At 49.4% G+C, this 141,906-nt stretch overlaps 1 protein-coding gene across 1 annotated transcript; it reads left to right on the top strand.

The window, feature by feature from the left end:
- Positions 1 to 38,568: 38,568 nt before the first annotated feature.
- Positions 38,569 to 103,311, top strand: LOC132079924 (gamma-aminobutyric acid receptor subunit alpha-3-like). The gene is made up of 9 exons (XM_059482811.1): positions 38,569 to 38,657; positions 42,828 to 42,949; positions 70,960 to 71,027; positions 74,901 to 75,121; positions 86,588 to 86,670; positions 90,586 to 90,729; positions 92,711 to 92,863; positions 95,854 to 96,065; positions 102,621 to 103,311. Exons 1-9 carry the CDS (start codon positions 38,569 to 38,571, stop codon positions 102,948 to 102,950), a joined length of 1,422 nt encoding a protein of 473 aa, XP_059338794.1. The 3' UTR covers positions 102,951 to 103,311.
- Positions 103,312 to 141,906: the final 38,595 nt, after the last annotated feature.

Here is a 141,906-nt window from a genome sequence, read left to right as displayed (position 1 = left end):
CCTCTGCTCCAGCCCCTTAAGGCACCATAAGAACCCAGGTCTCATCTCCTGGGCTGCTTTCCTGCAGGAAGGAGCACAACTGCTCTGCAGGACTGGCTGGTGTCCATCTGTGGGGACAGACAGACCCTGCCATGGCTCAGGGGGGCTCAAGCACAGCAGCTGATGTGTTGGCTCTGAGAGGAACGGCAGATTTGTCTTTACAAACAAGCTGTGGGTCTGCTGGTAGGTAAAACCAGCACTGGGAGGTAAAAGAAACAATGGGAAGGTAAGGTTTCCACTGATTGATGAATGGGAAAAGATATTTGCATTTACAAATCAACTTTAGGTTTGCTGATAAATGAAATTAGGCATTGAAAGGTGAAAGAAACAACAGGGAAGAAAAACCCCTAAATTCCATAAGAATTAAAAATGAAAAGGGATGGTTATACATTAGAGGGAAATCTTTGGTATCAGGCGTATTGGGAAGTCTGAACCTCTCAGGTACCTCAGAAATGGGGAAAGAGAGAAGGGAAATGCAGCCAGGAAATTGGGATAAAAAGGAGGCTGTGTCCTCCAAAAATTTGAGAGATCCCAGGGGAATCCCCATGGCCTCTCCCTTTATTTGAATAAAGCCAAATATTACTCCTCTGTCTCCTTTTTGGACATAAACCTCTGGTGTTTGTGGAATAATTTTCCTAGCAGCTCTCATTAGGAGCTGAATTTTTGAATGCCTTCCTCAGTGCTCTGCTGGTACAGCCCCTTCCCCCTGAGCCCTGCAGAGAGGCACAAACCCCCCTGGATTTCCGTGTGCTTCTGTGTGAGTGCTGAGCCCTGGCAGAGGCAGGAATCCCCCATCTCTGGAGGGGAGCAGAGGGGGATGGGGCTGCTGTTTTCTGCTCGATGTGCAGGGCAGAGGAATCCTCTCCAGCAGCTCCGTCACTGTGCCAGCACCAATCGCAGGCAGCACAGGGAATCCCTTTGCAGGGAGCAGCTCTGCTGAGCCCAGCCAGCTCTGACAGGGATCCCCCACACACACAGAGCCCCCCTGAGCAGCATCCCACCTCCTCCCCCCCAGAGGAATCCTCAGAGCTTCCTCTGTCCTTTGTTCTTTTGTGTCCCCCCAGCAAAACCACCTCTCTCTCTCCTGAATTTCTTCTGCCTCGCTCCACACTGCTCTGCAGCTCTCTGTGCTCAAAATAATTTCTGCTCAGGGAATTCCTCTCCCTCCCTGCCTGCTCTCCTGCAGTATTTCTCACTGGCCTTTGCCCTAGGAGATGTAGTTGAGCATTAGCCCAAACATCATCTCCCACTGGTGATCTGTAGCTGACTGGATGACTTTAAAACCCTCCTGCAAAAACATCTTGTTTCAAAACCAGAGCATGAGAGAGGAAGGCTTTGCTCTCCAGGTGGGGTGCTTGCTGAGGAATTATTCTAAGCTCTGAATATCTTGGTGAAGGGCTGTGTTCACCTTGAGCCTGAGAAGGAACAAAATCTGGGCCTGGGAGCACCAACCCTGGCACTGCTGCCAGCATCCACCTCCTCTGCAGCCTCCTGTGATACTGGGGAGAACCTCTGTACCCACCCCACAGACTGCAGTAAAATCACCTGCAATTAATCACCTGCACATCCCAATCAGCATATTTACTGATTGATAGGTGCTGTGCTTCTGTGGGAGGTTCTCCTAGGTTGGGCTGGGTTAATCCTGGCAGCAGAACTGTGGGGCAGAGGTCTCTGGGCTGTGGTGAGGGACTGAGTGTCAGCAGATACCCTCAGAGATGGGTCTAAGGCATTGCAGAGCCTGGGTTTTTTTCATTCTTTACTGTAATTATGGATTGTTTTTTGCTTCTGCCTCTTGTTTTAGTCTCCCTCCTCCTCCAGTGAGCTGCTGAGTTTTGTGATTCCCCTGCAAAGGGCTGAGGGAACATGAGCAATTACTGCCCCATAGAAATGGGCTGGGTTTTGCTTTTTGAGCTGGACCTACCACTCGATGAGCCTTGAGAGCAGCCTGGTTGCCAGGGTGCTGAGCATGCTGTAATATGTGTGTGTGCATGTGCTGCAGCTGCTGCTCAGAGATTCGGGGGGGGGAAGAGGAGGAGGCTCTATGTTATAACCTCCCTTTAAAATACTACAGCAGCCCAAATGCCAGCTTGTGACGAGGGAAGAGCAGCTATTTTTAGCAAAACGCTTCAGGTGAGTTGAAATTTCCCCCTTTGCTGCCTGCATCTTCAAAGCTCTCATGGAGAAACAAGGCTGATCAGCCCCTGTGGCTCCCAGTTCTCCCAGCAGCGAGGCTGCAGGCTCTGGGGTGCTGCTGCCAGGGGGTGCAGCCTGCCCTGCTCCCTGCCTCAGTGCTGGGCCATAAATGAAGGGATAGAAAAACACCATGGGCATAAAAAGCTGCCCTGTGAGGCTGTGCCTCCTCAGTGGGCTGGGTTGGTTGGAAGCTGCTCCTTGGGGTTTCTCCAGACCATGACCTGGATTGGCTGGAGGCAGATGATGCTGGAGCTGTAGTGCAATGAAGTGTGGGCTGTGGCACTCACAGAGATTCTGAAGAACCCAGAGAGAACAAATATCCCCATGGGACCAAGAGACACATGAAGGGTGTGTGAGGAATGGGTGCACAGACTGCAAGGGCAGGGGTTGCTTTGTTGGAATCCCTCCCTGCCTTGAGCTGTTGTGTTGCTTTGCCACAATTAAAATAAAAGAACCAGATGTCTGAGACTCTGCCTTGGGAAATCTGAAATGGGGCTAGTAAGAAAATATTGTCTGGCAGTGAGAGTGCGGGGTGTAGGGAGCCAAACAGGGAACCTGTGAAGGGACCTTGGTCCCAGCAGTGACAGTGGTGGTGCAGATGTGCCCCCAGGATTGGCATCTGAATAGGTGAGGAGACACTTGTGTCCTTTTCTCATGAGGGTGAAAAGGCAGAAGGGGTTAGTAAGTGGGAACTGATGCCTCAGATTTCAGCTTTTCTATTTCTCAGATTCTGTGCTGCTTTAGTGTGTGGGTCTGGGCTTCATATGAGGGGATGGTGAGCTCTCTGCACAGAGCAGGGAGGCAAAACAATTCCTGCTCTAGCTGAGATCAAGGACAAATTTTCCAAATCTCAGGCCCAAGAGCCACAAACAGCATGAAGGGTCAGATGGGAAAGCTTGCCCTGTGTTGTGGAATGTCCTCACCCAGCTGTGCCAATGGACACAGGGGGCTGAGGATGCCACCCACCCACCCAGTGCTCCCTGCTGAGGGGGAGAACCATCCTAAATTCACTGGGTAGTGCTGAGGCTTGTTTGGCTTGTCTCTCACAGATCCTTCTCCCCAGGTGACTGGCAGAGGCAGCCCCCCAGGGAGAGCAGGTCTGTCTAACCCACTTTCACACCGAGCACTTAATGCAATGAATCTCCTCACTTTTCTCCAAGATCATCTCTTACAACAAGATCCCCTGGCACACTCTTTAAAAAAAGAAGCCTTGCTGACATGCCTTTATTGGGCTGCTCTTAAAGCTGGCACAATTAACCAGCACAGATAAGAGCTGTTCTGCAGCCTGCACTCACTCAGTAAATATTAATGCTGCCTTTTTTAAGGTGAGTGGTGTGCTCCTGTGCTGCTGGCAGCTAGCTTGGCTGCTACAAGGAATGGCTTCACTTTTGATGGCTTCACTTTGAGGGTTCAAAGAAGGTTTGAGCTCTTGGAGTTTGAGGCCAGAAAGGATAATTTGAATAAGTTTTTTTTTTTCTATCTAGGGTATCCTGAAGTTTCAGCTGGTTGACACTTCTCAGCTGATGAGCCTTCAGCTGGATGAAGGCAGAGGAGGTGTTTGGCAGGGCCAGCTCATTAGAAGGGTTGTATTTTGATTTACAGATCTCTTGTAAACAGAAGATCCTATGCAAACAGGCATGGAATGCAGTAGCAGGCAATGCAGTGCTGCCATTAAAAGTGTGTGCTTTGTGACTTTTTCCCCTGGCTAACTTCAAGCTCTGGAGGTCACTTGTGGCAGAGAAGTATTTCTGCATCCTCCAAGCATCCTTGTTTCTCACCTTCTTCCCCTCTCCTCCCCCTGGGTCAGACTAACCCAGCTTTATGCTGAATTTGGAGGGCTTTGCATCTGCAGCTTCATTCTTGGTGGTGCGAGCACCTGCAGCATTCTACTGTAGAAAAGCAGCTCTGTGGCTCCTGGGAGTGCTCATTTGGCATTTAACCCTCACTGGAGCTGCTGGGGATGTCCAGAGCTGTCCCTCCAGCCCAGGGGATTACAAATGATCCCATGGAAGGCCTGGGGTGAGTGCCAAGCAGTCCATGCTGTCAGGGGGATGGTGCATTAAAAATGCAGCTTATTGTAACTCCAAGACTCTGTCTGAGGCCTGAGAGGCCACAAAAGGGAGAGGAAATCTGCCTAAAATCTTACTGGAAGGCAGACGCTAATTCTCAAGGCTGCCACAGGCCCTAACCAGTAACAATCTTGTGGTTTATTTGCTTTGTGCTGCCCTGAGGCTGCCAGGGAGGTGGTGAAGGTTTCTTGACCACTCATTGCACCTCCTTCATTCAATTCTGCACCTGCAGAAACCAAGGTGACTTTTGCTTCATCAAAAACCTAATTGGACAAAAAACAACAGCAAGGCTTGGCTGGTGAGAGGCTGGGTTGGGACACTTTGCAAGAAAAAAAAAAATAAAAAAATATATATATAATGTGAAAAATGCCAATCACTTGTTTTTAAAATTTATAAAAGTTTAATGATAATAAAATGGTTATAAAATAGCAATATAATTAGAGTAATAATGATTTGGACAATTTGGATTAGGACAATATAAGATAACAGAAACAAAGAGTTATGGACAGTTCAGGTACCTCTTTCTGGACAAAATAAACCCAAAAAAGGACCCACATTAACAGAGGATTAACCCTTAAAAGCAACAGCCTGTTGCATATTCATACACCTCATACATGATGCATAAATTCCATTCAAACACAGGATTCTGTCTGGTCAGTGTCAACTTCTTCCTGTGAATCCTGATGAGGTCTTCAGGGCTGAGCAAGGTAGGAGGAAGTTCGTTTCTTCTGACAATGGAGCAATAAATTATTTTTCCCTGAAAGATTTAGATGTCCTGTGGCTGCTATCTTGGTGTGAGTACCTCATACCTTTCCTAAAAAAATATCCCACATACATAGTTTCTATTTTAACATTATGTTATAACCTAAAACTATATTTAACACACTACTTAAGAAAATTAATACAGCACAACTTTCTAACATAACACATATAATATTCATTTTAATATTTGCAAAAAGCCAATCATAAAATACACATTTTTCACATATATATATATATATATATAAAGAAAGCAATTTATGCACCTCTCTGATACCTGGTAATGTAAATGCACATTTAGCACAGGGGGAATTGCCGGCTCCGTGGGGATTGAGGGCTGTTTGGCAAAGCAAGCACTCTGCCATCAAATGAAGAGATCAGCCACGCTTCCTGGAGCCAGCAGCCTGGGTTATATTTAACCCAGCAGTTTTCACACTGGGAGAGTAAGTACATACTTTATATCTCATTTCTGTCCTGGGTGCCATGGTGCATCACAATTGTGGCAGGGGTGATCCATTCCCCATTAACACCTTCACAGGCTGCTTAGCACATCTGAGGCTCCTGGAGGCTGGGGGAGACAGGAGAGGGAGGCAAAGGCACCTGCAGAGCCTGAAACCTCTGGTGCTGGCTCTCCTCCCTTCCCTGGCTGGTTCCTGACATCCTCCCAGACCTGCAGGGAGTGGTCAGGCAGAGCTGAATTCTCTCTGAAATGTCAGGAGTGGATGAAGAGGTGAAACAAATGGAGGAAGAGGTGCAGCCTCCCCACCTGAGGAGTCTGGGACAGGCATACAGTTTGGGGTCACTGGGATGGGGCTGTGGGCACAGTTTGGGGTCACTGGGATGGGGCTGCAGACACAGTTTGGGGTCACTGGGATGGGGCTGCAGGCACAGTTTGGGGTCACTGGGATGGGGCTGCAGGCACAGTTTGGGGTCAGTGGGATGGGCTGGCCCAGCCCCATCCCCAGTGGGCACAGCTGTGAGCAGCAGGTGAGCAGCACTGACAGCAATGAGCCATGGGGTGCCCAGGTGTGCTGAGCAACCACCAAAGGGAGCAGAGGGCACACAGGGGCAGGGCATCAACATGAGGAGGGTAAAGGGCAGGGCTGAAGAACAAGGGCAGATGCTTGAAACCCTCTGAGGTGAGATGATGTTGGGCAGGCACCTGGAGCCTTCTGAGGTGGTTTGGTGTCACTCTGTGTGGTTGAATCTTTCTGGAATTGTGTGGTGACACTCTGTGTATTGTGGCTGTCTCAAATGTGACAGCTCTGAGGCTGACCAAGTGCTGTCCTGCCCCTTGCAGGGCTTGGCTTGGACCAGGGTGGTCACCACTCCCTCTCAGGGCACCTACTTCATGTGAGAAATGCTCCTCACTTTAAAAAAAATCTACAAGATTTATTAAAACCTTATCATAAATACAACAGAAGACTGAATAAAGAAAATATTACAGAGCTGGCAGCAGAGGAATTTTCCACCATGTGTTCATCCACACAGTGGAGGTTTTGCCTTATAACCCTTTAGCTCCCCCAAAGTTGTGTCCATCCACTCCTTCTCCCTGTCCAGGCATGGAGATCACTGCCTGACACCTTGATTGGAGCTCAGGTGCTGCCACAGTGATGAGCCAACCCTCTCAAATGTCCCAAACCCAGGGCACCCCACAATAACAACACAAGGGAGGGTAAAACATAATTATAAATCTATAAAACTTCTCCTAACATATATTTTACATGATTTTTAGCCTTTGATTGTGAAAGTCAATCATCACATTACTCATCTATTGCATTCAGAATGGAAGTCACCATAATCGGCCAAGGCTGAAGCCCAGAGTAAGATGAGCAGAAGGACCAGGATCTGTGATTGCTCTCTTGTCCTTCCTCTGGTAAATGCTGCTCCATGGAGCTGGTGCCCTGAGCCTGGCAGCCTTGGGGTGGCTGTGCTTTCCCAGAGCACACAGACATGAGGGGTGTGATGCCCCAGCCTGGAAAAGGGGATTTCTAGTGCTGGAGCAGGGAAGGAGAGCAGATCATGCCTGGGAATGCTGATTCCCTGCTCACCCCAGAGGTGAGCTGTCCCTTCAGGCAGGGCTGAGGCACAGTGCTGTAACAGCAGAGGCAAAGGGGACCTCAAATGTCACAGTGCTCATTATTTCTGTGTACCCTGGGGGAAGGTGTGGCATCCAAAGCTTTCAATTAACACTAATCAACCCTTTCTCCTGAGGAGAGCCAGGAGTAGAGGCTGAGGGGGAGCAGGAGCAGAGCTGGAGGGTGCAGAGCTGCCCCTGGGACACTGAGCAGTGTGACCTCCTGCCCTGCAGGTCGAGGTTCTCCTGCCCCTCCTGTCTGTCCCATGGAGTATGGCATCAACAGCTCTGTTTACAGCTATACTGGGAGAACTAAAAATGCTTTACAGGAGCAGGCTTATAGACCAGGTAGTCTCTAAAAAATAGTGGGAAATGGGGCATGTTATTGTAGCAACATGCTCAGTGTGGCAGCAATCTGATAGCCAAGAGCACAGACCTTGCAGGACCTTAGGAACCCATCCTGAGCAGTTTTAGGAGACTATGAGGGAGCTGAACCCATTTCCTGCAGGGCAAAGGCAATGTGGGTGCCTGCTGAGGCCTGGGATGGGCTGGAGATGTGGAAAAGAGGGTTTGGAAACAGGGTTTGGAAATGGCTGGCCAGATGTGGAGATGTGGAAAAGAGGTAAGATAACAGGTCTGGAAATGGCTGGCCAGATGTGTGCTGTGAAGGACAGAGCATGTCCTCCAGCAGAGAATTGCTCTCTGAGAAATGGCACTTGGGCCATGGGGTGAGAAGAGGGGCAGTGCTGGCAGCTTCATTTCAGGTTAATGAAAATATGATTAACAGTTGTAATTAACTGATGAGATGGTGACTAGTTCTCTGCCCTCTCCTGATGATTGATGAGCTGAGGAGGCTGCCTGTGTCCATGGTTTCTGCTTATGGCAGCACTCTGCAGCAGCTCAAACTTTCTGCCTGTGTCTGGAGGGCTTTCTGTGGCTCTTGCTGCTGAGATGGGAGTGTGGAGCTGCCCTTCTGCTGAGCCCTGCCTGCCTGGGGGGTCTCATGGCAGGAATGGGGTGAGGATGTTGGTCTGTGGTGGAGCCAAGCTGGGAAATGGAACCTCATGGAGGGCTGAGCTGTAGGATTGATGGGGGTAGCACAGTCAGGATGGACAGAGACAGAGATCTCTGCAGCCAGGTCTGGAACTTGGGGTTTATTGCAAAGGGCCTGGGGGCAGGGCCCTGCTGGGATTTGGGGTTCATTGCAAAGGGCCTGGGTGCAGGGCCCTGCTGGGATTTGGGGTTTATTGCAAAGGGCCTGGGAGCAGGGCCCTGCTGGGATTTGGGGTTTATTGCAAAGGGCCTGGGTGCAGGGCCCTGCTGGGAGCTGCCAAACACAGCTCAGAGCAGCAAAGAGAGAAGAGAGGGGCAGAGAGGGTGAGAGGGTGAAAGAGTAAGAGTAAAAGGGGTAAGAGCGTAAAAGGCAAGAGCTAAGAGACAAGAGGTAAGAGCTAAGGGCATAGAAAAGTAAAGGTAAGTTCTTGTTACAATACAATAAATCATCTTCTGTGTTGAATATTCTCACTAACCAATCTAGTACAACATACAAATCCTATAGCATTTCCATACAGCCTATAAGAATCACTACATTATCACACTGTGTTACATTTTAAACCCTAAAAACTCCTCTTTGGGCCCCTTCTGTCAAACTGTAGGGTCTGCTCTGACCCTTGGGCCTGTCTGCAAGCAGAGGGTGTTGTTCCATCAAAAGGGGATTACCTTCAGCTGGACATGCCATTGTTTTCCCGTTGTTCAGTAACTAAGAGATCTCAAAGCTTGCTTTCATTTCCATCTTGCTTATAGCTTCCATATTCTCCAAATCTTTTGCCAGGCAATCATATTTATAAGGCTTTCCTGTTTCATCTTCCCCAACACTGAGCTGAGCTGCAGGAGGGACATTTCCTGACCCCAGGGACTCCCTGTGTCTGCTGCTGTGTGCCCTGGAGCTGTGACACACACTGAGCCTTGCAGAGGGGTTTGGGATGTGCTCACAGGCTGTCTGGAACTTGAATGTCCCAGGTTCATGCTGGGCTGGGCTGGCTGAGCTGCTGAGCCAGGCACAAAGCGCTGCCCTGCTGCTGCTTCATGCCCTGCTCTGTGAGTGCCCCTCTCCTCTCAGCAGCACGGGCGTGCCAAGGTCACAGCTGCTGAGCGCCAACCACCAGTGATGGTCCCTGCCTCTGTCTGGTCCAGGCAGTGATTATTAAACTGTGTAAAACAGGACTGAAAGTACCCATAGAGTTGAAATTGCCACCTTAAAAAGCTGGATTAAAGGTGTAGAATTATGTGGGAGCAATGCTGGAGGAAGCATTTATGAGTAGGGGAACAACTCTTGTTTATTCCAGTGTGAGGGCAGCATTTGTCCCCACAGTGAGGAGAGATGACACCAGAAGTGCCCAAGGCAGGTCAGAAACTGGTGCCCTGTCCCATCTGAATAGCTGCTGCTTTCTCTGGAGCAATGGTGGATGATGTGCTTTTTGCTGTGGAGGGGAGGAACAGGGCAGGTGAGCTATATTTTGTTTGTCTGATTACATATGCATGATCTAAAAAAAGTGACTCTCCATTTTCTCCAAGGATACCTGATGAGCATTAAAAATACAATTGCAGGAATAATCAGGTCAGACTTCAAACAAATGCAGGGAAACAGCTCTGTTCAAGAAATAGATACCCTGTTATGTCACACTTTGTCTGAACAGTTCTTAAAAAAATGATCTTCCTTTTGGAGATGAAACCAAGGCTTTTCAACCCAAAAGCTGTGAGTAGCCAAGGAGTTCTAGAAGGGAAGGAAAGCAAACCCCACAGTTTTATGGGGCCTCTGCAGAGCTTCCAGAAGGTATGGCTGGTGCAGGGCTGTGGAGCTTAAAATAGGTGCAAACAGAGGGATAGGACCAGGAAAGATGTGGGGATGGCCCTGAAGGCAGGGGACTGACCCCATTCCATGAGCCCTGCTGCTTGTGGGGCAGAGTGGGTGTGAGGAGAGCAAGGAGCCTCTTGCAGGGAGCCCTTGGTGTGTCTGTGCTAGCCCAGGCTTGGTGCAGAGTTGCTGCCTGGGTCTGGCTAAATAAATAAATAAATAAAGCTTCTTTTGGAATAAATAAAACTTTTTTGTGAGGGAGCCTTTCCTTCAGCAGTGTCAGGGTCAGACGTGCTGCCAGCTCCTGTGGGGTGTTAGCACAGGGGCAGGGAAATGGAGCTTTCCATCCCTCCAAAACAAAGCCAGCCACTCCTCAGGTGTCCAGCTGGGACAGCTGTGTGGGCAGAGAACTTGTGCAGACCTGCAGGTGGGCTTTAGCCCCCTGCCTTTGCTCCTCACCTTGCTGGGGAGGTGGGCAGGCTGGAGCAGCAGAGCTTGTAACTCTAAATCTTCTGTAGACTGTAAATCTACTGAGGAGCAACAGCTTGAAGAAGCAACTATCCATAGCTCAGCTTGGAAAAACATCCCAGATACATGAAAATGCCATCTTACAGTCACTTTACCTGCAGAGGGACACTTTCATGCATCACTGGGATGCAAATGCTTGAATAAGCTTCAGTTTAAGTGGGAGTTCATCTGGGAAGGGAAGGCTGAGGTCTCCCGTGGGCATTCCCACTCACCAGGAATGCTCTGGGTGACCTCTCCAGCTGTGGCACGTGTCTGCAGGTGACACTGCTATTGTTTTACAGCTTTTCACATGAGCAAGTGAGCCTGGCAAAGATACCCTGGGAGCCCTGGGCTGCCAGAAGCCCTGTGTGATAGGAGGGGAGCGAGGGAAGCTGTTCTGTGTCCGTCTCATTGGAGAGGTCTGTCTCTACTGGAGTCTGGAGAGTAGCTCTGAGAGCAGTCTCCCTCCTGAGGAACCAGGGAGTTCCATCAATTCTCTGCAGGTGTAAATATGTGTAAATATATATGTGGTTTTGCACACCCAGGTCACTGCTGCTGCCCAGTAAGCTGTTGTCAGTGGGCTGGGGCTGTGAGGGGCCTGTCCTAAAACAAAAACCTCGTGCAGTGCTTGGGGCAGAGTGGTTGGGAAGTGGCCCAGAGGAAAAGGGCCTAGGTTTGCTGGTTGGTAGGGGCTGAACATGAGCCAGCAGTGCCCAGGTAACCCCAGAAACCCTGTGGCACCTGGCTGGCATCACAAATAGAGTGACCAGGGCAGTGTTTGTCCCCCTGTGCTCGGCACTGCTGAGGCCACACCCGGACCCAGCTCTGGCCCCTCAGCTCAGGAGGGATGTGGAGCTGCTGAAGGAATAAAGCTGGGGAAGGGTCTGGGGCACAAATCCCGTGAGGAGAGGCTGAGGGAGGTGTGGGGGCTCAGCCTGGAGGAAAGGAGGCTCAGGGGGATCCTTATGGCTCTGCACAACTCCCTGGCAGGAGGGGGAGCCGGGTGGGGACAGGCTCTGCTCCCGGGGAACAGGGACGGATCTCAGGGACAGGGTCACAGGACAGGATCTCAGGGACAGGGTCACAGGGACAGGATCTCAGGGACAGGGTCACAGGACAGGATCTCAGGGATGGATCACAGGGACAGGATCTCGGGGACAGGGTCACAGGGACAGATCACAGGGACAGGATCAGAGGGACAGGGTCACAGGACAGGATCTCAGGGACAGAATCACAGGGACAGGATCTCAAGCTGTACCAGGGGAGGTTCAGGGTGCACATCAGGAGTAAATTCTTCACAGAAAGGGTGATTAGACCAATTAGGGTGATTGGAATGGGCTGCCCAGAGAGGTGCTGGAGTCACCATCCCTGGAGGTGTTTGAGCAAAGACTGGACATGGCACTCGGTGCCATGGTGCGGTTGACAAGGTTATGATCCCTCGAAGGCCGCACTCGGTGATCCTAGAGGTTTTTCCTGACCCGGTTCATTGATGGATTCTCTGCCATCCGCGCCGGGCCGGGGCCGCTGCCGCTCCCCCCGCGGCGGGCAGGGGGCGCCAGACCCCGCGGAACGGGCGGGGACACCGGGGACAGAGGGGATGGTGAGCCTGGCACTGCCCTGTGCTGGGGCACAAAGGGGAAAGTGAACTTGGCACGGACTGCCCTGTGCTGGGGGACAGAGGGGACACAGGGGACATGTGGGGCACCGGGGGCAGCGAGCCCTGGCACTGCCCTGTCCAGCCCTGTCCTGGGGGCACCAAGGACAGCAGCGCCAGCCAGGACACAGACAGGATTGTCCCCCTCTGCTCCCATCTCGGGTGCTGGGGCAGTTTTGGTGGCACAGTGTAAGAGGGCTCTGAAGCTGTTAGTGCCCAAAGGAGGCTGCAGGGTGCTGAAGGGTCTGGAGCTGCTGAAGGGCCTCAGTCTGGTCAGCCCAGAGAAGGGCAGAGGCCTCAGAGGCCTGGAGCTTCTTCCCAGGGGACAGCACCAACCTCTGACCCATCACAGGTCCGAGGGAATGGCTGAAGTTGTGTCAGGGAAGGTTTAGCTGTGTATTAGGGACAGGTTCTTCCCCCAGAGGGTGCTGGGGCACTGGAACAGCTCCCAGGGCAGCGCTCACAGCAGCTCTGACAGAGCTCACGGAGCCTTTGGGCAGTGCTCTGGGGCACGGGGTGGGACTGTGGGGTGTCCTGGACAGGGCCAGACTTTGATCCTTGTGTGTCCCTTCCAGCTTGGGATGTCCTGTGAGACACTTGGGATGCCAGGGCTGCTCAGAGGCATGTGTGGCAGTGCCTGTCAGGGCCAGCCCAGTCTGGATGTGGCTCCTGCACTCCTGGACCCCTCTGAGACAGCACTTTGCGCCAGGAACAGCACCCCGGGCTCAGGGCTGGGCAATGCACGGGGATTTCCCTCTCTGGAGCGGTTGACTCCAGGCTCGCATTGATTTCCATTTGAGTCAGGCACTGCCTAAAAGGCCCACAGGGAGCTTGCACAGCATCTGTATTGCTGCAGCTTCCAGATCCAGCCTTGCCAAGGCTCTCAGGGTGTGAATTCCCTCTCAGCTGAGGGAATCCCTCTGCAAGCTCCCTCTCAGGGATGCCTTTCCAGTCTCCTGACACAGGGTGTTCTACTGATTATCAGTGCCAGAGCAAAGAGGTCCTGCACAGCCCAACACTTTCCCAGGTATGGTTTCACTACCCTGGACAGTGCAGAAAAATGTGTAGCTGTTCTCATCACAGACCCATGGAATGCCTTGGTTTGGCAGGGACCCTAAAGATCATCCCATTCCAGCCCCCTGCCATGGGCAGGGACACCTCCCACTATCCCAGCTTGCTCCCAGCCTCATGCAACCTTGAACACTTGCAGGGATGGAGCAGCCTCAGCTTCCTTGGGCAACCTGTTCTGGCACCTGCCCACTCTCATAATAAAGAATATTTTCCTAATATCCAATCTAAACCTGCTCTCTGACAGTTTGAATCCATTCCCCATTGTCCTGTCACTCCATCCCTTGCCGATTGTCTCTCTCCATGTTTCCTGTGGCTCCTTCAGGTCCTGGAAGGCCACAGTGAGGTCACCCCAAAGCTTCTCCTCTCCAGGCTGAGCAATCCCAGCTCTCCCAGCAGAGCTGCTCCATCCCTCTGATCCCCCTGGTGCCTGCTCTGGACTGGTTCCAGCAGCTCCAGGTTTTTCCTTTGCTGGGATCCCAAAACTGAGGGCAGCTCTGCAGGTGGGGTCTCACCAAAAGATGTCACAGCAGCAAGGACTGTCACCTCCCAGCACCTGAGCAGCTTCCCAGGGGTGCAATCCCCCTGTGAAACACCTCTCATGGATTTAGGGTGTTCCTCAGACCCCTCCTCACAGCCGGGGCTGGGCTGGGACCTGTTCTGCACCAATTATTGCTCAGCACTGCCTGGCTCTGGGGGCTCTGTGGTTTGCTTTTGCAGTTTTACTTTGCAAACTGGTTCCTACTATCAGCCCAGGTTCAAAAAAGTATCTTTAACAGCAAGTTAAACCCCCTTCCTCTCTTTTTTTTTCTTTTTTAATTTTTTTACATTAATAATGTCTTAGCACAAGAGTTGAACCTGGTTCAAATGGGTGGTTTCTCATCCATTTTCACATGACAAAGCTTTTTTTGTTCTGGTTTATTTTTTTAACCTTCTAATGTGAGGACTTACCAGGCCTTTCCACCTCCCTCAAAGTGATAAAAACCTCTCATTGCTTTTCAGGCCGGTAAAATGGGAGTGAAGAAAGGGACTAAGGCAGTAACTACTTGCTCAAATATTCTGACTTCTTTGTCACTCAGGTGAAAATAGAAGGATAAAAAGGAGAAAAGAGCTGAAAGAGATTGTTCTGTTTCCTCTGAAAAATTCATCTTTTTTATTGCTGGTCTGGCTTGTAGAGAGCCTTAAATGGATACATAAAACCTTACAGAAAAAAAGTGGATTTTTCAAAAGTTTCATTTTACATTTTTAAAGTAAAAATGGTTGGGTTTTTTCTTTTTTTAGAGGAAAGGAAAAAAAATTCAGTGGAACAGGAGACAAACTACTGGAACACGGAGGTGTCTGGGGCAAGGTGCCCTGAAGATGGGGCATAAAAAATCAAACCAAACTATCTGAGGGTGGTTGGGATGGAAAGAAATCTCTGCCTGCAGGAGCCTCAGGTGGGAAGGGCTGAATTTCCTGAGGAAACCAAGAATTACAGGTGGCCCAGGGAGCCTCTGCTGTGTTCCATGGGCAGAGGCCACCCAAATGCTGCTCCCTGACCACACGTGTGGCTGCTCCACACTCCCCATCAAAACCATCACATGGAATGCAGAACATTAAATCCACATGAGCACATGAGGAATCCTCTCCTGGCCAGCAGCAGTTGGCCATCCCCAGCTGTTCCAGATGTGTTTGCTGTGGGCTGGAGGCCAAGGACAGCTGGCTGCTGCTCTGCCAGGCTCCAGCCGCAGCTGCGAATCCCGAGCCAGGCAAAGGCATCAGATGGCTGAAAATCCTCCCCAGAGCCCGTGGTGTGTCCTCGTTGGTGTGGCAGCTGTGGGGGGGCTTAGCAGAGCTTCCTGGGGGTGCTTTTCATGGTTTTGAGGATGTCTGCAGTCTGCTTTCACAGGACTTTATGGATGTCAGCCCTTCTTTCATACCTGTGCCCACTGTTCCTCTCCCCTGACCTCGACACTCTGGATATCTTTTATTTTACAGCCAGGGGTTCAGAGCAAATGAAGTACTGGCTCTTTGATCAGTCTTTTCAAGAAGTTGTGCTTCCTTGTCAGCAGCTGAGCTTTTTTTCAAACCTGGTATTCTCTATTAGTCTTTTTGGCCTAAAATTTTTCTTTTGTGGTGCTGGGGCTCTTCTTTGGTATTTTGCTGCTGTTTTTCTGTGGTGTTTCTGTTGTTTGTGCTTTTTTTATTTGGTTGGGGGTATTTTTTCCTACCTTAATTTTTAACCTTCTGCTCTTTGCCAAGTCTTTTCTCTGCTGTGCATCCTGATGTTACTGAAACGTTTTAGCAGTGAAGCCTGAAGTTCAGGGAGATGAAAATTGAATCTGCCTCTCTTACCTTACCCCACCCCTGGCTGTGCATATGCATCAATACAGCCCAATTATGTGACCCCCACTGCTCCTCTCCCCAGCACCTCTGCCTCCCTGAGCACTCACATTCAATGTGGCTTTTAGGGTTTTTTCTCTTCCCTATTGTACAATCTGCTCCGGGTAGTACTCATCACCATTGTATTAGAGTGCTTCACACATGGTAATGAATTTAATTTCACACCACCACTACTGGAAGACAGGTTATTTTTAGCCTCTCTTTAAATTTGTGAGAACTGACATGCAGAGCTTCAAGCAGGGGAGCACTGGATGCTTTTGGCTGTCAAGCTGGAGATCTCTGGTGTCGGGATTTTGGAATATTTAACCCCAGAGTGCTGAGTTTGTGAGGGTCCCCAGGACGAGGTGAGAGAATCTCACTCCATGTTCTCAGAAGGCTGATTTCTATTCTATTCTATTCTATTCTATTCTATTCTATTCTATTCTATTCTATTCTATTCCTATACTAAAGAAAGAGAAAGGCTTAACAAGAACAAATACATATTATATTATATTATATTATGCTAAAACTATACTAAAGAAAAAGAAAGGTTTAACAAGAATGAATAATATTAATATAATATATTATGATATATTATGATATGATGACATGATATGATTGATATGATATTATGCTATACTAAAACTATACTAAAGAAAGAGAAAGGCTTAATAGGAATGAATAATAAAAACTTGTGACTTCTCAGAGTCCTGACACAACTGATGGTGATTGGCCATTAAGTTAAAACAATTCACGTGTTGGATAAACAATCTCCAACCACATTCCAGAGCAGCAAACACAGGAGAAGCAAATGAGATAATATTGTTTTCCTTTTTCTCTGAGGCTTCTCAGCTTCCCAGGACAAAATCCTGGGCAAAGAGGATTTTTCAGAAAATGTGCCAGTGACAGCAGAGGGTTCTCTGCAGGGCAGTTGCCCCTGAGGAAGAGTAAGGGGAGCCTGGCACAGCTGTAGGTCAGACCCAGGATGTCTCTTACACCTCTGGGAACCAAAGCAAGTGGGTCCCTATGGAAACTTGGGATCAAATCCTTCTGTAAGAGCCAGAGGCAGCACCTGCTGCCACACTGTGCCCTCCCAAAGGAGCATCCCCTGTTTTCCTGCAGCTTCATGGCTGTCTGCTGTCTGTCCCTGCTTATCAGCTACAAATAGCAGCTCCTGTAAACAGCAACTGCTGCTCCTGCATTGTGCTAATTCCATCTGGGACACACATCTGGCTGGCTGCAGGAGCTGGAGGTGCTGGGAGGGGGGTAAGGGGGTTCTGTAATTAAACACTCTGGTAATTTGCTGCTCTTCTGTCTGTGTGTGAAGGCACAGGGGGCTGCTCTGAACGCTGGCACTCCTGATTGCAGTGCTTGACTCCCTGACCTCGTGGATATTGCTTCTGGAGAGGCTTCACAGGCTGCTGGCAGCAGACACTTGTGGCCATCACAGTGTTTATGGGCTCTGGTCCCCTCCCAACATGTCCTGGCTGCTCTTTCTGACCCAAAATCCTGTGTTTTCAGCCCAGCATTTCACCAGTGTGGCCCTTTTCTGAGCTGCTCATACCTCCCCCACCAATCCCAAAATCCCTGTGCTCACAGGTAGAGCTGTCAGCCACTGAACTCCTTCCTGTCCCTTTCAATTATTCCATGTCTTCCCACCACTCCAAATACCTTCCTCAGCTTTCTGTGCCAACTCCAAGGAGACCCTGCTCTCACCACAGCTGGCAAAGCTGAGCTGAGTTACAGCTGCCCCCAAACAGCAGTAGCCTCCTGGCACAAAGGTGCTGGAGTGTAGGGGGACACAGTATGGGTGAATGAAGGTGGTGTAGAATGTAATCTTATCCCCAATGAGTTGCAGCTGGACCAATTACTAAAGATTAGGAGCAGGCCTAGTGTTAACAGGCCACACCTGTAGCCAATAAGAATAAGTGGTATAAAAGAGTGGATTGGCCACACACTGGAATATTAACTAAAATAATCCTCTGCCAACTGGAGATGATAGCTACAGCAAGGACCAAGAGGAGTCAGTGCTTAGAGGAGATGCCTACGAGAAACACTGAGGAGGTATGGAGCTCTGGCAGTATGGAATCCTTGCACTATAATGACAATAGAACTCTTGATATATAAGGCAACACTGGAGGATGAATCCTAAAGGAAGAGGGAGCTCTGCACTCAGGCCCTCCCTGGACACTGAGTGTGTTCAGATTTATTCCCACTGTGGGTGTTCAGTGTGTGCTTTTTGAGGGGTTGCTCCAGGGCTGAGTGCAGCCCAGCTCCCTGCAGCAGCAGGGGAAATGTATGTTCCTTTGTGCCTGGCGTTTCTGCTCCTGTGAATGGTGGTGTTGGCCAACACTCTATCAGGGATAATGACATGGACTCCAGGCAGTGCCATGTGATCCTTCTCCTTGTGGATCAATGCTGGGTTGGCTCGGCAGCACAGCCCCAGAGCCGGGATGTCAGCGAAGGCTGGGAGAGCAGTGCAAGTGGAAAGGAAGGTGGCAATTCCTGCCGGAATTTGTGACTAATTTCTGTGCTTTGAATCCAGGGGATTTGAGAAATGTCTGTACAGAGGCTGATTAATTAGTGGTGATGTCATTCTACTGGCAATCCCAGGGCAGGCCGGCTGAAACATCACCTTTGGATGTAGATTTAATCCTCAACAAAGTGTTCTGCACTGGAGTGCATAATGTGGAACTGCTTTAAGGCAGCCACAGGGAAGCTGGAAATGCTGCCTCTGGCAGGGAAAGGGAGTTTTTACCCTTTTGTTTTGCAGTTTGATTGAGGAGTGTGAGCCTGTGCCTCTCTGAAGGTGATCACTTGGACTTTCTGAGTCCTGGGGAAGTTGTAGTTTCACCAGGCTACCCTTCTGCTCAGTAGAAGCTTTCCTGTAGTGTCACAGACATCTTTTATGAAAAATGTTTTCTTCAGGATTTTTTCCTCCTGAGAAGCTGAAAGGCCTCAGGAACAAAATGTAAACAATGGTTATCTGCTGCTGTGGAATGCAACAGGTGGATCTTTGATTAGCCCATGTTAGTTGTTTTTAATTAATGGCCAATCACAGCCCAACTAGCTCAGAGGGTCCAAGCCACAAACCTTTGTTATCATTCTTTGCTATTCTATTCTTAGCAAGCCTTCTGATGAAATCCTTTCTTCTGTTCTTTTAGTATCATTTTAATGTAATATATATCATTAAATAATAAATCAAACCTTCTGAAACATGGAGTCAGATCCTCATCTCTTCCCTCAACCTGGGACCCCTGTGAACACCGTCACACTGTAGGATGACCCTCCCTGCCTTCTTTGGCATCCTGAGACTGCTTTACTAAACCCCTACACCCTCCAAAAACCAGGAAGGGGTGAAATTTTGTGTTCATATTGTGTTGGGCTGAATGCAGGGCTGCCTTGCTGAACTTTATTGCCATGCCCTGCAGAAAAAAAGCCTGAATTTGGATTAATCTTTGCAGGTTGACAAAATGGCCCTCTGGTAAAGCTTCCTCATATGGGGACAAAGCTTCCACCATATATTCCTAAGAGTGTTGAAGTAAAAAACATGGTTGGGCTTCTCTTCCTGCAATGGTCTGCCAAGGCCTTTTCTGCCTGAGGGTTGCTTTGGTTTTGTGGAAAAAAGCAGAAATAAGTAAAGACTTCTGGGGCTGTTGGGGTAAAGTAGAGCCAAACCTCCTCCTTCCCCCACAGCTTGTCTTCAGTGTCTTTTCTTCTCGTAGGTTCTGCTTTCTTCCCACTTGATTTTTTTTCCCCTCCTCTTTATATAATTTTTTTCAATTTTGTTGTTGGCAGCTCCTCTGTTTCAGATCCTCTTCAAACTTAATTAATGTGCTGCTTATTCCCTCTTCCAGATCGGTAATTATTATATTTAATAAGAGCAGATCTAGCCCTGATCTGTGCATTACCTCCTGCTATCCCAACCCTTTTCAGCATGTTACAGCAATGCAGCAGCACACCAGCCCATGCAAAAAGGTCAGAGGGGCTTCCTTGGCAAATAAAGAGCAAAAATACCTCATGAAAGACCTAGGGAAAGCCAGCTTGTGTTGTTAAAGAGGAAGTGGAAGGAGAAGGGGCTGGGGTGGTTCTTTCCCTGCCCCAGCTCCTGACACATTGGATGGATCCAGATTTGCAGATCCAAGGTCCCTTCTGCTGCTGGCAGAACACGTGAGCCTGCTCCCCCTGTGCAACGGGGCTGTGGGCTCCTGGAATTCAGCAGAGCTCTTTCTTTTCTCTCTGCCTTCCTAATTATCATCTCTGCATCTGCTAATTGTCAGGTTTGCATCAAATCTTGGCGGTTTGTGCGTGGAGAAATTTCCACTTATGGAAGAGGGAGAAAAACCCCTGTCCTACTGACAAGCTCTGTCAGGGGCCCTTTGAGGACCTTGGAGATGTTCCACACCACCTCCATCACCTGGGAAGCTTTCTGGGGGTTGCATAGCTAATGCCTAATGCTTCCCACTGATCCTTTGTGTAAGAAAAGTAACAAAGTAGCCTGATTAACCAGGATTGAAGGAATTAAGGCTGTGTTTGTGGAGATAGTGATCAATGAGGTCCCTTTTAACACACTTGTTACTCTGGGCTTCCTTTGATTGGCATTTCAGGAGCTACACACCATAAATTACCTTGATGGATTCCCCTGTGCACCTGAATTTAAAAGAGATGAGGCAGAGGGTTATTTTAGTTAATATTCCAGTGTGCGGCTTGCCAGGTGCTGTGCAGCTCCTGCCTTGACTCATAACCTCTGTTCTCTCACTCCTCAAGTCCTGTCCCACAGAAATAGCTCTGCAGCTGCCCTTGAACCTGCCTCTGGGCTTTCTGGAGCTCCCAAATCCCCTGACCCACGAGTCCCTTTCCTTAAACAGTTTGTGCCTTGAGGAGGGAGCAAGTGCTGTGAGGCTGAGGCAGATTAATTACTGACACAAACTCTTGGCAGGACCTTGCAGCTACTCCCAGGTGCCCAGCTGGGGCTGCTGGCTTGGAGAATTAGCTACAGAAACGTTCCTGGGTGCATGTGGGTCCATGGGAGAAATTCTGGTGCCCCCCACTGCAGCCCATTAGCTCAGTGAAGTGAGAGGCTGCCTTCCTTGGATTAGAAAGCACTTGAGGATGTCATTTACTCAGGCAGATTTCCCAGCTGACTGAGCATTCTTATTCCACTAATTACAAATCAAGAGGGTGGTGTGTGCATTGGCTCCCAGACAGGAGGAGCTCTCCTCCCTAATGGTGGGGCTGGCTGGACTGGGGGAAGCAGAAAGGATCCTGGCCATTATTATCCTGTCCTCTTCTATCAGCTGGAACAAAGTAAAGCTCAGAACCTCTGAGTGAATCCTGCAAAGTTTGGAGCTCAGATGCTGCAGCTTGGTGCTCTCTACATTGCTGGGCCCAAGTCCAGCAGGTGAATGCAGGTGAATTCTGCATAATCTTTCTTAATGGATGCTCCTCTGTCAGGTTAACAAGATATTTAATACTCTGCTTGTTTGATTTGTTATATATTGGTGATTTGTTAATAATGTACAGATGTAAGCTTGTCGTAGAGAGAGGACCCTGGTTACTCATTCTAGCATTAATTCTCCTATTTAAATATAGGTTAGTCTGTCAATGGGGAGGAAGTCATAAAGTTCTTATATTTTTGTAGTGTGGAGCTTTAACGCACTCTTTGTTGATTGCTGCTTGAATGCAGGTGGGTTCTGTCAGCACTGGGGCTCACTCAGAGCCAGGACCCCACTCACTCTGCCTGCTGCTGTGGAATATTCACCAGAACAGCTCAGCACCCCACAGGAGGGAAACAGCTAAGCTGAGTATTTGGATATGTTGTCCCATCCAAAGTGCTCTCAGCTGCTGTGGGAGGGAGAAGACAGAGGAGAAGTTGCTGTTTTAAGTTTCCCCGTACTGAATGCTGGTGGGTTTTGGGATGTGGAGTGGAAACCACACAGCCCAAGCAGCTTCAGGGCTTCCTGCAGTGTAGGGCTGTTCTGGATCACACAGCTTGGCCTGTTGTGAGTATTGCTGGTTTGGGGGAAGTTACAGCATCTCTTTTCTCATTCTGAGTGTCCCTGGGTCTGTGTTTCCCTGCTTGGCTGAGGCAGGCTACATTTCCAGAGGCTCCATGTCCCAGTGCCAGGCACTGGGAGCAGCAGAACATCTGCCTGTGCCCGTGCCCTGCGGCGCTTCCTCCCGTGCAGAGCTGTTCTGCTCCTCCTTCCTGTCATCAAAAGCACAACTCCCCTGGCTGTTTGTCTGTGACCTGTTTACACCAAGCAGCCCCTCCTGAAGCTGGCAGGCCCTGGCAGAGGCTGAGGATCAGCTGTACACGTGCAGTCACAGCTCCAGCTGGAGCCTCCAAAGCGCTGTGCCAGGGATGAGCTCCCACTGCCCGCCCTGGCACCACAGCCTGGTGCCTGCCTCAGTGCTGGCCCAGTTCTGGCAGCAAACTGCTGCTGGGGTGTGTAATGCACGTGACTGAGTGTGCTCCAGGGACTGGGGGTCTCCATCAGCCGTGGCGAAGTGAGAGAAGGCCAGGAGCTGCACTGATGGCTACATAAGTCTCCCAGCACCAGCTGTGCAGCATGAGGAGCTGTGTGTGTGACAGCAGAGTCCTGGGGCTCTGACCTGCTCCTTTTGTTGTGCCTTTCTGCCAGGAGAAGGCTAACACACTAACCATTTCTGAGAATGATGCCTTAAGCTTTAGCTTTTTTATTTTTCATGTCCTGCACTGCATTAGTGTGAAGCTCTGAACTCCATACAGCGTGTTGGGAAGCTCTCTTCAGTTTGGTCAGACAGAACAATCCTTCCAGGCCTGAGAGCCAAGGATATCATCACAGCCCCAAAAAGTATAAACAGTTCTCTTTTTTTAATTAGGGGGAAGCAAACTGAAGGAATGTGAATGTGAATTACCTGAAGATGTAATTGAGGAATGAACCTCTAATATGCAAATAGACCAAACTTATATCAGCCCAAAGAACTCGTGACCATTGTCCATCTTGGGTGTAGCCTCTGCCAGGCTCCTGCACTGCCCAAGGTGTGCCTGTTAAAGGCCTTTAATAAATACCCACCTTTTTATTTTAACTCTCTCTGCCCTTTGCTCTAGGTAGCCATTCTGGACGCCAAGTTCCTCCTTTCATTAACCACTGAGCTGCTGGGTCAACCTCAGCTTCCATGAGGGTGGCTCCAGCAGCCAGGGCTTGGCATGGCCTGGCCCTTGCAGGCACCTAAACATCATTAAGAGCACTTCTTACCTGGGTCTCTGCTGGTTTTCTTCAGCTAATTAACTGTTAGGCTTTGCCTCAGCCTTCCTGTGATCCCTGTAAACTTCACCAAACATGACAACATCTGAATCCTTCCAGAGACCGTGGCACAGGCAGTGTGGTGACATTTAGAGCGCTTGTTACAGGAGCAGGTTCGGCTGAGGTCTTTGGGCACCTTCTGTTCTGCTGCTGACAGGCTCTGTCCACAACCACACTGATTCTCCTGCTTGATGGAGAGGAGCCTGAGATGGCTGTTTTGAGAGAAATACACTCAGAGTCCAGATGTGGTAGGTCCTGAGTGCACCAGAGTTCACTCTTCCGTGGGGGTTTTGGGGATTCATTCTCCTAAAGGCCTTTGCACCCGAAGCTCAGCAGCATCTTGGTGCCAGGAGGCTGCTGATGTAAACTGAGCTCAGTTTATCAAGCTGTGATGAGACCAGGGTCTCCTCTGAGTTGCTGAGGAGAGTGTTTGGAACAAAGACCTGCTATCACATATTGCATGAAACATGAACAGAGGGCATTTTCCAAACACTTCAGCTGCCGTTGTCAACCCCAGCAATTTTTAGTGTGAACCTCCTGATATCTGGCCTTGTTTCAAGTTCTAGGTTTTGGCTCCCTGCCACTCGATTCCTTCTGAATAAAAATTGAGTTCACAGCTTTGTGGGTGCAGAGAAAAACTCAGAAGGACCCTGGATCAGAAAAACACAAGCACAAACAGGGACTCTCAAAGGCAGCCTTCGTAAGCACTTGATTTAGGTGTTAGGTACCTAAATTGTTTCAGAATATTTGGAGTTGACAAGCATGTGCAACGTTAGAAATAGAAATGCTGAGGCATCGAAAACCTTATGACTCCACAGGGGGATCTTTGAACTGATGCTGCTGTTGTAGCTGCAGAACAGAAAACAGGGAGCATGTGAACAGGTCTTTCTCTCCAGGTTTATTTTTGCTCTTGCCAAGGGACTGCAGGACAAATACAGTCTCTTTCAGGCTCATTAGCTTTTATGAATTTGTTCCACTGCCAGCACATAGCTTTTGAATTTCGAGACAGCTCCCTCTGCTAAAAGAGCTCTGGTACTTCTGCATGGAGTTGGACCTGGCTTCTGGAGATTTGGATGGCACGTTTTGTCATAGAAACAAGACTCCAGCTCTTTGCTTTACCAGGATCTGCCTAGACACAGCCCTTGAGCTCTGCAGTGCCTCGCAGGGAGGGATTTTTAGCTCTGTGAGGTGTTGTCTGGTATGCATGTTGACCATCTGTGTGAAATGAAGATTTACAGCCATCCTGATGGTCATTGCTGGGTTTCCTTGGGCTTGTCTAAGCTATTGGTAAACCCTCAGATACACTGGAAGCCTCAGCTAAGGCAACAAAGATTGTGGTCTTGTGTAGAAACACTGCAGGCATCCCTTGGGATTATATATATCAGTGGATACATTGATCAGTTTCTCTCAGAGAATGTGCAAAGGTGAGGGAAAAAAATATCTTTTCCACTAGCGCATGTTTGGTTGTGGATTGTGAGTGATTTTAGGTGAGCCACTGGCTGGCTGTGCCTTAAGCCCATCACCTTCCCACCAGTACAGCCTGCAGTGCCCCAACTGCTTCTGAAAATGATAATTTTTCTCTTTTACTTTGCCAGGCTGCTTCTTCAGCTACCTGAACTTCTGGTGGCAGGAGCCACCTTCGTATTTGTCTTGTCAGGATTTAGTCCCAGCATTATCAGGTGAGTGGAATTTATGGATGAAGTGACAATCTGCATAACACGTGGGATGCAAAGCAAAAGCTCTCTCCATTTTCTGAGGTTTAGAGGGGGAGTTACAGCAGCAAGAACAGGTTTTGCTGTGTGTTTGAGAGGGTGAAAGGAGCATGTCCTGTACCCCCTTGCCACGAGGAAAAAGTGTGTGGGAAAAGTCTGTTCTTGTGGGGACCAGTGGATTGTGGTCACCTGCTTTGAGCTGTGCTGGGTAAAACAGCTCTTGGGACAGCACAGCATTTTAGGTGGCTTTTGTCCCCTCAGGCTTTGAGGGCTTCACCATGGCCATGGAGGGGCAGCACTGCCTTCCCAAGGGGAAGGACACGGTGCCATGGTGGGGGACTCTGCTCCTGCCCAAAGGAGAGCTCCAGCTCCGTGCTGGTTGGTGCGGGTGGCTCCAAACCACCAGCTTTTGGATGCTGCCTCTTTGGATGGATGTTAGGCTTAGCCTGAGGGGTGAGACCGCGGTGGTGCCACAGATGGCAGAGAGCAGCCCCAGCCGGGGGGCTGGCACAGCCCGTGACCCCGCGGCTGCCCGGGGAGGAGGGAGGGCGGCTGATTTATGGCAGGAGGAGCCGGGGGTCTCTCCGAGTGGAGCCGGAGGCGAGTTGCCATGGAGATGGGCTAATAAAGCACCGCGGCTGCCGGCTCTGACGCTGCTCCGGCTGCAAAGAGCGGGCGGGCGGGGAGAAGGGGCAGCTGCCACGTGGGGATGGAGAGAGAAAAGGTGACACCAGGAGAGTGGGGCAGGAGTTTTGTCTGTAAAGCTGCAGAGCTGTCCCTGGGTGCTTTAAGGGTAGAAGGGAGAAAAGAGCCTTCCTCTCCCTGCTTCCCTTCTCTTTGGGATGCAGGACATCATCATGGTGCTCCTCGGCGGTGAGGGACCAGCAGCTTCCAAGGAAAGGCAGAGTGTCTTTGTTCTGTGCTGGCTGCTGTGCCTGCAGCAGGAGAAGGCTCCAAAGTGGATGGCAGCTTGCAGGGACCCCCTCACACAGGATTGGCACAAAGGACTCTGCTGTGCCCAGCACTGGGTCCTGTTTTCTCCAATGGCCAGGGAGAACAGGACATTTGTAACTGCGCTGCCCTCCCTGTGCCGAGCATCTTTGGTCCTTGGGGGGCTCTGTGCCTCCCAGTGGCCCTGGAGGAGGTGTTACTGGGATTTGTCCTTCCCAGCACGCTGCCCTCCTGCCTTTCATCCTGGACAAGGTCAGCTGTGCCCTGGCTCAGCCCTTCCCTGGATGCTGATTTGGGTGGAGGGTGGGAGGAATGGGGATGGCCTGGACTTGTCCCCAAGAGCTGTGTGCCCTGGAGGTTTGCTGCACATCCCTAATCTCCTGCTCCAGCCTGCACCTGCAGGATGGACCCTCCTGCTTGGCTGCTGAAGGGCTCAAATCTGCAATTCTGTTCTGTTCAAGGGCATTGCAGCACCGACCTAAAAGCAAGCAGACTTTTATTCTGGCTTGTTGAGCAGGTTGATGGGAGGGAAAGTCTTTGTTAATTATTAGCAAGGTATTCCCAGGCTGCTGTACTTCCATTTTGAGAGATTACTCTTCAATAATGTGGTGACAGCCACATTTTAACCTTGATCACCGTAAGAAAGGTTTTGCCTCAAAGCCATGAGCCCCTGGACTGTGCCAGAGTTCAGGGAGGTGTTCCAGCAGGTAAAGGCAGAGACAGGGAGGTTAGATAGTTTAAAAAAGAAATTAAAAGCATTATGATTGAGAGATGCATTAAAAGATAATTGCTTACAGGTTTCACAAGATGTTTTTACATCTCTTAAATTGATGAATGTATCCACAGAGACTGATACTCTTAATGGAGGGTTACCTTTACTTCTGAATAGAGCAGAGATCAAAGCAATTACAACTAGATATTGATAACACTACCCATACCCCCCAGAGAAAAGGTTGTCTAAAATTGGACTTCTTAAGCTACCTAATGCCTGCTTCCCTGGCCAAAGCCTCTTTCTTCCATATTGACAGCATCCCCTGTTGTCCAAACCCCTCCTGTGCTACTGCTGGATAGCCCTTATGTCTTTAATTCCATCATCATGCACTGTCCAGATGGTGGGAGCACTCTCTTCTCTTATGGGTCAGTTGGTTTTCAGCTCTGGCTGGGATAAAGGAAGATTTCCAAGCCTCCCTTGATGTCTCTGTAGGACTAACAGGTGGGGTGAGCAAATCAGGAGGGGCATGAAGATTTTTGGGATCTCTGGCACCACCTCTGTATTCCAGGAAGGCTTTGACTGGTGGATATTTTGATTAATGGCTTGGCAGCTGGAAGCAGACTTTGCTGTGGTGCACAGGTGCCTGCTCTGCCAAGGACTTGCATGAGCTGATTATGGTGTGGATCAGCACATCTGGAGGAGCAGAAAGGGTTACAGAATGTGCGTTCAAGACCTCCTAATTTGGGAGGTGTTCCTTTCTTAGGTGATGCACCTCCTGCTCTGCTCTCAGCAGCTCAGTGTTCATGTGGTGCTCTCTTTTCTGTCTGACTCCAGTTAGTCTCTTCCCCACCTTTGTAAGAACCTGTGCTATGGCTACAAGGGGAGGGATTCAACTGGATTTTTAGGTTCTTGGAAAAGCTCTTCCAGTGAAGGGCCATACACCCAAGACTCACTCAGGCAGCTAGCAGTGTCAGAGACCTCTGAGTGGGGAGGCAGAGTTTGGTGAAGGCATCTCAGGGCAGAGCAAGAGATGTTGCTCCTGGGGAACTGGGTGTGACTGTTGCTTGTGGAAGAAGAGGCCTCAGGAGAAGCATGGTTTTCATTGCTTCTGACTCTTGTTAGCAGTACTTAAATGTGTAAATCTTGGAATGTTCTTCAATACGAGCCATTTAAAATCCTGAGTCACTTCTGTCTCCGGATATGCCTGTCTCACTGATTCTGTTTCATGCCTCTTCTCAAATCCAAGGCAGCTCATGCCAGCAGCTGAATCAGTTTGGAAAAGAGGAAGAACAAGTGTGAGGATGATTTCTGCTCTCAGCCTCAGGGTTATCAATGTCCTTGAGCAGGCCATGTCCCCTGTCTGGGCATGGCCATCCTGGTGTATTTTCCATTGGAGCAACCCCTCTCAGGGGAAAGATGGTGGGCCAGACCCTTGGGGCTCTTCGCTAAGGGAATGGCTGTGCCTTGGGACTCCCTCTGGGCTCTTCCCCATTCCCTTGCCAACACTCTTTTGTTGACAAGCATATAAATGAGGAACAGAAGACGTGGCTTGGAGGAAACGTGGATGCAAGCAGGAATTCCGTGGGAAAAGCTATGGCCAAATTGTGTTGCTCCCAGGGCTCTTCCTTAGCTGGCCATGCCCTGAGTAGGACACTGGATTAGCTGCTGGTGTCCTGAAATCTCTTCCAGTTCAAGTTTTCCTATGATCCTATGATTTGTCCTAGTTTTGGAGACCAGCAAAAAGCTCCTCTGCCAACGTGCACACACAGCTGTCTTCTTAAGTGATGCTTTATGTTATGGCAGGAGGAGTTCAATGCAGAAACAGACTTTTTTTTTTTTTAAATGGCAACAGCCCTGCACCATGTACTGGGTGCTGTCATTCATGTGTGAACAGCCTGAGGACAACTAAAATGTTGGCTGTCCACATGAGATCTCTCAACTTAGGTCTCTGCTGCTCAGGCAAAATATTTTTCAGAAGACAGAAAATAACAACTTGAAGGTCTTGCTGCTACTGCAAAATTGTCCTGTGAGTATTTAATCTCCATTTTCTGGGGTTGGATGTGATGTTGAGGGCTGGAGAAACTTATCTTGATTAGGGTTTGTGGTGGTTCAGAGTTCCTGTAAGTGAGCCAAGCGTTGCAGTAACACTAAAGATGCTCTGGTCTAAAACATGGCAGATTTGATTGTGAGGGCAGTGAACAGTTTTTGTTCTACATGTTGGTCTTCAGATCTTGTGAGCTCCTCAGGTCTTGCCTGTGGACCCTGCCCAGCAGAGGAAAGCAGAACTTTACTGGCATTTAACCTGCTGCCTACAGATACATCTGGATACATGGGTTAGTAAACACCATCCTCAGACCACAGGGAGATGAAATTTGTCTTTGAAAGAGAGACGAGGTTCTGTTCCTACTGTCCAGGAATGTCATGATAAATACTCGTGTCTCACCAAAGTCAGGATGGCTGTGTTCTGCAGGGATGAGGTAGAACCGTGATAGCCCCTTTCTCCTGGAAGCAAGAACTGGGTCATTTTCTAATACCTCAATGCAGAGAACTGACAGTTAAATTGGATTTAATCACCCATGCCTTGAGGGCCCTTGTCCTGAAGTATGTTTCCGTGTTATTTTAAGTGTTCAGAACCAAGAGTATTTTCCAGAGGAGCTCTGGGGTGGTCAGCAGTGCTGCTCCATGGCCACCCCACAGCCCGGTGCTGGAGGGCAGGTTCTGTACCTCGAGTCAGCTGCAGCTGAGCCTTGCGGTGCGTGCAGAGCAGGGAGAGCTCTGCAGGGACAATATATTTTGAGAGTGCCTCACTGTCAGCTTTCGCCTTCCCAGCTGCCGTGTGCCTCTGCAAAACCTCCCGGAGCCCAGCCGGCTGTGGCCAGCCCTTCCTCCGGGCTCCCTGCATTTCCACACCGCTTCTGCCCTTGCCTTCGCTGCCTGCTCCTCGCTGCATTTTACCTCCTCTCCCCTTCCCCGCGTTTTCCCCCTCTGCCTATCGTTTTATTGCGATATAACCTCGGCAATCCCAACTTGTGGGCCAAACTTCCCTGCCCCGGCGGCAGACCCGGCCAGGCCAGGCAGCTTGGGGTGCTGCCCACCTCCCGGCAGGAGCACCAGCGCCTCGAGGAGCTGCCCCCTTCAACAGGTAGGGAGCAGCCAGCCCTGCTCTGCTCATCCTCCCGCGCCGAAAGGATGGCGGTGCTCTGAGGCCGGGGCTGGGCGGAGGAGCCCGGAGCATCCATCGCTCGGCGAGGTGGCCCCGAAGCGGGGCAAGAGCCAGCGACCCATCCCCGCTGCCTGCGCTGCGGGGCGGGGGGCTCGGCACAAAGCGGGTGGGTAAACCCTCCTCCGGGGCGCGGGGAGGAGGAGGAAGGCGGGGGGATGCTGCTCCCCTCCCTCTCTCCCTCCCTCGCTGTCTGCCTGGCTGGCCGCGGCCGGAGCAGCGCGCAGGCGGCACGGGCAGCCCCAGCCGGGCGGCACGGCGGGCTGGGCGCGGAGCCCTGCGCAGCGCTGCGGAGCCGGGCGGGCTCCGGCCGCCCCCCGAGCCCCCCGAGCCCCCCGCCGGGGCAGCCGGCGCCGGTGAGTGCGAGCGGGCGGGCGGCGGGCGCGTCCCCGCTCCCCCGGGGCTCCCCGAGCGTTCCCGGGGCGGCGGGCAGCGCGGGGATGGGATGGGGCTGCCTGTAATTATGTGGGTGAATTAGCGTTGGCTGTGCTGGCCCCCGGTATTGTCTGGGGGTCGCGGACAATAGGCGGAGCGAGGAGGGAAGGGGGGGCTCGGCGGGCGGCTCGGAGCATCCCTGCTCCCGCGGCAGGTCCCGCGCCTGTCGGTCCGGAGCGGAGCCGTGCCCGGTGCTCCCCGCCGGGCATCCAACCTGCACGGCTGGCACTGCCGGCTGGAGAACGGGGAGAGCGGCTGCGAGGAGAAAAGCTGGGAGGAGGACGGTGCTGAGCCCCCCTGGCTGGTGCCGGACGGGGGATGCAGGGGAAGGGAGAAAGGTGTAGTAAAGCAAAGTCAAATTTCCCCGAATCCTGCAGCCAGGCCTAATGGGCACAGATGCTGTGTTGGGCTGGGGAGGGAAAGGAGTTTTGGGGGCTGCAGTTTGTGGGGAGAGGGGAAAAGAGCTCTAGGTCTTTTCTCCTTCTCCCACAGTTACTAGGACTGAGATATGGATCATTAAAAAGGAATAGCCTAATGCAATTAAGTGGCAGGCAGTCCCCACTGCAATACTTAGCCATTGTTCCTCACTCTGCCTTCTGCCAGAATGGTTCTCGCCTGGACAAGAGAAGTACAATTGAACAAATAGTTCATTTCCCTGGCCAATTGCCTCTGTAGTGTCTCCCTCGAATGTGCTGCTGAGTGGCTGCAAATGCAGCAGCGTCCCCAGACAGAAACAGAGAAGCAGGACCCTCTGGTGAGATTCCTGCTGCTGTGGGCTGGCAAGAGCAGCTCCCAGTGGCTGCTCACCCGAGTTGTTCTGATGGCAACAGCAGAGCAGGTTTGCTCCCTCACCTCTCCCTCCCCTTAGTGCCCTTCTGGGGAGCGCAGAGATGAAAACAGCAGGTGCTGAGGCAGGACCAGCCCACAACTAGAAGATGCTACTTGTGGTTCAGGCAAGTTTTGTCCTTTCTGTAGCCTGCCTCTTAACTTTTTCCTTGCCCTGGAGGATGTGGGATTTTGGGGGGTTTTGGGGTGATGCTGTTTCGGTGGAGTTTGGCCAGGCCGCCCTTCAGCCTGTGCCCGTGGTGCCCCGCATTGCACAGAGGCAGGAGTGCTGGAGCCTGACCCTGCTGCTCCTTTCTGAGAGAGCAGCTGGAGGGATTGCAGCTGCACCTGGGCCCTCGGCACACACTGCCCTGGAGGCTGCTGTGTCCTTCCCCTGGAATCTGCTCCTCGTTTTCAGCCTCAGCCAGCCCGGTGTGTGGGGAGGCACAGATGCATTGTCTGCACTGCTGCGAGACACCCTCGGCACAGGGGGACTGCTGCTTCTCCTCGCTTTGGAGCTCCTTATCACAAGTCTGCATCATGGAGCTTTTCCCCTTCTGTTCTTTCTCCTTTCTTCTCCCTTTGTCAGTAGACTGCCACCTGTCCCACTTCACTCTCAGCTTCTCCTTTGCCTTTTCCTGCTTAATGTGTTCTTTCACCTCAGTTGTTTTTTTTGTCTAAGTAGACCGTGTCCTCTTCAGCCTGCTTCTCTCCACACTGGAGACAGAGCCCAGCCCCTCATCTCAGTCCGAGTATTCCTGCCAACTGTTTACAAAAAGTAGCACAATACCCAGGCTGAACACTGACATAATTACATACCCAGCCAGAGAGTGTAGTAAATAATCCAGCTTTTCAGGCTTTTGCCCAGTGGTGAGTCTTTTGCCATCTCCTCTGCCCATGGGCTAAATGTATTGTACTTGGCTTGCATTCACTCCCATTCTGGAAGCACGGAGGCAGCGCAGCCGTGCGTGGCACGGAGTGGATGTACAGGGATGCCTTGCACCATACACACACCCTGTGTGTCTCTGGCTGCTCCTGGCTCTGACAGTCCTGCTGGGCTCCTGCCAGGGCAGGGAGGCTGCTGAGGTGTGGGGACTGTTCCCCCAGCCAGGGGAAGATGGCTCTGGGGTGAAGGTCAAAAGTGCCAGTGAAAAACAGCAGGGCTTGGTGAGCAGTGTTTGCACTGCTGGCCATTTTTCCAGAGGTTGGTGTGTACATGGAATTGCAGATACACAGAGCTGTGAATTCTGTCAGCACGGTTGTATTTCCAGTTGTGATTGTGAGCCCGGGTCTGTCTGCAATTGCTTTGATTGTGAGTCAGTCTGTCTGCAGTTGCAGTAGCTGTGAATCAGTGTCTGCCTGTAATTATGTGGGTGAATCAGTGTTGGCTTGTTACACTATGAGTGCAAACGGTTTCCCATAGCAGTTGTGGGTGTGAATCACTCTACAGTCCCTCTGGATGTGTTTTTGAGTAGAGAGATGCAATACTTGGATTAATTTTGTTTTGATGAGGAAAAACTGTCAAGCGGCTTCTCATTTTGGAAAATTAAAGCTGGGTTGGGAGTTGGGCACAGACCTTATTCCTTCGTTACCAGCAGAACAACTTACAGAAGAAATCCACTTTAAGGCTTGCTCCCAAGGTTTACATGTTGATCTAAACCTTTAATTTCTTTGCCTGATGCCTCTGCTTCCAAGTGTCTTCTGCTGGCATCCCTTGCAGAGCTGCAGACAACACATTTGATAACCATCACATGTGCCTCGTACCTTCTGTGTGTGACAGATTCACAGGAAGGTTGTTTATGGCTCCTCCAGTGCCTGTGTGCTTGCAGGGATGAGCCAGTGTGTGCCTCTTGGGTAGGTGAGCACAAACATTTCCATGCTCAGGAGTTGAGGGCTGTGTGGTTCCTCTGCCACACACCCCTCGCTGCGAGCCAGGGCTGTTCCTCTATGCAGGTGGCAAACAGCAAGTTGGATTCAGGTGGATGGAGGTGCTGCTGCCTGTTTCTTGGTCTCTGATTTCTCTAAAACACTGTAGCAGCTCCTGGCCTTCAGCAGCATCTGCACAGCACCAGACAGCGCTGAACTAGAGACAAGCTGGAGACATCCAGGCGACCTCAGGTGATGGGAGCAGAGCACTGGGCTGGATCCAGGCTCTCAAAGGCAGCCTGGCCCTGTACTGGCTGCTGCAGGTGGAGCTGGCAGGGCTGGGCTGCTGAACGGGGTGTCTGTGCCTGTGCTGTGCAGCACACACGGGCATCCCAGCCAGCTCATTTCAGAACAAAGGGATGCAAACAACCTGGGATGTGAGACAGGGGTCTTGTAAAACACCACAGTGCCTTACTCAGCCATTCCCAGGCTTCCAGATGAACTGTGGCTGCTCATTGCTGCTCCTGCCCTTGAATGAAAAGATGTTTTTGTTCCAAGGGACCCTCCTTTTCAGCTGGACTGATTGAGAACTGAAAGAAGCCCTCCCCACACAGGGCAGTGTGCGCCTCGCCTGTGTTTATTGCTGCTGCACTGAGCACTTGCTGGCTGCTGTCTCTGCAGAGAGCTTGGAGCTTTGCTCAAAGAGGCATTCAAGAGGCACAGCAGTGGCCACCAGAAGCCTGGTGTGCTTACAGAGGGTCAGGGACAGCTGGACAGAGCCCAGCCCGTGCAGGCTGGATGATTCTGCAATCCTTGAGGGGTGTTGAAGAACCTCTCCTGCTGCCCAGGACCTGTTTTGGAGAGTCTCCAGTGCCATGAGGAAGGGCTTTAATGAGCTTCTTGTGCTGTGCAAGTGCTCCTAAATTTGGGGGTAAATATGCAGGTGTTGCGAGGTCACCTAGAGCGCTGTGCTTGGCTGTGCTGCCGTGCAGGTGGGCAGATGGTGCTTGACACCACTGGGGTGTGGATCACCCTCTTCTTCCTGCACAGAAGTGCTTTGATCTGAGCTTTTGGGCTGCCTCTTCTTCCCAGTGTGATTTCCAGCTGGCTCCCAGCATCGGCTCCTCAGTGCACAGCCCTCCCTGAGATACCTGTTTTGACAAAAGATGTGTGGCTGCTGCAGGTCCTGGGGGCTGAGTGGGAGCTGTCAGTGCTCTCACCCCTCCAGCTGATGCCACTGGTGTCCATGCATGGCATGTGGGGGTGCTGATCCAATGACACCACAGGTGGACAGCATCTCTGGGTGCAGTGCTGGGGCAAATTTGTCCTTTGGGCTGGTTTCTGAACGCTGTCTGCCATGGTGAGACTATTGCTGAGTGAATCAGATGGTTCCCTGGCTGTGCATCTTCCCAGGAGGCAGTAATTTGGGTGAGATGCCCATGTGACTCTCACAGACGTGCCCAGGTGGGTTTATGGGCCTCTTCTGCCTGCATTGCTTTTCTGGTGCTTGCAGTATCCTCCTCTCTGGCCATTCTCTCAGGGTTTTTTGCAATTTTATTGTTCAGTCTCCACCTCCAGAGTTCTGTGTCTCTCCCTTGTCAGCAGTAAGCCTGTGCTAATCACTCTTTCCTAGGAAGGCACTTCAGAATATTTAATGGTTTCTAGAATAAGGATTTCTGGGAAGATCAGGCTCAGTGTGCCAAGTCAGGAGATACCCAATGTTGGCACAGCTACTAGGATACCTTTCTGCTTTGGAAGCTTCCAGCACTTTTTTTGGTTCCCAAACCCACTTCAGTGGGAGCAGGGGCTGGAGCATGTTGCTGTCATGAGGGAAGGAAGGAAGGGAGCTTTTCCAACTCCTTGTTCACAGCACATCCAACAGGAAGACTGCATTTCCCTGGAGTGCTGTTGTGCTATGATGCTCTGGAGATTGGACAGATTGTCTTGGAGAGGAGTGGGAATGTTTGTGAAGCCCTTAGGTGTGTGCTCATAAAGACACCTGCCAAATTCCCTGTGTTGTGAACTTCAAGTATTGCTGGATTCCAGCTGCAGGGTGTCAGCAGAGCTCTTAGGAAATCTGCATTGGATTCAGCTGTGGAGGTTACCAGCAACTGCACAATTAGTGCTGAGTGCATTTGCTAACTGTGCCATTAAGGAGTGAGCAGTGGACAGATGGAGGGAGGAAGAAATGCAGAGCTGCTCTGAACGCACACCATCCCTCCAGACTCCATCTTGCACAGACACTGAGGAGAGCCAGGAGCTCTGGGGAAGATGTTCTTTACTCATATGGAAGAGGAGATCAGTCTAAAGAGTTGTACCACTCTTCTCTGACCTTAAAAATGTTGGTATTCTGCACTTTTTTCCTCATGGACACTGCAGTTTTCCCTTCAGCAAGTCCTAGTAAGAGATTCGGGTTTTTTTCCTTCTTTGAGGCTGTAAACAGCCAATTAACATTCCCAAACCCTCGCTGGGTTCCGTGCAGTTAAATGCACGTTGCCTGCATCCTCCCTCCCCTTCCCGAGAATCAGGGATCCCTGCAGGTATTCAAGGCGTTGGCTGATTCAGAGCTTTCCTGAGTGGGAAGTGACAGCTGAATAGCCCAGCATAGCACGGGGACTGCCCCAGCGCGGCTGGAGGAGCTCCAGGGCTGCTTTTCCTGAGGCACTCTCGTGGGCGTTCCCATCCCTTCCCTGGGCACAGAGGGACCCCTGTGCCTGCTCTGCCATCAGCACCCTCTCCTAGAGCTACTCTTGTGTGCTAAAACCTGAGGAGCTCAGTTACTGGGCTGCTGAAACCTCGGGAGCTGTTTTACAAACTGATTTTATTAGGGAGGCTGTGTGGCCAGTAGAAGCTGTTGGGCTCCTAAAGCACTTGCACCAACTGGGTTCTTGTGTGTGCTGTGGCTGGGCTTGCAGGAGCCCCAGAAAAGGGGAGAAGTGATGCTGAGAGCTGCTGTGCCATGGGAACCACACTAGGGCCTGGCTGTGGGGGGTTTTGGGTGATCCCTGAACTGTCTGATTGCTGAAATCTCTTCCTCTGCAAATCCTCTTTGTACTCCCTTAGACTTTCCTGCTTGGCAGCAGGGTGATGAGCAGGGCTAGCTCTGCTTCTCAATCCATCTCCAAGTGTGAAGTAGCCACAGAACGAGGAGAACACTCTGCAGGCTCTTCTGTCCAGCTTCCCAAGGAAAACAGAGCATTGACCAAAGGGAAGTGGTAGGAAACAGTGCCAGGCTGTTCTCCATGCTGGGCTGTCCTCCCTGAGTGCAGCCACAGCAAAGACCCATTTTGGGGACATTCTCAGTGTGAACAAACTGAGATGTGACTGGCAAAATGTCTGCTTGGGCAAGTAGTGAAAACAGATTTTGCTCCAGTGCAGGTGTGTAGAGCTGGTTCTGATGCTTCAAATGACACTTAAGCACAAATTTGACTTAATTCGAGCACCTCTGTTTTCCTTGGCTAGCATCTTCCTCATCAGAACTATCCAGAGTATAAAATTAATCTTCATCTCTGCACAATATTGAAGGAAAACTCTAGGAACAAGATTGGGTGAAAATGCAGTTGTTAAAAACTTCTTGGCACAGACAGGACACATCCACGTGGAAGGTGTTCTGGATTTTGTCACTGTTCCTGACCCTCCAGATTATCTTGTTCCTCCATTTTCTGGTACTTTTTTTTTTTTTTTTTTTTTAGCTTCACTTTTCCACTTTTGGTGCATTATCTGCTCCACCCATGGTTTCACCGAATCTGATAAAGATGGTCCCAAATATTCTAAAAGGAGTCACAACAGTTTCTGCAGAGCCAGGAGGCACCTGCTGCAAATCCAGTGTCCTCATTTGTGTGGGGATCCCTGGTCAGAGTCTGCTGGCTGTGCAAATTCTGCCCAAACAAAGCATTTTTCAAAATCAGCAGTTGAATAGGAAAATGTTGATTTCAGTGAAAATTTTCAGTGGTGTTTTGGAGATGGGAGAGGATAGACAGCAACGGTTCTTTTATTTTTTTATGATTTTTTTTTTGCTTTTGGCTAGTATTTGAAATTCCCTTAGGATTAAAAAAAAATCAATTAAACACTATTGTATAATATGCAAGTTGAAATGAAATGAAAGGGAAAAGTTGAAAGGAAATCTGTTGAGAAGCTGCTTATTGAAGAAGTTCTGAATTTGCCTTGTAAGAAAAATCAACATTTTATCTGTCCTTGTTGTGATTTGGAACGAAGTCTCCCAGAAGCATTGGAATTTCCCACAGAACAGATGTTCAGCCAGTTAATTTGTGCTTCATCATCAAATACTTGAATTTCCAAGACTGTGTGTGTCCCTTCTCAGCTGGAAAGTGGGGAGAGCCAGAGCAGGCCTCCCAAATCAGAGCTTTTCTCACCAGAGCCATGGGTGTGCCCATGCCAGAGGATGAGCTTCCCTAGGGGGCATTCAGGTGGAATCCTGATGAACAAAGCCTGAGCACACTGTGCCTAAATTAATCCATACATTCATTTCTGCAAGGATTTTATGTGGCTGATGGGGAGGAAGGTAAAGGTAACTAGGGCCAAATGCTGGGTTGGTTGGTTGGGTTTTTTTCCCCTTGTGTCAGCTTTGTTCTGGCAAGACACTCACTAACAGCAGAGGTGAGTGGTAAGGACTGGTGGTGTCTGGCTCTTACCTTCTGCCTGCCTGGCAGCTCCTGTGCTCCTGGAGCTAAAAACAAGGATCAGGCACAGCCTCCAGGGAGACTGCAGGGCCCCAGTGCTGTGGGGAGACCAGCTAAATGCAGAAATGTGATCACACACACCAGCCAGCCTGGCTTTGTGCCTCTTCCCCTCTTCTGTGTGTGCTCCAGGTGTTTCCATGCTGCTGGGCTGAGCCCTCTGCACAAGAGGGATTTCTGCTGGGAGCTCTCCTCTCCCACATCCCTGTGCAGAATCCCCTGCTCCTTGGCAGCACCCACAGTGTTCCCCTGTCCCTTCATCCTGGGCCAGAATTGCCATCCAGCTGCTGGGCTTTGGCAGTGCAGCCAGCACCTCCTTCAGTGCTGGAGGGAGCTGACTGAGGCTCTGCAGCGTGGAGTGGAGAAACCCAGAGGTCACATTTGGCTGGCACCAGCACCTTGTCCTGGTTTCTGCCTGCTGAGATTGACTGGAGGCTTCCCTGCTGGCTCTGGGGGCTCAGAGTGGGGCTGGCTGAACCCCCTGGGTGCCAGACAGGAGCATTGTGAGGGGGAGATGTCACGACAAGCTCTATTTATCCAGGCTGTTGCTTGGCAGTGCTGCTCCAAGGTGCATCAACATAATGAGATACATAAAAGGAGAAGGCAGTTAAATGTGCAATAACATCACAATAAAAGTAAAACTGAGCATTAATGAAAACTCTGAGCACACTAAGTGTAGTATCGCCGAGCGCTCCCACCACCTTGGGCCTCGGTGGTCAAACTTAATAATAATTCCTGGCAGTGTCATTACCAGAATTAAATGAGGGTTTAACTGTCTAGAAAAAGATGTTGTGAGGAAAAAATGGGTCTTGAGACTTCCCAAGTGCTTCTGCTGTGTGGATGTCACCAAGGTGGCAGAGGTAGCAGGTGAGCTGGGACTGCTGCAAGGGCAGCTTGTGGCTGAGCCTGCGGGGTGAGGTGGAGGAAGAGCCAGTGTGGTTGCTTTGGTGAGGTGGAGGAAGAGCCAGTGTGGTTATTTTGGAGAGTGGGATTAGCACTTACTGCTGATGAGGGTTTAATGTGTGTCCCTGCTTGGCCCTGCCATGATGCACCTTGCCCAGGGCCAGCAGTGCTCCAGCCCATGATGCTGCCTTTGGTTCCTGAGGGTTTCCTGAGATCTCAAATGCAGGACCCAAGAAATACTGGCAGCTGTCCAGCATGAAAAACCGAACTGTTTGCTTTTCCCTAGTAACTGAAATCTGTTTTCTCTCCTGTCATTGCCCTCTGTCCCTCCCTGGCAGGTTTGGAGGCTCGTTTTGCAGTGGCTGCACGCTGCCACCATGGCACGGAGACTCCTGGGAATGGGGCCCTTCTCCCTCCTCAGCCTTGGAGTCCTGCTCCTGCTCCTGGCTCTCCCTGCTGATGCTGGGTAAGGTGGTGAATGCTGAGCTGTTGGCCAAGGCTGCTGTCCTGTTACTGAACTTAAATGTCCCGGGGTCAGGACGTGTATGAGGCAGTCCAGGGCAAAGCACTAAAGGGTCTCTGCTGTGTTTACCCTCCTCCCCATGTCCCCATCCCCATGCCTTCTCCCCAGAGGCTGTTCAGTCCCTAACATGGCTCACACTGGCATTATTTGAGGTGCTGTCACTGAGATCAGTTGTCAGCAATTTTTTGCAACAAAACCTATTTTGAGATTTGGTCTCTTCACAATTCATTCTGGGCAAGGACTTTGCTTGCCTGAGTTTTAACCTGGAAGAGAGATTCCCCCCACCCCATTTAATATTTTAATACTATTTTCAAGAGCAGAAAATCAATCTGCCTCATCTGTTTGTCTGTTAGTGGTGTAATGACCCATGGGCAGCACACCTGACCTGCTGCAGCACTGGGGTTCTCTGCCACCCTGGCTGCTCTCCTGTGCCTGGGTGTGCTCTGGCTGTCCTGGCAAGGAGAGTGCTGCTGCCAGCCTCACCTTCCCAGCCTCTGGGAGCTGTCTGGAGGGGATGAAAGCCTGTCAGTCCATGACTGCATCCCACCAGAGCCTTTGCTGGGTGAGCTTGGGGAGCGCTTCGATGCAGATGTGGGGAGGGAGGAGCTCTGCACAGAGAGAGAGAAATAATGCAAATAATACATGACTTCTATAAAACATTTAGAAAAGCCTTTAGAGTGCCAGTTATGGACACAAATGTTGTCTGCTGAGTTACAAGTCCAGAAGGGATCAAGGATCTTTGTGCATGAAAAGATGTTGGTGCTGCCCCTCCTGCCCTGCTCTGCTTTATCTGTTTGGATTTGACTTTGCAGCTTGCCCTGCCCTGTGAGTGCTGACCCTGCACGGGCACAGTGAGCCCTGGCCTCTCACCCCATCCCCACAATGGCTCTGGGGGCTCCCCATGCCCTGTGCCTGCAGCTCTGCCCTCCTCCCTGCTGCCTTTTCCTCCCCACCCTGTATTCAGGGTGCTGCTGTTCCCCTGCCACCCAGGGATTGCTCACAGTACTGATCCCCAGGAGGATTTGCTTCCCAAATTGTGTGTGAGGGCACCCCTGTGCTGATGTGGCACAGCTCCCCAGAGAGCCTGTGCACAGGTGGCAAGGTAATGACTTTTCCTCAAGCCTATCCTAATTAAATTTGCTGTAAACCTCCGTCCTTCCTGCCTAGAGGATTTTAATTATTTTAAAACCTTGATCCCGCACATCTCTTTGCAGTCCCTTTATGCCTTGCTAAAGGGCAGCTTTAGCTTTATGTTGAGGTGAGGTGAGGCAGCCCAGAGCTCTCCTGGTAAAAGAATTATTAGCCCAAATCAGGTGCCAAGCACGGGTGCTGCTGCCTCTCCCTTGCCTGCACCTTCCCTTGTCCTGCCTACGCTGCTCTTCCCCCAGCACCTCCCAAGTGGATCCCACACTGCTCACATTGAAGTCAAACCCTCAAATGTCAGGCTAACTAAAACAGCTTTGAAATTTGTAAACTCATTTTTCCCATCACTGCTGAGCCTCCGCCAGGAGTTCCTTCACAAAAATCCATCCTCTAGCTCTTTATATTATGGGTAATTTTTAAAGATAGCTTATAAAACATTAATGAATGAGCTTTTCATGAGCATGCTAGCTATTCATAAGTTATAGATGGTTATATACTCATCAGCAGACACTGGGACAGATTGCTTTTAACCATGACATCTATTGAAAGCTGGTACAATTGAAACCCCACTAATTACTGCAGGCACTTGTTAAATTTCTCAAAACTCTTCTTACCTGCAGGGAGTTCAAGTCCAGATGAAAAGCCAAAACCAGCATTTGGATTCAGCTGGAAATCTTGGAGGCTGTGATGCAGTTTGTAATGCCAGACATGTTTTGATGTTTGGATCTGGCAGGTTGCATTAGGGCTGGGTCAGGTGTTATCCCAACAATGCCTCACCCTATGTAAACTAGAATTTCAGCACTGGGTTACCCTGGGTTACTGGGAGGCTCAACTTCCTGGCTTGACCACTCCTCCAGGTGTTGCTTTGCTAAAAAACAGAGGCCAGGTGGTCCTGGGAGAGGTGGGATGTGCCCTTGGAGAAGCAGACCTCAGGCACTTGACAGGAAATTTCCCAGAGTGTTTGGTCAATGAAACCAATGAAAATTAATGTCAGAATTGCCCAAAAGGGAATATTTCAATTAACTGCAGCATTCTAAATAGTATTGATTCAACCTGACTCTAGAAGTACCCATACCCTGCTCTCAATTTTTCCTCTTTTGCTAGGAAATACTCTCTGTACTTCTTTTATCTTACAGAATCTGGGTTTTCTGTTGGGTGAACACTTTTATAGAGAACTCTGGCACTTGTCACCTTACTGACACTTGACAGTGTATTTACAGGTGCATCAGCAGTGTCAGGGGTAACCAGTCTGACCAGAAGGGATGCAGCAAGATTAAGCTTTGAACTCCTTAAATAATATCCATTTTCTGTAGTTTTTTTGTCAGTTTTATTATTTTTCCCCCAGTTATTTCATGATGCATGCTGAAACCAGTGGTTGCCACACATCAAAGGACATAAGGCTGGGGTAGGAAGGAAAGGGGCAGAAGTGTTAGAAAGTGACAATTTAGGGGCTTTTCTTCCCCCAGCATTACATTTCTGATGGCCACAGGTGCTGTCCTTGGTAATTGGAACCATGATTTGCATGTCCACCAGCTCTGTCTGTGGCATTCAGGGTGTTCCTCTGGCCAGTTCTCCCCAGTTATTCACCTCTCCATTTAGTGCCAATTTACCAGTCAGAGCTTCCCTGCTCCCAGAGGGCTCCTGTAGCTGCTGCTGAGCATCCCTCTGCTTCAGCTGCCTTTTTTCCCCTGCCTGGCTGGGCTCTCTCAGCCGCCTCACTGCCTGTTTGTGCCTCTTAATCTTTCTTTTTGCCTCATTTCTCTCTCTGTTATTTCCTCTTCCATCTTCCTTGAAAACTCTTCATCTCTATAGATTTTTCTTTTTGTTTTCTGTTACTTAATCTTCTGCCTTTCCATTTGTTTTGGTCCTAACAGCTATTTTTGCTGGGGAAAGCTGTGCTTGAAGCCATAGTACTGCTGCTCTGTGCCATCTGAAATCTCTTTTAGAGGCAGGTGGTTCCAGAAGGACTCACAATCTCCTTTTCTGTTGATTGAAAGGGAGACACAAAATGCAAATGTATTACTTGAGCCCCTTGTGTTTGCAAAACGGCATTGAAGATTTTGTTCGGTGAGATGTGCTTTTTTTAGAGGAATTTACTCCTTGTTTTATTCCACCTGGGGCAGAATGTGTTCTGAGGAAATCATCTTGTTTGGGGGCTTCCAGGCTTCTTGTGTTGAGCAGAGATGGGAATGTGGAAGCTCATTTGTTTTTATAAGCAGGGAAAAGTTCAGCAAACTGCAGGGATGGTTCACTAAGTGTTTTAATGATGAGGCTTTAAGCCTGTTTACAGAATTCCTATTTTTCTGTCTCACCTCTTCCCTGGGGTAGAGATCTTTTGAAATGGCTCAATCTGCCAAATAGCTGGTGTCACTTCTTCCTTGCTGCCTGTAAGGAGACAGTGGCACTTCAATAACTCAGCTTCCCACAGCCTCTGCTCAGAAAATGCCCATTTTAGGGGCAGGCAAGGGATGCTGGGGCATTCCTGTTAAAACAGGGCTCCTAAACCACTCCCTGTGGTGCAGTGGTGGGTCCCACATGGTGGATCTGGGCAGGGAAAGGTGGGGAGCTCTGTGAGGACAGAAGGGAGCTGATGTTGTTCAGAAATCCCTGTGGTGTGTGCAAACACAAATTTACCAAAATCTGAATGCCATCCTGCCCTTCAGGCCCTTCCCTCCCTGTAGCTCTGGGAAAGGTGGGATGCGGACAGTGGGGAGCTCTGTGAGGACAGAGAGGAGCTGATCAGAAATCCCTGTGGTGAATCCTGCAAACACACAAATTCACCAAAACCTGAATCCCATCCTGCCCTTCAGGCCCATGCCCTGTGGTGAGTCCTCCAAACACACAAATTTACCAAACCTGAGTCCATCCTGCCCTTCAGGCCCTTCCCTCCCTGTAGCTCTGGGAGCACACACAGTGTAGATTTCCCCTCTAACCCTCTCTCCTGGTTTTTCCCCCCTCTCCCCGTGCCAGGCTCTCTCAGAAGCATGTCTCAGACGTGGTGGATGACAGCAAGGACAACATCACCATTTTCACACGCATCCTGGACCGGCTCCTGGATGGCTACGACAACCGCCTGCGGCCTGGCCTCGGAGGTCAGTGGTGCTCCCTGCAGCCCTCAGCAGGGACAGGCAGCTCTGATGGCTCTGGCACTGCCATGAGGGTGGGCTGTTCACTGCCAGGCTTGCTTTGGGGCTGTTTTGAGGGCGTTTGGTGTCAAATTTGCAGGCAACCCCAACGAGGGATGTGACGGTGTTCACAGGGGTTCTTGGATGAGGGAAGAGATGAGAATGTTGACTCCATGTTTCAGAAGGCTTGATTTATTATTTTATTATATATATTACATTAAAACTATACTAAAAGAATAGAAGAAAAGGTTTCATCAGAAGGCTGGCTAAGAATAGAATCAGAAAGAATGATAAAGCTTCTGTCTTGGACAGAGAGTCCGAGCCTGCTGACTGTGATTGGCCATTAATTAGAAACAACCACATGAGCCAATCACAGATGCACCTGTTGCATTCCACAGCAGCAGATAACCATTGTTTACATTTTGTTCCTGAGGTCTCTCAGCTTCTCAGGAGGAAAAATCCTAAGGAAAGGATTTTTCATGAAAAGATGTCTGTGACAGGGTAGAATTTTGATACTAGTGAAGGCTATAGCAAAATTTTCTTGCCTATCAATGCTGTCTTTTTTGAGCCTTTATTTTCCCATGATGTCTTCTCAAAAGTTATTTCTACCTCTGTTTGGCTTTTGATATTTAATTTTCCAGTGGCACCTGTACTGAACACATTTGTTTCATTTCAGATGGTTACTATCAAAAGGCTAATTAATTATTTTATTATACTATATTATTCTATACTGTATTACACTATATTGCATCTAAACTGAATCTGCCAAGCACTCAACTCTGCACACACTGCCCAGAATCTCGTGACTGTCACCCAACAGTCCCGACACACACACACAAACCTGGCCCTGACAGGCCAAGGAAACAAAACACCATCACTCTGGGTAAACAATCTCCATGTTGCATTCTGCTTTGGCACAACACAGGCACAGCAAATGATAAGAATTGTGTTTTCTTTCTCTGGGTTCAAAGAATGTGAATTCCAAAAATATTCTTGGGAAGAATTGTGCCTTGCTTTTCTCTGTGAGGAGAAATGTGGGGCTACAGTTTGGCTGTTGTGTATCTCATGGGCTGAGAGTCCCAGGGTGCTGTGGTGGCCTGTGACAGTGCAAAGACAGGCCTGCAGATGGAGCAGCTGTGGGTGAACCTATTCCTGCTATTTTAGAGACAGGGAAAAAAAATCCCTTTCAGAAATGCTGATACCTTCATTGAGGGGCAGAGCGTGTCCAGAGAAAAGGTCTGGACACAACTCTGACGAAGAGCAGCTGGGGGAGACCAGCCTGGAGAAAAGGGGAGACATTCTCACTTTCTGCATCTCCCTGAAAGGTTAGAGCCTGGAGAAAAGGGGAGACATTGTCACATTCTACAGCTTCCTGAAAGAAGGTTGGAGCCGGGTGTGGGTCCATCTGTTCTCCAAGGAAACTAATGACAGGACAAGAGGAGATGGCCTCAGGTTGCCCCAAGGGAGGTTTAGATTACATGTAAGGAAAAACTTTTCACAGAAAGGGTTGTAAAGCACTGGAAAGGGCTCTCTGGGAGATGGTAGAGCCAGCATCCCTGAAAGTGTTGGTGTGGCACCTGAGGACATGGGTCAGTGCTGAACATGGTGATGCTGCTGGCTGTACAGTTGGACTTGGTGACCTTTCCCAACCTGAACCATTCTGTGGCTCTGTACCACCAGCTTGCAGAACCTTCAGCTCATGTTGGTGTTGATTTTAGTCAGTTTGCTTTGCTCTATCTCCACATCTTCTCAGTGATTTCCTATGCAGCTGTCACCTGGCAAGCTCTCCCCCCTTGTGCTGCTCTGGGCACCGGGCACTCACCCAGGCCCTGAGCTGCCTTCAGCACTGCTGCCAACATTGCTGCTGCTGCTGCTGCAGCGCCTCTCTGCAAGCTCCTGCACTTGTCTGAGGTGCCTCAGAAGGAAAAACCTTCCCACCTAATGCCTACAGCTAGAGTCAGCATCATCTAAGGGGGCAGAAGAAACAGGGAGATGTGTGGGGAAGAGAGGTGTGAGATTAGGGAGATGTGGGCCTGGGTGGTTTCCTGGTGTGTTGTTGCTGTGGCAGAGGTGGCCCCTCTCAGGTGCTGACAGCTGGGGCTGGGAGGGGATGTCCCTGCACTGCTCTGGGCTCTCCTCACCAAAGCTGTGCTGCTGCTGCTGCTGGTAATTCCCACCCAGAGTTGGAGTCACCATGTGCTGTCCCATTTTCTGCAGTCCTGCTGCCAAAAGCTGCTTTGCTGAGCTCTTGCATGCTGATGGGATCTCCTGGAATGTCCCTTTCCTTCCCCAGAGCAGCCCTGGCTCTCCCAGCCCCATGCCCAGCTCTGTGCCACAGCCCTGTGCCCTGCAGCTGCCCTTTGGGACCATGCCAAGCAGGAAGGGCTTTCCCAGCAAGCATCCTCCCCTCTGCTGTGCTGCAGGACCCGGGCAGGAAAGGGTTACAGTGTCTGCATAAGCAATCAGTCAGTTTTATTGCTTTTGTTGCTTGTTTCTTTCCCCCAGAATTAACTGTGGTCCCACTAATAGCTTTGCTTCCTCGAGTCTCCCCGATGGCTGTATTGATTTAAGTGAAACGAGCTCTGCACGAGGGCTGAGGGGCATTTCTGCTCACTGCAGGCTCAGCTGCAGACAAGGCTGCTCAGTATTAACAAGAGGAGTCCCAAGAGCCCCTTGCTGAGGAAGTTCAAACCTTTCTTGCAACATCTTTGCTCTGTTGCTTTAGATCCTTTAATAACGTGTTTAACATAATAAATTGCCTTTGCCCGAGCCAGCCTTGCCTGTTTAAGGACTGCTCTCACCTCCTTGCTGGGGCTCCCTGCAGAGCCTCCTTTATGCACCTGGAGCTCCCTAGAGCAGGAGAGGGGAGATGTGGCCAGGAGAAGGAGGTGGAACTGCCTGAGCAAGGCTGAGATGTCCTGTGCCCAAAAAGAAGAGATGCTGAAGTGGTGGGATGCAGATGAAGGGACCACAAGAGATTCTTAGTGAATGACAGAGCATTGAGGCACTCTAGCAGACCCAGGTGGGAGGTGGTGATGAGGGCTGCAGGTTTTGGGGGCTCTTGACTGGCAGTGAGTTGTCCTCTGTGTGTGGAGCAGCCTGGTGAGCCAGGCTCTCCCCAGTTTTGGTTGTTTTTCCCAAGGCTGAAGCCTTGAAGGTCTCTCAGGAGGAGAATTGGAGAGAAAGACCTCTCCCACTGCTGCTGGTGGCCAGAGAAGCAGAAATGGTCCTGCTGCAGGCTCCAGAGTTTGGGGTTAATGGAAGAGCATGGTGTGGGCTCTCTTATCTTACAGAATCTGGGTTTTCTGTTGGGTGAACACTTTATTAGAGAGCTCCAAGCCAGCTCTGGTATTTGCCACCTTACTGACACTTGTCAGTGTATTTACAGGTGCACCAGCAGTGTCAGGGGTAACCAGTCTGAGCAGATGGCATGCAGCAGGATTAAGCTTTGAACTCCTTAAATAATATTCCTTTTCCTGTAGTTTTTTGTCCAAGGCTGTGTGAGGGCTGGGAAAGGGATTGCCTTGCTCCCCATGAGCAGCTGTCCTGCAGTGGGACTGGACCATGGACAAGGAACTGGTTTTCCTGTAAGACAGAACTGGGCAGTCCCTGTAGTGTCCCCATTTCCCTTGGGAATGTTTTCCATTGGTTTTCTGAAGATGTCAGGGAAGAACATCCATACCCTGTAATGGAAAGGGCAGATGTGGTGCTCTCGTGTCCACACAGGCTGCTGGAACGATGGAGTTCCCTAAATTTGGTGTAAACCTGTGTGAAGCAGGACATTCAGGCTCTTTGCCTGGCTGCTTTTCCTGCTCTGGCTGAGATGGCCCTGCAGACATTTGGGGCGTGGAGGGCTGAGCAGGGTTTGGGGCTGCAGCACCTCTCGGGGCTCTGCAGTGCTGTGTGTGCTCAGCCCTGTCCCCTCCCTCCGCTCCCTGTGCACCAGGAGCTGAGCAGTGTTTGTTTAGACTTTGGGAGAAGACACTGTGTAAGCAACAGAGTGTTAATGTGGTGACTTCTCCCCTCAAGATAGCCTCTTTGTATTTATTTTCTTATCCCCTCTGCTTTCACCATCTGCTGCCACCCACTCTAATAGCTGCCATGCCAGAGCTCCTCTTGCTGCCAGGATGCTGCAGGCATGAGCTGAAGCAAGTGATGAGGCTGCTCTGGAGTGCCTCTGCTGCTGCAGAGCCAGGCTCCAGGTGAGCATGGCCCTGTCCCCAAACAGGCTCCAGGTGAGCATGGGCCTGTCCCCAACAGGCTCCAGGTGAGCATGGCCCTGTCCCCAACAGGCTCCAGGTGAGCATGGGCCTGTCCCCAGACAGGCTCCAGGTGAGCATGGCTCTGTCCCCAAACAGGCTCCAGGTGAGCATGGGCCTGTCCCCAACAGGCTCCAGGTGAGCATGGCCCTGTCCCCAAACAGGCTCCAGGTGAGCATGGCCCTGTCCCCAACAGGCTCCAGGTGAGCATGGCTCTGTCCCCAACAGGCTCCAGGTGAGCATGGCCCTGTCCCCAACAGGCTCCAGGTGAGCATGGCCATGTTCCCAAACAGGCTCCAGGTGAGCATGGGCCTGTCCCTAAAGGGGCTCCAGGTGAGCATGGGCCTGTCCCCAACAGGCTCCAGGTGAGCATGGCCCTGTCCCTAAAGGGGCTCCAGGTGAGTGTGGCCCTGTCCCCAACAGGCTCCAGGTGAGCATGGCCCTGTCCCCAGACAGGCTCCAGGTGAGCATGGGCCTGTCCCTAAAGGGGCTCCAGGTGAGCATGGCCCAGTCCCCAGACAGGCTCCAGGTGAGCATGGCTCTGTCCCCAACAGGCTCCAGGTGAGCATGGCCCTGTCCCCAGACAGGCTCCAGGTGAGCATGGGCCTGTCCCTAAAGGGGCTCCAGGTGAGCATGGCCCTGCCTGCTGCCCCTGCCCCAAGCAGGGCACAGCCAGGCCAGCCAGGAGTCCCTGCTGTCCTGAGGCAAGGTGCCGATTTGGGAGCACAGTTCTTCAGAGGAAAGTGGCTGTCAGAGCCCTTCTCCTGCAGTGAGCCCCTGCAGCACTGGGGACAGGACCATTTTTGTCACAGTGTCTGGCAGGAGGTTTCTCCCTGGTTCTGCCCACTGGATTCCTCTTAGGAACAGAGCTGAGTCTCTTCTGTGGCCTGATGACCATGGAAAGACAGTCTGTGCTCGGGGAAGGGAGAGCTGCATAACCAGAACATCTCCTAGGGCTCAGAGTGGGGCAGGAGAGGGAGGAGCTGTCAGCACAAAGGCTCTGTTTCCCTGGGAGAGCAGGGGGCAGATTGGTTTTTAACTCAGGAGAGAACAGTGATGGACCCTGAGGGAATGGAGACATCTGCTGTCATGACCAACCTTGCAGGATCACAAAATGTCCTGAGAGAGCTTCCATGGGCAGCACAGGCCTCTGCTCCTGGTGTGGAGCTGTGAAGTCACACAGATGCTCTGCCCAGCCTGCAGGGCTTTACTGAGAAGTGTCTGTCTCCATCTCTCAGGTTCTCCTTGCTGGGGCTCCCTGCAGAGCCTCCTTTATGCACCTGGAGCTTCCCTGGAGCTCTCTAGAGCAGGAGAGGGGAGATGTGGCCAGGAGAAGGAGGTGGAACTGCCTGAGCAAGGCTGAGATGTCCTGTGCCCAAAAAGAAGAGATGCTGAAGTGGTGGGATGCAGATGAAGGGACTACAAGAGATTCTTAGTGAATGACAGATGTCCTAAAACAATCTGTGTGTCCTTGCAGTCCTTACAGGGCCACTGTGTCCAGCACAGTGACCATGAGGGAGAACACAGAGGTTGGGGGTTCCAGGGTCAGTGGTGCTCCCTGGACAGCTGAACCCCCTCCAGTTTATTCCTAATTGATGGTATTTGGCAAATGGAACAGAGCCATGCTAGGAATGCCTGGGCAGGGCCAGGAGGGGACATTTCCAGGGTTTCCCTTCCTTACAGCCTGCTTTAAATATGCTTTGGCAGTGTAGGGCTATTACTGCTGGAGGAGGAGGCATGTGGGACCTTCCCACAGCTGCCTGCAAAGCAAAAGGGAAATTTCCAGCTCAGGCCTGTGGTGCCTTTTCTCCATCCTTAAGCTGTCAGCTCTGTCTTGCCAATGGTTTCTATCTGTTAATATTTATCCTGCTGTTGTATTTCCATGATTACTTTGTCAGCACAGCACACCTTGGTTGGAATTTCTTTTGTTTCCTCTTTCTGTGTTGCAATGTCTCTTCCTGCTCTTTTAAGGATGGTGTGGTTTGGCAGGATGGCTCCTGAGGAACATCTGTATCCCCTGCCTGGCCACTGGCTGCTCCACAGGGCCAGGGCTGTGCCTGAGGTACATTTGGGGTGAGGCTGAGGAACCCAGAGGGCATTTGGACAAAGTCTCTGTGTTGAGTGGTTGGGAAGAATTCCTGAAAACTGCTGGGCTTTCCCAGGGCATGCCAGGAGGGAAGGATTTTTGCCCCAAGGGAGAGGAGAAGAGTGGAGGCTGCTGAGTTTTCTGAAAGATGAGTTGTAAACATCCTAGATAAGCCAGTTTCTCCAATTGCAATTAACAAGCAATTTGTAGCACGTTAAGCAGCCAGGCTGGGATCGATGGGTGTTATCCCTCCTGGATGCAGCATGGCTGACAAGGGAACTCCTGGTGTTTCCCTGAAGCCTCTCTGGAGTCCCTGAGCAGCTCAGCCCTGCTGAGGGGTGGTGGCTGCTCAGCATCCTGCCAGGCCAGCTCTGCACCAGGGGCTTCTGAGGTTTGGGAGCCTCCTGAAATGTCCTTGGGGTTTAGCAGGACCAGCAAACACTGACACCTGGATTAAAGCAGCATAATTCCTTGGGCAGAGCAAGGCCCCTCACCCCTTGGGTTCCTTCTCCTTTGGGGACAGGTGTGGCACCCATTCCTTGTCCCTGGGGTGGTCCCATCCAGGCAGAGGGGGAGGCCCAGTTTTTACCCTCCCAACTGGGTCTATCCAGAGGGTGAAAGCAGCCCAGGCTCCTCTCTCCACTGTGCTGCTCTTTGATGTCAGCACCTCAGGACCTGGGGCAGTCAGGGCCTGCTGCTCACAGCAGGGCTCACATCAGGGGTGCCCACCTGGCCTGTGGTGCCTTTTCTGTGTCCTTACTGTGTCAGCTCTGTCTTGCCAATGGTTTTGATCTGTTAATATTTATCCTGCTGTTGTATTTCCGTGATTATTTTGTCAGCAAAGTGCACCTCAGTTGGGGTTTCTCCTGTTTCCTTTTTCTGCAGTGCAATGTCTCTTCCTGCTCCTTTAATGATGGTGTGGTTTGGCAGGATGGCTCCTGAGGAACATCTGTGTCCCTGTCTGGCCACCTGCATTTCACTAATTCCAGTGCTGATGACCAGCAGGGTTTGGATTTGGGTTCAGAGCAGCTCCCTTTAGGTTGGGACATTCGCAGGAGATGCTTGGTGTGCTGCACCTCAGTGCATCTGTCATTTTGGCCTGACCTCCTGCAGGTGAGGGCTTGTCTGTTACTGTGGGAGCACTAAGGCACAGGGGCTGAAATAGAATAATTAAATTACAGAACTGCCTTCTCTTGAAAGTACAGTACTGTCCAAAATGAAACAGCAAGACCTTATCTGCCTGGCAGGAACCAAGAAGAAATCTGTTTGCAGTGACATTAACCTATAACAGTGGTAAAAAATGTTAAATTGTTCAGATTGAAGTTTATGGAACTTTTATTTCCTAAAATCTGGATGAAATGTTGAAATTGACCTTTTTACTTGAGTATAGGTTTTTCAGGTATGTGTGATAAAGCTGCCTCAGAAACAATATCTAGCTCTAGTGTTTGTGTGATAGAAACATGAGATGACAAACAGAGTTGTCCTCTGTTGTTTATTACAATTTCTAGGGTTTTGAGTCTGTGTTTAATCTGTTTTTCTGTCTTAATGTTCCAGTTCTCCCAACTTCTCATCTCTTCTCTCTGATCTGACTTCATGCTTTGTATTGATTACTCCAGGGAGGAATTTGATCCTTTCTTAGAAAAAAACCAAAATCCATGTCTTATCTCAGATTTTTGTCTCTGTCTGAGCTTCCTTGATGAGTTTTAATTTGAAGCTGAGGCATTGCCTGAACAGCATTTCCTTCTGTTTACCTTTCTGGGCATCAGGGACCCTGCTCTGCTCGTCAAACTTCTGAAGTCAAGATCTGTCTGTGAACAAATTAAAGAAAGGTTGTGTTGCCCTCGAGGGCAGCTCTCCAAAGGCAGCTTTGCTGTGGATTTGCAGAGCCCTGGTGCTCTCCTCTGTGGCCCAGAATCCCTGGTGGTGCTGCTGTTTACACCCCTGGTGCACAGCTGTGTGTGAAAAGCCTTGCACACATCAGAAGGCAGTCGAGGAGCACGGCCCTGACAGCTGTGCCTAAGGGTGGAAGTCTTCTCTTAAATAAGTTATGAATGTGCTGAGGGCAACACAAGCCTCTATCAAAGCTTCAGGGGTGTCACAAGAACCAGGGAGGGCTCAGGAATCCACTGTGAAAGGAGATTGATTGCTTTTGGTGTGAAACACCTGGCTTTGGGTCACACTGGTGCTGTGGGGGCAGCTGGCAGAGCTGTGAGGGGGTCACCACGCCAGGTCTGTGCCTGCCACCCTCATGTGGCCAAAATCCATCACCAGCATTGTGTGCACGCTCCTGGGCTCTCCAGAGCAGCCCAGCCAAGCCCCTGGGCTGTGATTTGTGAGAAGGAGAAATGTTCCTCCTGCTCCTGTGGGTGCGTCTTTTAGCCCAGCCAAGCTCCTGGACTGTGATTTGTTAGAAGTGTTTCTCCTGCTCCTGTGGGTGCCTTTTTTAGCCCAGCCAAGCCCCTGGGCTGTGGGGCTGTGATTTGTGAGGAGAAGCGTTCCTCCTGCTCCTGTGGGTGCCTTTTTTAGCTGGTCCCTCTCCTGGGCTGTGGGGCTGTGATTTGTGAAAATAAGTGTTTTTCCTGCTCCTGTGGGTGCCTTTTTTACCCCAGCCAAGCCCCTGGGCTGTGATTTGTGAGAAGTGTTTCTCCTGCTCCTGTGGGTGCCGTTTTTTAGCTGGTGCCTTCCCTGGCTGTGTGTTTCCAGCTAGGAGCTCTCACCCTGCCCTGCACCCACACATGTAGGCAAGAAGATTTTCCCCAAGGAGCAAGAGATATTTCTAGGAAAGGAAAGGCAGCTGGAGGGGGTTTTTTGCCCCAGTAATATGCACTGGAGTGTCTCAGAGCTGCAGTGCTGGCTCAGCCACCTGCAGTGAAGCAGTGTGAGTGTCGGGCAGCTGCTCCCTGCCCGAGGGGGAGCTGTGCATGTGTCAGAGATGGGATGATGGTGTTTGTTTATAATGGCTCTGGAAGGCGATAGCTGATGTTTCAGCATGTTGAACATGTGTTAGATGGGTTTAAGAACATTAGTAGATGATGTTATAGATGGCTGTAAACTGCTTGTGAGGATGTCTTTATTGATCTGTTGGACTATGGCAGCTTCTCCTTTATTAGAATTTCCATTCGTTCAGGCCCATGTAAAGGATTTATAATGGGGCTTTGATATGGATTGAGAAATAAGATTGTTTTATTGGATGTTATGGAGTTTAAAAACAACTTTAATTGGTTTGTTCTGGGAAGCTGGTGGTGAAACAACTGGTCAAATACTGAGGAAATAGCAGCTATTTTATTTGTTGAGCTGGAGGATAAAATGTTTGCAGCAGTTCATGTGGTAATATAGAGGTATTGTTTATGTCTGATGAAGCAAAGTCATTGATTGTGTTGGTGGTGAATTTCAGCCCTGATCCACCTGGAAGAAGCAATCAAATCACATCTATCTGAGCCCCCTGTGGAGGGGGGATTAATGCTGCTGCTTCAGACCTGTTAGCTTCTTAATGCTGTTCCATTTATTTAAAGGTTATTGTTTGATTAAATAAAAATACTGGAGTGTTGGTGAGAGTGGAGGATGCATGAGGCTATGAGGCTAAACTGTGCAGGGTCCCTTAAGCAAAGACTATTAAAAGTCAGAGGGAAATACCCTGTTGCAGTAAGTGGCAAAACCATCACCTGGTGGGACAGGAATTTCCTGTAATATTTCTTTGTAGCTAACTTGTAGCTGAACTTTAAAAATGTGCCTCTGAAGGATGTGCAGCTAATGTTTATTAAAAAGAAAAAAAGAGTGCTTGTGGAGTACTGACAATTATAGGCACAGAGTATAGCCTAGAGAGGGATTTTAATCTGCAATTTGCATTGTGAGGAAAGGACACCCCGTTCTCTTTACCTTCTGGAAGGATATAATTCCAACCAAAGTGCTGAGAACAACAGGCATAGAAGAAGCATATGATTTTTTTATTTTTTTCCCCCTCTCCCAACCTGCTGGAAAATCCTATTGATGACAAAGTTCAGGCTGAGTCAGTGGATGGAACAACTCGTGACTGGAGCAAAATAAATTGTGTCTGAAAAGCCAGGATGCTGTTTGGACGTTGCAAAAGCCACTTCAGACAGCTCTGGTTTGGAAAGATCAGTTGTGATAGGAGAAACTTTGCTGAGGAAAGGGTCTGAGGAGCATAACAAACCCCCCCAAAGCACAGCCAGAGGCTCTGCACAGGCCTTGGTGCATCCTTCAGAGCTCTTGTTGAGGAAGTTTTGTGTCCATACAGGCCAGATCAGGGTTTTTTTACTCTCCTGCATTCATTCTTACTCATCTGGTTTCTTATCATGTAGATGTCACTTTAGCCAGCTGTGGCCACTGTCCTGCAAAAAATGCAAACTCTGTGGGGTTTTGTCCCCCCCCCAAGTTGTGTTTTATCTTAAGGGTCTTAAGTGCACATGTGGGAATTGAATTCCAGGCTCTTGTGCATGAAAGGTGAGAGCTCTTTCCTTTGGAGAGATGCACCTGGTCTTGCCCGAGTTTGAAAACACCTTTTCCTAGAAAAGAGCCTTTTCTGCTTTCATGAGGAAGGGTTAAAAAACAAAAGCATGAAACCTCCTTTCTCCTTCCCTGATCAATCTGGCCATGGTTATGAGAGAAGCTTTCTGATAGCTCCTCTTTGTCATGTCATGTCAATACCATTAAGGCCACTTTGGCAAGGGAAGCAATGTATAATTAATCTGCAAATCAGTAAGGAGGATGTGATTTTTATACAAAGGAGAAGGTCTTTAACTGCAGAAGGCTTTGTGTGGGCATGGCCATGCTTGGATGGGACCTCCCTGGAGCATCCCTGTCCCAGCAGCTCCCCTGAGTGACACACCTTCAGTGGGGCCCATTTGCTGCTCTCCAGCAAAAGGACTGAGTCTACAAATAATTGGGAACCAGGTGGGGCAAGGCTGAGGTCAGGAGTATGCAAGTGCCCCTGAACACCTGCCCAGTGAGTTGGCTGAGCCAGAAAAATATCTTTAAGACTTTGCCTCCATCCACTGGTTTTGTTGTTTTGGGTTTTTTAAAGCTTCGGCTCAATTGGAATTATTATTATTTTGATGCAGAACGCATTAAAAAGGGAAAAGGAAAAAAATCCAAGCCCTATCTGGACTGATTTGTTCCCAGAAAGATGTTCAATTTTGTATGTATAATTGAAAGGGGCTAAATATAGCTGTATTAATATTTATGGGCCTTATGTTGGAGTCAATACAAGAGTTGCTGTTCAAGGCAATTAAGCTTTACCTTTTCACATGTAGGATTTCGGTGTTTGGAGATGACATTAGTGGTGTGACCTGCATCCAAGAGAGAAAACACTAAAAGCATGTCACCATCTGTGGAGTATGATACCCTGTATTTAGTGCTGTTTGCTGACAGGCAGTTTGTCTCCAGCGAGGCTGATCTCTCCAGGGCAGGGCTGCTGTCTTAATAGCAGGGAAATCAGAGCTCTGGGAGGCTTGCAGGAGAGCTGGCCCTGCTGTGTTTAGGGAGGACCTGAGCCACGAGCCTCTGGTGACATCACAAAGTGAGGATTGCCCACCTCTGCTGCAGGGGATAAAGGGAAAAGCGTGATGGTGGCACTGGATGGATCCCGTTTGTGCTCACACCACCCACACCCCAGAGCTGGAGCACAGGAAATGTGACTCTGGGAGGCCTCTGTGTGCCCTGTGCCAGGGCTCAGGCTCTCTGTGCCTGTCTGCAGGGCCAGTCACAACCTTCATGTCACCAAAGCACCGAGAAAGCAAATCCTGTCCGGGGCTCTGTAGGGAGCGTGTGCACGGGGAATTAGGTCGGGGCTGGGAGGATGAAAACAAGTCAGTTTGCATGAATAACAAAGGCAAAGTGATGGTGTGCTGGATTTCTGAAGCACTGCCTTTCAAGAGAAGGGTATCACTGGGATAACACGACAAGAATCCTGGCAGGGGCTGAATTGCCCTGCATTGCTGCTTTTTGGGAGCTGCAGCTCCTCGCTGCTCCAGTTAACAAAGAGCTGCTGGATGCTGTAAAATCTCTCACTGATAGGGAGTGTCTGAGTCCTGCCTGTCTCCTAAATTTGATCAATGTGTCAGGCTTTTTCTTTCTTCCATCTGGCTCTGACAACTGCCTTGGGGAAGGAGGGCTGCAGCAAGGAGCCTTGCTCGGGTTGACCTGCCCTCCCCAGGGCTGCAGGTGGAGATTGTCTCAGTGATGCTGATCGTGGTGCTCATCCCTTCTCCAAGGACTCTCCAATCCTGAGTGGGTGTGTTTCTTTTCTCTCCCTGGTGCGTGGTGTGTTTTGGTAGCTGGAAGCCTTTTAACCTCCTTCAGTAAGCATCAGGGGGGTGCATTTTCCAAGGATTTTCATTAGCTTTAGCTGCTGGAGCACAATGGCTGCTTAAACAGGGAGGGAGAAGTGGAAATCAAAGGGCACACCTGCTGATTAAAAAATGGGGGCCATGCTCTCAGTGGTGGAAAATGAGTTTTCAACTCCAAGTGGCCCTTTGGAATTCCACCTCACTCTGGGGGTTTGCTCTGGGTGATGCTGACCCCAGCACTGGTATTTCCAGTTACTGATGACACAATCCTTGCCCAAAGGTGCTGGCTCCAGGGCAGAGGAGTTTTCCTTGGTGTGCCTGTGAGTGAGCCAGTCCCACCTCATCTCTGTTCCTGAGCAAGGGCAAGCCAAGCCATATATTAAGGAACAAGGAAATTGCACCAGTTAAATTTAAAAAACTCATTTAGCTAAAGCAGTGTAAGCGCCCATGAATATTTATCTGATGTTATGGAAGCGTGCGGACTCCCACCTACTTTATTAAATTGATTTTCAATAAAAATGCAAGTGGAAGACGTTTGATTAATGGCTGGTGGGACGGGACAATTAATGTGAAGTCTGGAGTCAGCAAGAAGTGTCCCCTGAGCCTGTGTGTCCCTGCTGCAGGCTGGGCTAAGAAAAGGTTTCTAAACTGCTGCAAGGGACCACAGCAACGTTTATCCATGTGGTTTCTAAAATGGGGTGAACAGGAGTCATGCATGGTTTTGCTGAGGTCCTGACCTTGAAGCTGGCATGTGATGTTTGCTCCCAGTGTTCTGATTTTCCCAGATTTTCCCTGCTTTTCCCACCCCTCGGAGCAGGTTGCACCTGAGAATTAAACCCAGCAGCGAGCTCCGGCGCTCGTGCCGGCTTTGAGTGAAGCTCCCTGGGCCTTTGCATTTAAACATGCCTGGGATTAGCTCCATCGGCCTCCAGATCTGCTCAGCTCCTACCAATTTCCTGGCTCGGATTTGTCTCCTGCAGGAAGGCAATTTGGAGCTGTAAGGTTACAGCTCTATTAAGGCTCTCCAGCGCGGTGTCCCGCCGGGATCCTCGCGGCGCTGCTGCCGCCTCTTTCCGAGGAGCTGCAGGGAGATGCTGATCATGGGCCAAGTGAGGGTTCCTGGGATGGGATCCTGCTCACTCAGGGCACCTGAGCAGCCCTGCAGGTCCTGGGGGCTCCCCTGCCCCAGAGGGCAGCAGAGCTGGGGGCTCCTTGCTGCCTGGAATGGAAACTCTCTGCTGGGGTCTGATGAAAAACATCTGGGAGCTGCTCTGGGAGGGATGAGACAGCTCCTGTTCTCTGCAGGGCTTGCAGAGCCAGGGGTGCAGGGTTTTGGGGTGATAATTAGGGGCAGGCAGGTGCCTTGTGGGGCAGGGAAGGCTGGGCAGGGAGGTGGCTCCATCTCAGCACCCCTCAGCCTGTGGGGCAGAGAGAGGCACCACAACACCGTGAGCCACTGAAGCTGCTACCCAAGTGGCACCAGATAAACCTGGGGCACAGATCCTTGCCCAGCCAGGATGGCAGCCCCGTGCCCTGCACCTCGATGCCCTCAGCCCTTCCCAAGGGGCACATGGCACCCAAAGGGCTCCAGCCAGATGGCACAGGGAGAGCACCCAGGGGCACGGAGCTGCAGATGCTCCTGCTGCTGCGCCTCCAGCACAAAGAGACTCATGCAGTCTGTGTTCTGCAGCACTTTGGGGTTTTCTCCACATGCAAATGTGGCAGCAGGGAATAGGCACAGACACTCCTGACACAGTTGGGCACTCCCCTGCTGTGCTTGCTTTGCTGGGGAGCTGGGTATGGACAAGAGTGATGGGAACAGAAAGGAATTAAAAAAAAAAATAAAAGGGAGTAGGTGCTGGCAAATAACTGCATGGCAGAAAAAGAGAAGGAGAGTTGTGGTTGAAAACAGAAGCTGAGGAAAGGCAGATTGGCAGGCAGCATATTTCTGGAGACAGCTTTCTCCTCTGTAGGCTGAGTCACCTAAGAAATGTGTCAATAAAACACACTCTCGGGCACTGTCTCTAATAAATATATATTTAAGAGAGAGATTTCTTCAAAACTTCTGCGAGGAGATGTCGAATTCTGAAGGGATGGCATGAAAAATGACATCTCCAGTGGAAGCAGAGAGTTGCCATGGGAACTGGAACGCTTTGAACATACATCACTAAAACAAGAAAATATTTTCCCCAGCAAAGGAAATTAAAAATTACATACATCTGGAGGCATCTGCCCTCTGCCTGTCTCTGATGGGAGTATCAGAGTATCATGCAGCAGATCATAATTCATGTAGTGGGCAGGACTGACAATTCCCTATCCGTTGTTGAATTTTTGTGAGTAACTGTGATAAAAAAGCCTTCCTGTCCTTGGGACAGGCAATGCTGGTGTCTGAAAGTGCTGGGCAGGGGAAGATTTAGAGCCAAAATGGAATTCCCTCTGAAATTGTTTTGCTCACCTGGGGATAAAACAGCATCCTGAATGCACAACTAAGCCCATCTTGCCATGTGGGCATGAATCCACTTTTGCCAGAGCTTGCTGGCCCCACTGGGCAGCCAGGGACTTTCCTGGGGATGTCCTGGGGGAGCACAGTGAGTGTTTGGGGGTTTATCTTGTGCTTTGGAGACTCTGTTTTCCCCTGCAAGTCTGGGGCAGCAAAGCCAGGAGGAGTTATTTGCACCTGGCAAAGTAAAATGTAATTTTTCTTGCCTTTTTTCTTCTTTCCCAGTGCCTTCTTCGGTGTGTGGCAGAGGTGGCACAGGGTGAGCCCAGGGGAAATGCTAAATTGACCAGTGCAGGGCAGTGTGAATTAAATAAGTTTATTTGCACAGTGCTGAAATAAATAAGCACTGGCCATGCAGCTCAGTGACCTGTGCATGACAGGGGACAGACAGCTCTGTGCAGAGCTGGGCTCTGCCACACAGACCACGCTGAGGTGCATGAAAAAGGGAAAATGTTTGTCTGCAGTGCCCTGGGAGAGGAGGTGAGGGATGCCAGAAGCATCACCAGAGGCACACTGTCTGAGGAGCTGATTGAGTTCTCTGCTGAAGGAAATGCCAGCCAGGAGCTAATGGATAAGGAACCAGAGTGCAAATTACAGCTTTGCTCCCTGCCATGGTACTCTTGTATCTTGTCTCAGTACCTGGTGTTGGCCTCAGGGGACGGGCTTGAAAATTAAATGGGCCCTTCCTCTGAGCTGTACAGCAACCCCCAGGAGTCACTTTCTTCTATTTTTTTATTTCCATTTTTTGCCCTCTACAGCCCATCACGTGTTCTGGCAGTGCTCAGCCTGCAATGAGATACAGCCAGAGGCACAGGCAGGCAGCACCAGGGCTGGAAGGCACATGGGGAAACTGAGGCACAGCAGAGCTGCCTTCAGTGCATGCTCAGAGCCACGGTGCAGAGCAGCACTGGTGGGGCTGGAGCCCAGAGCTCAGCCTGCAAACCTCATGCACTTCACTGAGACGTCTCTTTTCTTACTTCTGCCTCTGCTGTGACACATTTAATGCAGATTTGGTTTGACTGAAACTGTTTGGTCTGGGGGCCCTCCTGACAAGAGGGGCTGGAGCATGTCCAGGGAAGGGAATGGAGCTGGGGAAGGGTCTGGAGCACCAGGAGGGGCTGTGGGGGCTCAGCCTGGAGAAAAGGAGGCTCAGGGGTGATTTCATTGCTCTCTACAGCTCCCTGACAGGAGGGGGCAGACAGGTGGGGATCAGTCTCTTCTCATAGGCAACCAGTGAGAGGGTGAGAGGAAATGGCCTCAACTTGAGTCAAGGTGGGTTCAGGGCTGGATATCAGGGAAAAGTTCTTTACTTAAAGGGTTGTAAAGCCTGGAACAGGCTGCTCAGTGGAGTGGTGGAATCACCATTCCGGGAAATATTCAAAGCACACATAGATGTGGCACTTGAGGACATGGCTTAGTGGTGGACATGGTCGTGGTGCTGGGTTGAGGGTTGGATTTGATCTTAGAGGTCTTTTCCAACCTTAATGATTCTCTGTTTTTTCTTGCATTCCCCTGTTTGCTTCCTTGCTTTCCAATCTGTTTTCTCTGTTGTCTATCAATGATTATCAGGTTGGCAGCAGCAGTTTTGTGTTGCACCTTCATGCTTATCTTTTTCCTGGGGATCTGCCTGATGAATTGCAGAGCTCAGTAATTGCTTTACAAACTCCAAGGATGTTACTGGCACTGATCTGAAGATTTTGGAACTCCTCTCAAAGCAACTGTGGCCTGTTGAGGGGTGGTGATTTCTGTGGAAGAAAGATTTGTTGAGAATGAGTTACCTAAAGGCTCCGTGTTTTTAGGAAAGGGAGTAAACAAATTAGCCCGGTCAGTCTGTCTGAGGAAGAAGCTTCAGAGGCACATGGGTTCATGTAGGTCATGGATAAGCCTGGTCTAATAAGTGGTTTTCCCAGCTGGGCTGTTAATGTGTGGATGGATACAGCAATGCTTTGTTTGGTGCCTCATCTCTCCTGTGTTTGCAGCCTCAGGCACAGCACTGAGGTGCTGAACCTGCTGCAGTCTTTCCCTGAGGGTTCTGTTCACCAGGATCCTTTGGTGTGGCCAGCAAGAGCCCTGTCACTGATCCCTGAGGGGGAGAATTACCTGAACAAGGCCACCAAGGCAGGCCCAAAGCAGAGCACAGGTGCTTTGCAGGTAACATGGAGGAGGTTTGCCCAATGCTGAGGTAACAGCCTGGCATTTTTGCCCTCAGGTTACTGCACAGGTGCTTTGCAGGTAACATGGAGGGGGTTTGCCCATTGCTGAGGTAGCAGCCTGGCATTTCTGACCTCAAGTTACTGCTCTGCAGCAGAATTCTCCTGGCTTTGGTTTCCTCAGGGCACAGCTGGATGTACCAGCTGGCTCTATGGCCTTGCCTGGCTGTTCTTCCCCTGTCCACAGGGACCTGCAGGGATTCCCTTTCCCAAGTGCCTCTGGCTTAGCCATCAAGGCCAGCCTTTAATACTGAGTATGTTCAATTATGCATGCTAATTTATATTCACACATTTTCCCATTGTATTTATAATATATAACAAACATGTTTATATGGCATCTCCTTTCCATTAGCACAGGGTCTGGGAGCACTGCAGAACCTCTAAAAGCATGCTCATACATACGTATTCCTCCTCTGTCTTCCTGGCATCTGAGGGTGTCCTGAGTCCTTAAAATAGTAACGACAGGAGCTTTGTTCATTCTGTCTTAGTTCTGTCTGTGGCAAAAATAGCACAGCTAATTTGTAGGCTCTGTTTGTAGTCTGTATGTGTGAGAATGAGGGGTGTGTATAAAGCCTCCATGGCTGCACACCCTCCAGCAGTCACTGCTTCTGACTCTTTCTTCTGTCCCTGCTGGAGTGGTTGTTTATCAATAATTTGCACCACATCCTGAGTCTAACCCCTGGGTCTGTATCTTAATGTGGTGATAAAAATATGTGCACGTGGATAAAAGGGGGGCAAGCTAAATTAAGTCACATTCTGTGGAGCCTTGTGGTGGGTTTTTAGCCAGGGCTTCTAATGGTGTAAGGCTTATCACACCCATCTTTGCTGCCTTTTGTCTTCCATAAGCTTTAGAGCCTGTGGCTGATCTGAGCAAAGCCTGACAGAAAAGGTGGATAACTCTGAGATTTGGAGTCCCTCCAAGATTTGTGGAATTATGAAGCTGAGTGGAAAAAGACCCAAAGCCGAGAGAGGTAACTAGGTGGGATCAACTGGTGTTAGGCATCAGAAAATCAGGGAGGAAAAGCTGATCTGAGGGAAGCAGGGTTTGCTGGCTGCTCTGCTGGTAAAGCAGCATCTCTCCTAGGCTGCTGTGCAGGATAGAGCTGTAACCTGCACCCCACACTCTTTGACAAGTGTGAGAAAATGCCTTTCACCGGCATGGGAGGGTGTGAAATCCCTGTAGCACCTTCTGCAGCAACACCTGGGTGTGCCAGGTATGCCTGGAGTCCCCTCAGCAGTATGTGCTCAGACAAAAGGGCAGTGCAGTGAGGTCAGAGCAGAAAGCTGGGCACCTGTGCTGTTACCCCACAGAAGGGCTAGGGAGGGAGTGCAGTGCTCACCCAGCAGGACCAGCAGGTGCCCCCTGTGCCTCTCAGCACTGTGCTGAGCAGCCCAGTGTGTCTGAGAGCTCTGCTTTAGGCAATAGCTGTGCCTCGATCCCAGCCCTGTTGGTGATGGAGTTGTGTAGGTGTGGAGAGAGCTCAGCCCTGGGTCAGAGCCACAGGCACATGTACAGACCATTTGCAGACTCCTGAGGGATTTCTCATCCAAAAACCAAGCTGATCTTCCCTACACAACCCAAGCAGTTTGTGGCCAGCAATTAAACATCCATCTCTGCCTGAGAATGTGCCATAAATCCCAGACAAGCCACACTCAAGTGGTAACTGGGTCACTTCACGGTCCTGCAGCTCCTTCCTGCAGAGGACATTGGTAGCAGCCATGTGAGAACGCTGCATCTGCAGCATGTGGTGTGAGACAGGGAATCAATCTATTCCCTGCCTCAGCTCCCTGTGGCCCTGCTAAGAGAGGGAGCCAGGGCAGGCTGTCTTTCTGAGGCTTTGACAGGCATCATCTCACTTCATCTGGGCTGAGGAACTGAGCACATGTAAGTGCAGACCATGCTGATCTCTCTCATCACGTGTGAGTGGCTTTGTTGTTGGCTGTCTCTTGAGACAGCCCCTGGAATTCTTTTGAATTCCTCGTTCTCCCTGAAATATCCAGGTTGAGGGGAGAGAGGAGAGAAGCACAGCTGGAAGTGGCACCACATGGGTAGCTGTGTTTACAGATTGGATGATTTCTCTCCAGTCTGGCTGGAAGACACGCAATTGTAGACACTGATGTGCCATCACACCAGAGAGAAGGTAGTAATTAATCACCATGGCTCACAGAGCAGCAACTTGGGAACTGGCTGTACAGCAAATGCTGGCAGTGCCAGGGGATTGGAGCAGCAGCAGTGGGGGAAAAAAAGCCTGGGCACCCCAGGACTGGGGAAACAGGCTTGATGCTTTCCTGCAAGCAGCAGATAGCCTTGTTCCCCATCTAAATGTGATGTCCTTTTGATCATAACCCTGCAGAAGTCACTGGAAGCATAACTGAGGGTGTCAGAGCTGTTACACAGACCCAGTTACTCTGGAATCAAGCAAATAGCTGGGCAAAGCTGCGTGAGACAAATCGTCTGTGACATGGCAGAGCTAGATAAGGATCCAACCCAAAGGTCTTGTTGGCAATCCCCTGCAGGCTCTTACTCACCCCTGCTTTTGCTGAGATAAGACATTTGTTTCAGACATTTATATTGTTTCTTGCCTTACTATGTGGTTTATTCTGCAGAGTAGAGATTTCCCAGTGCTCTGTCCTTGGCTGCCCCCCCTTTGCAGTAGATGAGCACCCTGTCATCTTTATCCACTCTGTCCCAGGTCATCAGCTTTCATCCATGGACCCTGCTCATCCTCATCTCTGTGCTCCCTAGAGAGAGGAAGCTGCCATCAGAGGTGGTGAGGGCAGAACTACCTGTGGGGTTACTTGTGGGGCCAGCAGGGTCTCAGCTGTGTTGTGATGCTTCTGCCCAAGTGATTTCCTGGCGGTGTGGGTGTTTCAGGTAGCTCAGGGAATTTAATGTTGCTGTTAGCTCTGTCTGGGCTCTGCAGGGCTGGGCCACCTGCCAGCCCCCTGGTGACACTCCTGGCCCTGCTGGCTGCCACTTGGCACTGACAGCACCGAGACATTCTGTGTGTGTTCTTGATGCTTCTTCTCAGAAGAAGAACATGTACACACTGCTGTCCACTTTTGGGAAAGAGCCCAGGCTGAGCTGCCAGACAGGGGTGAATGTCTGTGATAGGAGACTTGGCTTTCACTTCTGAGCAAGCAATTTCATATTCAAGGTTGCTGGGGTGCTGCAACAGCCAAGCAGTGTCTGAAAATATGTGTTTTTGCTTTGGGACTGGGAGTTTGAATAGGTTGCTCATAACCTCTGTCTGCGTTGTCTGAGATCCCTCAAGTCATCAAGGAGAGAGAAGGGTTTGTGCTGAGACCTGCCTGCACCTCTGCTCTCCAGCTCTGCGCTCCCTTTCCCAGAGGCTGCAGGGAATTCCAGGAGATTCTCTTGGCTTTTTGGCCCCTCTGTTCCCCAGCCTTTCCCTCCTGACCCCAGCAGAGCCTCTGCTCCCAGGATACCTGGTGTGGCAGCACTCCAGGCTCAGTAGGGATGTTTGTGGTGGTGACATTAGCAGTAGCTCACACTGCTGTGTGGCCTTTTGTGTGGCAGGAGATCTGTCAGTGTCCTTGGAGTCAGCTTTATCCTCTGGCTGGGCTGGACAAGCCCAGGAGGCATCACCAGCACTGCAGTGATGTTCACTGCAATATTTCCTTCTCTACTGCTATTTCTGAGTTCCCTCTGAAAAAAAAAAAAAGCAAGAAAAGCAACTCTGATGTGTATGGGGGAGTGTTGCTGCCCCCACAGCAGGAGAGCAGCAGTGAAGGCCATGTCAGGGCTTCCTGCTGTGGGCTTGGTGATGTAGATGTCTCCATTTGTGCAGCTTTAGGTAGTGCAGAGAGGTCACCCTCTCCTTTTGGGCACCTACCCCTCTCCTTGTGCCTCCCTGTCCTCTCCCAGCACTGGCCTGGCATTCCCAAGTGCCAGGTGACACAGAAGGTGCCATGTGCCACACCAGCCAGAGATGTCCCTCCCTTCTTCAGGGCCTTTCATCCTGCAAGGAGACACCATTCAGCTCCCACTTCCCAAAACAAGGCAGCACCAGAGGCTAAAAACCACCTGAAAAGCACCTGGGAAAGGCAGCCCTGGTGTGATGGGGGTCAAAGGGAGAGGAGGGACCTGAGCATGGAGTTTCTGACTGGGGCTGTAGTGACACCTCTGAAGGTAAGGGCTGCCCAGGGCTGTGGTTCAGCTCAGCTCCAGTGGGCTCGTGGAGCTTGTAGCAAAGGTCATGGAAACCTCTTCTGTTCCAGAGGCTAAAAGTGGAAAGAAAATTAAATTCCCCCAGTGGGAGGCTGTGAAGGCGAAGAATGAAACACACAAAGAGCTTCTGTGTGCAGCTGCAAAAATTACCTTCTGCTGCTTGTTAATTACTATGGCAAGGAGTTGGAGGAAGCTGTGAGGTGGAAGTGGGTAGTACCAGCTGACTTCTTGTATTTCCCTTCCCAGAGATGCTGAGTTAGCTGGGAAACACCACCCTGCTGGTTCTGGGTGTCACCCTGGTGTCCCTTTGTGTTGTGTGATGTGGAAGACAGCAAGGCTGCATCCCCTCTCTTCATGGTGCCACTGCTCTCAGCAGAGGCTGGTGGGAATCCTTCCCCAAGGGTTTTGTGTGGTTTTTAGGGGACACGGAATAAGGCGACACTGAATAAGGCGACCTCAGAAATGGGGTTGTCTAGGAGGGAGTTAAGAGGCATTATCGGCTCGTTACTGCCCTTCTTAGGTTGTGACCAAAGCTGGAGATGGGACATTGGAGCCCAGAGCAGAAACATCTCCCTCCAGGAGCTGACTTGGAGTGGGTTGATGGTTTGTACCCCTGGCTGCAGAAAATCCTGAACCTTTCTATTCTCAGCCACATCACCCTAGAGAGAAACACCAGTGCAGACGGGTTTGTCACCTCCCAGCTCCCTCGGGTCCCCGCACAGCCCTGGAGCTGCCTGGAGCTGGAGCTCCCATCCCCCGGCTGCGATCAGCCTCCCTGACGTCAGCGCAGCATCCAGGAATCCCCTGCACGGAGCCGCAGCGGCTTCGCCCCTGTTTGTCACAGCGCGCATCACTCGGGAGCCCCCAGCGCCCGCCTGCACGCCTGCAGGCACAGCGCCCCGGCTGTGGGCACGGCTGCACGGCTGCGGGCACAGCGCCCCGGCTGTGGGCACGGCTGCGGGCACAGCGCCCCGGCTGTGGGCACGGCTGCGGGCACAGCACCCCGGGTGTGGGCACGCCTGCACGGCTGCGGGCACAGCGTCCCGGCTGTGGGCACGCCTGCACGGCTGCAGGCACAGCGTCCCGGCTGTGGGCACGGCTGCGGGCACAGCGTCCCGGCTGTGGGCACGGCTGCACGGCTGCGGGCACAGCGCCCCGGCTGTGGGCACGGCTGCAGGCACAGCGTCCCGGCTGCGGGCACGGCTGCACGGCTGCGGGCACAGCACCCCGGGTGTGGGCACAGCACCCGGCTGCAGGCACAGCACCCCAAGTGCAGGCACAGCACCCGGCTGTAGGCACGGCTGTGGGCACGGCTGCACGGCTGCGGGCACAGCACCCTGGTGCAGGCACAGCACCCCGGGTGTGGGCACAGAATCCTGGCTGTGGGCACAGTGGCTCAGCTGCAGGCACAGCACCCCGTCTGCCTGCACATCATCCAGGTGCAGGCACATCATCCTGGCTGCAGGCACAGCATTTCCATGCAGTCACAGCACCCCGGGTGCGGGCACAGCACCCTAGGTGTGGGCACGGCATCCCAGTTATGGGCACAGCACCCTGGTGCAGGCACAGCATCTCACTGCAGGCACAGCCCCCTGCTGCCTGCACACCATCCCGGTGCCTGCACAGCCCCTGGGGCCCCCCGCCTGCCCAGCCACGCTCAGCGCAGCCCCAAACCTCCTTAGCTGACACCCAGCCGGCCGAGCCGGACTATCAGGGGTGATTCCCGAATAACCAGCGCTGGATGAGTGCAGGGGAAGGTTTAACACGAGCCCGCTCAGCCCCCACTGTGCCCCCTCCCAGGCTCACTCCGCTCCCCAGCCGGGGAGGGCAGAGGCAGCGAGGCGGGGTGATTCCTGTTCCAGCCCTGCCGCTGCTCCCCGTGCTTCCGAGGAGCGAGTAAAAATAGCACTCTGTCATTTTGTAAATAATAGCTATCCGTCTCCTCCCGGGCCGGGGAGACACGAGCACTTAAAGGGGGAATTGCAGGGGAAGGGGGAGTCTGCCTTGGAACAGGGGGATTGCAGGGGAAGGGGGGTGTCTGCCTTGGAACAGGGCTGGGATGGGGGCACAGAAATGGAAATGGGAAGCCTGAAACACCTCAGCCACAGCTGCTGCTGGTTTACACCCTGTGCACACATGCAGGGAGGTGTCAGACCTGCTGGAGTGGAGCTGTGGGGGCTGGAGCTGTCCCTCCCCTCAGGGCTGGAAGGGATTGTGGGGTACACAAGCAGCCAGATGTGGGGGAACAGGTTCCTGGAGGAGAGGGGTAGCTCTCTAAAAGCAGGCAGGTGCAGTAAGTGCCATGGTAACGCTGTGGGAAGGGTGGTGTGGTTTGCCATTTGCATTGCAGATCTGCCCAGCTGTGGGGGATTTCTGCAGCTGGGAGCAAGGCAGGAGCAGGCTCTGTACCCCAGGGGGAAGGGGCAGCCCTGGCTGGCCTGCAGAGCCTTGTTCTGCTCTCACACTTGCTCCACATTGTTCCTGGGAACATGGTTGTGCTGCAGCTTGGGAATAAGCTGAGCCTATAGATGGGCAAAGCCCCCAGAGAAGGGAGTCATCCTCAAACAAATGACTTGGGAACATGGCATGCCACTTGGATCTGTAAATTCAGTTCAAATACTGAACCTGAAATCTCCTGCTTTTCCAGTTTCATGTTGACTCCAGGGTCTTTTTCTGCATTCCTGGTGCAGCAGCTCAGCAGGGTGGCTGGAAGGGGCTTGGGCAGCCCACCAAGGGCTCTGTTGGGCAGGGTTGTGCCAATCCTTAGGGCAGCCAGACCTGGGCTCTGCTCCTTGCTCTGCTCCAGCTTCCTACCTGCACCCAGCCCTTGCATTTTTGTGTCCCTGGTTATAAACAGGACTGGCAGCATCCACCTGCCACCCCAGCAGCCTTGAAAGCTCGACTCGTGCCTGTAAAAAAATTGAATTACAGGGAAGGATGCTGCTAGGGAATGAAAAATGCCGTTTTGTGTTCTGCAGCAGTTCTAGGGAAAGTGCCTACCCCCCTATAATGTCCTTAATTGTTAAATCTTCGGTGAGAACTGCCAAGACAGCCAAGCTACGGCATGAGCACATCTATGGCTTGAGCAGAAAATAAGAATTTCTCTGCAATGTCTCTAAGCAGATGAAGGAGATGCTTTTCCCTCAGCTTTCCCTTGCTGAAAAAGCAGATGCAGTTTCATCTCATTCAGGCTTTGTGTGGGTCAGTGTGAGGGTGAGGAGAGGGGAGGCTGCTGGGGCAGCTGCTGCTTTCTCTGCAGGTGGAGGTGCCACAGCCACAGAGCTGGGAGCAGTGCAGGGGCTCTTGGGCTCTGGGATCACAGGGGAAGTGAATCTCTGAGTCTGGAGCTTGCTCTGTTCTGCTGGTGTTTTACTTATCTCTGGATTTCCCAGCTCTGCTGAAATCCCTGCCTGCGTAGCAATGATTTAATTTCAGAAATCCCTCCGGATCCCAGCCAAATCCTGCCCTTAGGAGCACTTATTAACAGGGAGGGTTCAGGCTGCCTTTTGCCATGAGAGGTGCAGGGAGCTCATTTTTCTCAGAGCTGAGGGACATCACCAAGCCAGTGGTGGAGCCCCAGCTTGTCCCTTCTCTGGGTGCTGCATGGCCTTGCCAGGGGGTAAATCTGCAGCCTGGAAATGGGGGATTCTCTTCAGACATGGGTTGTAATTAGTTATTAATATTAATAAGTTATTAATAGATTATTGAAGTTTCCTAATGCCATTATCTTTGATTGGATTTACCAGTAGATTGAGGGGTCATGAAGGGGTTTCTGGAGCTCTGTGTCAGCCAGGTTACAGCATGATGAGGACATAAAAGCTCATTTAAGGATTGCAGGATCATAACAAAAGGTGTCCAAAACTAATCCTTTTTGTCTTCTCCTGACTTCCTGAATCCCTTCCCCTGTGCTTGGACCCTGCAGAGCACATTGGAAAGCACAGAGCCTTCTGTGACCTCCTACAGAATTTGCTGCAACCCCAATGAGGGGAGAGAATGATGCATCTGACTCCATCTTATCAGAAGGCCAATTAATTACTTTACTACACTATATTATTCTATACATCTAAAACTGGATCTGCCAAGCACCCAACCCTGCACAGAATCTCGTGCCTGTCCCCCAACAGTCCTGACACACACACACACACCTGGCCCTGACAGGCCAAGGAAACAAAACACCATCACTCTGGGTAAACAATCTCCACGTAGCATTCTGCTTTGGCACAAACACAGGCACAGCAAATGATAAGAATTGTGTTTTCTTTCTCTGAGGTTCAGAGAATGTGAATCCCAGAAATATTCTTGGGAAGAATTGTGCCTTGCTTTTCTCTGTGAAGAAAAATGTGAGGCTGCAGCCCCCTGTCCCTCTGAGCAGGGCACAGCTCATCCTGCACCTCCCATGGGCTGCCTTCCCTGGCCATGGGTGGCCTCAGCTCCTGATCTGCTCCATGGCTGCAGAATGGATCCCAGGGAGGGGAGGGAGGGAGAATTTTGTGTTTTCTCCAACACAAAATGAGTTTTCTCTTGGCACACGGGGTAGCAGAAGGAGCCTCACACCACTCGATGTTCTCTGCTGTGTGCCTCATCTGGGAACCTGCTTGGAGGGAGGCTGAGAATACCCAGAGTGTTTCAGCCTCACAGAAGGGGCTCATTCTGTGTAGATTTCTGGGTGTTTCACAAAGTGTACCACATACATATTTCTCTTTAACCTTCTTTTTATTTCATCAAGATGAGATCAAGGGTTACTTCTATAGCACAATAATATCAGCCATGGGCTGCATCAAAAGCGTCTCAGCCATAATAACTAAAGACATGTATACGTATATTTTAGCCATTAAGGAGAAAACCCTGCCAGAATGCATTATCTTATTTTGGGATGTAAAACTTTGAAGCACAAACCTAAGCTTCATAGTACTGCAAAATGACTCTCAGGGGACAGAAGGATTTCCATAACTAAATTAAACAATGGGCCATCCAGGCTACTTGCAAGGCTGCTGGGATGGCCAAAATTGGGTCCTGTGCATAAAACATGAACTCTGCTCTGCAGCTTTAAATTGGTTCTTTCATTAGGAGAGCAGCTCTGAGCCAGCTAGTGCCACACAACAGCGTGATCTATCCCTAAAGTGGGGAGGATTTATGGGAACTGAGTGCTGAACTCAAGGCAGCTCATCCATCATGTTTTGAGCACAACCCAGTGGGCAGAGCACAGGACTGTAAATCTGGGAAATCACTGTGCCTTGATTTCCCTGCAAAGCAGGGTGGCAGCAGAGGTGTCAATTAGGAAACAAGCCAAAATCTGAGGAAGCCAGGAAGGAGAGCTCTGTGTGCATGTGCTGCAGGCTCTGTTCAGCACTCCAGTGTCACAGACATCTTTTCATGTAAAATCCTTCCCTTAGGATCTTTTCTTCCTGAGAAGCTGTGAGGCCTCAGGGACAAAATGCAAACAATGATTATCTGCTGCTGTGGAATGCAACAGGTGCATCTGTGATTGGTCTCATGAGGATGTTTGTAATTAATGGCCAATCACAGTCAGCTGGCTCTCTCTCTGTCCGAGCCACAAACCTTTGTTATTCATTCCTTTCTATTCTTAGCCTAGCCTTCTGATGAGAACTTTTTCTTCTATTCTTTTAGTGTAGTTTTAATGCAATATATATATCATAAAATAATAAATCAAGCCTTCTGAAATATGGAGTCAACATCCTCATCTCTTCCCTCATCTGAAAACCCCTGTGAACACGGTCACACTCCAGGTTATCTGAAGGCACGTGGCTGAAATTGCCCCTGGTTTTAGCAGCTGGGCAGGCAGTGGGGCCCTGTGGCTTTGAAGCTGCTGCTCAGCATCCATGAGGGAATCTCAGCCCGGGATGCAGGGGCAGCACGTGACGAGTGAGCAGCAGCAGCTCTGTGAGACTGAGGCACTTAGGAGAGCAGCGAGCACGATGGCAGTAAAAGGCAATCAGAATATTGATTCCTTTTACATACAGATAAGCCTGGAGCTGTAACAAACCCAGGCTTCCCTAAAACTGCTGGAACATTGCTAGGCTGTTTATCTGGCAGGGAGACACAAAGGGATTTCAGATTAAAAAGGAGTTTCAAAGCATCAGAGCTTACCTCTGGATTGAAAACGTGGATCTGTAGCAGGGTGTGGATGATGCAGGCGCACAGATTCTGTAACTACGCATTGTCTGCCGTGTGGGACAGATTTGTCCTCAGTGTAAGCGTGGGAAGCAGCAGAGCTGCACTGGAGATGAATGTGCCCAATTACCAGTGATAAAATCAGCCCTTGTTTGGGGCACAGAGCACAGTGCTGAGGGTTCAGCAGAGCAGGAATAAACACTATATAACAAACCTCAAAGCCTTGCCTGCACAAGGAAATTCAACTCTCTAATTGCTCTTTTTTTCCCTTTTTTTTTCTCTTTTTGTCCCAGACAGTGTAACTGAAGTCAAGACAGACATTTACGTGACGAGTTTCGGCCCTGTCTCGGACACAGACATGGTAGGTGCCTCACAGGGAGGGGTGGCTTCTCCTCCTGTGTCCCCCCTCCTCCTCCCAGGAAAACATGGGTAAAAGTGGGATTTTCCGAAGTGACAAGAGCTGGTGGTATCTCAATTCCAGGAGTTGTTTCCCAGGTGTGCTTGGGCTTTTGGAAACCAGTTGGTAACTGCAGGAATGAAGGTGCTCCTTGGGAAGTGGGAAGGATGCCAGAAGCTGATCTGGTTTGGTATCAGAGACAATGATCCACCATCAAACCATCCTTAGTGCCTGAACTGGAGGGAGGCAAAAGAGAAAACAGAAAAGACATGGACTGACTGTACTATTTTGACATGTTCAGGGAAAATTATTAATGAAAAGGCCCGAGGTCTGAATTTAGGCTTGTATTCCCACAACAGTTTGTCTTCTAATTAAAACAGGACTGTGGAGCATAATTAATAGTGAGGTTTCTCAACAGCAGCTCGTGTTCCGCACGCACCCAGAGCAGGGCTGGCTGTGGGTGGCTGCTCAGGAGCTCCAGGATGGCACGTGAGGATTCAGGACTGAGCCCCTCCTGCATGCCCAGCCCCTGGGGTGCCCTGGTGCTGGCATAGCCCAGGCCAGGGTGGGCAGCCCATGCCATGGAGGGAGCCCATTTGGGCAGGGAGCAGGTTGTCACTGGCTAGGCCAGCCTGGAGCAGTGTCCTGTGGCTCTCACATCCCCTCCAGAGCTGCAAGGGTTGAATTTCCTGGGCTGGCATGGCCTGAACATCTCTGCAGCTGTCCCACAGCAATCCTGTGCTGCCAAGCAGAGGAGCAGAAAATCTCTGTGTTTCATGGAGTTGCTCACTCCATCACTCTAACCCGTGTTGCTTTGGGAAGACCACTCCCTCCAGGGTAAGAAGTTAAGTTGATGTCAGTGTAATCAAGATTATGAACCTCATCTGAGTTCTCCCTCTCTCTCTCCTGCTTTCCTACCACAGCAGAGACCCATAATATATTCAGCAATCGTAGCCCATGGGGAGTATCTGATAATTACTTCCAAGGTGGAGCATATTTGATTAAGGGAGTGTGTATAATGAACTGTGAAGAAAAAAATATGAGGTATTGAAAAGAGGAAGGTATTCTCTGCAATGTGATTTGACAAAATGAATATAAAATTAGGAAGACAGTTAAGGAATAATAAATTATTTCCCCTCTGCATGCTTTCGTTCCGTGTATTTTACAAATGCATGGCGAATGTGTTTTAGCTCTGCTGCTAAAAGTGAGGGAGAGAAACCCCATCTCCTCAGGAAAGGGGGAGAGCCTGCTCTGGGGCTTCCTTTCATCTCAGGAGTGGGGAAATCCCTTCTTCTCACTGGCATGTGGTGCTGCTCCCCCTCCCACAGCTCCTGTGATCGGGAGCTGGAATTGCGGAATTGGAATTGTGGAATTGTGGAATTGCAGTGATGGAGGAGAGACAGGTAAAGCTGCCTTGGGAAGAGGGAAAGCAGCTGCTGACAGAGCCTGGAGGAGGAGGAGGAGTGAAATAGAGGTCTCCTCCAGCCAGGTTTCATAAGCTTTTGGAGATTTATTTCACACCCAAGATAGCTCAGCTACCATAGAAGGCACAAAATCAGCAGGACGGCTTCTGTGGTAGTGTTGGAAACAAAAAGTTTTAATAAAAGGCAAAATAGCAAAACTCTTTACAGAGAAAAATTGAGCTAGGTGCAAAAGGTTCTTGCTCCTGGTAAAACACCTCACAAAAGCAATTAGTTTCTTTGTTCTCTTCTTTTTCTAAAAACTTGCTCAGGTGGGACTTTTTGGCTTCTGTCCAATTAGCTCTCCTTAAGTTTGAGGTGAAGTCCCCCAGGTCCTATGAGGTGTCTTTTTACCTAATTGAGGAAGTTCCTTTTCTCAATTTTTCCTTTTTAAGGAGACAAAGGATAGTTTTGTCACTCCATCAACAGGGGGCACATTCCTACAGAGGAGGACGTGGAGACCTTTCCACCGAGGTGCTCCAAGGGACTCCCAACCTCTCTTTTGGTTTGGAGAGCAGAGCCTGGTCACACCTGAGGTGTCACCCTGTTCTTCTAAGCCTTCTGATGTTTACATTCTTGTAAGGGAGTTTCTCACGCACTTTTATGTAAATAATTATTGTTTTTACATTCCTCTCTGGAGGAGGAGAAATTTGATAGACAAACTGTTGGCTTGTCCAATGTCATTGGAGAAGTGGCACTGTCATCCTCCAATCCACTGTCACTTTTGAGAGTCTATAAATGTTAGAGTGAGAAAATAAACTTCCCTTTTTCCCTTGGAGTTCCAGTGTCCACGTTGTTTTATTTCGTGTCCTATTGTGACACCAAGGCACACCCCAGTCCTCAGGACTGAGCTCTTGCAACTTTGCCTCAGTCCCAGGGAAATTATTCAAAGGAAAGCAAAAATTGAAGGGGATTTTTTTTGTTTTGTGGATGGACTCTGAGGAGTCACTTCTGTAGGCAGAGAAGAGCATCACACAGAACTAAGTGTGCTCCTTGGAAGGGGTGAGTTGGGAATAATGCTTTTATGGAAAGAAGCATAGAAAAGAGAGGAACATTCTGAACATGATTTCTCTTTTCTTCAGGAATGATTCCTAAGCATTAAAGAAGATAAGCAGGGCCTTGAAAGTCATTAAAAATGTTTTGCTTCTTTGTCTGGCACTTTTTAAATAGAAACAGGGAATGAGAGAGCCCTTTTCCCGATAAGGCCTTTTCCTAAACCTCCTGGGACTGCACACAGGCTCATTTCTTTGGGTTTATCCCAAGAAATAATGAATTAGAGATCACTTCCATGAAGGGGCAAAATACCTGGTACAGAGCAGAGCCCTTGAGAATGCAGAATTTCTCTTTCCTTCCCCAGCCAAGATCCAGAAGGTTCATATTTGAGCAGGGGTGTCTCCATGGCCAGGGAGCAGGGATGGATTTATTTACAGAGATGCCTCCATTCAGCTGCCATCTGCTGCAAAACCTGTAGGAATTTCTCTGTCCTATAGGAAAGTGATGCACAGCAGTTTTTCAGCGCTGCTGAGAAGTGCTGCAGGAAAGAAATCACTCACAATGATAAGTTTGGTTGGTCCTGCAGCCTCCAGGAATGTGTAAATAAAGATTACGAGTCTGCAGCAGCAGGGGGAGGAAGAACAGTTGGGACAGGGAGGTTTTCCAAAGACCCCTCTGCCTCTAAAAGTGGTTTCTGAATCTGCATTCACTGAGTGAGGAGCTGATTTGGCTGCAGGGTTTCAGAGAGGTGACTTCTAAGTGCCCCAGCTGGAATTTGGCATGGGAAATGGGTCTCTACATTGGCAAAAGAAAAAAAAGAAAATGGAAATAAAACAAGAAAAAGAAGAAAAAAGAAAGTCACAGGATCTTGTAATGCCAGTAAATTCTTCAATTCAATGATTTTCTAAAGGTGGCCTAGGGAACAAAATAACATTAAGACAATGTCATGCAAGTTCTTTTCTCTTTTCTTTTTTTTTTTTTTTTTTATGAGCAGAGATATAATTACCAGCATCCTGGCCAGATTCCATCTCCAGGATCTTTGTTTTTGCCTTCTAAAATACCTGTGTAGCTGCACAAAATGGCCTTTCTCCCCTGAAACTTCTGCACAGAGGTGATGTGCAGCAGGGCTACCCCAGCTCTGGCCACTGTAGGGGCTGTGCTGCAGCTCCTCTGCAGTGCTCAGAAACACTGACATGCACATTTTGACATCATTGGTAAGTCATTACCCAAAATGTGCTGAATCCCATCTACCCTGCACTGCTGTAAGCCCCTTCTGCTTGTTGCACCACGCTTTGTGTCACCCAAGGTGTGCCAAACCCCAGTTTTCTGCCGCCTCTTGAGCTGAGTAAAACACAACTTATTTTCCTCTCCTCTCTCCCCAAAGGAATACACCATTGACGTCTTTTTCCGGCAATCCTGGAGAGATGAAAGGCTGAAGTTTGATGGTCCCATGAAAATCCTTCCCCTGAACAACCTGCTGGCCAGCAAGATCTGGACTCCTGACACGTTCTTCCACAACGGGAAGAAATCTGTTGCCCACAACATGACCACCCCCAACAAGCTGCTGCGCCTGGTGGACAACGGCACCCTGCTGTACACCATGAGGTGAGTCTGGTTCTCCATGGACAATGGCACCCTGCTCTACACCATGAGGTGAGTCTGGCATGGACAATGGCACCCTTCTGTACACCATGAGGTGAGTCTGCATCTCCATGGACAGTGGCACCCTGTTGTACACCATGAGGTGAGTGTGCCTCTCCATGACGGCACCCTGCTGTACACCATGAGGTGAGTCTGGTTCTCCATGGACAATGGCACCCTGCTCTACACCATGAGGTGGATCTGCCTCTCCATGGACAACAGCACCCTGCTGTACACCATGAGGTGAGTGTGCCTCTCCATGGACAATGGCACCTCCTGTACACCATGAAGTGAGCGCCTCTCCATGATGGCACCCTGCTGTACACCATGAGGTGAGTCTGGCTCTCCATGGACAGTGTCACTCACCCTCCTGTATACCATGAGGTGAGTCTGCCTCTGCTTCCATGGAATCCAGGTCCTTCTGCTCATTCAGGGGCCTCAGGGGCCCTCACAGCAGGGTGTATGCAGGCTTGCACTAACTCTTGTTGGTAGATTTGCGTCCTACCTGTGGGGATCCCAGTTGTGGGTTTCTCTGGGTCTGGATTGAAGGCACTTGAGATAGTAGTTCTTGTTGGGACTCAGGTGTTTATTGTTTCTTATCAATAACACAGTCTCACTACTGTGAGTTCAGCAGCAAGGCACAAAATGGCCAACAATCTCTTGTTACAAGGTCTTTTAAGACTAAACTATCCAATTAAGAAAGGACACCTGGATTATTTTCCCTTTTAACCCAATAACTGATCCCACAGAGCCCGCAATGGGACTTTTCTGCCCAATTACAAAATGCCACCCAAAGCCATGGAGAAGGAGGAAGAAGAAGCATGAAGAAGAAACCCAGGATGACACCCTGTGCCCTCCATCTTGCTTCCGTCCACAACACACTAAAAATCCCAAAACCTCAATTTCTAACCCAGTGACACACCTACACTGCTCTCTATAATCTATTTCACACTTTTGTGGATTTTAGTCTATCTTGAAGTCTGGGAAACTTTCTCCATGAATGAGGGTCAAAGTCAGTGCTGCCCTGGGGGTCAGGGCACCCCAGAGAAGACAGAGAAATATTCCCTGTGTGCCCTGGGTTTCCACATCTACCCTGATTCTTTCCATGTTCTCCTTGTTTCCTACCTATGGACGGTCACTGATCCTCAGCTTGGACATTTTTACAGGTAGATTTTTCCCTCATCATTCACATAGACTTTTTTTTGCTTTTATGTGCTGAGGTAGATGTGTTGGGATCTATAGTTTGTGAGGTTGATGTGCCACCTGGCTTAATTTTCTTCTTGACCTGTGATGGGATATGAACCAGGTATCCAATGTTGGTATGGGAACATTAGGCTGAGAGAATTTGCTATTCTCCAGCAGCTTGAGAAGAGATCTAAATTTGTTCAGCATGTTAGAGCAGAACCATTTCACACATCCAATGAGGCCAAGCTTGCTTGTGACAACAATGGGGTTGTTTTTTCCCACTTTGTGGAATTAAAAAAATCCAAATCTATGTGATCGATGCACATCATTAGGGAAAAAAACCAACAAACAGCTAATTAAAAACTGTGATTTGGAGAAGCCAGGGTTGCAGGAGTCATAGGTTGTAAATGAAACAACAAGCTGCTGATAAATGCACAAGAAAGGTATTGAGTTGGTTTTGGCAAGGTGTAAATCTTTGTTTTAAAAAATTATTTTCTCTGTCTCCATCTCCAAGCCAATCCTTACTAATAACAGGCTTCATTGTGGATTCTGTGTGCTGAGATGCTGCCCTTTCACCTCTGTTTATGAGGACCAGGCAGAATTTCATCTCTTCATAGTTAAACTGGCTGTGAATCTACACAGTGTCAGCAAGTTTTACAGCCCACATTGATAAACAATGCCTTGCTTTTGTGCAGCAGTTCTCAAATATGAGCTAATCCTGCCAGTGCCCTGGGGGTTTAGGTCTCCACACATCAGTGATCTCACATTAAGGCAGATGGGGTAAATGAAGGGAAAAGCCCAGCTTGACTTAAGGGCTCTGTTCTGCTCCCAGCTCTCTGACCTGCAAGTAGACAACTCACACTCCCCACACTTTGGATCATTGTCTGACTGTAAAGTATTACAGGAGCTGCTGGCGTAAGACAGCCAAAAAAAAAAAAAAAAGACTCAATTTCAGAGCTTTTAAATCATTTCACTACTTCTTTATTCAGCAAACAGCCAAACAGCCATTAGCTTCAGCAAGTTTTGTGTGACTAAAAAAGTATTGGATTTATTCTTCCATTCAGGGCTGGGCAGGTGCCAGGATGGCAGCAGCATCATGAGACTCTTGGGAATGAGCTTCTGGAAGAAAAGAGAGCCTTGGGATTTTTTAAAATAAAGTCAAGCCATCCTTCAGTTTAGCTGTCTGCTGCAGAATGGGGGAATGAAGGAGCTCCTCTTAGAGGTGCTCCTGTTCCCCTTGAATACCTCCCTAAGGCTTTGTCAGAGGTGAGGAGCCCACCCAGAGGCTGAGGGCTGGATGAGAGACCTTTTGTCATGTTTTGAATTGCACAGAGCCAGGAGCTCTTGTGCACAGAGATCTTTTCTTTGCCCAGTGGGTGAAGCCCAGGGGAGGCTCTGGGCAGCACATCCTGGAGCTGTCCATGTGGTTAGAGCTGCCCAGATGGCCACAGCGTGCAGGACTGCTCTGGATTGCAGATAAACACATCCAGGATGGGATGGAGCATCTGATGATTCCCTTTCTTCCTCTTGGTGCTGCTCAGCACCACCAGGGTCTCTTTTTAGAGGGGTGTCAGAGAGGAAGATGCAAGGGCACAGACTGCAGGGCCAGGACCAAGCCTCAGGCTCAGCCACCAAAATCTGCCTGGCTTTGCCAGTCCAAGGCACTCCCACCTCAATTCCCCTGCCAAACAATGAAGGTGGCATCACCCTCCCTTGTTAACTACTTTGAAACCTCTCCCAGGGAAGGGCTGGAGGGAGTCTCTTGTTTTCTGTCCAGCTGATGCCTCTGCTGTTCTCCCCCATGCAGGGATGTGCATGGGTGTCCTTAAAGGAAGGAGCAGGACCTTGAAACCAAACTCACACAGCAAAGTGCAAGTACCAAAGGGGTGCCCTTCTCACTGGGGAGAGAGTTTGAGCTTCCCCCAGATTTCCAATTCCTGGCAGCACTGCCCAGGTGATCCCTGGCATGGATCAGCCTGGCCATGCAGTTTGGCTCCTGAGCATGTCCTGCTCCTTTCCCTTGTACCAGGCAATATCCTTGAGGGATCAGCTCTGCTGATGTGCAATTAGAGGCACGTCTGCTGCTATTTATCCTGCTGGGAGAGCCAACTTCTCTTAGTCAAGGCTTACAGTTATAGATGAACTTGCTCTGGTGGAACAGCAAGTCTGACACATGCATCCAGCAAAATTACACCTGTGTGACAATATTTATAGCTCCTGGAGAGAGCTTCTTTATCACTGACCAGAGCTCCCAGGAGCTGCACAGCAGCTGTAGCCAAGCATCCAGAGATTTCCTTCAGTCGTGGCACATTGTGCTTGTGGATCAGTGCAATGTCACAGGGCACAGCCCTGACCTCTGACAGGCCTTGGCACCTGGGCCACAAAACTGGTGGTGTTTGCAGGGTCCCCAGGACAAGGGAAGAGATGAGAATCTTGACTCCATGTTTCAGAAGGCTGATTTACTATTTTATGATATATATTATATTAAAAGAAAATTATATACTAAAACTACACTAAAGAAAGACAAAGGATTTCATCAGAAGGCTAGAAAATAAAGGAATGAATAATAAAATCTTGTGACTCGCCAGAGAGTCTGACACAGCTGGACTGGGGTTGGTCATCACATAAAAACAACCACATGAGGCCAATCAAAGATGCACCTGCCACATTCCACAGCAGCAGATAATCATTGTTTACATTTCATTTCTGAGGCCTCTCAGCTTCTCAGGAGAAAAGTTCTAGCAAAAGGATGTTTCAGAAAATATGTCTGTGACATAAAACAACCTTTGTGACACTGCACTGAGCTGCATTTCTCTGCTCCCCAGGATTACTGATCCCTCTGCATCCTCCCTCTCCCCCAGCTGCCTCAGAGGGCACGGGGATGCAGTTTTATTATGTAGCCCTGCCTCTGCAGTCTCTTCTTGCAGAGCTCCTGAGCAATCCAAATAGTTCACAAAAGCCCAGCTCTGGTCTCTAAACTCTGGTGTCAGACCTGAGCACAACAATCTGGGAATTGTGCATGGATTTATGAAAGGAAGAGGCAAAACCAGCCATAACAAGCATCTCTGGGTGTACTCTGGCTCAGACTGTGTGGGGCACACAGATAATGCTCTGGTTCTCCCCAGCCTTGAAGCACAGAAAACCAGTGAAAATTTAATGCTGTGCTGATGGGATTCAGCTTTGTGAATCAAGGCTTTAAAAAGCTCTTCTGCTCTCAGGGCCTGTCAGAACGGCGTGTTGAGGCTTTGTGATTATTGTCAGAGTGGTTCCCAGACAATATGTGCTCAAGTTATGCACTTGGAGGATGTTTTCTTTACCTGTCAGGCTGACACATTCCCTGCATGCCCAAAGGCTCTGCCTCAAGAGCCTGTGCTGCTGAAGACAGCGTGCAGTCCTTGGAAAGAGGCTCTGGGATCCCTCGGGTGAGGCAGAGCAGGAGGGAAAGCTGAGCCCAGCACACGTGCAGACCTACAGGGGCTGTGGAATCCCAGAGCAGCTTCTCTACCTGGTGTGCCACACTCAGAGGTTTGGGCTTCCCATGCTGCCTTTTGAAATCACAGAGCTCTGCAGTGTCTCTCCCTCAGCAAAAGCTTTTTGGGGTGTCTTTACTGCCTGGGGGTTTTTAGCCCCAAGCAGGCTGTGCTGGCTCCAGGCTGTGACCGTGTTCACAGGGGCCTTATGTTGAGGGAAGAGACGAGGATTTGACTCCACGTTTCAGAAGGCTTGATTTGTTATTTTATGATATATATTACATTAAAACTATACTAAAAAAATAGAAGAAAAGGTTTCATCTCAGAAGGCTAGCTAAACTAAGAATAGAATCAGAAAGAATGATAACAAAGACAGCTGTCTCAGCCTCTCTGTCCAAGCCAGCTCACTGTGATTGGCCATTAATTATGAAATCCAAGATGGGCCAATCACAGATGCACCTGTTGCATTCCACAGCAGCAGATAACCATTGTTTACATTTTGTTCCTGAGGCGTCTCAGCTTCTCAGGCGGAAAAATCCTAAGGAAAGGATTTTTCATAAAAGATGTCTGTGACACTTGGTTTTGCAGCACCCTCCCCATGATGGAGGTGGGGACAGCTAGGACAGCTGGGACAGCCCAGCCCCATCTCTTCTGGGCTGGCAGCTGTTTGTCTGTCCCACACCAGGGCTGATCCCAGAAAACATCACAGACAGATCCAAGCAGAGCAGAGCTTGGCTGGCTGATAAAAACACAAGCAGGCAACAAGATGAGATTTGTTCCAACTTTTCCCTGCCAGAGCAGATCCAAAGACAAAAATGATCTGTTTTCCAGGCTTGGCTTTGTGCAGACAGGCTTTTTTAAGGAAGCTGTCCCAGGAGGGAGAAATCTTCAGAGAACACCTTATCTCACTGCATTTCTGCCATCATGGGCTGAAATCTCCAGGGGCTGGGGGAGGATGGAAAATGAAATCAGTTCTTCCAGATCCAGCACAAGGATCCTAGGAGCAATTTGGCTTTCAAGCTCAAACCCCTCAATTAAACCTAACCTAGATTCTCCCACAGCCTAAACCATAAACACTGCACGGCCTGACTGTGGTTATTAATGAACCTCCTGGAGAAGAAATCAGGACAAAACTCCGGCAGTATCCCTGGCATAAACAAAGCCAGCCCTGCCATGCAGGGTGCTGTCATGTTTTTGTAGCGCTCACACACCGAGGGATTATTACATTTGCGTCCCAGAAATTGGGCTGAGATCCTGGCTCATGCTGCAGCTGCACGCAGGTAACGACAGGGGCTCTAATGACACATCAAAGGCTTTGCTAAGCTCCTGGTAACCATGAGAACGCAGCTGAAGAGGTTTGTTATCCCCTCAGCCCTGGCAGAGGGATGTTTAGCCTGATTCACGCTTCTTGCCATTGTGTTGGCGCAGTTCAAAGCACTTCCCGTGACTTTAAAGGAGGAAAAAAAACCACAGGTTCTGTCCTGGATGTTCCACTTTCGGTGCCATTGTGCCAGCAAAGTGAAGAGAAAATGTTGGAACCCAGTAAATTCCTCTGGCTGCCCTGGAGGACTCGAGACCCTGCCAAGGGGCTGAGACCCTGGCACTGAGACATGTGATGGTGTTCACAGGGGTCTGAGGATGAGGGAAGAGATGAGGATCTGACTCCATGTTTCAGAAGGCTTCATTTATTATTTTATTATATATATCATATTAAAACTATACTAAAAGAATAGAAGAAAGGATTTCATCAGAAGGCTGGCTAAGAATAGAAAAAAGAATGATAACAAAAGCTTTTGTCTCAGACAGAGTCTGAGCCAAAATGACTGTTATTGGCCATTAATTAGAAACAACTCTATGAGACCAATCCCAGATGCACCTGTTGCATTCCACAGCAGCAGATAATCATTGTTTGCATTTTGTTCCTGAGGCCTCTCAGCTTCTCAGGAGGAAAAATTCCTAAGGAAACGATTTTTCATAAAAGATGTCTATGACAGAGACCAAGACCCCAGTGCCTTTGATTTAGCCCTTGGAAAAAAACAATTACCAACAGTCTATATGAAGAATTACAAGTCAAGAAATTTTAAGTAGAACAATAAGTTAGTTTGTCACAGGGTGAAATATAGATTTGTGGGGTTTTTAGAATGGGAGTTTGGGGGCAAGATGGAGGGATCTGGGCATGTCCAGCCTTTCTCCTTCTTCTTCTTGGCCTCCATCTTCTGCTGTGATGGTGGCACTTTTGGATTGGTTTAAGGTAGAAGCTCACTGTCTAACACAGGTGATAGGTATTGGGAAGTTATGGTAAATATTGTACACATAGTTTTTAGTATAAAAAGATAACACCACCCTGAGGGTGACCAGTGTGCCTCTGTCTGACCTGCTGGACAGACCTCGGCAGGCCAGAGAAAGAATTTCATAGATAAGAAACAATAAACAACCTTGGGACTGAGAACAGAACAGTTCTGACTCCTTCTTTAACTGCCAGGATGGGAAAAGAGACTTTCTGACGCATATTGGGGTCACTGTGAGCAGCTAAAGTCCCGAGAAGAAAACATGAGCAATTTGGGGCTTTGCATTAGACAGTTCTGCATAAGCTGCTGCAGGTGCCTGGGACTGATGAGCCAAAGGCTGTGACTGCTGGCTGATGTGGTTTCTGGCAGCTTGGCTATTTTTTAGGTGCTCTTTAGCTTTCTAAGGACTTTCCAGGGCTGCTGGATGTGAATAGCCCATCAGAGCAATGAAGCAAAACGCAGTGGCTCTCTGGCCATCAGCTCCCCTGCACAGGATAAGGGGCAGAGATGAGAATTTCTGCAATAAACCCTTTGATCCAAATGCTGCAGAGGCTGTGATAATTGTCTGGGAAGGGAGAGACATTCCTTGTGGTTTGACATCTCTGTGTTACCTGTGAACCTGCTGACCTGTGGCTGGCTGAAGCTGCTGAACCAGACTCACCTTGCTAGAATGATGCAACTTCTCCTTTTTTATTAAATTTCAGGACACTTAAAAACTCCTTCAATTGTAGGTAGAGAAGTGGCAGATTAGGTTGCTTTTCATGTGTTTTGTTGATGGATTTCTTGTTTTATTGCTTGCTGTCTCAGCTAATAAAACAGGCTTTAGATTTAAAATGCAACTGCTGCATTCCCATATATTGAGGGAGTCATGCAGCATCCGTATAAAATTGTCTCCTGCCCTTGACAGCACTTGCTCTTGTTGGCCATGGCCTAGAGAGGGCAGGATTTGGTCAAGGCCAGTCTCTGCTGCTGTCCTGGTCCTTTCTGAGGCTCTTCCTGGCTGCTCTAAATGGCACAAACCCACCAGACTCACCATCTACAGTCCTTGGGATCATTCAGAGTGGCTGATGATCACAGCCAGCACTTGCAGACAGCACAGTGGAAAGAAAAGACTTCCCTGGGTTTTTTGGGGTGGGTTCAGGATGCATCAGAAGCAGGGCACTGGTCAGAGATGGGCTCCTTTGGAAAAGCCAACTTTGGGAACTCCCAGCTAAGAGCCTTTTGAAATAATAAAGCAAGGAGTGAAGCAGATGAAAAAACAGGGAGGTAAAAAGGAAAATTCTGGTGTGGGCTGCTGAGGGAGACTGGGGAGATGTCTCAACATTTCCCTGACACAAGTGACAGTGACAAAATGAGAAGCAAAAAGTCCATTGCAGTTGGAAAAGATTCAGAAGGAATCGAAGACTAATATCTGTGAGAATATGCTTGACAAGCTTGCCAGCCAAGAGCTCCCCAAGTGGATTTTGAGTTGGCTGAAGAGAACATCACAAAAGAAACAGAACAGGAAGAGCAAGGCAGTCAAGTCCAAACCAAAGTGCCAGGTTTTTATACCTGTGCTTCTTGAAATCCATATTGGAAAAGAGAGGCATCAGAGCAAACAAGCAATTTGTTCATGGTGGCCTTTGAGTGTCCAGGAGAAAATAATTACAACCCTGTGCTTGTAGGCTTATGAAAATCCCTGTCAGTCTTCAGTGAGCCTTGACTGAAGTCTAAAGGTCAGGTCTTCTTCTCTTTCATGTAAAACAGGTGCATTCAGTGCAGTGTGAAGGAGAGATCACTGAGTCAGACAGAGTGATTTGTCTGCAGAAGGTGCTTTGGGCACACAGTGGTTCCTGGCTTGGCTGAGAAACCAGGCTGGAGGCAGCTGTGAAGCGAGTGGGACAGGCAGCATCCCCTCCACGCCCTCTTTGCCAGGTTCTCACAGGACATGGGGTTTCCATGGGCAGAGGTTCAGACAGGGCTGGCACACCCACTGCAGGCCAGGCCCTTGGTGTCTGAATTGCCAGATATTCCCAAGGACTGGGGGAAGTGGGGGTTAATGCCCTGCTCTGAGTGCTGCAGGGCCTCCAGGGAGTTCGGGCCACCCAGCTCTGCCCCACCAAAGTTATGGCAACTCTCCTGCTCTGCTTCTTGATTTAACTCCTCTGCTCTCTCTCGTGGGGTTGCCAGCTTTCCTGAACCCTCTGGGAGCTGCAGGTGAGGCTGGATGTAGCTCTGAAATCCAGGGCTCCTTCCCTCACCTGGCAGAGCAGAACTCACAGGGTGTGGCATTCACATTCTCTGAAAAAATCCCTTCACCCAGGATTTTTCTCCTGGGAAGCTGAGAAGCCTCAGAGAAAAGGAAAACAATATTATCTCATTTCCTTCTCCTGTGTTGTGCTCATTGGGAATGTGCTTGGAGATTGTTTACCCACAGGTGATTGTCCCATTGGATTCTGCTGTGAGTTGTTTTCACTCTTTGGCCAATCAGTGCCAAGCTGGGACTCTGGAGAGAGTCACGAGTTTTCATTATTGTCTTTTTAACATTGAGTAAGTATCTTTTCTGTATTCTTTAGTATAGTATACTATTTTTAATATAATACAGTATATATAAAGTAATAAATTAACCTTCTGAGAACATGGAGTCAGATGCATCATTCCTCCCTTCATCAGGGCACCCTGCAAATCCAATAATGGGGAGGTTCCAGTGCAGCAGCTGGGCAGGGTTTGCTGCCTTGTCCCTGTGTGTGGCTGTCCCCTCTCACAGCAGCAGCTGCCACATGCAGCCACTGCCACTGCAGCTGTGCCACCTCTGCCACCTCACAGCCACTCTGCTTTGTTTCCTCCACAGGGGTTTTTACAGCAATTTCTGAAGGGTTTAGTTTTGTCCACTGAATTTTAAAAAAAGTCCTCTTTTTATTTTTTTTTTAATAGAAGCATTTAAAGTTTGTTTGCCTAAAAGAAATAACCTTTATTTTTATTTTATTTCCTTTAAAAAAACTATTCTTTGCTTTTAACAAACAAAACCCAAAGCCTTTATTTATTTTGCATTTGACTAAGCCTCAGTATTTTCTTTGAAGAATAACTCAGCTGAACATTTTTCTAGCTAAAGGAAAATATCTCAATAGAAACTTCTCAACCTGAGTTTTGCACAAGCCACCTTCAGTCTGTGCAGTTGCCCTTTCCATCCACACGTTGCTCCTGCCATGGTTTGTTTGCTGTTTTGCTGAGCCATCAGAAGGGAATCCTATTTTATTTTTTTCCCTACAAATGGTTCCTTCAAAGGAGATTGTTTTAGACATCTCCTGGGAAGCTATCTCTCCTGGCTCCCTCTCCCTGGCCGCACTCTTTGCAGTGCTCCAGGAAGGAACACCAGCTCCCTTTTTTAGAGCCCTTTATCATGGATCCTTTTATGCCTGGCCCCATATTTTGCAGCTTTTTATGCTTTTTTTATGGCTGTTCTTCCCTCACAAAGCTGCTTCCTGATGAGGCATCCTACAGGGATTTGGGGGATTTGGAAAGCACAGGTTGTCCTGCACACCCCCAGGATGTTCCGGTTCCTCACCTGCCTGCAGCATCCTCCACAGTGGAGGGAGGAGCCAGGGCAGGTGGGTGGGGTGTCCCACATGGACAGGAGGTGTTGTGCCCTGGTGGCTCCATGGATCTGGACTTTGCACCATCTGTCAGCCCTCAGCTCTTTCCAGAGCACCAGCCCTGTTCCCTGGGAGCCCCTGGAGCCCTTCCCCTCTGCCTGCCAGCGTGGTCCATGAGGTGTCCCCAACCCCAGGAAGGTGGGATATTCAGGGTCTCCCATTGTGGGGAGGATTCTGACTTCATGTTTTTAGAAGGCTAATTTATTATTTTATGATTATATTATATTATATTATATTATATTATATTATATTATATTATATTAAAACTATACTAAAGAATAGAGAAAGGATACTTACAGAAGGTTTAACAAGGTGCTCATGAAAAACTCATCACTTCTCAGAGTCTGACATAGCTGATATCATTAAGTTAAAACAATTGGTCATTCAGTTAAAGCAATTCACATGAAACCAATTAAACAATTCACCTGTTGGATAAGCAATCTCCAAACCACATTCCAAAGCAGCAAAACACAGGAGAAGCAAATGAGATAGTATTGTTTCCCTTTTTCTCTGAGGCTTCTCAGATTCCCAGGAGAAGAATGCTGGGCGAAGGGATTTTTCAGAGAATGTGATGGTGGCACAGGAGCTCTGCTCACAGCCCATAAGCACCCAGGACTCCTGGGCTCTGGCACATTTCCCCATTGCACTCAGTGGGTGAAGGTGAATTTGGTCAATAGGGTTGAGCTCACACCATGGCAAAGCTGCCAGATGTGTGTCCTTCTGTGCTCTCCATATCTGGGTGCTTCCTGCCCCGAGGCTGGTGAGCACCTGGAGTCTTTGGCAGTGCTGCTGGCTGCAGGAGGCTGTGGCAGAAGGGCCAGCCTGTCCTGAGCAGCCCCTGTGCTTTGTCCACAGACTGACCATCCACGCCGAGTGCCCCATGCACCTGGAGGACTTCCCCATGGACGTGCACGCCTGCCCCCTGAAATTTGGGAGCTGTAAGTACCCCCAGCACCTCTGCAAGGAGGGGCTACAGGCCTGGAGAGCAGTCCTTGGTGTGGCTGATGTCTCACAGGGGTTTTGTAACAATAATATTCATTTTTGCTGATGATAATGTGACTAAATTGTTTTTTCTGGTGTCTCATACATGCAATTCATCACTGAGCAAGTCTGTGTTTAGTTCAGGCTCACAAGATGGGCTAGACACCCATGGTTTTGCTGTAAATTTATTTAGAAAGTAGGTGGGAATCAGTCTCTCCTCCCAGGTAAAAAGGGACAGGATGAGAGGAAATGACCTCAGGTTGTGCCAAGGGACATTTAGATTGGATATTAGGAAAAATTTCTTCAGTGTAAGGCTAGTCAAGCATTGGAACAGGCAGCTCAGGGAGGTGGTGGAGTCACCATCCCTCAAAGTGTTCAAAAAATGAGTATTTTGGGCACCTGGAGACATGGGCTTGGCAATGCTGGGTTAATGGTTGGACTTGATAATCTGAGAGGCCTTTTCTAACATTAATGATTCTATGATTATAAATCTGAGTTGTGCCTTTCCTTCATCACAAGGGGATGCTGGGAGGACAGATTTGGGACAGCAGTGGTGTCCCATCCTGCCAGCCTGAGCTCCTGGTTCCTCTGGCTCCATGGATTTTGAGCTCCCCAGTGGAGCTCACAAACCCCCTGCCCCTGTTCAGTCTGTCAGGCAGGCTGATCTCAGGTGAAAGGCCTGGAAACTCTGGGAATCTCAGCCCCAGCAGCAAAATGTCCTGGTTTAGGGAAGATTTGCAGGCTGCTGGTGAGTTAAAAGCTGCTCCCAGACTTGCAGCTGCTCAGCTGCTTGGGCTCCCCATAGAACTCCCTTATCTCTCCATATGCAAGTGAACTTTATTTGGTTTTGTTCCTAAAGTGAGTCCCAAGACCCTGGCTCACCATGATGTGGAAATAAACATCCTGGTCTGGCTCTGCCTGGGCTCTTTCCCAGCTCCAATGAACTGAGCACCACTTTTAGTCTGTATTTGTGTCAGATGAGAGAGTTTCCCACCTCCAGCTAAAGAATGAGCCCACACCAGGGACCCCCCAGAAAAACCCCAACCTCTCCAAAGTGACACTTCCTTCCTGTAGCCATTTGGGAGCTAACTGAGGACAAAGTTGAAAAGTTTGATTGGCAGGAGAGGAAATCATATTTATCATGTGCATCTGCTCTTCTGCCTCATGCCAAACTGCAGCCATGAAAGTGGATTATTCAGAACTCCTGAAATAAAGCTATTTCTTAGGCAGCACCTAATTAAATGTAGAACCCATTGCCACAAGACATCAGTAAGGCCTTAGAGAAGGATGAATTATTAATGTTAATTGACCTTGTGAGGAAGGATATCAAATCTCATACCTCAGGCCTAAACTCTGGGATTGTTACAAGACTTGCAGGAAGGCAGATTACTGCACATCTAATTGCTTATAATGTTTCTTGGTGAGGAAAAGAGATTAATGTGTGTGTTTCTGCTGGAACACCCTTTGGGCTTATTTCTTTTACTGATTTGACCTTTGAATGATGAGAGTTTTGAGACAAGGAGCTCAGAAAGCTGCCCCTGGTTAACATTAATGTGACTTTTTCTAAAGCACTCACAGAGCATCAGAGCTCACCTCTCCTCTGCTGGAGTGGGATTAAACCAGTGTTTTCACTAAAAAGCCATTGACAGCCGGAAGCTGCTCATTTTCAAGAAGCCTGAAGTGGGTCAGGTTTGCAATTAGAAGGACAATGCCAGTGCCAGACCCACAGTGCCCAAAGGATGCTGAGTTTGCCTCACACACCATTTTCTGCTGATCCCCACCAGTGATCAGCAGTGCCCTTCTGTCCCAGGGCAGCCCCTGAGGGGGTAAAGCAGGGAATTTGCAGGAGGATTAAGGGCATCAGGCACTGCAGAGAGCTTCAGCTGCCCACCTGCAGCATCCCTTGGGCAGGTGCAGTGCAGGAATGGCTCTGCCCATCAAACATCAATGTGCACTGCAGAGAGCTGTTTCTAAGCCATCCCAGGACACTTGTACAGCAGCTCTCTGAGACCAGGGGAGCAGGAGATGCTGCTGAATTTACCAGCTCCCCTAAATGTCCACGAGCTGTCCCTTTTTGGATTGGATTCTGCATTGCAAACGAGGCATTGAGCTGAACCAAAGCAGCTGCCTGGCATGAAACGTGTTCCAAACATCCATGCCATGCCTGTGTGACATCAGATACCCTTCTGTCCCAGACAACCACACTGCTAGGAGCTAGTTTTCATCAGAATGACCAAAATGCCTGTTCATACCAACTATATATACATACATAGACTTGGTATGGACAGGAACTGTGTATATACATATATATGTGTATATATACATATATGTATATATATATATATGTATATGTGTATATATATATATATGTATGTATGTAATGTACAGATAACTGAATTAAGGAGGATGGAGGGCTCCAGAAGCACATGGAGGGCTGGAAGGAGGGTTGGAAAATCAGAGTGAGAGGTGCCAGCCTGCACCAGAAGAGCTTCGGCAGCACTCTGGCCTGCTGAGAAACCTTGGCTGATCACCAAAACCTCTCCCAAGGCTTTGCACAGTCCCTGCTAACGTGGAGCAGGTTTGCCAAAACCCAGAGTGCAGCAATAACTGTGGTTGTTTTAGAAAGATCACAGAAATGTGGTTTTTCTCAGGACACAGTGTTCCACAGAGCAGGAGCTGAGACGTTTCTCCAGTAGACCTGACACATTGCTTGACCTGACCACAGCCAAAGAATTCCTACAGGTCTTCACCAGGAGAAGGTGGTGGGAAAAAATGAACTGAAGGCTTGGTTTAGTGAATTTTGTTCTTGCTTAAAAAGCTGGTGCAAACTTGGTATGGACAGGAATTTGGGGCATTATGGGGAGAAATAGCTCCTAGCAATGTGGATAGACTCATTTTTTTGATAACCATAGGACTGGAAAAGCCAAGAGCACTCTTGAGAGGGGGGGCTTGGTCACAAACACAAGGAAAATGCTGCAGAGATATTATAAAAGAAAGGAGATATTATAAAAGAAAGGAAATATTATAAAAGAAAGGCCTTATAAAATATGGTTTAGGCCCTGCTACTCTAGCTAAACTAGCAGTAGATTGTAAGTCCCCATAAGTTCAAATCATAAGAATGAAGGCAGTTAGCACAACAAGCTGTTCTAGTAAGAAAAATAAGTTTGCACCTGCATAACCAATAAATCTGTCCCATGAGAATCAGTGAAGAAAATATGTAAACAATCCCAGAATAGAGAGATTTGATGGAAAGGTAAAATGCCAGTTATTAACCAATAACTGAGTGGCAAGAGAACTACTAGCCAGTTAGAGTTAAATACAAGGCCTGTAAACACTATATAAAAATGAGTTGTGTGAATAAAGAAGGGGCTTTTCCTGCATGAAGAAACAGAGTCTTGGCTGCTCAGTTTAGGTGTGAGAGAACACCACGTGCAAATCTCAGATTCTTGGAGAGGGCTGCCTTTGAGTGAGGGTAAAAACTTTGAACTTTTTAACCTAAAATTTAGCCCCATTTGCATTCAGGCTTTGCTGCCAGCTGCTGCCAGCAGGACTTTCCCTGTGCCTGGCACGGCAGGGCTGTGCTGTCCTGCTGGCCTGGATGCTGTCCCTGTTGGAGGCAGCCCTTGCAGAGTCAGCCTGTCCGTCAGTGACAGAGCTCTGCCCCTCTGCAGCTCCCTTGCAAACAGCCCAGCTCTCTCCTGCTCCTTTGATTTAACAGTTGTTGATCTGCCTTGGTCCCTGGCCATGCTTGGCTGTGCTCAGCCATGTGGCTCTGAGAGATGCACAGCAAAGATTCATTTGGCTACAGGCTAATTTTGGTATATTTGAGGTCAGGCAGAAGCACAGAGCTCCTTGTTCTCCCTCCTCTGCAGATGCCTACACAAAGACAGAGGTGATCTACACCTGGACCCTGGGGAAGGACAAATCTGTGGAAGTAGCCAAAGGTGGATCCCGCCTGAACCAGTATGACCTGCTGGGCCACGTGGTTGGCACGGAGATGGTTCGATCCAGCACAGGTATTTGTGGGACCACCATGGGCTCAGCTCCTCCTGCCGTGAGATGGGCTTGGAATCCACGATTTGGGATCATTAAAGAGGCAGTCCAGGAGCACAGCACTTCCTAAGGCAGGAGGGCACAGCTGGTGACATCTTCAGCAGTCGCCAAGATGCATGAAGAGGTTGTTGTTTCAGTGGTTTCCATTGAAAGAGTTTTGTTGCCCACAGTCTTTAGGACAACTGATCTCAAGCATCTAAAAATGATCTGCTGTGTGGAAAATTTGCCCCACCTTGTCCAGCTGGTTTGTGCTGCTGAGGGTTCATTTGTCTTGGATTCCTTTCCAGCCCCTCAGGAAAGCACTGCAGGCAGGGGAGGCGAAGGCAACATAATGTTCAGTGTGCTTTTCACTGCATCTGCTTGCACAAATATTATCATAACTAATAGAAGATTATCCCAAACAAATGTTTCCTCTGATTAATGACCGATATTAATCATCTTTCTCTCCCATCTGCTGCTCCTCCCTTCCCCTCTGAATCCAGGTACTGATAGCTTCTGTTACCTCATGTGTGTCTCTCATAATTCTTCTTTTTTTCCCTTTTATTTTTTCCCTCTGTATGCACCAGTAGTTCTCTCATTTGAGGATATTTCCTCTCTGGTGCACTTGATTTTAATAGTGTCTGTCTGTAACAACTCATTTCACCTCCCTTGGGGAAATGTGGGGAGCCCAGGGAACTAAATGTCATAATATCTGGCCCATCTCTCTACTTAAGTTGTAGTAAAATGTACAAATGAATAACCTGGAGTGGTGAGAAAGCTGCTAAAGGCTCCTGTGTGTAATGATTTAGCAGAGCCACGCTCACAAAGTAAAGGCACAGTAATCCAAGAAAATACCCAAAGCCTTGGGGGCAGGAATAGGATGTTGAGGGAAAATAGGGACAGCTTCCTCTTCAGTTCACAGGTGGGACCTTTAACAACAGAACTTGCCTGGATTTTTGAGGTGGTTACAGTGAGGGAAGGTGGGATATTTTCAGGACTGTCAGAGAAAATAAAATTCTGTGTCCTGCAATCCTGTTAAAGCACTGTTAGGGTGTCTCCAGGCTTAAGGGATCTTACCCACAGTGTGGCTGCCTGGGATGTGAGCAGGGTCAGGAGAGACCCCAGGAGCACCTTGTGCCTGGGGCAAAGCAGTGAAAGATTTTATTGCCCACTTCTTGACACTGGCTTGCCTTTGTCCCACACCTATTTTGTAGCTAATTAAAGACTCAGAGAAGTGTTTTTAAAGCACAGATGTGATGTGAGAGCTCCCTGGGCTGTGCTGGGGCACACACCTGGCACGTGTGTGCCTGCTGCATCCCTGCATCTCGTGAGACCACATCTTGAGTGCTCTGTTCAGCTCTGGGCCCCCAGTTTGGGAAGGATGTTGAGATGCTTGAGCCTCCAGAGGAGGCAACGAGGCTGGTGAGGGGCTGGGAACACAAACCCTGTGAGGAATGTTTGAAGGAGCTGGGGCTGTTTAGCCTGGAGAAGAGGAGGCTCAGAGGTGACCTCATTGCTCTCTACACCTTCCTGAAGGGAGGCTGCAGACAGGTGGGGTTGGTCTCTGATAGAACCAGAGCTACATCTCTGATGGGAACACAGTCCCAAGCTACATCAGGGAAGGACAGGTTGGATATTAGGAAGAAATTTTTCACCAAAAGAATCATAAAGTACTGGAATGCTCTTCCCAGGGAGGTGGTGGAATCACCATCTCTGGATGTGTTTAAAAAAGACTGGCCATGGCACTTGGTGCTATAGCCTAGTTGAGGTGTTAGGGCATAGGCTGAACTCGATCTTAGAGGTCTCTTCCAACCTCATTATTGTGTGATTCTGTGATTTTGCACCCCTCCTTCCCACTGAAAAACTGGGACTTTGTCCAGGGTGGATCTCTGGAGTGGCCAGCTGGCCCTGGGCTGGCTCAGCACCCCTCCCTGGCCCAGCATCCCTCCCTGGCTGTCTCTGCAGGGGAATACGTCGTCATGACCACGCACTTCCACCTCAAGAGGAAGATTGGGTACTTTGTGATCCAGACCTACCTGCCCTGCATCATGACTGTCATCCTGTCCCAGGTCTCCTTCTGGCTCAACAGGGAGTCTGTCCCTGCCCGCACAGTTTTTGGTGAGTCTGGAGCACAGGCCTTCCCCTCAGCATGGGGAGTTGGGGAAGATGAAACAGGAAAGCCTTATAAATATGATTGCCTGGCAAAAGATTTGGAGAATATAGAAACTATAAGTGAGATTGAAATGAAAGCAAGCTCTGAGATCCCTCAGTTACTGAAAAACTGGAAAACAATGGCGTGGCCAGCTGAAGGCCTAATCCCCTTTTGATCAAACAACACCCTCTGCTTGCAGACAGGCCCAAGGGTCAGAGCAGACCCTGCCAGCTTGGCAGAAGGGGCCCAAAGAGGAGTTTTTAGGGTTTAAAATGTAACACAGTATGATAATGTAGTGATTCTTATAGGCTGTATGGAAATGCTATAGGTATTGTATGTTGTACTAAATTGGTTAGTGAGAATTAGAATATTCAACACAGAGGAAGATTTATGGTATTGGAATGGGAACTTCGCTCTCTTTTACTCTTTTGCTTTCTCTCATCCTCTTTACCACTCTCTTGCCATCTTTCTCTTTATCTCTCTCTCTCTTTGGGCCTGCTCTGAGCTGGCAGCTCCCAGCAGGGGCCTGCACCCAGGCCCTTGGCAATAAATGCAATAAACCACAAGTTCCAAGCCCTGGCTCCAGAGATCTCTGTCTCTGTGCGTCCTGACCCCTGCCACACCTGCAATGGGGACAAAGGGAAATAGGGAGGGAAACACACTGAGCATCAGGGCTGCTCTGTGCCAGGCCCTGAGCAGCATTTCCAAGCTGCTGGCCATTCCCCAGCACAGCTTTCAGTGTCATCCCAGTGAGCCTGTTCCCCCCAAATCACTGCAAAAATACTCCTGGCCATGGCTCTGCTACAAGCCCAGCCATAAATATTAACAGTAATCAAGGTATTGATCATCTAAGTATATGCATTTGGCTGTGTCTGCTTATCTGTGCTGGCTCTGGAGCAGAGCAGAGGATAGGGACACAGGGAGGCATTTAAAGCCCTACCTTTGAAATTGCTAATGTGTCCCTGGTCACAGCTCCACATAACAAGTTCCTGGGCTGAGGCAGCATAACTGCATGGTGAATAGAGTGTTATTATTTCCTTCAGCTGCTTTCAGATCCTCTCACCCAAGCAAAGTGCCAGGCTGGCAGTGCACATATATTAATAGCTTTTACAAGCATTTAATAACAGAATTGCTTTGTGATTTCCTGTCAAGACCTTTAGTTCAGGATCTACACAGGCACGCTCCCAGAGCAGGTGTGATGCTGCAGGATTGTATATCCTGGATGTAACACTGCCCAGCAGATTCCATTTAACAGAGAGGTTATTGGACAAAAGTCCCCAAGCAGAGAGGGGATATGGAGTATCATATGTGATTCCCTCCTGTGTTACCCTGAGAATTGCAGTGAAATAAGTTTCCTCAAGCAGCAGCTGGGATAGAGCAGGCAAGAGCTGACTGAAAAATTAAAAGCTACCTGTGTGACAAATGTCTTTGCTCCCAAATTGCCTTGCTTTCCTATTAAGAAAATAATGAGAGCTCAAATTGTTTATTCCTTTTTTTTCCTGCCCCTCAGAAAGTATTGTCAACAATATTGAATTGAAACTCTCAAAATACCAGGAGTATGGCTTAAGGGAACTGAAAATTAGTCAATATTTTTATAATGTTTTTAATGCATTTTTAATTGAAAAGCACATTATTGGGGAAAATGGATGGTAATGGTTGCTTGCTTTAATGAAAAAAGCTTTAAAAGACATTTTGCAACAGATAATTTGTTTAAGATAAATCATTGTGACGTTTATTCTGGCAGCTTGGGCCACTGACAGCAGGACCCAGGATCCCAGGTGTTCATCCATGCAGGTCACAAGACAGTATATCTAAAACCCTGAGATGTGTTGGATGAGTGACCAGTTTCTGATCCTCCCTGAGGTTCACGAGCATCTTGCTGTTCTTTTCACTGTTATTTTATTATTTTTATTTCATTGCAAAAGCAACTAGAGGCTTCTCCATGACATATTCTAGATGAGCTGGGTGTAGCATCCTGTACCTCACCCTGCCAGCAGGTGAGGAATGCAGTGCAGTGCCTCCCTGTGAGCCAGGGCTCTTATGGAGAGCAGAGGTCTGTCTAGTCACCAGAGTTTGGGGAAGGTTATGAAGGTTATCTTCATCCTAATGAAGAGGTTTGCCATTGATTGTACTCAAAACGGAACCAGAATAATTCCCTGAACCACCTAAAATTGGCCCTGAAATTTGAGCAGGGGTTGGACAAACTGCTGCCCAGAGCAGCTGTGGCTGCCCCATCCCTGAAGTGGTCAGGGCCAGGCTGGAGGGAATTTTGAGCAACCTGGGATAGAGAAAAGTGTCCCTTCTTGACGCAGGGATTGGGACCAGGTGCTCTCTAAGGTCCTTTCCAGCCCAGGCTATTGTAAATCAAAGGCAACTCTGACAAAGGGAGAGAGAATGATGCATCTGACTCCATCATCAGAAGGCTAATTAATTACTAATGAATTACTTTATTATACTGTACTATGTCCATTGTATCTAAACTGAATCTGCCCTGCACTCACTCTTGCTCACAACTGCCCAGAACTGCACTCATCTCTGATTCTGTCCTGACTGTCCCAAGACAGTCCCACACACACACACACACCTGGCCCTGACAGGCCAAGGGAATGAAGCATCCTCACTTTGGGTAAACAATCTCCATATTGCATTCTACTTTAGCCCAACAGAGGCACTGCAAGCGAGATAAGAATTGTGTTTTCCTTCTTCTCTGCTTCTCTCTCTTCAGAGGGCATGTGAATACCACACCAGGCCATCCTGTGATGTTTTGGCTCTATGAACCTGAGTTCAGTTATTCTCTGAGTTGCACCAAGGACTGGTTCTGGGTAATCCTCCCTAACTACAGCGGGAGGGAGGAGGTGGCTCCTCCTTTCTCATGAAGGGAGTGGCAGCAGTTTTGAGAGAAACAGGTACAAGAGCACCATGTCAGCCCTGTGATCTCATCCCTGTGCCCCCACAGGTGTCACCACGGTGCTCACCATGACCACACTAAGCATCAGCGCCAGAAACTCCTTGCCCAAGGTGGCGTACGCGACGGCCATGGACTGGTTCATAGCCGTCTGTTACGCCTTCGTGTTTTCTGCGCTGATCGAGTTCGCCACCGTCAACTACTTCACCAAGCGCAGCTGGGCCTGGGATGGCAAGAAGGTGCTGGAGGCCCAGGAGATGAAGGTCAGCCAGGGCTGGGGGAGGTGGGGGGAAGGAGCGCTGCCCGAGGGAGCTGTGCCAGCACAGCAGTGGGTACCGTGCAGCCCCGCAGCACTCGGGGGCTGGATGGTACTCACTGCCTGCCCAGCCCAGCTCCTGACTGCAGCGCTTCTTGAGGGCTGGGAGGAATGGCCTGGGGCTGCTCAGGGGGCTGAGCTGCAGGGGAACACCCAGGCATGGCTGCTGGCTCTTCCCTCTGTTCTCTGTGTGGCTGTTTGCCAGGGGAACATCTGTGCTTTGGGTTTGCTCCGCTGGTGGTTTTGTGTTTCCTTCCTTTTCTTTCCAACCCCAACCCAACCCAGCCCTCCAACCCCATTCCTTGTTGCTAGCATGCTAAAAACCCCAACATGCTGCAGGACACCCAGTGAGCCCTGTCCCCTGGCCAGCTCTGACACTGGTGCCATTGCCCACAGCTGCCAGCACCTGCTGCTCTGTGAGCTGGGCACAGAGGGTGAGTGGGAAGCCAGCAATCCCAAATGCCGACTGGCAGCACATTAATGCCTGGCATCACCCACGTTTCCCCCCCCTCAGTGGGGATCAGCCTCTCTGGCAGCTTCATCCTGACAGGCTCTGCTGCCCCTGCTCGTGCCCCCCTCCCTCTGAACTGATTTAATCTTGGCTGCGCAGAGAAATCGCTTACTGTAGCATGCTGCTCCTTGTTTATATTTATTGAATCAATTTGAAAATCAGCTTTGTCCTTGTTCTCAGTTCTGGAGCCTTTATATTTTTCTCCTTTGCATTTTAATGTGTTGTTGGAAGTTGTTGTGGGGCTGTATGTTAAACACCTGACAGAACTGCAGCAACTTTTGGGAAGACAGCAGCCAGTCATCTCTCAGCTGTGGAGGTCAAAGAAGGTGAACAGAGCCATCACTGGGTGTTGGATGCCTCTCTCTTGTCTTTCTTGGACTCTGTCTATCTGTTTGCTTTTGCAGCTGTGGTCTGAGCAGCAGACTCATGGCAGAAAGCGTCCAGAGGGGGTCAGGGGATGGCCTTCCACTTCCACCATGAGCACTGACGCCAACCTGGCCTCTAGAGATGAGAGACGCCTTTCCTGAGTGATTGGCACGAGCGAAGAGTCAGGACAGGTCCTCAAAGCCGTGGTGTCCCTTTCAGGGATGGGCAAATCAGCACCAAGTCAGGATTCACACAGCCTTGGGCAATTATGTGAACTGGGTGGAAAAAGCAGTCAAGGCTCAAAAGCTGCAGTTTATCTTAGAGGCAGCGTGTTCCTCAATTTATCCACTGACCCAGCACCACAAGACTAACAGTGCTGAAACAATAGGCTAAGAGCATGCAGAATGTTCCTGCACATGATAATCAAAAAGGAAAACAAAGCAGGACCAGGAATGTTTCAGAGGGGGAGCTCTCCGTGCCTTTGCTGCAATTGGTATCAGCCTGGAGAATCAGGAAGGGGTCCAAATTTGAGGATGCTTTTTTAAGCTATCTCTGGTCTTTACTGAAGAAGCAAACTCACTCCCAGTCTCTGCAGCTCAGGAGAGCTCCCTGAAGAGTGATGGGCTTTCAGGGAGCTTAGGAATACCATGTGTCAACATGTTTGCTTTTCATCTTTATTCCAATGAGTATTTCCAAGCAGTGAATTTGCCACGCAATGGAGGTGCCTCATTGGCTCAGTTTCAGCCTCTAATTAGCTCTTCTTGAAACAACTGACAAGCCAGGTGGTGGAAACCACAAAAGGAAGAAGAGGCAGAAGAATAACTACTGGCATTTTAAAGGGTTTGTATCAAGGGTAAAACTGCCAGTGAGAAGCCCAGGCTGAGCCCTGGTCTCTGGGGATCCTTCTCCCCAGCCAAAAGTAATGTTCTTTATTGGTGTGATGGCAAGGAGCCTCACTCCAGGTTTCATTGCATGAGCATGAAAAAAAATCACTGTAGGCAGCAGCAATGCTTCCCATCCCACTTGGACACAATCAGTACCATAGAAAAGCTGCTGCTTGCTGACAGACACCCCCAATGTGTTTATTTTTTTTTCTCCCCCTCAGCCAAACCATTGGTTTAGATGGGAAAACCTGGGTTTTTTTCAGGTAGAATCTAAAATGCTGGGCTGATCTTGGTGCATTGCTGGTCTCTGCATCATAAAATCATGATGGTGTTCTGGCTGTAGCCACAGCCTGGTTCTAGCTGGGAGTTACTCTGCACAATCTCTGTAGTTCTCCAATGAAAAGCAGCAGATATCACCATGGATGTCACTAAAAACTCCCTTTAGCCTGCACTCTGATAAGGTTTTACTTATGTTTTTTGGACCCAAAGATTTTTTCCAAGCCTTTCCAGCCTTTCATGAGTAATTGCTAATTGTAGATGAAAAGTTTATTTTCTTTTTGTACGGTAGAGTGGCTGCAACCAGCCTAGAGCTGCAGATCAAATGGAAGAGAGGTATTTGGGTCCAAAGAGGAAAGCTTGTTAGGAAAGAAAAGGTGACTTTTAAAAACAAAACATCACCAGGAGGAAGGTGTGAGATGGCAGAGAGGTCTGAGATGAGTGAGAGGCCAAAGAGATTGAAAGGTGAGTGGGCTCAGTAGCCAGCAAAGCTCCTGACCTCCATCATCCTCAAAATACCTTGTGAAAAAGATCCACTTCAGGACAGAAGGACTGTGTCTGGACAGAGAGACCCATCCACCATCCCAGCCACAAGCATGGCCACCTCAAGGTGATTTCTGGAGTGGCTGTGACAGTGAGGATCCAAGGTGAGAGCAAGCAACGGTGACTTTGCTGCTGGGAAACTGCAAGGATGACATTTACCAGTGAGTTTACCACAAAAAGTGTTGTCTGTTTCTCAGGATGGAAGATGCTTTGGATTCTTGGAAGATACTTAAACCCACTTCTGCCTGCAATGCCATGTCTGTACATAAAAGCTGATGTAGCTCTGTGTCTGTGTCTGAATGGCATTACCCTGAAATTCTGGGTGTCAAGAAGCAACAAAACCAGTACAAGCATCTGCAGCCAGATACATAAAAGCAGAACATGCTTTGGATGGAGCAATAATCCTGTATCTCTGTTTTTGTCATAAGACAATAGTTCTTCAGTGCATGGTGAGGTTAGGTCCTTTAATGTACTTTTTACTAAGAAAAACATGCATGAGGTGCCTTTTCTACTGGCTGGGTAAAGCCTGGCTTTTAGTGCAACCCACTCAATTCTCCACTTTGCCTTTAATCCAGCTCCCTTGAGAACAATTTTTCTTTTTCCTTTGTTTCTTTCCATTTGTGGCATCTTTGTTCCAATCCTAGAGGAACAAGAACCAACCTTGACAGGCCACCATTTTCAACCAGGCTGAAGTTTTTAGGGCTCAGGATGGTTCAGACCCTTTTCCTTTTTGTCTGCCTCACTATGGTCAATGTTTTTGCTGGGATTTTTCCTGCTGGTCATGCTCTGCAGCCCTTGTGTCCTTTGTTCTTGGCACTTGCAGTCTCCATGATTTCCATGAGGATCCCAGAGGTCTTTTCCAATCTAATGGATTCTGTGATAACACTGCCAGTGATTTATGTCCTCAGCACCTTCAGTACAGTCCATGAATCATTCCAAAGCAGCATTTCACCCTCTTCTCTCTCATCACTGTGTGGTGTGTTGGGCTGATCATTTAATCCATCCAACCTCTTTGTCTGGTGATCCAGGGAGTGTAAGATCACTGGGACCAGTCTCATATAATCTGAATTATCAAGTCTCTGGCAGGCTGCAGGAGGAATTTTGGCTTGGTGTGGGGAAGGAATGATACCTTTGCTGCAACAGCAGCTGCAGGTGCTGGGCTTTGATTTATGGGGTACAGGTATGCCAGAGACTGGAGCTGCTTGGGGATCATTAAAGTGACTTTTCTCTAGAATGACAAGTGGCAAACACTTGGATTTCCCAAGTTCTGCAGATACTGGTGGCTTTCAGAGTTGCCTGTCAGAGTCATGGCGCTTCCAATCCGAATTTTCTCCTGCCAAGGAGCAGGGACAGAGAACTAAATCTCAAGCAAATCATAGACAGAAGCAGTAGTTCCCATAATTTAGGTGTTCTATTGTTAGTTCCTCAGCAGAGAGGCTTGAAAACTAGAATATTTAGCAAAAAATACTGTTATTTTCCACTGTGTGTGTTGTTGAACAACTTGTCAGATTACACTATCTAGGGAACAGATTTATTTCTGCACCACATTCTACAGCTTTTCCCTCAGGAGAGCAGCACAAGGACATCTTTGTGCAGCAACTCAGTCTCCCTGGGCCTCAGTGGGGCCACAAGTGCAGGAGTTGCTTTGCAAAATAGAGGTTTTAAATAGGACAAGTTTTCCAAGCAAATGTGGGGGTTCCTCCTGTTTATCCACTCTCCCCTTCTGTTTCAGGAGGATGTGGAATTCCTCATAGATGCAGGTGCAGAGTGAAGGCTGGGAGCTGCTTTGCAGCTGACAACAACAAGCACCTTTTGCTTTGTTTGAGTGTCAAAACCTTGCCTGGAAAACTCATTTATAAAGCCCAGCAGCCAGGCTGAACCATTTCTGTAACACCTCAGGGGCAGAACACAGGGAGAGCACATGAATGCCTCCTCTGGGTAGGCAGTGTGGGTGTTCTGGGTGCTCCCAGCCCTGAGCAGGGTGAGGAAAAGGCTGGGATGAAGGTTCCCAAGCCTGAACATCCCGATCTGAGGTCCAGGGGAGCCCAAATTAATGCTTGGGTCTCTGGATCACACTATTGGGAGCAGCAGCTTGCTGTCACCACCCACAGCACCCAGGTTTGCCTGATTTTACTCCATTTCAGCTGTTTTCATATGGATCCGCTTTCCAAACTCTGGGGCAGGAAAACTGTCCAGGTAGAAAATGTCATGTCACTGATATTCATCTTATTCCTCTAATGAATAACGTGGCTGATTAATAGTAAGATAATCACAGTGCACTGCCAGTCACATTCTGTGAACAACAATCTGTTTTTCATTTAATTACTGATTTTTAATTATTTTATTGCCTCCTGTAGCTGTGTTAATAAGTAATCATACTTAAGCATATTTAAGTGTTTTAATAGGTGAAGGATCATTAGCCCTTTACTTGCTTTTTGTCAGTTTTTTAGCAGAAAAAGTTCATCTGCTGTGCAGAGGGAACACCTTAACATGGCTCTAAAGAGTGCAGAATCAGACCTAGTTAATTGTTAAAGACCATCAAATACTGTGAATATGGTCCAAACAGTGGTTTAGTCTGGTCTGGAGCCTGAAGACATCTAGACCCCCTCCTAAAAAGTTAATTTCTGTAATTGCTGACATTATTACTAGGCTGCCTGGCTGTGGTGTTATTGGAGAGGGGTTTAAAGATTGCACACAAGTCTGCTTGTAGTGTCCCTCTGAAAATCCCTGTGGAAAATTCATTTCCTAAGGTAACCAGGAATATCCATGGTGACTGTAGACACGTGTAAAATAGAATACAGCACTGAAAGCCAAAGCCCTCTCTCCTCCTGAAGTGCTTCCCTCATAGGAACATGCATCACCATGCCCAGCAACACTGGGAAATGCCTGGCTGAGCCTCACCTTGTGTTCCAATTGCTTTGGAACAGAAAAAATTCATCCAAAGGCACACCTTGTTCTGAGTTTAGAGAGCAGAGCCCCACCATGAGGCACTGCTGTGTCTGGTGCTGGCTCCTGGTGTAGCAGGGGGCACCCGTGGGGTACCTGAGTACAGATTTCATTCTCCCTTTAGCCTTGGGTTGCTTTATACAACACAGTGCAGCTGGTCTCAGGTGCCTGGTAGCAGCAGGAAGATCCCAGAGAGGGGCCAACACCTGTCATGAGCCCCAGGTCCATCTTCCTGCCCTCCCATCCTCATGAACACTGAACTGTGTGTCCCAGCATTCACCCTCATCCTTCAGTGCATCCCATCTGACACACAAGGGCCATTCTCTCTGCAGTTTGTCCTCACTGCAGCCCACATGCTGTCGAGGGATTCCCTCACTCCCATGATTTTCAGCATCCCTTGGGTAGGAAGGCAGGAGGAAAGGCTTCCCTCTGCCCTGTAGTGCTGTGCTGAGCACTCCACAAATCCTGGCTGGTGCAGATGCCTTCCATCTGTTCTGTACCTGACCTGGGTGGGTCATGAGGTGCTCTAAAGGGTTCCTGAAACGATTTGAACATCATTATGTTAAATCATAAGGTGTTCCTGTGAGGAACTCAGGGCATTGAAATACAGTGCAGAAATACTGCAATGCTGTTGCCCATACTCTTAATGTGGCTTTTTGCCACCAAAAACTAAAATCAAGCTGTAATCCTGTGTGCTGTGTCCTCCTCTCACCTGACCCAGGAAGCAGCCAGCCAAGCAGAAAATGCAGTTTTTCCCCAAGGATGAGCACACAGGGTGTCATTCCTTTGCATTCTCCTTTCACAAGGTGCATTCCTTTCTTGGCCTGCTCCTCACACCCTTCTCCACCTCCTCACCTGGACAAGCACATAAACTCACAGGACAGAACATTCTCCGTGCCCTTCTCTGCCACTTCACCTCTGTTTGTTTGTTGTTTGTTTTTTTTTTCCTTTTTTCCCCCCCTCCCACCTCCCCTAGAAAAAAGAGCCGGTGGCGCTGGCCAAGAAAACCAACAACACCTACAACATCGTTGGCACCACCTACGCCCTGAACATCTCCAAGGAGCCCGGCCTGCCCACCATCTCCAAGAGTGCTGCTGCCACTGCCACTGCCACCAGCGTGCCCCCCAAGCTGCCCCGCCTGGAGGAGAAGCTCCCCGAGAGCAAGAAGACCTACAACAGCGTCAGCAAGGTAGACAAGATGTCCCGCATCGTCTTCCCAGTGCTCTTTGCCATTTTCAACCTGGTCTACTGGGCCACCTATGTGAACCGGGAGTCAGCTATCAAGGGAATGATCCCCAAACAGTAAAACAGGTCACACAAACCTTCCATCTGTCAGCATCATCCCAGCAGGAATTCTCCAGGGCTTTCTTCTTTTCTTGTTTGGTTTAATTATTATTGTTCATTTGATATTATGATTATGGTTATTATGATTATTATTATTATTATTATTATTATGTCACTCTTTTATAATGTAAACAAAACTGTGATTTTAATTTAATCCCGTATATACTTTGGTTTGGTTTACTTTGATGATGAAAGCTAAAAAAAAAAATAATAAGGGATCATAACAAGTTGTGCCTCTAACATCTTAAGTCTGCTGTCACCCATCTGACCAAGTCCCCCTGTGCTGCCATCTCTCCTCTGCCACCTCCTGTGGTCCCCATGGTCTTCATGCCTCTGCCATTTCATGCTCCTTCTCCTGTGGGATGGGCTGCCGTGGCATGGGGGATGCTCTGGACACCTGGCTGCAGGCTGTGCCACTCACTCAGCCTGGCTCCTGCACCTGGGCTGTTAGTGCAGGTGAGCTGGTCACCTGTGGGGACAGGGGAGCAGCCTGGCATGGGCCAGCTGGGGCAATCCTACCCCTGCTGTGGTCCCCAGAGCCTTTGGTGGCAGCATCTTGTAGTTATTTCAGGTCTTCTTCCTCTCTGTCTTCACCAAACCCAGCTGGTTTTGTCGCTCCAGACCAGAAAGGCCCTGTCTGGCTGGCATCCTGCACTCTTGGGGCAGTTTGTGTTAGCAGGAAGTGTGGTTCCCACCAGAGAATTCATTTTTCTCAGCCAGGAAGTCCAGGCAGAAGCTTTACAAAGCCTTGGAGGAGATGGCAGCTGTGGGGCTGCATGCACCCAGCATCAGGCTTGGCAACCACAGAGCCCCTGCTCAGGGGGATGGTCTGGCACTTCCTTATGGCCCCATCCATTCATCCTTCTTAGCAGATCCTCTCTGTCTCAGCCCCTTCTTCCCCCTCACCTTCCTGTGGCTGCTCAGCAGCCCCCATTGGTGTCTCAGTGCTCACACCTGGGTTTAGGCAGGTCTGATGAGGAGGAGCCCAGCTGGGGCAGCCCAGCCCATGGCAAACCCCTGCTCCAGTGCAGGATGTTCCCTGTGGGACCTGCCATGGGGATGAGCCAGGGGATGGGTGGTCCCCAAGGCTCTCCCTGCCCCTGGCGAGCTGGGGCATCCCCAGCCCCACAGGAAAACAGCAGGAGGGGCTCTCTGGAAGAGCAGGGTGACACTGCTGTCCCACAGAGCCACCTGAGCCCGGTGCCACAGAGCAGCTGAGGCAAGGCCCAGCCTAACACTGCACACTCCTGCAAGGAAAGCCCTCCAGTGCCTTGGAGAGAGGCTTTTTCTCCCTTCCTGACCACCACAGTGCACCCAAAACAGTGTTTGTCCCTTTCCCAGCAGCAGCAGCACAAAGTGGGGACATCCAAGCCATCTGTCCCTGGGCACACTGTCCTCCTGCAAGGAGGGACATCCTGTGCCTGGTGATTCCTTGGGGTGGCACGGTCCTGCTGCCACATAGGGGTGCACCCCCTCTTCCTTGGGCCTCCCTCTGCCCCCCAGAGCTGCCCCCAGTGTGTTTTGGGCTCATGCAGCCAAGCCAAGCCAAGGCCCCAGCAGCCCCAGGGTGATGCCTTCAGCATTGCTTTGAGCCCCTGTGCCAGGCCTAGCTTCCCCTGCCCCTGCAGGAGTAGGGCTGAGCACAAGGCACAGGATTTTCCCCACCTGGAATATCCATGGGAGCACCAGGATGGAGTGAGGAAGGCCGGGGCACTCTGTCCTGCAGGGGGTGGCACTGGTGCATGTCCTGCCTGTCCCTTACCAAACTCGTGGCTCAGCAGCAGTGCAGTCACTCCCCATGCCCACAGCTGAGATTTGCAGAGGAGTTTGGAGAAGTTTAGCCCAGTCAAGGGTGTTGAGTCCACAAGCACATCCACGTGGCTGGCAACATTGGGGAGGAGGAACCAGAAACCACCCCAGACTGCTGCTAAGGAAACCAGCTCTGTCCACACCCTCTCCCACAGCACCTGCACCCCAAACCATGTCATTTCTACAGTGCCTTTCATCCCCAGGGGCTCCCTGCTGGCTGGGGGGACCCAGGAGCTCTCCCACTGTCTGCAGCATCAGGAGCAGAGGGGAGGGTGCAGCATCCGCAGCCCTTCTGCTGGGCAGGGAGCACACCCTGGCTCCTTGGGCACCTGGTTCTGCTTGCTGGGCCTTCTGCTGCTGCTGCAGCCACCCCACTGCAACACCCCAGCTGCCCCATCCCTGCCTGCATGTGTCCCCACGTGTCCCCCAGGTGTGACAGTGCTCACAGGGGTTTTTGGATGAGGGAAGAGATGAGGATCTGACTCCATGTTTCAGAAGGCTTGATTTATTATTTTATGATATATATTACATTAAAACTATACTAAGAGAATAAAAGAAAAGGTTTCATCAGAAGGCTGGCTAAGAATAGAATAGGAAAGAATGATAACAAAGGCTTGTGGCTCAGGCTCTGTGTCCAAGCCAGCTGAATGTGATTGGCCATTAATTACAAACATCCAACATGGGCCAATCACAGATGCACCTGTTGCATTCCACAGCAGCAGATAACCATTGTTTACATTTTGTTCCTGAGGCCTTTCAGCTTCTCAGGAGGAAAAATCCTAAAGAAAGCATTTTTCATAAAAGATGTCTGCGACATCCAGGCACTCCCCACACTCCCCCAGCAGTGAGTTCCCTTCCTGCCACCCTCCTGCTCCCTGGGCTCTGCAGCTCTCTGGTTGGGAAACATTTTCTTAAATAAGCCAGATGAAGAGTGTCTCATAAAGCATTCATGTCACTATAATACTCAGGCCTAAGTGAACGGAACAGAAACCCTACAACAAGCAAAGCCAACACAATAAAATGGTCACAAAGAGAATGTTGTGTTTGCTAATGGAATTACAGCAAGTTTAAATGCTGCATCCAATGACTTAGCTGACTTAGCTGGCCCTGCTGCACACATGGTTTCCTCTGCTAGCCTGGGAATGCCCCAAAATCCTTTTTCTCCAAGAGCCACATTGCTGTGTGTCAGTGCCTGCTTTGTAGAGCTCTCCATAAATTGTCACAGAATCATAGAATTAATTCGGTTGGAAAAGACCTTTAGGATCATCTAGTCCAACCTGTGACCTAACACCTCCTTATCAACCAAACCATGGCACTGAGTGCTATGCCCAGGCTTTTTTTAAATGTCCAGGGATGGTGGCTCCACCACCTCTCTGGGCAGACGATTCCAGTACCAAATCACTCTTTCAGTGAAGAATTTCTTTCTAACATCTAACCTAAACTTCTCTGGCGCAGCTCGGGGCTGTGTGCTCTGGCTGTGTCAGTTCCTGCAGACAGAGCCCAGCCCCAGCTGAGCACAGGCACCTTTCAGGAGCTGTGCAGAGCGATGGGGGCACCCCTGAGTCTCCTTTTCTCCAGGCTGAGCACCCCCAGCTCCCTCAGGGGCTCCTCTCAGGGTTTTATCCTCTCCATCCTCATGTCCTCCTCTGAACAAATTCTGGAATCTCAAAGTCCTTCCCAACCTGAGGGGCCAGAGCTGGGCACATTCAGGTGTCAGCTCTTCCTATCATCCCCAAGCACCCTGGGGCTGCCTTTGCTGCCTGCCCAGGGCTCAGTGCTGTGGGGTGATGCTCAGGAGAGGGGCTGGTCTCCCTGAAGTGCTGAAGCAGCTCCTGAGCCTCCTCCATCCTTCCTTCCTGCAGTGATCCAACCCCTCTCTCTGAGCTGTCAGGGTGAATAGCTGTCTCTATTCACAGGTGAATTTCTGCCTGTTCCTGCCCACAGATGAATTCCTACCTGTCCCTGCCCAGGACAGTGACACTGATGTGGCTTGCCCATCACACCCACCTGCTGGCGCTTCCCCACTCTGCCTTCCTGTGCCTGTGTGAGCAGCCTGGAAAGCCAAGTCTGTTCCCAACCAGAGGCTGGCATGGGCTCTGAGTCCCTTTGCCAGCTGGAAGCAGAAATACCAGCATCCTTTGGTTAAAGACAACAAACCAAAGAGGATTTCTAGTTTGGCTTCCAAGCAGGAAAGCATTTTGGGAAGATAGTTATAAATAAGTGGTTTAGCATCCCCTGCCAGAAGACATCACAGAGAAGATAATGTTCTTTTTTTATAAAACTGTCAGTGACTCAAATTAGGACTTTTCCCTCCCAGTTAACACGAGGCTGTTGATGGGGGCTTCTTCTAAGTGCTTGCCAGGCCAGAACTAATCCAGCATCAATTACTGCAGTTTTGGGCTTGCTGTGATAGCATAGAAGGGTTCCATTTTTATAGCTGATCTGTATATGACCACTGATAATCTAACCCACAGAGAGTGGACACTGTGAACCTCAAGGCTCCTGTATTTCTTTTCTGTATTTCTTTTCTTCTGGCAAGACCCAAACTTCCCTGACTTGAAGAGAGTCTCCCAGGCAGGAACTGGAATTCTTTTAGGGTGCTAAAAATGAGCTGTTGGTCTGCACTCTTGTTTTGCAGCTCACACCACCTGGAGAACACACAGTGCAGTCCCAGCCTGCAGCTTCATTCCTGCTGGAAATGTCAGAGGGACATTCTGGCACTGGCAGCTCACCCCTTCCCTCTTCTGAAACTGCCCATGGGCACAGAACTGAGCCTGGGACAGCAGGGACAGCCCCTCTGGGGTCCCTCAGCAGGCAGGAACAGCAGGTGTGCTCACTGAGAGCTCCACTTTGGTGTCAGCGTCGAGAACATCCCTGTGGGGTGACAGGAGAGGGCTGGGCAGAGGTGGCCCCTCAGTGCCACTGTTCTCCTCAGGGTCTGATGGAGTTACCCTCACACAAGGTCTTGAAAGCTTCTCAGACATCACCCAATGCTGGGATCTTTAGCTGCTCACAGTGACCCCAAGAAGAGTTAGAAAGTCTCTTTTCCAAGCCCCGGTGCTTGAAGAAGGAGTCAGGGCTCTTCATTTCTCAGTCTCAAGGTTGTTTATTGTTTCTTATCTATAAAATTCATTCTCCTGCCCTGCCGAGGTCTGTCCAGCAGGACAGTTCCAGGCACTCTGCCTGCCCCCAGGGCAGTGTTATGTCTTTATACTAAAAATTACATGTACAATGTTTACAGTAACTTCCCAACACCTATCACCTATGTTAGACAGTGATCTTATACTCTAAACCAATCTGTGTGTGCCACCATCACAGCAGAAGATGGAGGCCAGGAAGAAGAAGGAGAAAGGCTGGACACACCCAGTTCCCTCCATCTTGCCTCCTGAGCCCCCATACCAAAACCCCCAAAATCTCTTTTCCACCCTGTGATAACTTCACTGTTATTCTACCTAAACTGTTGTGGCTTGCTGGTCTTCATCTAAGGTTGGTAATTTGCTCCACGGGTCACAATCAAACCCACAGGTGTTCTGGGCTGTGTGCCAGGGTCTCTGAGCCCCCTGGCAGGGGTCCTGGCCATCCTGGGCAGCCAGAGGGATGTTCTGGGTTCCCACAACCCAGCACTCAACTCAGAGCTTCCCTGCTCTCCTCTGTGCCCCCAGCTCAGCCTCAGCAGAGCCCCCTGTGCTGATCCCTGCAGCTCAGTGCCACTGGCAGGGTCCTGCTTGGTTTGCTGCAGGACATCCCTATGTGAGCACACCCCAGGCTTGCTGCTCCTAGGCATGAGATTGTCCCCAGCCTGTCCCTGCTGGCCCATCCAAAGGGCATCCACTTCTCTTCCTTGATTTCTTCTGTCCATGTCTTGGATTCCTCTCAGCCATCCCTGGGGAGGATCCCATCCATCCCAGAAGGGTTTCTCCTGCTGCTGTGCTGAGAATTTCTCTGAGATCTTCAGAATCCTGGGGCTGCTGCCCCTGCCACGGGGTCCAGGAGAGCTCTGCAGCACACTGGGTGCCCTCCCTGCAGGTTTTCCTTGGGAAGGGCTTGGCAGGGATGTGCTGGTGCTCCCTTTCCATGTTCTTGGTCCTGGGATGGGGCTGTCCCAGCACACAGGCCAGCCCCCACTCCAAGCCCTCTTCCCCAAATTTTATCCCTCCCTGGATAAAATCCATCCCATCTGATCAGACACCTGTATGGATTTTGCAGCCTGCAGAGAAACATCTCCATGACTCCTGTTGAGGTTGGGGAGGGCTCAATCAGAGCAAAGGACACTTGATGGAAGCATAAACGCTCTATTAATATTCAATAGGAAGAAAAAACACCCAAGCAACTCAACAATCCTCTCCACATCAAGCTAAACTACTTCTGAAGGTAGTTTTGGCAAGAGGCCACAGCACAGACGAGATTGATGGCTTCCAGGTATAAATATTTACTGTTTGACCTTGTTATTGTTCCATCAGCCAAAGGTTTTACATATTCATATATTAATATATATATATATATATATATATATATATACACACGTGTGTGTGTGTATATTTATGCTCACAAACTCTTTACATCTAAAAGTCAAACCTCTTTGTCTTTGAAAGCCAGAACGGCCACTTTTATTTATTTTACTTCCCTCTCATTCATTCTCTTTGCTGAATCTTGTGGAGTGAGTTGAACCCTGTGCACTGGGCTTTGGGAGGCACAGGGAGCAAAGGGAGCAGGGGAGAAGAGGCTCCCCCACTCTGGGGGCTCAGTGCAGGTTTGCTACATGGAGCAGGGACTTGCTGTGAGAGCATATCAGGGTTCCATTTTTATAGCTGATCTCTATAGAAATCCATCTGTATATGACCACTGAAAATGTAACCCACAGTTGTGCAGAGAGTGGGCACTGTCAACCTCGAGACCACGGGATTTCTTTTCCTTTATAAGAAAAGAAAGGTTTTTTTCCCAAGTCCTTTTTTTCCCAAGTCCTTTTTTCCTAAGTCCTTTTTTTCTAAGTTTTCAGCGAAACAGTCTCCAGTGTCCCAGGAGCTCCAGCCCAGTCCTTGTCCTTCCCTGCCCATGGGGATGTTCCTGAGATGCCTTTGATTTGTAAATCAATTGTTCCTCAGGCCATGGCACAGCCAGGGGATGTGCAGGGGGAGTCTCCACCCTCAGTCTGCTCCAGGAGGGAGCACAGAACCTGCTGGGATCCAATCCAGCCCTCCCTAGCCAGAGGAACACCTTGGCCCCTCCTGCCCAGCTCAGGGCAGTGCTGGCACCCGCCCCTGCTCATCCTGCTCCAGGTGGGATGCAGGGATTCCTGAGGGTGTGAGCATGGTGGGAGGTGTCAATGGGAGCTGCTGTGCTGATCTTAGCCCTAGCAGGACCACACACAGGTGCTGGGTGGCCTGTGAGCAGTGGGGCTGTGCTCACAGCCCCTCACAGACACCCAGCATCACCCCTGCCTCACCCCTGCCTGTCCCTGCCTCAGAGAAGCATTCAGTGAACCTGCAATTGCACTTGGAGCTCCTCTGTTCCCTCCTCTGCTGCTGGAGAGAGCCTGTGGCAGCCAGCAGGGAGGGCTTTGAGGTGTCCCAGCCAGGAGAATGAAGGATGTCACCAATTCTTGTCCTGGGTGTGTGCCTGCCTCATCACAGGAATCTCTGCTGCTTTGCAGCCCTGGCTTTGGGCTGGTCCCAGCACTGGGCCTGTCATCCTCCACCACCAAGCTGGTTTTTGCTTGTGAAGCTCTAGAACAAACAGGTTCTGGCTATTCTGTCCTGTTCTGCTCCTCCCTGTCCCACTCCCCACCAGGGCAGATCTCTCCTGTAAAAAAACAACTTTAAAACTTTACCAGTCCCTTCTGCCGAGAGAGGGAAGCCTGGTTTCACATTTGCTGCAAAAGCCAGGGAGCTCCCACAGCCTTTGAAGGCTCTTGGCTCTCCTCAGTGCTGCTTGAAGGCCCTGTCAGCTTGATGAGACCATTGGCTGGTGCTGCACTGTGAGCTGCACCCTGGCTCCCCTGAGAAGTCTGTCAGTGCCTCCTGTCCTTCTGCAAGGCACCCGGCAAATGTAACAGCAGCCAAACGTCAAATGATTTGATTTTTGCAAGCACAGAAAGCAAAAATCAGAGCTGGGAAACCTGAGGAAACCTGGGAAACCTCTCCCAGGCTGCATTCAGAGTGCAAGCGTTCCTCCCTGCTGTCACCAGGGAGTTTCTCTGTCCCCCCAATCCTGCCAGGTGGCCTCGAGCATCCCCTCACCCACCAGGTTGTCACTGTCACTGCCCTGGGGACAGTTGCAAATGTCCTGCCTGAAGGGAGGGCACCAGCTGCTCCTGTAGGCACAGAGGGTGGCACCAGCACCGTGCCAGGGCAGCCCATCCTGGCACAGAGCACACCCAGCACCCCAGAGAGCACCTCCATTGTCACTGCCTGGGCCCAGCCTGTGCCCAGCATTGTTCTCCATCCTCAGCTTTGTTCTCCATCTTGTCAGACTTTCTTTACTCCACTATGAGAAAGGATCTAGCTGGCAGCAGTTCAATGCATGACAATCCTGTTATTACAGCTGTAAATAAGTAACATCTAGGGGGAAAAAAAAAAAAGCATTTTTAAAACTTTTTGTTGACTTTGTTTTCACTACTGAGTAGCTGGTAGCCACTTTCTTAAGGGATTTCTCATGGAAACTGTGACCTTTATTCTCTCTATTTCTCTCTCTCTCTCTCTCTTTCTTTCTGAGATTTTTTTCTGTGTTTCAAATGCTTTTTGGTGCAATGTTCAATGCCTGTTTGTATTTTTGAATTGTATTTTTCAACCTTTGCTGGAAAAAAGGAAAAAAAGGCCCATTCTAATTGGCAGGATTTTTAGTCCTGCCATTTTTTTCAGCTTTTAGCTTTTTCAGTAAGTCAAAGCAACAGAAAAATGCCTCAAAAAATTACAGTGAAGTTCTGAGGAGAGATTAGAAAACATCAGAAACAAGAAGTACATGAGTAAGATCAGCAAGCTGAGTGGAGGAGGAGAAGGACTCTTGTGACACCTACCAACCTCCTGATGTAGAACACAAGGTGGGACTAGACCTCTTCACTGAATTCAATCACTCTGCTGTTCCACTCTACCCACTCTCTCGAACTCCAATCAAAACAAATAAAAATTCATATTTTAAAAAAATATCTGGTTTTTGTCATCATGGTTATTTTCCCCAGGTTTGGTTCTCAAAGCCAAACCCCCTGGGCTTTGGACCAGCAGCCCGTTTGGGGAGTTTGTCCCACTGACAAGCAAACAATTAGAAAATAATATTAGAAAATAATATTAGAAAATAATATTCTGGGGGAAGATAAAAGCTTGACAATATTTCCTGTGCCCATTGTGTCATGTTTAACATGTTTTCCCTTCCAGTGACAGGGGAGGGCACAAGGTTAATCAAGTCAGATTGGCTGGAAGGCAGGGTGGTGGTGATGTGGGTGGTGGGAGAGGCGTCTGAGGTGCTTTGCCCTCCCCATGGGTGACCCATGGCCAGGCACTGCTGCTCCAGGGAGCTTTTGGGCATTTCTCTGGGCACAACATGAATCAAACTTTCTGCTTCTCCAGGGGCAAGGAGAAGAGGCTTGGCCAGGACCTGAACTGCCACAGGGCAGGGTTAGATGGGATTTGGGAGGGAATTCTTTCTGTAAGAAGGCTGAGGGCCTGGCACAGGTTACCCAGAGCAGCTGTGGCTGCCCCTGCATCCCTGGCAGTGCCCAAGGCCAGGCTGGGCAGGGCTTGGAGCAGCCTGGGATGGTGGAAGATGTCCCTGCCCATGGCAGGGGTGGCACTGGGAGGGCTTTCAGGTCCCTTTCAACCCAGATTGTCCATGGTTCAGACACCTTTCACAGAATCACAGAATGATGAGGTTGGCAGAGACCTCTAAGATCATCGAGTCCAGCCTATGCCCTAACACCTCAACCAGACTATAGCACCAAGTGCCATGGCCAGTCTTTTTTTAAACACATCCAGAGATGGTGATTCTACCACCTCCCTGGGAAGAGCATTCCAGTGCTTTATTATTCTTTCAGTGAAAATTTTTTTCCTAATATCCAACCTACACCTTCCCTGACATAGCTGGAGGCTGTGTCCTCTGGTTCTGTCAGAGACCAACCCCACCTGTCTGCAGCCTCCCTTCAGGAAGGTGTAGAGAGCAATAAGGTCACCTCTGAGCCTCCTCTTCTCCAGGCGAAACAGTCCCTTCAAACATTCCTCACAGGGCTTGTGTTTCCTGCAGGAGTTTTGATTGTGGACATTAGATTTACCCATGCTATATTTGACAGCACATGCCATGTCCCCCAGCCAGTGTGACATACTCTGTGTGTGGTGTGCTGGAAGAGCAGTTCAGGGTGTGGGGGCTTCATTTGGACACTTCTCTTCATCTCTTTGGAGCCATGAGCTGGCTTTCCCTGCCCTTATGAGATGTTATATTTAGCAACTAATGGAAAGAAGGATTTTCCTCCCCATGCAGAAAGACCTGAAATTAAGTCAATCTCTTCAAATGCAAAAGCAGAGGGCAAATCACCTGCAAGAAATTCTGAAGTTCATCCTATTGCATTAAGCTTGAAACTTCCAGTGTTTCCACTGACCCTTTTATGCATTTTTAGTCAAAATATTGATGATTTATCCAAATCCAACACATTCAGTGAGGACTTCCCCCTTCCCCCAGGTAACACTGGGAAGGAACAGGAAAAGAAAATAACTCCAGTGAGAGCATCAGTTGTTTTCCAGGCCTGGAGAGGGAATGAAACACCCTCCACCTTCCTTGGATTCCCTGAGCACCATCTGAATGCGGGACAAGATCTCCAAACATATTGCAACCTTGGACAAAAAAAAAAAAAAAGAAAAAGAAAGTTAGGCATTTGAATTTGCTGCATTCAGCTGAATCCTCCCTCTTCCTCTGAGATTCAGATGCCAGAGGAGGCTTGGGAGAGCTGGGGCTCACAGCTGGTGTGGCAGATGGAGTGTTATCATGGGGCTGAGCAGCACAGCCTGCATACTTATGGCTTCCTCAGGAAGGAGCAGGGCTGGTGGCCTCAGCAAGAGCAGCCCATCACTGTCTGAGAGCATAAAAACTCCAATCTGAAGTTTTCCCCCCTTTCCCCATCACCCCTCCAGCCCCCCTGCCTGAGTCCTTCCCTAATCAAGACTTCACAGGGCTGGTCCCAGCCTGAAAAGATCTTCCTGACTCAGAGGACAAAAATAAACAGCGATGTGAAATGCTTCCTTGCATTATCACTTCTCTATTTGAACCTAGAACAAGGACCCTGAAGAGGAACAGAGTGTAATTGCAGTGTCCACAGAAAAGAAATAGTAATGAAAACAGACAGAGCCGGGAGAATTGGCAGAGAAGAGGCAGAGCTGAACAAGTATTTATTACCCCAGCACTTAGTGCTCAGCCTGACAGGTGTCTCAGGAATGCAGGAGCTGGGGTTTATTATTAGGTGCTCATAACACAGAAGTGCTCAGGGCGAGGGGAGAGCAGGACTGCTGACGTGTGGCTGCTGAGGGGCCGGGAGCTGGGAGCAGAGAATTCCTTCCCAGAGAGGCCACAGGGGATGGCTCAGCCCCACATGGAGGAAAGGATCCCCTCTGGGGCACAGTGATTTCCTTCTGCCTTCAGAGTGTTGCTGTTCCAGAAACAACTTCTGCAAACCAGCTCCTAAGATGGGGCCAGGTCCCCAAAGCCAGCCCTCACACATTCTTCATGCCTTAGGATTTTATATTATCATACATTTGTAATCCTGCTGTGACGGTGTTCACAGGGGTCAAAGGATGAGAGAAGAGATGAGGATCTGACTCCATGTTTCAGAAGGCTTCATTTATTATTTTATGATATATATTATAGTAAAACTATACTAAAAGAATAGAGGAAAGGATTTCATCAGAAGGCTAGCTAAGAACAGAAAAAGAAGGAATGAAAAACAAAGGCTTGTGTCTCAGACAGAGTCTGAGCCAGCTGACTGTGATTGGCCATTAATTAGAAACAACCACATGAGACCAATCACAGATGCACCTGTTGCATTCCACAGCAGCAGATAACTATTGTTTACATTTTGTTCCTGAGCTTCTCAGGAGGAAAAATCCTAAGGAAAGGATTTTTTCAGAAAATATCATGGCTACATCCTGCAGTTCTTTATTGTATAACTCCAAACTCCACGCGCCGTGTGAGCTGCTGCTTTCCCATTTTGGGCAGACACAACAATTCCTCTCCAGGCCTGGCAATCAAGGACACCTCACTGTCACAGACCCTGAGAAATGGAAAGAAAAGTGAGTTGGGGGGGCAAACTGGGGGTAAATGACTTCATTACCTGAAGCTGGAATTGGAAGATGAACCCCCAATATGCCAATGGACCAAACTTATAAAAGTGTGAAAACCTGTGTGTCACTGTCATATTTTCTGAAAAATCCCTTTGCCAGGATTTCTTCTCCTGGGAAGCTAAGAAGTCTCAGAGAAAAATGAAAACAATATTATCTCATTTGCTTCTCCTGTGTTTGCTGCTTTGAAATGTGGCTGGAGATCGTTTATCCAACATGTGAATTGTTTTTACTTTATGACCAATCACGGCCTGTGTTGGGATTCTGGAGGGAGTGACAAGGTTTTAAAATTAGTATCTTGTTAAGCCTTCTGTCTGTATCCTTTCTCTATTCTTTAGTATAGCTTTAGTATAGCATTCTTTAATATAGTATAATATCATAAAATAATAAATCATCCTTCTAAGAACATGGAGTCAGGTTCTCAATTCCTGCTTCATCCTGGGCACCCAGCAAATGTCACACCCCAGGGCTACAGAGGGTCCTGCACTGGGGATTTGGCTGCCACAGCCACAGGGGACAGGGGACTCAGCCAGCCTGGGGACAGCAGTGCCACCAGGGCTGTGCCACCAGGGCTGTGCCACCCCCATCACCACCACATCTGGCAGGCAGAGAGAAAACCTCTCTGAAAAAGAGCCCCTGGGGGATTTTCTTCTGAAGGGGAGAGGGGCAGGGGCTGGCTGAGCATCAGGTATTTTATGGAAGCTCTTTGGGATGCCCCATAAATAGCAGAGGAGGCAGTGGCAGCAGTGGTTTGAGAGAAGCAGGACTGCAGCAGGGATAGTCCAAGGACATCAGGGAGGACAGGCTGCTAGGAAAAAGCAGTATTTTGTTTATTACACAGCTAGCACAGCTGGGGAAAAGAAGCCAGGCTTTCTGGTCTATAAACTGAGGCTTTCCGGTCTATAAACTCTCCTTGGGATGTGGTGCTGGAAACTCCAGGCTCGGAGCTGAGAACAGGTCTAGACTAAGCCTGTTCATGAGGCAGTCAGAAGGCAAAGCTCCCAGCAGAGTGGCAACTTGCTAGAAAGGAGAAAGGTGCTTCTTGGGATTTTGAGAAGAATAGGAGACAAAATAGTATTGCTGAGCTTATCCAGAAAAAAGAAACAAAAACAAAAACTCAAAACCAGGCAGTGATCTGGATTTTTGAAAAGACACAGAAATCAGTATAACATAGAAAACTCCGCTGAAGTCAACACACCATTTTCTCAGCATATTCAGGCTGTACACTTGCCAAGAAGCCTGGGAGCAGTCAGTGTATGGTGCGACCCCAGCCCAGCCATACACCAGCCCAGAGCTGTGCTGGAAATGACCACAACTCACCAGCCCCTCTCCCAGCATCCAAAGGAAGCTGTTCAGGCTCCTCTTCTGATTTCTCTTTGCCATAGTGAATTTTTCATATCTATGGCTGCCTGTAATCCCCAGTTTGCCTGTAAAACTAGCCTGTGCCTGCTTACTGCTTTATTACACCCAGCATAAATCAGGAGGGGTGGTGAGACAGGACTGATAAGGAGGATTTATTATGCTTGAATAACCATCTATAAGCACTCATTGCTGAGGGACTCCCCCTCCTCTCTCTGGAGAGCAGCTGCTGGCAGAGCTCAGTCCCTGTCAAGTGTGAGCACTCAATCAGCTGGGACTGGGGAGCCTCACTCACATCCCCAGGGTGGGCAGAGGGCTGGGATCACCTCACTGTGCTTACCACAGGATCACTGAATCAGGATCACTTAATATAAGAGCCGAAATGGGGGATGTGGGACTCCAGGCAGCTCCCCAAAATGCAGTTTATTGTATCTGAGATGTGACAGCAGTTCAGGGTCATGGGTGACAGAGCTGTGCCTACAGCTGTCAGCCTCAGCTGCAGGTAGGCCTGGAGACCCTGAGTTTAGGTTACAAATGAATTATATACTTTTCTTTTGGTCACAATGCATTATATACTTTTCTTTGCTGAGCATCTCAATACAGTAGAACCAGCCTATACCTTAACTATTATCTACAGCCTATCATAACTACTATAATTACCATATTCATGTTACTGTTCCCCAATCACTAAAAGTCAGTACATTACAGTTTAAGCTAGAAGTTGTTTTACAGTTTTCTTGCAGAGGAAAATTCTGAGACCTTTTTTCTACTTGCAACTTTGCTGACTTGTTTGCCTGTGCTCTCTTCCTGCTTGGTAAAAACATCTTGTTTGGGGTGGGTTTATCCTTTGCTCTAAGTCATAAAATCCCCTTCTAACTAACACACCCTTGGTTAGCCAGTAAGACTGGCTTAGCAATTCTTTTCTCCTATATCAAAACTTGCTTCTATCTCTATTCCTTCATCAGATTCCACATTTAAAAATATTTCTGCCAAGCATACATATCTGTGAGACTTTCTTGCCAAACTTTCATCCTGGCCAACAACTTAAGGATCATCTCAATCCAACCCCCCACCATGGGCAGGAACACCTTCCACTGGAGCAGGGTGCTGAGACCTCCATCCAGCCTGGCCCTGGACACTCCCAGGATGGCAGTGACACAAAGGGAAGCATCTCTAAGCAACTTTCCCTGTCCCAGAGACGTAGAGGTTGATTTATAGGGGAAAAGGCCCTGAGGTAGGGGTCTGTCACCACAGGTGTCCCAGGTAAGGAGCAGAGATGTGCAGAGCTCCCTGTGTGGGTAAGGATGCTCCAGGGCACATTGAGCTGCCCATGGGGAGCCCAGGGTGGCCAGAAATTGCATTTCACCCACAGCAGCCACTCCTGTCCCTTTTGGGTGGCCATGTGTGCAAACCCAGGGCACACAGGGAATATTTCTGTGTCTGCTCTGGGGTGCCCTGACCCCCAGGGGAGCTCTGACTTTGACCCTCATCCATGGAGAAAGTTTCCTAGAGTTCAAGATAGACTGGAATCCACAAAAGTGTGAAATAGATTATAGAGAGCAGTGTAGGTGTGTCACTGGGTGAGAAATTGAGGTTTTGGGATTTTTAGTGTGTTGTGGATGGAAGCACATCAAGATGGAGGGCACAGGATGTCATCCTGGTTTTCTTCTTCATGCTTCTTATTCCTTCTTCTCCATGGGTTTGGGTGGCATTTGTAATTGGGCAGAAAAGTCCCATTGTGGGATCAGTTATTGGGTTAAAAGAGGAAATAATCTAGGTGTCAGTCCTTAATTGGAGAGTTTAGTCTTAAAAGACCTTGTAACAGAGATTGTTGGCCATTTTGTGTAGGGGGATAGAGATAGTGTGGAAAGTAACCTTACCCCTAAGGAGCTGCAGCTGGGCCAATTATCAAAGATTAGGGACAGGCCTGACTTTACCAGGCCACAGCTGTAAGCAATGAGAAGAAGAGTGCTATAAAAGAGTGGGGTGGTGTTGAGAAGGGAACTGGAGTCAGTTGGTGCTTTGTGAAGAAGAAAGAGTCAGTGCTCTGAGGAGCTGCCCACAAGAAAGGAGGTATTTGTGATGAGACAACAGTATGGAACCCCTGTAATAAAATGACAACAATTTTGCACCTTCTAATGAAAAGCTGCCAAAACTCATGGTTGTGAGACTGATAAGAAATAATAAACGCCTGAGTCCCAGTGTGAACTGCCATCTCAAGTGCCTCAATCCAGACCCAGAGAAACCCACAACTGGTGCCCCCACAGCCATGCAAGCAGTGTAGTGCCAACCTGGGGGTCAGCATCCCCCTGGGAACACCAGGGCCTGCCTGCTGGCCTCAGCAGGATGGAAAATTCAGGGTGGAAATCAAGCCCAGCTGTCCCAGGGCAGCTCCTGCAAGGGACACAGAGAGGAGCTCAACACGTTCGGTGGCTTTTACAGAATTACTGCTGGGCAGTTGGGTGACATTTCCCTTCCCTTGCTAAGTTTAGAGAGTAATTGTTGTGCTGCTTGTTTGGGCTCTTTGCAGCCCTGCTGTCTGGGCACCTCATTTGCGTAATTTTTTCGGGTCCTGGCTAATAATGACGTCATGGCAAAGCAATTCATAATGCTGGACTGAGAGTGGGCTTTGTTGTCATGGTAACTTTTGATTTGGAGGCTTGCAGGAAGGAGACAGGTAAGTGCTTGAAATTGCCATATTTCAGCATGGTTTCAAATGCCTTGGACGTCTGAGGCCCATTTTCCATAAATGAAATTTCAAGCCTTGTTGAAGCACTTTGTAAACAAAATTCATTTATTGCCTGAAGAAAATGGAGGGGAATTTAGTTGCAGAAAATACTTTTAGGAAAAAAAAAATTAAGGTTTCATGAAGCACTCTACAAAATAATGGGAGTTCAACACAAGCAGAGTGTGCTAATGCTGCTCTGCTCCCCAAACCCAGCCCTGGAGAAAAGTGATCCTTTCCCTGTGAGGTGACAAAGTCCAGTGGCTGTCAGGGCTGGTCCAGCAAGGCAACTTTAATGCTGAGGGAGGTAATGAGAGGGCTAGAAACAGCTCTGATGGGAGCAATTTCTAATTAGTTTCAAATGCATCCCCCACAAGTGTGCTCTGTTCTACCTAGTCTGAATCAATGAGCCTCTCTGTTCCCAAAATTTGGGTCAATGTGTACTATATTAGTCAAAATACTCTGGGAGCTGAGATATTCATTCGGAGCTGGCTATCAACGTGCTTGTTTGGAGCTGTGATTATGAGTGCTTGTGGCTTCCCTGGAAATCAAACAAGAGTGATGATCCCCTCTGGGTACGAGTTAGTCTGAGCTGGGCTGCAGGGGGATGTTTCCAGCTAGGAGGCCCTGGGCTTCTGAGGAAAGGTTCCCAGCTTGGAGAGGCTGTGTAAAATCAGCCAAAGCTGTACAGAGCTGATTTCCTCTCAGTAAGAGCATGAATGAGGGATGTGGGACTCCAGGCAGCTCTTCAAAATGCAGTTTATTGTACCCGAGATGTTACAGCAGCCCAGGGTGACAGAGCCACACCTACAGCTGTCAGCTCCAGCTGCACACAAGCCTGAAGACCCTTAATTTTGGTTACAATGCATTTTATACTTTTCTTTGCTGTTCATTTTAATACATAACAACCAATCAATGCTTTTTCTATTACCTACAGCCTATCACAACTACTATCATTACCATATTATGGTCAACACTATCCAATTACATGAGTTATTATGTTACAGTTTAAGCTTAAAGTTGTTTTTCAGTTTTCTTGCAGTGGAAAATTCTTAGATTTTTTTTTTTCTACTTGCCACATCAACATGTCTTGTTTGCCTGTGGTATCTTTCTGCTTGGTAAAAACATTGTTTTGTTTGTGGCCAGCTTATCCTTTGCTCTAAATCATAAAACCTCTTTCCAACTCAACATAATCTTTGCTTTCTTAGTAGTCCAGCAAGACTGGCTTAGCAATCCTCAATTCTTTTTTTTTTTACACATGTATTATTCTTCTATATCAAAACCTGCTTCCATCTCTATTCTGCTCTCATGCTCTGCACTCAGAGGCCTTTCTGCCAAGCACACATGGCTGTGAAACTTTCCTGTCAAACTCTCATCCCTCCCAACACCTCTCCAGGTGAAAGCCAGCCTGGACCCAAAGGCATCACTCAGCATTTGGCATCTGCTTCCAGCAGGGCTCTGGTGCTGGAGCCTTTGGTTCTGCAGCCCCCTAAATGTTCTCCAAGGGGACATCCAGGGTCTGTGGGTGCAGCTCTTTGCCCAACCACAGTGAGAAAGGAGAGCCTGGTGCATTGCTGTTACCAGGATCTGGGCTGCAGCCTTTATCCAAACCCTCTTCAGCATAATTTATATATTCCCCTCAAGTGTCTCTTCCTCTCCCTTCCCTTTTCAGTGTCTCCCCTGAAGTGTCCTTCCATAATTTATATATTCCCTTGAAGTGCTCTGTCTCTTCCTTTGCCTGGAACAGGGTGGCCACCTGGGGGAACTTCCCTCCAAAGCTCAAATAATCCCCTGGCATTTAAAACCATTGCATAGAAAATGTTGTTTTCCTCAAGGCAGGTGGCAAAATAAACTGTTTAAGCTGGTGGTTTGGGGAGGGAGGGAGGGGGATAATGAGAGGAAATTAAGTGTTCAAAGTCAGTTTGTACAGGGCTTGGAGCAAGCTGGTGTGGTGGAAGGTGCTCCTGATGGAACCATTGGTCTCCAAAGTGCTCTCCAGCCCAACCCATCCTGTGATTCTGTGGCTTTATGAAACCCAGGTGGGAATGCAGAAATCCCCAGCCCAGGTGCAGCTCGTTGAGCCCCACAGCTGCTGCGGGAGGCAGAGGCTCCAGGTGGGAATATTTGGGTGGGAATGCTCAAGCCCAGGGATGTGGGGAGAGGATTGTCCTGGGCTGGGTCAGGACCCTGCTCCAGCTCCAGGGATGCTCAAAGCCCTTCCTGGGTGAAGGGCAGAGATTCCCCAGCAGGATGGAGTGTGCTGGGGCTGTGAGCCCCGGGCAGAGCAGCAAACTGGGGCTGGGATTCCTGGGCTCACCAGGAGCCTGTCCCTGGCTACAGCAAGGGCCTGAAATAGAAACACTTTGGGAAAAGCAGGAAAGGAGGGGGCTTGAATGGCTCCAATCCTTCTCCATGTGATTTTCTCCAACCTTCTTTTGGTGGCAGAAGCTATTCCTGGGAATTTGAACTGAATTTTTGCTCCACTTTAGGTGCCTAGAAATTGCATTTATTTGAGGGAAATAAAGGACAGTGTGCTGAAAACACACTGTCCTGCTATGCAAAGGAGAAAAGGCAGGTATTCCTGAAATTAACCCAATGCCTGTGCCGGTATTTGCTGGAGGTTTGAATGGCTCCAACCATTCCCCATGTGATTTTTCTCAAACCTTCAGAGCTTCTTCTGGTGGCAGGAGCTATTCAGGGAATTTGAACTGATTTTTTGCACCATTTTAGGTGCCTAGAAATTGCATTTACTTGAAGGAAATAAGTAATTTGCTGAAAACACAGTGTCCTTCTATGCAAGGGAGAAAAGGCAGGTATTCCTGAAATTAACCCAATCCAAGTGTTTGCTGAGGGTTTGAATGGCTCCAACCCTTCTCCATGTGATTTTCTCCAACCTTCAGAGCAGTTGTTGCTTCTTTTGGTGGCAGGAGCTATTCAGGGAATTTGAACTGAATTTTTGCACCACTTCAGGTGCCTGAATGTTGTAATTATTTAAAGGAAATAAGTCATTTGTTGCAAACACACTGTCCTGCTATGCAAAGGAGAAAAGGCAGGTATTCCTGAAATTAACCCAATGCCTGTGCCAGTGTTTGCTGGGCTCCCAGTCTGCAGGCACTAAACTGGGAGAGCCCAAACCTTATCTAAAGAGTGTCTGATTGCTGACAGCCCTCAAGCAGCAGATGCTCCCTGTGATCCTGGGCTCTGTGTCACTCTCATGCATCTCTCCGATCCTCACCAGAGCTCTCTCCCAGCCCCCAGGGCTCTGTGCTGCCTGCAGGAGCCCATCCTGGTGTTTAATTTTGTTCCCCTTCTGTTGGGGGGCCCTCACTGCTCCCTGGGGAGGGGAAGCAGGAGCTGAGCTTTTCTCCCTGGTGCCCAGGGATGGGATGTGGTGGAGGGGCTCAAAGCTGTTCTAGGGGGAGTTCAGAGTGGACATTAGGAAGCTCACTGTCTAACATAGGTGATAGGTATTGGGAAGTTGTGGTAAATAATGTACAGGTAGTTTTTAGTATAAAAAGATAACACCGCCCTGGGGACAGGCAGTGCCTCTGTCTGACTTGCTGGACAGACCTCAGCAGGCCAGAGAAAAGAATTTTATAGATAAGAAACAATAAACAACCTTGAGAATGAGAATGAAAGAATCCTGACTCCTTCTTCGAGTGCCAGGCTGGGAAAAGAGACTTTCTAACACATCTGGGGGTCACTGTGAGCAGCAGAGATTATGAGATTTACCCACTCCCCAGCTCTGCTGATGCTGTCACAGTTCTGATGAGGCTTTCCCCCCTCTCTTTGCCTCTTTTCCCCCTCTCTTTGCCCTTGCTCTGCTCAGCTGGGGCTCCCCAAGCTCAAGCTGAAGGATTTCCATTGTCCTGCTCCTGCCAGTCATGCCCAGCTCCCGTGCAGGGGGTTCTAAAGATGGAGATAAACATTTCTTGAGAGCAAAGTTCACTTTATTAGTGATCAGCACAGCTTTTCAGGGACAAAACGTGGATTTAGAGCTTAATCCCTGGCTCCTGCTGCGTTGCAAGCTCTCCGTAAAACCTTTATGGACACCAAGGCCATTTTGGAGTTTCAAAGTTAAACAGTCCCTCTCTGCCCTGCATGTGAACACTGGAGGATTAGAGAATCAGAGCCCCAGTTGTGAATATATTCTGGTTCTCAGGTGTCTCCCTGCCTTGAACCTGCTTTTGTGGCCTGACTCCAAACCTTCCCAGCTTATTTCCTGTGCTCAAGGCTGGAGCTGGTCAGGGACAATCAAAACAATCACAACCCTCCTGATGCATGAATATGCTGTAAACAAAAGGGACAGTGATTTTTTAGCATAAATAAATATTAATTTGGTGGTTTTTTTGGAAGCTGTTCATTTATTTGCCATCTGTGATTCTGCTGATTAAAAAATCATCCCATCATCCCATCCAAGACAGCAAAGGTCTGGCTGGGGCTTGGCTGGCTCGCTCTGTGGCACAGAGATCACTCTGGAGGCAGATGAACCCTATGGTTAATTTGTCCCTGACATGCTGAAAATGGCTCATCAAAAGTATCAGAAAAAGAGCTAAAAAAATTGCCAGGGAGAATTCAAGCAGCACAGTGAGACCCTAGAACAGGGTTGACCTCCCCTTTAGCAGTGGGGGTTCAGACCAGCAAAGCCCTTGCTTGGAACTGCACTTTCCCGGCCTTGCCTGAAGTTCTGGAAATATCCAAACACACTAATTTGATGTTAGAGAGAGAGACGGGAGAAAACACAAAAGATGACCAGCAAAGTAAATGTGCAAGGAAAGAAAAATCGGTGGACAGACAAAAGGCTTTGCTCCGCCAGCAGTCAAACCATTCAGGCAGCCACAATAGCTGCTCCCTCCTCATCCTGTGCACCCAGCCCTGTGCATTGGTGGTTATTATCTCTCCTGCACCAGACTGGTGTTGACAAACAAAATGTAGCTTTGATTTTCCAGGTGTGCAGGGCAGGGGGAGCTGTCAGCTGCCCCTCGGTGCCTGCTCCTCTCCCTGTCCTTGCCCTGCTTTATTCCCGTGGAACAAAGAGCTGAATGGTGGCAGGAGATAAATTAAGGGTTTGAAAAACTATTAGGATAATTAGGCACTGAGGCACAGAGCTGAGGGGTCTCTGCTTCAAGAGCTCTGGGTTTTGGGGAGCTTTTTGATATTAGGAAGAAATTTTTCACCAGAAGAATAATAAAGTACTGGAATGCTCTTCCCAGGGAGGTGGTGGAATCACCATCTCTGGATGTGTTTAAAAAAGGCTGGACATGGCACATGGTGCTATAGTCTAGTTGAGGTGAGTCCTGGTTTGGAAAGTCAGGAGTCTGCTAAGGAAGGCAGGAGCCTCCCCTGAAATGGAAAATGTAAACCCTCCCCACACCTCCCAATTGCTATAAATTTTAAATTAAGGGGCTCTCAGGCAAAAATATGGGAGCAGGAAATAACAGTTCTTTAATAGGGAACGAAAAATAAAAGGATAAAATAAACAATGCAGTACACTAGAACAACACTGACAGAGTCAGAACCCAGCCTGACACCCTGTGGGTCAGGGTGTTGGCAGCAGTCCCATTGGAATTGTGGCTCAGCCCTCCTGCAGTGTCAGGGGTGGTTCTGCTGGAGCAGGGATCCTGGAGAGAAGGATGGATTCCTCCTCTGAAGATCCAGGGGAAGGAGAGGCAGCTGCTGTTCCTCTGGGGAATCCAGTGGAGAAGCCTTGCTGGTGTCTCAAAACCTCTGGATTATATCTGGGTAGGAATGCTTGGCTCCTCCCTCTGGGCTCACATCTCCCAGTGGGATGCTGTAGTTCTTATCAGCCATGCAGTGACATTCAATAGCTGTTATCAGCAGATGTCCCCTCCCAAGGGAGGAGTGAATGTGGTCACTCAAAGAGAGAGATAAGGCAAAGTGCCCACTTGACAAAGATAATCTGCCATACAGATGGGAATAGAAAACATCTTGCCTTGCAATCTGGAACAAGGTGTTAGGGCATAGGTCGGACTCCATGATCGTAGATGTCTCTTCCAACCTCATATTCTGTGATTCTGTGATTCTGAGGCAGCAGGTCCTCAGGAGAGGGAGGAGAGAGCTGCACAAAGGCAGCAGGGGTGGTGGCTGCTGCCATCAGCTGTCTGTCACTGGCTGCCCACATAAGGGAACCTGACTGTGGGATTTTTGGGGTTTCCTGTGGCAGGAAGGAAATGATGAATTTGACTCCATGTTCTCAGAAGGTTAATTTATTATTTTATGTTACTATATTATATTAAAGAATGCTATACTAAAGAATAGAGAAAGGATCCTTACAGAAGGCTTAACAAGATACTAATGAAAAACTTGTGACTCTTTCTTTAGAGTCTGACACAGCTGGATGGTGATTGGTCATTAAGTAAAAACAATTCACATGTTGGATAAACAATCTCCAGCCACATTCCAAAGCAGCCAAGCGCAGGAGAAGCAAATGTGATAATACTGTTTTCCTTTTTCTCCGAGATTTCCCAGCTTCCCAGGAGAAGAATCCTGGGCAAAGAAATTTTTCCAAAAATATGACAATAACACCTGACAGCAAAGGTTTTTTGATTCCCCTTCTCCATCCTGAGCTACATTGGGAAGCAAATAAATGAGAGAACAAGGGAGAGGGGGAGTGAGAGCCTGGAAAACAAATAAATGAGAAGACAAAGGTAAATCATGAGAGCTGACTGAAACATGGAGGGTTCTGGAAAGGGAGCACATGTCCAGGCACCTGCCCCTTTCCTCAGCATCTCCTCTGGAAGATGGGAAAAGAGGCACAGCAAGAACCTGGCTTCACCTGCCGTGTAAAATGTGCTGTTACTGTGCAGACCTCCTGCCTTATTTTCATGGGCAGGAGATTTCTGAGGAGGACAATGGCTGATGAGAGCAGTGCAGAGTTCCTTGGTGCTGAGGGCACATGCTGGAGATGAGGATTATTCCTTCCATTACACGGCTGGGGAGCTGAGCACTGAGAAATCCCCTGCAGGCTCCAATCAAGGCAGTTCAGAGCTGCAAACAGCCCCAGACCAGGATATTCCTCAATGGAAAATGCTGCTTCTCATGATGGGATGAGAGGCTGAAAATCTCTAGGGCACCTGGATGGCAAGAAATAGCAGCGTGGAGGCAGAGAACAGAAAAACCCATAGAGTCACTGTCATTAATTTAATGTTTATTAGATGTGCTGGGAGGCTGAGTGGTCCAGAGGTTTCCCTTCTGTGCTACTGTTCCCAGAGCACTCTGTTTATTCTTTAGGCCAGCTTTGGAGAAAAGCTTTTACCTCCCCAAAACCAGATTTGGTGTCAATGTAAAATGAGATCATTACTTTCTTGCTGGCAGAGTGGTGTGAAACAATGGTGACTCAAAAAACAGTAATCTCTATAAAACCAAGGCCTGCTCTCACTTGGCAGGTGTTATTTATTTTTCCTAGCAGAGGGAACAAGAAATTGTAGCTGGAATCTCCAGTTGGCTTCCCAAGATACTACTGTGACATTTTAATGATCTGATTCCCCTCAAAGGTGGCATTTTCACTTGTTCCCCTGACCTATCACTGCACTTTTGTTGTGAAACAAACTGTCTGCTATCAGCCCTGACATCTCAGGCTCAGAGGAAAATAAAATAACTATTTGGGAGTCCAGTGCAGTGCATGGGCTGTTCCCCCTGTAAATCCTCATGAGGCCTCAAGCTCTTTGGGATGTGTCAGTGGCACTCACCTTGGCTGTGACTGGGGTGCACCTGTGGGATGCTCCTGGCCCAGGAACACTCTGTCCCACTCATTAACACATGACTGGAGTTGTTGTTCATGCTGTGGGACCCCTTTCCCCTCTGTCTGCCCTGTTTGGAGGAGTCACGGCAGGCAGAAGTGCTGTTTGTGACAGGCATGGCTTGGGTGAGGTGACCTGCAGAGGATGTGGCTTCCAGGGTGCCCTGCCCCACAGCCAGGCTCTCATCCCCACTCTCTAGAGGAAAACTGGTTCATGCTGGTGTAAAACGTGTGCAATGAAGAACACAACTACAGCAAAATAGTTTATGTAAAGCACTGATGTGGGAGAAGTTTCATAAGAGGTTTCATACCTCAAAAAGGCCTTTTGTCAAAAATAGAAGCATTTTCTGGAAGGGGAAAAAAAAAAAAACCCTCAAGTTTCTTGCACAGTCTTCCTGTCATGCTAGCTGCCATGGAGACCTCCTTTTCTCCCAGAGTGCAAGATCCTATTCCAGCCCTTCTGTGAGCAGGACAGGGAGCACAGGCAGCCCTGTGGGGAGTGACTGGGCTGGGGACAGCAGCTGCCACCCACTGGGGGCTGAGCTCCTGGCCTGAGGTGTCCCAAGGGGGCAGAGCAGAGTGAGTCCTGTCTGGTGGGACACAGCCAGGCATGGGTGAGCTGCCAGTGTCACCTGGGAGAGAGCAGAGAGGAGGAACTGGCTGGAAAATTGGGCAAACCCACACTGTCGGAACCCAGGGCATCCCTCTGGCTGTGCTGGATTGCCCAAACCCCTGCCAGGGGGCTCAGAGACCCAGGCACAGAGCCCAAGACCCCTGTGCCTTTGATTATGACCCATGGAAAAAATTGCCAACCTTATATGAGGATCTGCAAGCAACGAAAGTTTAGGTAGAATAATAATTAGTTTGTCACAGGGTGAGAAATAGATTTGGGGGATTTTTAGCATGTGAAAAATAGATTTTTGGGGGTTTTTTTAGAATGTGAAAAATAGATTTTTGGGGGGTTTTTAGAATGTGAAAAATACATTTTTTGGGTTTTTAGAATGGGGGCTCAGGAAGTGAGATGAAGGAATCTGGGCGTGTCCAGCCTTTCTTCTTCTTCTTCTTGGCCTCCATCTTCTGCTGTGATGGTGGCACTTTTGGATTGGTTTAAGGTAGAAGGTCACTGTCTAACACAGGTGATAGGTATTGGGAAGTTATGGTAAATAATGCACACGTAGTTTTTCGTATAAAGACATAACACCTTCCCAAGGTGGTCAGAGTGCCTCTGTCTGACCTGCTGGACAGACCTCGGCAAGCCAGAGAAGGAATTTTATAGCTTAGAAACAATAAACAACCTTGAGAACAAGAACAGAAGAATCCTGACTTTTTCTTTGACTGCCAGGCTGGGAAAAGAGACTTTCTAACACATCTTGGGGTCACTGTGAGCAGCAGAGATTCTGAGACTCCACCTGTGCCAGAGACTGGGACAGAGCAGAGCTCCCAGCGCTGGTGCTGCTTTTCCTGCAGGTGAAGCTGGCACCCAGCACCAAGAGCAGGCTGGGGAGGAAACAGGGACCCAGCAAACCCCAAAAGGGAACAAACCAGAGCTCCTGCTCCAGAGGGGCAGAGCAGGAATCCAGGCAGGGAAACCAGGCCAGGGGAGTCAATGCAAATGACTTTGATCACGGAGCTCCAAGCCCATTTGCTCTGTAGGAAGCAGGGCTGTCAGCAGGGGTAGGCAGTGACAGGGGTGGGATCTCACAGCTTCTGACATCAAATCAAGAATGTGGCAGATGCTTTTTTTTCTTTTTTTTTCTCTCCCCTAGCTTCAGAGGGCCCTCAGCATCACTTTAGGGACCCAAAGGGGGCTGATTTCAAGCTCCATGTCCCTGCTTTTCTGTTCAGCTAAGTGGCAGCACTCTGGGAAGTGAGAGGAATAGTGGATTTGTCTTTACAAAACTAGCACTTGGAGATAAAAGAAATAATGGGAAATGATTGATGAATGGAAAAAGATATTTGCTTTTACAAATAAGCTTTAAGTTTGCTGATAAATGAAATTAGACATTGAAAGATGAAAGAAACAATGGGGAAGAAAAACCCCTAAATTCTGTAAGAATTAAAAATGAAAAGGGAGGGTTATACATTAGAGAGGAATCTTGCTATCAGGTGTTGTGGGAAGTCTGAACCTCTCAAGTACCTCAGAAATGGGGAAAGAGAGAGGAAAATTGGGATAAAAAGGGAGGCTGCATCTTCCAAAACTTTAAGAGACCCCTTGGGAATGCCCCATGGCCTCTCCCTTTATTCAAATAAAGTCAAAGGACTCCTCTGTCTCCTTTTAGGATATAAACCTCTGGTGTTTGTGGATTAATTTTCCTGCCAGTAGTGTTGATGTTGCTTCTGCAGGGCGATGGGATGGACTCCAGATGGGACTGGGGATGGAGCACCTGGTTTGGGGCAGGCTGGGGGCACAGGAAACCCCAAGGATGCCCTCGGAGGTGCCTGGTGAAGCAGCAGAGCCCCTCCAGGAGCCAGGGCAGCAGCAGCATGGGCAGGAGAGTGGCACCTGCACAGGGCTCTGCGCCCGCCCTGGGGAGCGCTGGGGAGAGGAAAAGCTCCAGTTCTGTCACTCATCATTTCTAGGCATTTTTAAAAAGAAATCCCTTGGGGCAGAGGCTCTGTTTTCATTCAGAGCTGCACATGATGGGATGTGTGCCTTTGCTCTGGTTTCTGAGTGCCACTGTTGTTGTAGGTTAATTATCATTAGTAATTAATCATCACCACTCACCGAAAGGATTTTCTCTGCAGGTCAGGAGTCACACAGAGCATTAACAGCTTTTTTTTTTTCCCCTGCAAGCACAGCTCCAGCTTGATTCAGGGATTCTTCTGCCCCTGGCAGCTGCCTTGCATCCTCACAGCCCCTTGGAAGGTGGTTGAGAGGAGCCTGGGTTGTTGTCCTGCCTGGTAACTTTTTCATTTTTAACACAATTTAAATATGGGCAGCTAAATTCTCTCCATGAGAAGCGTTGCACAGACTCTCCTAGACCAAATCTTGTTGACTTTCTCCTTTTAATAAGTTTCTGATGCAGCGAAACAGCTGAAAAAAAACCCAAACCCTGATGATGCATCCAGTGGCAACACATCAGTTTTCAAAGGCATAGCTGAAAAAAACCCAAGTAACTGTAGCTACAGCTTCTGCCATAATTGAAAAGTAAAACCAAGAGAAGGAAGAACATCAGGCTGTGTCTGCTGGAGAAGGAGAGACCCCAGGAGAGACCCTCACTGCCAGGGAGCCATGGGCACAGCCACGAGCTGCTCCCCTGGCACAGGGATGTCAGCAGCGCTGCCGCGCCAGCATTGGCCTCTCCACAGCACCCGGGGCTTGATTTATTCCTTCCCTCACAGATCCAGCCACCAAGATCCTAAAACAGGTCAGGCATATGGGATCATGGCATGAGCAAACTCGGCTGGCTCGAGCCCAGATTTATGAGGAACTCAGTTGCTTTTTGATCTTTTTTTTTTTACCCCTCCTCTTCCAAATCCAACCAAATCCCAAACATAAATGATGGCAACCAGGCATTTATACAATCATGTCATGAGCAAACTTGGCTGGTTTGAGCTCAAATTTATAAGGAACTCAGTTGCCTTTTTCTATTCCTCCCCCCCTCTTCCAACTCCAACCAAATCCCAAACGTAAATTATGGCAACCAGGTATATGGGATCATGGCATGAGCAAACTTGGCTGGTTCAAGCTCAAATTTATAAGGAACTCAGTTGCCTTTTACTATTTTGGTTTTTTACCCCTCCTCTTGCAACTCCAACCAAACCCCAAACATAAATGATGTTAACCAGGCATCTATGGGATCATGGCATGAGCAAGCTTGGCTGGTTCAAGCTCAAATTTATAAGGAACTCATTTGCCTTTTTATACTTTGGCTTTTTACCCCCTCCCTCTTCCATCTCCAACCAAATCCCAAACATAAATGATGGCAACCAGGCTCTTCCTGGTGCCTGCAGCTGCTCAGCAAAATTGACTTTTCCATCAGCCCTGCTGCTGGGAGCACAAACCTGGCAGCTGAGCACCGGCCCCCAGTTGGAGCCCTGCTTCTCCCATTCAACAAAAGTTCAGCCAACTCGGAGCATTTCAGACTCAGCGAATTATTTTCTGACAAACCCGTGGGTTTATTGGGAAATTTCCGCCTGCCTCTAATTGGGACAGCTGTTAAGGCGGCAGTTTTTCACAAGAACTCAGAGTGGCTTTCAGATGAGCACAGCTCCTAAAACGGCTGCTGCTTTGATAGCTGCTCGTTGCCTTTCTTGTCTGATTATTGGGCTTAGTATCTCCCTGCAAGCTTAAAAAAAAAAAAAAAAAAAAGGAAAAATCCACTTTGCCGGTCTCATCTTTCTCTTCTCCTCACCCAATATTATCTCCTGCTCCTCCTCCTACTTCAAGGAGACTCTGTCAGTTTGAATTTGACCCTAAATCTGAGCTTTGCAAAAATTAACGTGTAAGAGCATTTCAGATTAAGAGAATTTTTCTCTCTCTCTCTCTTTATTTTTAGCCCCCCCAGGGTTCAGAAACGCTGTTGAGAAGTCAGAGTAAACATTTGCCTTGTTGCTTTAACATGGGAGATCCTGCCAAGAAAATTAACAGAGAGAGAAAACTCATCTCCTTCTGATGGGGGTACTGAGAGACTCGCTGGCTTTCGGTAATGACTTTGTTTTTAATTTAATTGTTTTTCTTTCCTAATCCCACATACATTTTTGCCATTTAGCAAGGAAGTTGAATAAAGCATATGAAGGTTCATAAACAGCTAATTCAGTCCCAGAATCTATGAGCTGGAAATTTTATGTGCTTAGGGAGCCTTGAGGGCTTGAAGAAAGCCCTTGATAAAAGGAGACTGAATCTTGCTCTGATCTGCTGGGAATTCCCACCAAAGCCACCTTGCTCCCCACATGGCAATGGGAAGACCTGGAGCCCCAGGGATGTCCTGCAATGCACATTGCAGGTGGGAAAATTGCTCTGGAGCAAAGAGAGGAATGGATTAAATTTGTTTCATATAGAATTTTTTTTTTTTAATATTCCAGTGAAAGAGGAAAAATGAAAAAAATTCATCTTGTCATTTCAGTATGTTGTTCAAACCAAAACAGTGGTTCTTTTTCTGTTCTTTTATTTCAAGAAAGTCAAGTTTTAAATGAACAATGGTGTGCTGGAGTGGAAAAACTTGAAACATTTAATTTAGAACATGGATCAATGAAACATTTTGGCATTCTTAAGCAAAAGATTTTATTTCAAAACAGGTAGGAAAAAAGTGCTTTGATTGCAGCTGGTTTTGCTTGGACTGTGGTTTCATTTGCTTTTCTTCTCATTTAAACGAATTGCCAAATTCTGCCTATATTTGCCAATTAATTTGATGCCCCGGGGCTGTGTTGTGCACCAGATTTGCGGTTCACTTGAAATGAAAAATCTTTGCTCACAAATCATGTGTACACAAGGAGCTAATGAAGGTCCCCTGACTTCTGGCTCCTGATGTGCAAGGGGTTTTTTTGGCTGTGCCTCCTGCCAATCCCCACGGGCAGCGCTGCTGCTGTTCGCAATCTGGGTGCGAAAAATGCGTGTATTTTATGATTGGCTTTTAGCAAATATTAAAATGAATATTATATGTGTTGTGTTAGAAAGTGATGCTGTATTAATTCTCTTAAGTAGTGTGTTAAATATAGTTTTAGGTTATAACAAAATGTTAAAATAGAAACTATGCTATATAGGATACATTTTTAAAGAAAGGACTCGCAGCAATACAGCAGCCACAGGACACCTGAATCTTTCAGAGAAAGAGAATTTATTGCTCCATTATCAGAAGAAATTAACTTCTTCCCTCCTCGAAGGCGCTGTCAGGATTCAGAGGAAGAAGTTGACACTGACCAGCCAGAATCCTGTGTTTGAATGGAATTTATGCATCATGTATGAGGTGTATGAATATGCAACAGGCTGTTGCTTTTAAGGGTTAATCCTCTGTTAATGTGGGTCCTTTTTCAGGATGGTGTTGCCCAGAAAGAGGTACCCAGACTGTCCATAACTCTTTGTCTCTATTGTCTCATATTGTCCTAATTCAATTTGTCCAAATTATTATTACTCTAATTGTATTACTATTTTTATAACCATTTTATTACTATTAAACTTTTAAAATTTTAAAAGCAAGTGATTGGTGTTTTTCACATTGGGGAAGCGCACACTGCCAGTGCCATCCCTCTGGTTTTTCCTCACCAGAAAAGGTGCCCAGGACCTCTGGAATTCACACCGAGCACAGCCCCAGCCCGGGGTGGCAGAGGGAAGGGTTTTAAACCGAGAGGAGACAAGTTTCTATTCCGAGCTGGGGGTTGCTCCTCCATCGGATGATGCCGGGTTTAAGTAGGTCAGGCGGGAGACCCGAGATATCCGAGTCCCCTTCAAAGGCATCCGGCCGGCACTTATTATTCCAGGCATTTCCCTTTCACTCTGCCTCCCCTTCACAGCCCTTTGTGGCTGCTGCTGGCTCTCCCTGTGCTTCCCAACACTCCTTCCTTTCATCGCCTTCCCCACTCCTCCTCCCTGCTGGCTCTGGGACAGCCCTGGGGACAGCGGTGGCCTCAGCTGTGTCACCGAGCTTAGGGTGCTCGAGGCCACTGCTCTGGGGTGCACCAGAACAGCAAATCCTCCCCCAGATGGGTGTTCAACCTGGGGTCAGGTAAAAGCCAGCAATGGGAGCAATAAAAACGCCCAAAATGGCAAAGAATTCCTCCAGCCTTGCGGACAGTGGTGTCCTCAGCTGTGGCACCAAGCCTGGGGTGCTCAAGGCCAGTGCTCTGGGGTGCAGCTGGACAGAGGGGAGGCTGCTGCTTGGGGGGACCCTCACAGCATCATATCCTCCCCCAGCTGGGTGTTCAACCTGAGACACACAGGGCTGGGTAAAAGCCAGCAATGGTAGCAATAAAAATGACCCAAAAATGCCAAAGAATTCCTCCAACCTCCCTGTTCTAGGGAAACAATTTCTGCCCTGATCAGCCTGAGAGCATCTGCCTGCTCTGCCCAGCAGCCCCGGCACCCAGGCACCCCTTCCAGCCAGTTTGCCCTGTAATCAATCCTAATAATGAAGATTCTGGGCCAAAGAATTCCTCCAACCTCGCTGTTTAATCCTATTCTAGGGAAACAATTTCTGCCCTGATCAGCCTGGGAGCACCTGCCTGCTCTGCCCAGCAGCCCTGGCACTCAGGTACCCATTCCAGCCAGTTTGCCCTGTAATCAATCCTAATAATGAAGATTTCTGGGCACATCCAGGGCTCTTCCCGCACGTTCCTGGGCTGCCACACAAACAAATGCACACGGGGAGAGCGTGGGGTGGTGCCCCAGGGCTCGGGGAGGCAGCAGCCTGTCACCTCCATTACTCACAGAGGCTGAACTCCCCTCCTTCAGCACGGGCAGGTCTGACAGGGGCGAGCAGGGGATGGCACAGGAGCGGCCCCTGAGGCTGCTCCTCCAGCAAACCCTTCAGAATGCATTAGGTTGTGTTTTTGCCCAGCTGACTGGGGTTATTTCAGTGCTCATAATTACAGATTTGGCAGGGTGGTGGCACCTGGGAGAAGAGGGGCTTGGCTGATGATGGGCAGTGCCCTGTGCCACCCATGACTGGACTGGGGCTAGGGATGGAGCAGACCCCCCTGTGGGTCACCCTAACACATTCTCCAGCCCAAACCACAACCAAGTCATCCCCACTTGCATTTTTTGAGCCATATTCTTTGCTCCCTCCCAGTCTATTACGTTTTTCAACTCTCAGGGGATTTTTTTTTTTTAACTCAAGGCCTCCTTCAAGCTGATCACAAGGGAATGCTGAGTGCTTGTTTTTTAATATTCTGACAGGTGCTATTTTGCTATTTGCTTGTGATGATTCAGGACATTTGCATGTCTTTGTCCTTAATTAAAAAGCACTTCACCCTTGCTGCAGGGGCATGGAAGATTTTTTCTTGATCTATTCATTTTGGGGGACTTTTAATCAACATATCCACTCTGTAGATGACGGTGCCTTTCTGAGAGGGGGGTGAAGCAGTGAGGAGAGCTGTGTGGGTGTAATTATGGCTTACTCTTTATTTTTTTTTGGGAGGTGGAGAGAAAAGGGTGAATTTTACTGCAGTTGAAAGGCATTTTCTAACATCCTCCTGGAAGACAGGAGTCCCCTGTCCACCAAGCACATGGGCAATGACAAAGGCAAAATTTGCTGCAAAGGCTGGAGCTGGCAGAGCTGCCTGGGGAGTCAGAGCAGGCTCCGGCCAGGAGCCTGAAGACAGACAGACAGACAGACAGACTGTCCCCCAGCCTGCAGCACCTTCTTTGGACCCCATCCTGCTTGCACAGCCAGCTCTGGCTCATCCATGGCTGGGCATGTCCCTCTGCAGTGTGTGGGACAGAGGGACAAACCCCACTTTCTGCACTGGGGTGCATTTGGAGCAAGCCATGGATGATCCTTGCTCCCCTCCCAACACAAGCAGTTTTTGCAAGGTGAAAAGGCAGCACCTTTCACAGCAAGGCCCTTTTAAATGGCAGCACGTGTTACCTTGGGCTGCCAGGGAGGCTAAAAGTGAGTTTGGAGGAGGGGATCAGCAGCAGCAGCAGCAGCTCAGCCCGCAGTGACAAGTGCAGAGAGTGAAAGCAGCTCCCATGGAGGAGCCTCCCAGGCCTTAGGGGAGGATATGAGGGCAGGAGAGGCCCCTCCATGGATGTCCCTTGTTTGGGGATGAGAGGGTGCTGGCATGGGGCTCAGGGATGCTGAAAGCAGAGGGATGCAGAGGGGGGAGGCAGAACAAGGGGCTGCTGTGTCCTGGTCCTTGCCCTGATGGTGGGACCCTGGCAGAGCCCATCGGCCCCAGGTAACCCCTTTCATTTCCCCAGGACAGGCAGTTTCTGTGCAGATGTTCCCACTTGATTGGATCCCCCTTGCAGTGCAAAGGGGCTGCAGACCCACCTGGAGCCCCTCCTGTGCTCTGTCTGGCCCTCACCCCCGTGGGGAAATGGGAACCAGGCTCTGCCTTGGGCACCTGAGCCTGCCAGGGAAGGAGTCAAACCCTGAGTGCTGAGATCCCACAAGTGCTCTCTGATATTCCAGCCTTCACATTTCTGCCGCCTCCTAGAAAATACCAGACTGAAAAACAACTCCAGCAAGGCTCAGTGTTTATATCTGCTCTGCTTTTCCAGGCTGGGGAGCACGGGCTCGTGGGAACCTTTGAAGATTATTTCTCTTCAGTTTTCTGAAGAGCCTTCAGCCTCCTCTTGAATCTTTTTTATTTTGCCTCCTTTCAAGGCATCGGCCCGATTTCTCTGAGACTTAGCAGCAATGAACAAGATTAAGATTGGAGCTTAGAGAGCATTAGGAGACGATCTCTCCTTCCCTGACGTGCTGGCAATCAGCAGATCCTGGTGCCAGCATCCCTCTCCTGGATGTGCAGGCATTTCTGCTCCGCTGGCTCTGGGAGCACAGGGGCTGCAGGGCAGTGCATGGTGTCAGCTCCTCTGTGCTTCAGCTGCCAGCACAGGGGCTGGCATGGAGCTGGGAGCAGAGGGGAGAGGGAAGGTGGTGCTGGATGAAATAAACAGGGCAGGAGACTTTATTTTATGCCTTTATTAAAAGCAATCAGCTCAAGATTGGGAAGCCTGACAGGTCTGCAGTCTCCATCATCTCTCTCAGGATAACTTGGAGGAGGAGGAATGCTCAGCTTTGTCCCCTAGGAGTAGAGCTGGGGGTCCCATCCTCAGGGAAGCTATAGGCATGACCCTGATCTCTGCTTTCTACTCTTTTCCATCTCTGGGTCTTGGTTTAAGATGATTTCTCTGCTCAGGGCGAGGGGCAACAAAGGTTTTCAGCATCTCTGCAGACTCAGCATTCTGTTCTTCACGTCTAGGCATCACTTTAATTTCTTAATTCTGCATTGGCTCGTTGTTTTGGGGGTTTTTTTGGTAAATTTGACACTTCTCATGGCATGCTGGTCTCGAAGTTATTTTGCATCTTCTGATGCCCCCCTTCCCATGCCCCCCTTTCCCCTCACTGTCTGGGGAGGAGAGCCATTAACTTAGCCCTAGCCTTTACTGATACAAAAAGAACTATTAACTTCAACGACTTGTGATTATCATAACAAATGATAACAAATGATAACAAATGGTGGCACTGTGGCAGCAACACTGGTGTGACTGGTTCTGTAACTATTTTTCCCCACAAAAAAAATTGGCAGATTTTTTGTTTATAACACTGGACAGGGCAGCACGGCCTGCTGGTGGACGGGGTGTGGGTTTGCATGCTTTTGGTTGGGAAGGAGAATCGTGGAGCAGGGTGAGGCTGGCTGTGCCCAGCAGGCACACAGCACAGCCCCGTGCGGCACAGGGCTGATCTGGGTCAGTGTTTCACAGGGGATCCTGGAGCTCAGGAGCACAGCAGAGCTGGCATTTCCCCATGAACTCCTGTGAGCATGGGCTGGGGAACACCAGGGATGGGGAGGAAGGGTGCAAATGGCAGTGCCAGCAGTGCACAGAGCTGGCATTTCCCCATGAACTCCTGTGAGCATGGGCTGGGGAGCACCAGGGATGGGGAGGAAGGGTGCAAATGGCAGTGCCAGCAGTGCACAGAGAGCAGCTGGATGGGCTCTGGGCTGGGGAGCAGCTCTGCCATGCACACAGGGTGGCAGTGGGACAGCACCCTGATGGCAGCACCATGGGGGGCTCTCAGGGCAGCTCTGGGTTCAGCTTGTCCCACCTGGGCCAGGAGGGCACGGAAGGAGAGGCAGCCCCATTGATTCCCCCATTTGGGAGTGGATAACAGCAGCACAGCACAGGCTCCCCTCTCCCTGCATGAAAGATGCTCTGGGGCAGGGGGGCACAGGATCTGCAGAGGATCTGCCAAGGATCTGCCAAGAGGATCTGCTCCCCTCTCCCTGCATGAAAGATGCTCTGGGGCAGGGGGGCACAGGATCTGCAGAGGATCTGCCCAGCTGCTCCAAGGAAGGAGCAGGCACAGCCCCTGCCCCGAGCTGGGTGTGCTGGGACCTGGATGGGCAGAGTGCCTCTGGGCACTGTCCTCAGCTGGTCCCCTCCCTGCTGAGCTCTTGCTGGTGAAGCCCTGTTGGGGTGGCACTCAGGGCCACAGTGCCACAGTCCCAAGGACTGCCTCGCTAAAAACAACAAAAAACAGCCCCTCCAAAATGTGTCCCTCAAGTTCTGGCATTTGGGAGAGAAGGGAGTCTCCCTCTTCTGCACAGGAGACACTGGAGCTTCATGCAGGAGGAAATTAAAGAGGCCTGGAAAATGTCTAAGAACTCTCCAGAAGGGAAGAGGAGTGAAGAAATGGGCTTGCTGCAGGCACCATCACAGAGCCTCAGAGTCAGCCCCAGCTCAGAACAGCTCCTGGGAGCCCAGATCAGGCAGCACCTGCACAGGAGGGGAGGAAAGCTCCTTTCCCTGGTTTCTCTGCTTATCAACAGCCCTGCCTTATCCCCGGGCTGACAAAATGTCACACTGCCAGCAGAGCCAGGCAAGGAGAGCGCGGGATCAGCTGCGGGAGAGGCTGTAATTGAACATCCACACCCGGACACAGATGAGCAGCTCCATTATTTACTGGTGTATAAACATTCCTGAGCCACTGGAGAGAGGAGGCATTGAAATCCCCACGCCCCTGGGCAGAAATCCTACAGGTATTAACAGCAGAAGGCAGCTGTGCCTTCCTCTCTGCTTTTCCTAAATCCTTGGGCCAGAGGGGCTGATGTGGCCTCAGCTGTGCCCTCGGGGCTGCAGCAGGGGAAGGGACAGTCAAAATCACTGCTGGCCACGGGGTTTTGATGGTCAGCACCACCTTCCATGTGTTGGCTCTGCTCTGAATCCCAGCCTGTCCTCAGGAGAGCCCCAAGCTCTTCCCAGCTGTTGAGCACCCCTGGAAACACTGTACTAAGAACAGTTTGCATCCCAATGACACTTTTTGTTGGATTCATGACTTTCCTGGCTGTTTTTCCCCTTCCCTGAACCATTGTGGCATCAAGGATGGAGATCCACCCCTTGTGGGGTCCCAAGGAGCAGTGGATCTCCATCCAGAAGCAGCCACTCTGTTTCTACAGTGAAGGGAAGCAGCTGTTCCTGTTCCTGCAGCTGCATGTCCCCAAAGTTTGTGCCAGCACTTGCACAGTTTGTAAAATAAAGATGGGAGCTATTCTGGGGTCTAAACTACCAGCTCATGGTCCCGTGCTGGACGTATCGCATCATACGTACAGATGCAAATTCCACTTGAAAAAGTATTGAAATACCTGGTGCTCTGTCTGCTGAGATTTTCCCCTTTTTTCTGTCAAATGCTGCCAGTTCTCTTTCCCTTCCCAACCCTTCCCGTGCACATTTTCTCTTTTTGCATTTCCATCCCTAGGAGAACTGTAACATGTGAAGCTCTGGGATGGGGATGGTTTCAGAAAAGCAGATCCATAAAAGCCCAGGAAATGGCACCTTTCCCATCCACAGGGTGACAGCAAGAGCTCTTCTGACACACAGGATCAGATCACCTAGCATTTGGTGATCTCTTTCCACTAAAAAACTAATTTTTGAAGAGGGACTGCCTGCAAAGGAAGGAAAGTAGAGACTCCTTCAGGCCTGACACGGCAGCAGAGGATGGAGGTAAAGTTCTCACTCCCATCCACGCTCTCATCACCCCCGGGACAGCCTGCACCAGCTCCTGCCACGGCCTGGGCTGTCCTCCCACACCCTTCACTCTCCTTGGAAAATATGCACGTCACATTTGTTCAGGCTCCAAACACATTTTTTAAATCTGTCAGCACTGCAAGTTCACTCCAGCACCTAAAAACCGAACTGTGCCCTGTCTGCTTCATCTATCATTGCTGTCCACAAAGGTGGGGAGGCAGAGCCCAGCTGAAGCTGTTATTGATGTCATGTGAGCCCAGATACAGCATCTGCCGCTGTGCCTGGCCAGCCTGAAAAAGACAAAACCAGGGTTACGTTGAACAAATGCCCTGGTAGGGTAAACAAATGTTTCTACAGCACAGGACATGCCCCAAGTCAGAGAGCAGGGCCAAGCCTTATGTGGGGTTTTCATCCTGCAGGATTTTCAGAGGGATCCTCAGTTGTCCTTCTCCTGCCTCATCCAGGTCTGTCAGGGTGTTCATCCCCCAGGTTTTGCAGAGGGATCCTCAGCTCTCCTTCCCCAGGCTCATCCAGGTCTGTCAGGGTGCTCATCCCCCAAGTTTTGCAGAAGGATGCTCAGCTCTCCTTCCCCAGGCTCACCCAGCTCTGTCAGGGTGCTCATTCTGCAGGTTTTGCAGAGGGATCCTCAGCTCTCCTTCCCCAGGCTCACCCAGCTCTGTCAGGGTGCTCATCCCCCAAATTTTGCAGAGGGATCCTCAGCTCTCCTTCCCAGGCTCACCCAGGTCAGTCAGGGTGCCCATCCTCATGGGTGCTGCTGTGAGGGTGACCAGCCCTGTGCCCTGGCCATGGGGAGAGGGCCTGGCCTGGCCCTGAGCTGCTCCCAGGGATGCTGTGGCTCGGGGACAGCCCAAGGACCAGTTCAGTGCCAGGAGGACAGAGGACATCGAGGACAGCGGCTCTGGCTGTGCTCTGTCCTCAGCCAGATGACGTGCGGAGCGAGGGAGGAGGGGAAGGCGAGTTCACCTCCATGCAGCCCTTCAGAGCACTCTGCTGCATGGCCCTGGCACTGCTGCCTGCCAATGCCCTGGCAGCTCCTTGTCCTGGAGTGCTCTCAGAGCTGGCCTGTCCCTGCAGAGCCCCTGGGATCTCCCCCTCCCTGGGCTCCTCCAGTCCTGCTGCAGGTGCTCCTCCACCCTTGAGAGAGACAGATCTGTCTGAGGGAGATTGTGCAAGTACCAAGAGCCTGAACTTTCTCACAAATGAGCTCCTGAACACCTTGGGGCCATACTTTTCCCCACTTGTATCAGCTTTCCCTCTGATGTAGCCCAGAGGAAGAGCAGTCTCCTGAGGCAAGCAGTGACCAGCCCTTTGCACGGGGAAGAGGTGGCAGAGCTTTGCCTCCTGCCTTCCCCTGCTGCTCCAAACACACCCCCAGTGCAGGAGCAGGCAGCACACATCCCAAAAGGGGCTCTGAGAGGGCACTGAGGGCTTTGGGAAGGGCTGCAGATGTGCCCAGATGTGCCCATCCCTCCTAGAGCACTGCTATCCTTGCAAGGGTTGGGATCCTTGGGCCGGGGCTGGAATTGTCTCCTTTTCTCCCAGAGCTGAATCCTGCAGTGAGCAGGCAGCACACAGAAAGGGCTCTGAGAGAGCACTGAGGGCTTTGGAAGGGCTGCAGATGTGCCCAGGCTCATCCTTCCAAGGGTTGTGATCCTTGGGCCAGGGCTGGAATTGTCTCCCTGTCTCCCAGAGTTGAATCCTGCAGTGAGGGCTGCACAACCAAACCCTCATTTGCTGTGGCAGCTTGGCCCCCCAGGCTCTGGGCTCATGAGGACTCTGTAAATAATAGGTTTTATTAGTTTGCCAGTTAAACTGAAATACCAGAAGGGATAAAAAACATCTTGAATAAAGCATTGCATCTCCTGTTTAAGTTTCAAATCCCATGACAGTAGACCTCAAAACAAATGTCTCTTCAAAGTGGAAAATAGGGCCTGCTCCCTCCCAAAACATAAGAGCAGGACATTTTGTCCTTCCCAGCATTTGGACTGAGGGTGGTTTTCCTGGTCAGAACCAATCATGGTGAATTTGAAATGGATTTCTTCCTAGCCAAGCCTGTGCTGCTGATAAATAAGGTGTTTGCTGGAAAAGTAGTGCCCTTGCTCTCCAACACCATCAACAGGCTTCATTCTTGTCCCTGGTTCCAGGGAAAGACTCAGCACTCAGTTACAAAATTAAACCCCTGGAAATGAAGGAGACCTGAGACAAGAATTGCTTGGAAGCTCCTGGTGCACAAAAATTGCCTGGAAGGTGTCCCCAAAACAGCATCATGAGAGGATGCTGTGACTGCCTGGCATTTCCCAGCCCATC

The sequence above is a fragment of the Ammospiza nelsoni genome, chromosome 15, assembly GCF_027579445.1.
Source record: "Ammospiza nelsoni isolate bAmmNel1 chromosome 15, bAmmNel1.pri, whole genome shotgun sequence".
NCBI classification, from domain to species: Eukaryota; Metazoa; Chordata; class Aves; order Passeriformes; family Passerellidae; genus Ammospiza; species Ammospiza nelsoni.
The sequence above is the reverse complement of the archived record's forward strand: the minus strand, read 5'-3'. Positions and strand labels throughout refer to the sequence as shown.

Excerpts from the sequence above, each read along its gene's own strand:
- LOC132079924 (XM_059482811.1), top strand. The coding sequence starts at position 38,569 with ATGGCACGGAGACTCCTGGGAATGGGGCCCTTCTCCCTCCTCAGCCTT. Across the intron at positions 75,122-86,587 it reads ACCCTGCTGTACACCATGAG|ACTGACCATCCACGCCGAGT; the intron begins GTGAGTCTGGTT and ends CTTTGTCCACAG. Across the intron at positions 92,864-95,853 it reads CCCTGCCCGCACAGTTTTTG|GTGTCACCACGGTGCTCACC; the intron begins GTGAGTCTGGAG and ends GTGCCCCCACAG.